General features: G+C 41.3%; 2 protein-coding genes and 2 long non-coding RNA genes across 5 annotated transcripts in view; 1 reads left to right on the top strand and 3 right to left on the bottom strand.

Annotated features, from left to right (window-relative positions):
• Nucleotides 1-38284: 38284 nt before the first annotated feature.
• Nucleotides 38285-52557, bottom strand: LOC113625218 (uncharacterized). The gene is made up of 3 exons (XR_003434580.1): nt 52467-52557; nt 48789-48852; nt 38285-38392 (listed from the first exon to the last, which is right to left on the bottom strand). It is a non-coding gene; the product is annotated as an uncharacterized LOC113625218 (long non-coding RNA).
• A 177-nt stretch (nt 52558-52734) lies between these two features.
• Nucleotides 52735-68162, bottom strand: LOC113624964 (uncharacterized). The gene is made up of 3 exons (XR_003434522.1): nt 67984-68162; nt 55788-55878; nt 52735-52948 (listed from the first exon to the last, which is right to left on the bottom strand). It is a non-coding gene; the product is annotated as an uncharacterized LOC113624964 (long non-coding RNA).
• Nucleotides 68163-68291: 129 nt separating this feature from the next.
• Nucleotides 68292-97226, top strand: CUNH11orf58 (chromosome unknown C11orf58 homolog). Its single transcript, XM_027115293.1, has 5 exons — nt 68292-68525; nt 73385-73468; nt 93319-93379; nt 94886-94995; nt 95720-97226. The coding sequence occupies exons 1-5, from the start codon at nt 68463-68465 to the stop codon at nt 95948-95950; spliced, it is 549 nt and encodes a 182-aa protein (XP_026971094.1). The 5' UTR covers nt 68292-68462; the 3' UTR covers nt 95951-97226.
• Nucleotides 97227-114129: 16903 nt separating this feature from the next.
• PLEKHA7 (pleckstrin homology domain containing A7) overlaps nt 114130-144179 on the bottom strand; it is a 211164-nt gene continuing 181114 nt past the window's right edge. Inside the window, exons 14-27 of one of the 2 annotated variants that reach the window (XM_027115291.1) lie at nt 139552-139620; nt 139296-139376; nt 138217-138366; nt 137550-137651; nt 132431-132539; nt 132036-132262; nt 128036-128224; nt 127826-127943; nt 125891-125994; nt 125141-125341; nt 122164-122322; nt 119842-119975; nt 118934-119076; nt 114130-115500 (exon numbers count right to left, since the gene is read on the bottom strand). In XM_027115291.1, coding sequence (XP_026971092.1) covers nt 115478-115500; nt 118934-119076; nt 119842-119975; nt 122164-122322; nt 125141-125341; nt 125891-125994; nt 127826-127943; nt 128036-128224; nt 132036-132262; nt 132431-132539; nt 137550-137651; nt 138217-138366; nt 139296-139376; nt 139552-139620 — 1809 coding nt within the window. In that variant the 3' untranslated portion in view covers nt 114130-115477. The remainder of the gene's footprint in view (nt 115501-118933; nt 119077-119841; nt 119976-122163; nt 122323-125140; nt 125342-125890; nt 125995-127825; nt 127944-128035; nt 128225-132035; nt 132263-132430; nt 132540-137549; nt 137652-138216; nt 138367-139295; nt 139377-139551; nt 139621-144179) is intronic. The other variant, XM_027115292.1, reaches the window with a different exon arrangement.

Here is a 144179-nt window from a genome sequence, read left to right as displayed (position 1 = left end):
GTGGAATCTAAAAAAAGCAAAATAAATGAGAAAATAAAACAAAACACAAAGAGTCATAGATACAGAGAAAAAGCAGGCGGTATCCAGAGGGGAAAAGATAGGAAGATGAATGAAATAAGTGAGAGAGATTTAGAGGCACAAACATCCAGTTACAAAATAAATGAGTCATGGGGATAAAATGTGCAGCATGGGTAATATAGTCAATAATACTTTGATATCTTTGTAAGGTGACAGATGGTAACTAGACTTACTGTGGTGATCATTTTGTAATATATAGAAATATCAAATCACTATGTTGTTCACCAAGAACTATCATAGTGTTTTAGATCTACTTATACTTCAAAAACAAACAAACTCATAAAAAAATAGATCAGATTTGTGGTTAACAGAGGCAGGGAATTGGGAAAAGAGGAAATTGGAGGAAGGTGGTCAAAGGTACAAACTTCCAGTTATAAGAGAAACAACTGGTAGGAATGTAATGTACAACATGATTAATATAATTAATACTGCTAAATTATATGTAAGAAAGTTGTTAAGAGAGTAAATCCCAAGTGTTGTCATCAGAGGGAAAAATTTTTTTCTTTTTTTCTATATCTATATGAGATGATGGATAGTCACTAACCTTATTTTGGTAAACATTTCATGATGTATGTAAGTCAAATCATTATGCTGTTTATTTTAAGTTTATACAGTGTTGTATGTCAACTGTATCTCAATAAAGCTGGAAAAAAGACAACACAACTTATCAAAATTTGTGGGATACAATGAAAGCTTAGAGGGATACTTGTAGCATCAGATGCACACATTTGAAAAAAAAGAAAAATCTAAAATCAATAATCTAATTTTCCACCTTGGGAAACTAGAAAAAAGAAGAGCAAATTAAATCCAAAGTAAGTAGAAGTACAGTAATAATAAAAATTAAAGTTGAAATCAAAGAAATTGAAAACAGGAAGTAAGTAGAGAAAATTGATAAAACCAAAAGCTGATTCCACTATGGAGAACAGTATGGAGGTTCCTTAAGAAAACTAAAAATAGAGTTACCATATCATCCAGCAATCCCACTCCTGGGCATATATCCAGAGAAAACTAATTCAAAAAGATGCATGCACCTTAGTGTTCATAGCAGCACTATTTACAATAGGCAAGACATGGAAGCAACTGAAATGTCCATCGAAAGATGAATGAATAAAGATGTGGCATATATATACAATGGAATATTACTCAGCCATAAAAAAATGAAATAATGCCATTTGCAGCAAACATAGATAGACCTAGAGATTATCATATTAAGTGAAGTAAGTCAGACAGAGAAAGACAAATATCATATGACATTTATCATGATATCACTTATATGTGGAATCTTAAAAAATGACACAAATGGGAGGAGCTTCAAGATGGTGGAGGAGTAAGATGTGGAGATCACCTTCCTCTCCACAAATACATCAGAAATACAACTACATGTGGAACAGCTCCTATAGAACACCTACTGAACGCTGGCAGAAGGCCTCAGACCTCCCAAAAGGCAAGAAACTCCCCATGTACCTGGGTAGAGCAAAAGAAAAAAGAAAAAACAGAGACAAAAGAATAGGGACGGGACCTGCACCACTGAGAGGGAGCTGTGAAGGAGGAAAGGTTTCCACATACTAGGAAGCCCCTTCACGGGAGGAGGCTGCAGGTGGCGAAGGGGGAAGCTTCGGAGCCACGGAGGAGAGTGCAGAAACAGGGGTGCACAGGGCAAAGCGGAGAGATTCCCACACAGAGGAACGGTACCGATCAGCACTCACCAGCCCAAGAGGCTTGTCTGCTCACCCGCTAGGGCGGGCAGGGGCTGGGAGCTGAGGCTCGGGCTTCGCTCGGATCCCAGGGAGAGGACTGGGGTTGGCTGTGTGAACACAGCTTGAAGGGGGCTAGTGCGCCACAGCTAGCCGGGAGGGAGTCCGGGAAAAAGTCTGGACCTGCCGAAGAGGCAAAAGACTTTTTCTTCCCTCTTTGTTTCCTGGTGCGCGAGGAGAGGGGATTAAGAGCGCTGCTTAAAGGAGCTCCAGAGACAGGCGCAAGCCGTGGCGATCAGCGCGTACCCCAGAGAAGCTAAGGCTGCTACAGCCGCCACCAAGAAGCCTGTGTGCGAGCACAGGTCACTCTCCACACCTCCCCTCCCGGGAACCTGTGTAGCCCGCCACTGCCAGGGTCCCGTGATCCAGGGACAACTTCCCCGGGAGAACGCACCGCGCGCCTCAGGCTGGTGCAACGTCATGCCGGCCTCTGCCGCCGCAGGCTCACCCTGAATCCGTACCCCTCCCTTCCCCCGGTCTGAGTGAGCCAGAGGCCACGAATCACCTGCTCCTTTAACCCCGTCCTGTTTGAGCGAAGAACAGACGCCCTCAGGCGACCTACACGCAGAGGCGGGGCCAAATCCAAAGCTGAACCCCGGGAGCTGTGCGAACAAAGAAGAGAAAGGGAAATTTCTCCCAGCAGCCTCAGGAGCAGCGGATTAAATCTCCACAATCAACCTGATGTACCCTGCATCTGTGGAATACCTGAATAGACAACAAATCATCCCAAATTGAGGAGGTGGACTTTGGGAGCAACGATATATTTTTTCCCCCTTTTTCTCTTTTTGTGAGTGTGTATGTGTATGCTTCTGTGTGTGATTTTGTCTGTATAGCTTTGATTTTACCATTTCTCCTAGGGTTCTGTCCATCCTTTTTTTTTTTTTTTACTTTAAAAATTTTTTTCTTAATAATTATTTTTTACTTTAATAATTTTATTTTATTTTATCTCCTTTCTTTCTTTCTTTCTATTTTTTCTCCCTTTTTATTCTGAGCCGTGTGCATGAAAGCCAATTGGTGCTCCAGCCAGGCATCAGGGCTATGCCTCTGAGGTGGGAGAACCAACTTCAGGACACTGGTCCACAAGACACCTCCCAGCTCCGCATAATATCAAATGGCGAAAATCTCGCAGAGATCGCCATCTCAACGCCAAGACCCAGCTTCACTCAACGACCAGCAAGCTACAGTGCTGGACACCCTATGCCTAGCAACTAGTAAGACAGGAACACAACCTCATCCATTAGCAGAGAGGCTGCCTAAAATCATAATAAGACAACAGACACCTCAAAACACATCGCCAGACGTGGACCTGCCCACCAGAAAGACAAGATCCAGCCTCATCCACCAGAACACAGGCACCAGTACCCTCCACCAGGAAGCCTACACAACGCATTGAACCAACCTTAGCCACTGGGGACAGACACTAAAAACAACGGGAACTACAAACCTGCAGCCTGCGAAAAGGAGACCCCAAACACAGTAAGTTAAGCAAAATGAGAAGACAGAAAAACACACAGCAGATGAAGGAGCAAGGTAAAAACCCACCAGACCTAACAAATGAAGAGGAAATAGGCAGTCTACCTGAAAAAGAATTCACAATAATGATAGTAAAGATGATCCAAAATCTTGGAAATAGAATAGAGAAAATACAAGAAACGTTTAACAAGAACCTAGAACTACTAAAGAGCAAACAAACAATGATGACCAACACAATAAATGAAATTAAAATTCTCTAGAAGGGATCAATAGCAGAATAACTGAGGCAGAAGAACGGATAAGTGACCTGGAAGATAAAATAGTGGAAATAACTACTGCAGAGCAGAATAAAGAAAAAAGAATGAAAAGAACTGAGGACAGTCTCAGAGACCTCTGGGACAACATTAAACGCACTAACATTCAAATTATAGGAGTCCCAGAAGAAGAAGATAAAAAGAAAGGGACTGAGAAAATATTTGAAGAGATTATAGTTGAAAACTTCCCTAATATGGGAAGGGAAATAGTTAATCAAGTCCAGGAAGCACAGAGAGTCCCATACAGGATAAATCCAAGGAGAAACACGCCAAGACACATACTAATCAAGCTATCAAAAATTAAATACAAAGAAAAAATATTAAAAGCAGCAGGGAAAAACAACAAATAACACACAAGGGAATCCCCATAAGGTTAACAGCTGATCTTTCAGCAGAAACTCTGCTAGCGGAAAGGGAGTGGCACGACATATTTAAAGTGATGAAGCAGTAAAACCTACAACCAAGATTATTATACCCAGCAAGGATCTCATTCAGATTTGATGGAGAAATTCAAACCTTTACAGACAAGCAAAAGCTAAGAGAATTCAGCACCACCAAACCACCTTTACAACAAATGCTAAAGGAACTTCTCTAGGCAGGAAACACAAGAGAAGGAAAAGACCTACAATAAAAAGCCCAAAACAATTAAGAAAATGCAAATAGGAACATACATATCAATAATTATCTTAAAAGTAAAAGGATTAAATGCTCCAACCAATACACATAGACTGGCTGAATGGATACAAAAACAAGACCCGTATATATGCTGTCTATAAGATACCCACTTCAGACCTAGGGACACACACAGACTGAAAGTGAGGGGATAGAAAAAGATATTCCATGCAAAAGGAAATCAAAAGAAAGCTGGAGTAGCAATTCTCATATCAGATAAAATAGACTTTAAAATAAAGACTATTACAAGAGACAAAGAAGAACACTACATAATGATCAAGGGATCGATCCAAGAAGAAGATATAACAATTGTAAATATTTATGCACCCAACATAGGAGCACCTCAATACATAAGGCAAATACTAACAGCCATAAAAGGGGAAATCAACAGTAACACAATCATAGTAGGGGACTTTAACACTCCACTTTCACCAATGGACAGATCATCCAAAATGAAGATAAATAAGGAAACACAAGCTTTAAATGATACATTAAACAAGATGGACTTAATTTATATTTATAGGACATTCCATCCAAAAACAACAGAATACACATTCTTCTCAAGTGTTCATGGAACATTCTCCAGGATGGATCATATCTTGGGTCACAAATCAAGCCTTGGTAAATTTAAGAAAATTGAAATTGTATCAAGTATCTTTTCCGACCACAATGCTATGAGACTAGATATCACTTACAGGAAAAAAATCTATAAAAAATACAAGCACATGGAGGCTAAACAATACACTACTTAATAACCAAGAGATCACTGAAGAAATCAAAGAGGAAATCAAAAAATACATAGAAACAAATGACAATGAAAACATGACGGCCCAAAACCTATGGGATGCAGCAAAAGCAGTTCTAAGAGGGACGTTTATAGCTATACAATCCTACCTTAAGAAACAAGAAACATCTCAAATAAACAAGCTAACCTTATACCTAAAGCAATTAGAGAAAGAACAAAAAAACCCCAAAGTTAGCAGAAGGAAAGAAATCATAAAGATCATAAAGATCATAAAGATCATATCAGAAATAAATGAAAAAGAAAAGAAGGAAATGATAGAAAAGATCAATAAAACTAAAGATCAATAAAACTAAAAGTTGGTTCTTTGAGAAGATACAAAAAATTGATAAACCTTTAGCCAGGCTCATCAAGAAAAAAAGGGAGAAGACTCAAATCAATAGAATTAGAAATGAAAAAGGAGAAGTAACAACTGACACTGTAGATATACAAAAGATCATGAGAGATTACTACAAGCAACTATATGCCAATAAAATGGACAACCTGGAAAAAATGGACAAATTCTTAGAAATGCACAACCTTCCGAGACTGAACCAGGAAGAAACAGAAAATATGAACAGACCAATCACAAGCACTGAAATTGAAACTGTGATTAAAAATCTTCCAACAAACAAAAGCCCAGGACCAGATGGCTTCACAGGTGAATTCTATCAAATATTTACAGAAGAGCTAACACCTATCCTTCTGAAACTCTTCCAAACTATAGCAGAGGGAGGAACACTCCCAAATTCATTCTACGAGGCCACCATCACCCTGAGACCAAAACCAGACAAAGATATCACAAAGAAAGAAAACTACAGGCCAATATCACTGATGAACAGAGATGCAAAAATCCTCAACAAAATACTAGCAAACAGAATCCAACAGCACAATAAAAGGATCTTACACCATGATCAAGTGGGGTTTATTCCAGGAATGCAAGGATGCTTTAATATACACAAATCAATCAATGTGATACACCATATTAACAAACTGAAGGAGAAAAACCATATGATCATCTCAATCGATGCAGAGAAAGCTTTTGACAAAATTCAACACCCATTTATGATAAAAACCCTGCAGAAAGTAGGCATAGAGGGAAATTTCCTCAACATGATAAAGGCCATATATGACAAACCCACAGCCAACATTGTCCTCAATGGTGAAAAATGAAACCATTTCCACTAAAATCAGGAACAAGACAAGGTTGCCCACTCTCACCACTATTATTCAAGATAGTTTTGGAAGTTTTAGCCACAGCAATCAGAGAAGAAAAAGAAATAAAAGGAATCCAAATCAGAAAAGAAGAAGTAAAGCTGTCACTGTTTGCAGATGACATGATACTATACATAGAGAATCCTAAAGATGCCACCAGAAAACTACTAGAGCTAATCAATGAATTTGGTAAAGTAGTAGGATACAAAATTAATGCACAGAAATCTCTAGCATTCCAATACACTAATGATGAAAAATCTGAAAGTGAAATTAAGAAAATACTCCCAGGGCTTCCGTGGTGGAGTGGTTGAGAGTCCGCCTGCCGATGCAGGGGACACAGGTTCATGCCCCGGTCCGGGAGGATCCCACATGCCGCGGAGCGGCTGGGCCCGTGAGCCATGGCCGCTGGGCCTGTGCATCTGGAGCCTGTGGTCCACGACGGGAGGGGCCACAGCAGTGAGAGGCCCGCGTACTGCAGATAAAAGAAAAAAGAAAAAGAAAACACTCCCATTTACCACTGCAGCAAAAAGAATAAAGTATCTAGGAATAAACCTACCTAAGGAGACAAAAGACCTGTATGCAGAAAATTATAAGACACTGATGAAAGAAATTAAAGATGATACAAATAGATGGAGAGATATACCATGTTCTTGGATTGGAAGAATCAACATTGTGAAAATGACTCTACTACCCAAAGCAATCTACAGATTCAATGCAATCCCTTCAAACTACCACTGGCATTTTTCACAGAACTAGAACAAAAAATTTCACAATTTGTATGGAAATGCAGAAGACCCCAAATAGGCAAAGCCATCTTGAACAAGAAAAACGGAGCTGGAGCAATCAGGCTCCCTGACTTCAGACTATACTACAAAGCTACAGTAATCACGACAGTATGGTAATGGCACAAAAACAGAAATATAGATCAATGGAACAGGATAGAAAGCCCGGAAATAAACCCATGCACATATGGCCACCTTATCTTTGATAAAGGAGGCAAGAATATACACTGGAGAAAAGACAGCCTCTTCAATAAGTGACGCTGTGAAAACTGGACAGGTACATGTAAAATTATGAGATTAGAACACTCCCTAACACCACACACAAAAATAAACTCAAAATGGATTAAAGACCTAAATGTAAGGCCAGACACTCTAAAACTCTTAGAGGAAAACATAGGCAGAACACTCCATGACATAAATCACAGCAAGATCCTTTTTGACCCACCTCCTAGAGAAATGGAAATTAAAACAAAAATAAACAAATGGGACCTAATGAAACTTAAAAGCTTTTGCACAGCAAAGGAAACCATAAACAAGACCAAAAGACAACCCTCAGAATGGGAGAAAATATTTGCAAATGAAGCAACTGACAAAGGATTAATCTCCAAAATTTACAAGCAGCTCATGCAGCTCAATATCAAAAACAATGAACAACCCAATCCAAAAATGGGCAGAAGACCTAAACAGACATTTCTCCAAAGAAGATATACAGATTGCCAACAAACACATGTAAGAATGCTCAACATCATTAATCATTAGAGAAATGCAAATCAAAACTACAATGAGATATCATCTCACACTGGTCAGAATAGCCATCATCAAAAAATCTACAAAAAATAAATGCTGGAGAGGGTGTGGAGGAAAGGGAACCCTCTTGCACTGTTGGTGGGAATGTAAATTGATACAGCCACTATGGAGAACAGTATGGAGGTTCCTTAAAAAACTAAAAATAGAACTACCATACAACCCAGCAATCCCACTACTGGGTATATACCCTGAGAAAACCATAATTCAAAAAGAGTCATGTACCACAATGTTCATTGCAGCTCTATTTACAATAGCCAGGACATGGAAGCAACCTAAGTGTCCATCAACAGATGAATGGATAAAGAAGATGTGGCACATATATGCAATGGAATATTACTCAGCCATAAAAAGAAATGAAACTGAGTTATTTGTAGTGAGGTGGATGGACCTAGAGTCTGTCATACAGAGTGAAGTAAGTCAGAAAGAGGAAAACAAATACCGTATGCTAACACATATGTGTGGAATCTAAGAAAAAAAAGTCATGAAGAACCTAGGGACAAGATGGGAATAAAGACACAGACCTACTAGAGAAAGGACTTGAGGATATGGGGAGGGGTAAGGGTAAGCTGTGACAAAGTGAGAGAGTGGCATGGACATATATACACTACCAAACGTAAAATAGATAGCTAGTGGGAAGCAGCCACATAGTACAGGGAGATCAGCTCGGTGCTTTGTGACCACCTAGAGGGGTGGGATAGTGAGGGTGGGAGGGAGGGAGACACAAGAGAGAAGAGATATGGGAACATATGTATATGTATAACTGATTCACTTTGTTATAAAGCAGAAACTAACACACCATGGTAAAGCAATTATACTCCAATAAAGATGTTAAAAAAAATGACACAAATGAATTTATTTACAAAACAGAAATAGACTGACAGACATAGAAAACAAACTTATGGTTACCAAAGGGGAAAGGGGAGAGGAGAGATAAATTAGGAGCTTGGGATTAACACATCCACACTACTATATATAAAATAGATAAACAACAAGGACCTACTGTATAGTACAGGGATTTATATTCAATATCTTGTAATAACCTATAATGGAAAAGAATCTTATAAAGAATATTTATCTGAATCACTCTGCTGTATACCTGAAACTAACACAACATTGTAAATCAACTATTTTACAATAAAAACAAAGCTGTTTCTTTTTAAAACAATAAAATTGATAAGCTGTATTCATACTAAGAAAGAAAAGACAGAGGACACAAATTACTAATATAAGAAAAGAAAGAGAAGACATCACTACAGATCCCATGGATATTGAAAAGATACTAAAGGAATACTATGAAAAACACTATGCCCATAAATTTGATAACCTAGATGAAATGGACCAATTTCTTGAAACACACAATCTGCCAGAATTCACACAAGAAGAAAAATACCTTCTGAATACACCTATATCTATTAAGGAAATTGAATCAATAATAATTACTAACGTTCCAAAACAGAAAGCACCAGTCCCAGATGGGTTCACTGGTGAATTCTACCAAACATTTTAGGAAGAAATTATATCAATTCTCTACAATGTATTTCAGAGGATAGAAGCAGAGGTAATAATTCCTAACTTATCCAATATCATTACCCTAATATCAAAACCAGAAGAAGACATTACAAGAAAAAAAAACTACAGACCAATATCTCTCATGAACATAGATGCAAACAGCCTCAACAAAAATATTAGCACGTTGGATCCAACAATATATTAAAAGATTGATACACCAAGACCAAGTGGGAATTATCCCAGGTATGTAAGGATGTTTCAACATTTGAAAATCAATTAATGTAATCCATGACATCAACAGAAAAAAAATATATCACATTATCATATCAGTAGATGCAGAGAAGCATTTGGCAAAATCCAATACCTATTCATGATCAGATCTCTCAGTAGAGAATGGACTTGAGGATATGGGGAGGGGGAAGGGTAAGCTGTGACAAAGCGAGAGAGAGGCATGGACATATATACACTACCAAACGTAAGGTAGATAGCTAGTGGGAAGCCGCCGCATAGCACAGGGAGATCAGCTCGGTGCTTTGTGACCGCCTGGAGTGGGGGGATAGGCACGGTGGGAGGGAGGGAGACGCAAGAGGGAAGAGATATGGGAACATATGTATATGTATAACTGATTCACATTGTTATAAAGCAGAAACCAACACACCATTGTAAAGCAATTATACTCCAATAAAGATGTAAAAAAAAAAAAAAGAATATCTATTTGAGAAACTAGAAGCTTTCCCACTAAGATCAGAAACAAGGTAAAAATGTTCCCTCTAATTACTCCTTTTCAACATTATACTGGAAGTCCTGGATAATACAATAAAACAAGAAGAGGGAATAAAAGATATACAGACTTGGAAGGAAGAAATAAACCTGTCTTTGTTTGCAGATGACATTGTCTATATAGAAATTCTGAAAGAATGGACCAAAAAAAAAAAAAAAAAACCTCTTTGAACTAATGGGCAATTATAGCAAGGTTGCAGGATACAATGTTAATATACAAAAATCAATTGCTTTCCTATTTTCCAGCAATGATCAAGTGGAATTTGAAAATAAAAACATAATACCATTTACATTATCACCAAAGGAATGAAATACTTATTATAAATTGAACAAAATATGTATAAGATCTATATTAGAAAAATTACAAAACTCTGATGACTAACAATATACATTTATTACTCATTATATGAAACAACTAAATAAATGAAGAGATATTCCACGTTCATGGATAAGGAAACAATATTGTCAAGATGTAAGTTCTTCCCAAATTGATCTATAGATTCAATGCAATCCCAATCAAAATCCCAGCAAGTTATTTTGTGGATATCAACAAACTGTTTCTAAAGTTTATATAAAGAAGTAAAACCCCAGAATAGCCAACACCATATTGAAGGGGAAGAACAAAGTTGGAGGATTAACACTACCCAACTTCAAGATTTACTATAAAGCTACAGTAATCAAGACCATGTAGTATTGGTGAAAGAAAAGACAGATAGATCAATGAAAACCAATAGAAAGTCCATAAATAGACAACATAAATATAGCCAACTGACCTTGACAAAGAAAAAAGGCAATACAATGAAGCAAAACAGTCTTTTCAACAAATGGTGCTGGCAGGCAGCTTAAATATGGTTAAAAATGGCGGAGCGGGGGCATTCCAGCAGGTAATGCAGGAAATATATTAATCAACATTAGTGATCAGATCCTGATGAGGTCCAAAAAAATTAAGAGAAGAGAGCATAGTAATTCTGCCATGCCGAGCTGTGAACAGCCCTTGCACTTCGCTTTTCACTGCAAGACTTCTCTCTCCCTCAACTTGAACTTAAGCTTCTTCAGACACAAAGAATACTATGGGTGAAGTTCTTAGAGACTCTGTGAATGGGTGGGGCTTCAGCAAACCCAACATTTGGTTAGGTCAATGGTACACAGTCTTGAAAAAAATAGAAAATGTGTTAATTTTGACTCTGTTGTGGGTATTTGGTAACCGGGCTCTGTCTGGGCTACTTTCCCAGTTGCCCACAAAGGGCTTTTCTTCACCTCTCAGCTCCTGACTAATATATCTTCTCATTTTGAATCAAACTTAATAAGGCACTTCTAGGCACTCAGTCCCTGAATCAAGTGTCACTTTACTACTGAGACCACCCCCCATAGCTAATGTCTCTTATCGTGATTTCAATCTATTATATCAACTTATGCCACCTTCCTCACAAACACTGTTTTAGAAAGTGTCTTGGACTTCCCTGGTGGCACAGTGGTTAAGAATCCACCTGCCAATGCAGGGGACACGGGTTCAAGCCCTGGTCCGGGAAGATCTCACATGCCACAGAGCAACTAACTCCATGTGCCACAACTACTGAGCCTGCGTGCTGCAACTACTGAAGCCCGTGAGCCTAGAGCCCATGCTCCACAACAAGAGAAGCCACCACAGTGAGAAGCCCGCGCACTGCAACAAAGAATAGCCCCCACTCGCTGCAACCAGAGAAAACCCGCACACAGCAACGAAGACCCAACGCAGCAAAAAATAAAATAAATAAATTTATTTTAAAAAAGAAAGTGTCTTATGAAGTTTTTCTTTTTAAATTCCCTGTCTCTCCTCTAGAATATAAGGATATTTAGGCTCAAATCACTGTGTCCTCAGTGCCTGAAGTTAAGGCATAAATATGGCTTCTGTCTTGAAATGGAAGTAATAGGTAAAAGTTAATAGGCAGACCAAATACAAGTTAGTAATTTAATAAATGATTTTATTAACTTCCAAAAAAGAATGGTGCTGGAACAACTGGTAATCCATGGGCAAAAAAATGAATCTAAACACAGACCATACGCCCTTCACAATTAACTCTAAATGCGTTACATATCTAAATGTGAAATGCAAAACTATAAATCTTCAATAATTAAGAGAAAACCTAGATGACCTTGGGCATGGTGATGACATTTTAGATACAATAGCAAGGGCACCTTACATGAAAGAAATAGTTGATAAGCTGGACTTCATTAAAATTTAAAACTTCTGCTCTGTGATAGATAATGTCAAGAAATGAGGAGACAAACCAAAAATAGTAGAAAATATTCATAAAAGACATATCTGATAAAGAATTTTTATCAAAAGTATACAAAGAACCCTCAAAACCCACCAATAAAAAAAAAATTTGATTTAAAAATGGGCCAAATAACTTAACAGACATGTCATCAAAGAAGATATATACATAGTAAGTAAGCATATGAAAAGATGTTCAACATCATGTGTCATCAGGGAAATGCAAATTAAAAGAACAATGAGATACCACAACATGCCTATTAGATTGGCTGAAATCCAAAAGTCTGACAATACCAAATGCTGGTGAGGATGTGGAACAAAAAGAACTCTCATTCAATGCTGCTGAGAATGCAAAATAGTATAGCCACTCTGGTAGACAGTTTGGCAGTTTCCTATAAAACTAAACATATTCTTACCATACAATCCTGCAGTCACACTCCTTGGTATTTAACCAAAGGAATTGAAAACCTATATCCACAAAAAATCTGCACATGGATATTTATAGTAGCTTTATTCATAATTGCCAAAACTTGGAAGCCATCAAGATGTCTTTCAGTAGGAGAATGGATAAAGAAACTATGGTAGGACTTCCCTGGTGGTGCAGTGGTTAAGAATCCGCCTGCAAATGCAGGGGACATGGGTTCGAGCCCTGGTCTGGGAAGATCCCACATGCCGCGGAGCAACTAAGCCCGTGTGCCACAACAACTGAGCCTGCACTCTAGAGCCCATGAGCCACAACTACTGAGCCCGTGTTCCACAGCTACTGAAGCTTGTGAGCCTAGAGCCCGTGCTCTGCAACAAGAGAAGCCACTGCAATGAGAAGTCTGTGCACCACAACAAAGAGTAGCCCTCACTTGCCGCAACTAGAGAAAGTCCATGCACAGCAACGAAGACCCAACGCAGCCAAAAATAATTTTTTTTAAAAAAAGAGAGAAAGAAACTATGGTACATCCAGACAATGGAATATTATTCAGCACTAAAAAGAAATGAAATATCAAGTCATGAAAAGACATGGAGAATATGTATTAAATGTATATTACTAAGTGAAAGAAGCCAGTGTGGAAAGACTACAGTTGACTCCTGAACAATGAGGGTTTGACCTATGTGGTTCCACTTACATATAAATATTTTCAATACTAAATACTACAGTACTACAGTGTCTGTGGTTCGTTGAATATGCATTTGGAGAGGAATCGCAGATACAGAAGGCTGACCAAAAGTTACATTCGAATTAACCCTTGCATTGTTCAAGGGTCAACTGTACGTAGTGTATGATTCCAACTATATGACATTCTGGAGAAGGCAAAACTATGGAGACAGTAAGAATATCAGTTGTTACCAGGGTATGGACTGTGGGAAAGGCAGAGAGATGAGCAGGCAGAGCACAGAGGACTTTTTAGGGCAGTAAAAATATTTTCTACAATACTATAATGATGGATATGTAAATGGGCTTTGCAAATGGGCTTTTGTATGTGTTGGGGCATGCCTTCAACATTTAGCCCAGTTAGTTTACAACTCTACCTTAGTTCTCACTTTCTACTTGCATAGAAATCAGCCAGAGGTGAGAGCTAGGGCCTTACCAGGTATTTTCTGACTGTGTGCTTAGCCCTGCACATATACTTGTCCTTCTAGATTCCAGGAATATGTGGGAGCTTTTCAAAGTGCAAATTCCCCAAAGCATCTCATGTCCCAGGCTTTCCTCTGAGCTTTTTGGTTATTTTACCACTTGCCCCACAGCTATACTTTGTCCCAGGTGGCAGTGACAAATATGTGTGCCTTTAAATGTTTTCAACCCTCCCCTGGATTATCATCTCAGCCCTGGGAGAGTTCCCTTGGGCAAAATAAAGGCATGCCCTTTAAGCTGGTCCTTCAGGGAGTCACCAGACAGGTCAAAACCACAATTCTTTGATAATAATGTCCATTCTGCTCATCTGGTACTATGTCCCTGTACTGGAAATGTGTACTATTACCTTCAAAGCCTCCACCAAGGTGGAGGAGAGTGAGAAGAAAACAGGGGAAGTTAAAGTGCCACAAAGCTCTCTTACCGAGGTTCAGGGGATTTTTTTCAACTTTTTTATTAACCATGTTGTGTTAGTTTCAGGTGTACAACAAAGTGATTCAGTTATCCATATACATGTATCTATTCTTTTTCAAATTAATTTCCCCTTTAGGTTGTTACATAATATTGAGCAGAGTTCCCTGTGCTATTCAGTAGGTCCTTGTTTGTTATCCATTTTAAATATACCAGTGTGTACGTGTCAATCCCAAACTCCCTAACTGTCCCTCCCCACCCCTTCCCCCCGGTAACCATAAGTTCATTCTCTCAGTCTGTAAATCTGTTTCTGTTTTGTAAATAACTTCATTTGTATAATTTTTTTACATTCCACATATAAGCAATATCATACAATATTTCTCTCTCTCTGTCTGACTTACTTCACTCAGTATGACAATCCCTAAGTCCATCCATGTTGCTACAAATGGCATTATTTCATTCTTTTTAATGGCTGAGTAATATTCCATTGTATATATATACCACAAATTGATTAAGTGTTCCCCTTGCTGCTGTAAGCTTTTTCATTAGTTTCCAGAGTTCTGAAAAACTTGAGTTTGACATTTTTTGCAAGCTTATCACTGCTCTTCTGGGGGATGTGCTTTGGGAGTTTCCTATTCTGCCATTTTTGCTTATGTTACTCAGCATTGATTTATATTTAATGTTAAACCAACCTTGCATTCCTGGGAGGGAAATCCACTTGGTCATGATTAATTATCCTTTTTACATGTTGTTGCATTTTATTTGTTAAACTTTTAAAAATTTGTGAATGTATGTTTATGAGGAATTTTGATCTGTGATTTTCTTTCTTGTGATGCTATTGTGTGGTTTTGATGGCAGAGTAAAATTGGCCTCATAAAATGAGTTGAGAAATATTTCTCCTGCTTCAATTTTCTGGAAGGTTTTTGTAGAATTGGTATTATTTCTACCTTTAATAGAATTTACCAATGAAGCCATCTAGCCCTGGAGTTCCTTTCTGAGGTTTTGAACTACAAAATCAATTGCTTTAATAGATATGCAGATAACAAAGTTGTTCATCTCTTCTTAAGTGAGCTTTGATAGTTTGTGTCTTTTATGGAAACTTTCCCACTTTTTTCTAAGCTGTCAAATCTATAGGCATAAAGTTGTTTATAATACTCCTTTATTATCCCTTTAATATCTTTAGAATATCTGTTGGTGTCATTTGTGCCTTTTTTTCTTTTTTCCTTATCACTTTGACTACCTTGTTATCCATTTTATTAATCTTCTCCAAGTAACAACTTTGGTTTCATTCATTTTCCTTATAGTTATTCTTTCTTCTATTTCATTGATTCTTGCTCTGATGTTTATTATTCCCTTTCTTCTGCTTACTTGGGTTCATTTTATTTATTTATTTTCTATTTCTTAAGGTTGAAACTGAGGTCATTGATTTCAGAAGTTTCTTTTTTTATTAATTTTATTGGAGTATATTTGCTTTACAATGTTGTGTTAGTTTCTTGCTGTACAGCAAAGTGAATCAGTCATACATATACATATATCCACTCTTTTTTATTTTTTTAATTTATTTTTAAATATTTATTTATTTAGGCTGGGCCAGGTCTTCATTGTGGCACATGGTATCTTCATTGCAGCATGTGGCATCTTTTAGTTGTGGCATGCAGGCTCATAGCTGTGGCATGTGGACCTCTTAGTTGCGGCATGTGGACTTCTTAGTTGTGGCATGTGGACTCTTAGTTGTGGCATATGGACTCTTCGTTGCAGTATGCATGTGGGATCTAGTTCCCTGACCAGGGATGAAATCCAAGGCCCCTGCATTGGGAGCATGGAGTCTTACCTACTGGACCACCAGGGAAGTCCCTATCCACTCTTCTTTAGATTTCCTCCACATTTAGGTCACCATAGAGCATTGAGGAGACCTTTCTTGTTTTTTGTTTCGTTTTTTTTTTTTGCGGTACGCGGGCCTCTCACTGTTGTGGCCTGTCCCGTTGTGGAGCACAGGCTCTGGATGCACAGGCTCAGTGGCCATGGCTCACGGGCCTAGCCACTCTGCAGCATGTGGGATCTTCCTGGACCGGGGCACGAACCCACGTCCCCTGCATCGGCAGGCAGACTCTCAAGCACTGCACCACCAGGGAAGCCCCCTTTCTTGTTTTCTAATAGGCTTTTAGTCTTATAAATTTCCCTCTAAGTAGTAACTGAGCAGCATCCTACAAATTTTGATATGTTGCATTTTAATTTTCATTCCATTCAAAATACATCAGAATTGCCTTTCTGGTTTCTTACTCCTTTTATTTTTTTTCTTTTTTTTTTCTTCAGTATGCGGGCCTCTCACTGATATGGCCTCTCCCGCTGCGGAGCACAGGCTCTGGACGCACAGGCTCAGCGGCCATGGCTCACAGGTCCAGCCGCTCTGCGGCATGTGGGATCCTCCCAGACCGGGGCACAAACCCGCATCCCCTGCATCGGCAGGCGGACCCTCAACCACTGCGCCACCAGGGAAGCCCTGCTTTTCTAGTTTCTTTTTGACCTATGTGTTCTTTATAATTGTGCTACCTAGCTTTCAAATATTTGAGATTTTCCAGATACCTTTCCATTACTGATCTCTAATTTATGTCTGTTGTGATCATACAATATATTTGCATGATTTGAATCATTTTAAATTCATTGAGAATTCTTTTCGGGTCCAGAATATGGTCTGTCTTGGTAAACATCCCCTGTGCACTTGAAAACAGTGTGCATTCTGCTTTTACTAGGTACGGTGTTCTATAAATGTCAATTAGGTCAAGTTGGTTGATAATATTGTTCAAGACTTTTATATCCTTCCTGATTTCCTATCTACTTGTTCTATCAATTATTGAAAGAATATTGTTGAAATCTCCAACTCTAATTTTGAATTTCTACATCTACTTTCAGTTTTATCTATTTTTTCTTTATGTATTTTGACAATGTTATCAGGTGCATAAACAGTTAAGATTGTTATGTCTTCTTGATGAATTGACATTCTTTATTCCTAGTAATATTCCTTGCTCTGAAACCTACTGTTTCTTGTATTACAATAGCAATTCCAGATTCCTTTTGGCTCCATTAGCATGGTTTATTTTTCCAAACATTTTACTTCTAACTTACTAAAGTGGGTTTCTTGTAAGCAACATATAGTTGTGTCTTGCCTTTCTATACAATGACAAACTCTGCCTTTTAATTGCAGTGCTTAGACCATTTATATTTAATGAGATTATTGGTATGGTCAGGTGTCAATCTACCATCTTTCTAATTTAAAAAAAAAATGTGTCTCATCTATTCTTTCCATTTTTTTTCTATTTCCTGACTTCTTTTGAATTGAATTTCTTTTTATGAATCCATTTTATCTTCTATGGTTACTTATTAACTAAAATCCTTTGTTGTACTATTTTACTGGTTGCTTTAGAGTTTGTAGTATACATTCTTAACTTATCAGAGACTACTTCCAAGTAATATTCTCCCATTTCACCTTATAACAGTTTACTTCTTCCCACCTTATGTTATTGTTGTCATAAATGTATTTCTATGTTATAAACCCCCAATACATTGTTCATATTTTTGCATTATAAAATCAACTGCCTTTTAAAGAGATTTCAATAATAACATTAAAGTATTTTATATTTACTTACACAGTTATTCTCTCATTCTTCATTCCTTTGTTTATGTTTAGATTTCCAACTGGAATCATTTTCCTGCTGCCTAAAGGATCTTCTTCTAAAATGTCTTGTAGTGCAGGTCCACTGGTAATAAATTTTCTGCTTTTATGTGTATGAAAAAGTCTTTATTATACCTTTATTTTTGAAGGATAGTTTTGTCTTCTCATTTGCACTGGGTCCAATGTGAAGTCTGCTGTCACTTTTATCTTTGTTTCTCTATCTAAAATGTCTTTGTTCCTCTGGTTTTCTTCAAGATTTTCTCTTTATTACTGACTTTAATAAATTTTGATTATAATGTATTTCTTGTGCTTGAAGCTTACAATTTTCAACTAATTTGAAAAAAATATTGCCCATTATTTATTCAAATATTTTTCTTTCCCTACTTCTCTTCCCTTTCAGGGAATCCAATTACACATATATTAGACTACTTGAAATTGTCCCACAGCTAACTGATTCTCCATTATTTCCTGTCTTTTTTCTCTGTGTGTTTCATTTTGGAGAGTTTCTCTTACGGCCATTAAGTTCATTAATCTTTTCTTCAGCAATGTCTAACATGTTATTAATCCCACCCAGTGGATTTTTTAAAAATCTCAGACACTGTAGTTTTCATCTCTAGTGGTTGAATTTGTGTCTCTTTTAAGATCTTCCATGTCTCTGCTAAATCTTTCTTCTAGCTTCTTGAACATATGGAATATCATTATAATAGTTTAATGTTCTTTTCTACTAATTCATGCACTGGAGTTATTTTTTAGTCAGTGTCCATTGACTGATTTTTCTCCTCTTGCTGGGTTGTACTTTTCTGCTGTTTCACATCTCTGTTAAATTTTTATTAGGTGCCAGATATTATCAATTTACCTTAATGGACACTGGATATTTTTGTATTCCCATGGATATCCTTGAGTTTTGTTCTAAGAAATAGCTAAGTGAGTTGAAAACACTTTGATCCCTTTGGGTCTTGCTTTAAGCGTCACTAGGTAGAACTAAAGCAGTAAATAGTCTAAGGCTAATTTTGTACCCCCTACTAAGGCAAACCTCTTCTGAGATTACTATTAAAGTACTTTACATCAGCTTTCTCCTCTCTGATGTTCTACCCTTCAAGCTTAATGACTTTTATTAGATATTGTGCCTCTCTAAAATGTATTAAGATTTTCTTTGTCATTAAGGCTATAATCATTCTTCACTCTGTGGCTTATGGTACAAACTCAAGGCTCTGAATCTCCAGGGCTCTTAGCCTTGTGAGGCTCAAAATCCTGTTCTCTTCTCTAGGTTATTAGCTCTTTTATCAGCTTTATAGTGCTTGCCTTGGAATTCAAAGCCAATAATTCGGCTCTTTTTTCTTGCTGGGTTCTTAGTTCTGTCTTCCCTTCAGTGAGGGAAAAAAATCTCAGCTTCTGAGTCTAGTTTTAATAGTATAAGGACTGCAAGGTAAAACAGAATTGTCAAAAAGGAAAATTTTCTATATTTCAAACTACTATCGCATTACACATGTTGGTAATTATTCTCCTCCTCCTCCTTCTTTTTAATCTCATTAAATGGCTTAATTTCTTGGCTTCTTATGCAATTCAGGGAAACATTGTCTTTGTACTCTAAAAGAATTATCACTGCTGGCCACTTCCAAGTTGGGTTACCTGAGACAAGTTAAACTTTTCCATTACCTCATTTGTAAAATAAGAATAATGACATGCGGCCTGTGAGGATTAAATTACTTATTATATGTGAAGTACCTGCCACTTTACATGATACGTAATAGCATCTCAATAAATGTTAGGCTTTAGTGAGGAAATATTTTCACAATGCAAAAAAAAAAAGTTCTTTAAGTGACTCATATATATGCTAAAGGCTTTATTTAGCTGATATGTATCAGGGAACACCTGAAAATCAGGTGGCTCCTCAATTGAAGCAGTGTCAGAGTTTTTACAGGATGTAGGAAACTATAAGTCCTTGCAATTTTCGTTTAGGAAACAGGGTTTTGTTTGTTTGTTTTACTTTAACTGAAACTTGAGATTGGGGGTTACACCTGTTTTCATGCTTCTGCTTGGGATTAGTTGGTGCAATCCTAATAACCATTAGAACAGTATTGTCTGAGAATTGTTTTTGTAAGATATATATATCTTGCAAAAGTATATATCATTTATACTGAAACATTTTAATATAACTTTATGACTACAAAAGTAATAAACTTAAAAAACAAAACTGAAGTATCAAGAAGAAAAAACAAAACAACATCACCCAAGAAAAACACCGTTAACATTTTACATTATGTCTCTCTGATTTTTCTGTGCATTTGTAACCCAGATACATCTACTCCGTCATTAGCTGGGACAGAGACAGAGAGACAGAGAAGGGGAAGGGAGGGGAGAGAAGGTGAGGGAGAAGAGGAAAAGATAAAAAAAAGCTTAAGTAAGCTGACTTCACTGCAGATTTTTCTTTTTTTTTAACATCTTTATTGGAGTATAATTGCTTTACAATGTTGTGTCAGTTTCTGCTGTATAACAAAGTGAATCAGCTATATATATAGATATATCCCCATATCCCCTCCCTCTTGCACCTCCCTCCCACCCTCCCTATCCCACCCCTCTAGGTGGTCACAAAGCACTGAGCTGATCTCCCTGTGCTATGCAGCTGCTTCCCACTAGCTATCTATTTTACATTTGGTAGTGTACATATGTCAATGCTACTCTCTCCCTTCGTCCCAGCTTACCCTTCCCCCCTCACCCTGTGTCCTCAAGTCCATTCTCTACTTCTGCATCTTTATTCCTGTCCTGCCCCTACGTTCATCCGAACATTTTTTTTAGATTCCATATATATGTGTTAGCATACAGTATTTGTTTTTCTCTTTCTGACTTACTTCACTCTGTATGACAGACTCTAGGTCTTTGGTGGGCATTCTCCACAGCTAATGAATTTAGAATTCATCTTAGACATTTTTATTTCCCCAAACTCTTCTTCAATGCAGCCTGCCCCAACTTCCTAGGTAACTCCCCTTTCCTGGCTCTGCTATCACTCTTTCCTTCCTGTACAGCTCTTCTCTACCTCCTATATTCAAATTTACATACACAAATCTATCATGACAATCAACAAAAAAAGGGAAGTTTACCGATTTTTGAACTTGAACATCCAGCATGGAGTCTTAAACCTCACTCCAAGTAGTATATTAAGATATTTTCTCCAAATACTTACAGGACTCTCCCCAAATGGTGTTTTGGTAAATAATATTTTCTCCATATCATTACATATACACATACTCATACAGACATGCATTTCTTTTTCTTTTATAAAATTAGTTTTATCCTATTAATAAAGTTCTCTATTCTACTTTTATAGTCTACTAGATGTAGTGAGCATTTCTCATTTTATTATAGATTCTTTATAAACACTATTTTATAGCTACATGAAATTCCATCATACAATAAACCATAATGTCATGCATTAGGTTGAATAATATGAAATTGATATTTATGCATATCAATAACAATCAAATATATCAGCATTTTTATATGGTTCCACCTAATAACTATTTCCTTACTGTTGAGCATTTAGAATGCTTTTCACTTTTCCCATAATAATAAATGTTATGATTAGTATCTTTGTACACAAAACTTTGATGTTATCTCTGGCTAATATTTTAAGCCCATTCCTAGAAATGAGATTAAACTAGGTCAAACTGTATAAATAATAATTTAAAAATAACTGCTTTCCAAAAGTTGTACCAATTTCCATTAATATTGGCAGTTCAGGAGAGTCTCCATCTTACCATACCCTGGAGAGCGTTATTTTTGCTAAAAAACTGATACTCAGCAAATAGTGTTTCATTATTATTTATCTTTGAAATGATTTGATCACTGGTGAGAATGACCGATTTTTCATTTTCATTCGCTATATATAATCTTAGTTGTGTGTGTAATTCCTCTAATGATGTCCTTTGTCCAGTTTTTCCTTTAGCATTATTTTCGAAATAAGGATTCTTTGTTTATCATATCTGCTGCAAATATTTTATCACAATTTATTAAAAAAGACATTTATCTTTTTTAATTTCCAATGCCTTTATTTATTTTATTATTTTCTTATTCTCTTTTTATTCTCAACTATTGTATAGTTGATTTACAATGTTTCAGGTGTACAGCAAAGTGATTCAATTATATATATATATATACATATATATATATTCCTTTTCAGATTCATTTCCATTATAGGTTATTACAAGATACTGAATATAGTTCCCTGTGCTATACAGTCAGTCCTTGTTGTTTATCTATTTTGTATACTGTAGTTTGTATCTGATAATCCAAAATTCCAAATTTATCCCCCCCTTCCCCTTTGGTTACCATAAGTTTGTTTTCTAAGTCTGTGAGTCTATTTCTGTTTTATAAATAAGTTCATCTGTATAATTTTTTTAGATTCCACATAAAGCAATATATGATATTTGTCTGTCTGACTTACTTCACTTAATAAGATAATCTCTATGTCCATCCATGTTGCTGCAAATGGCATTATTTCATTCTTTTTTATGACTGAGTAATATTTCATTGTGTATATATACCATTTCTTCATCCATTCATCTGTTGATGGACATTTAGGTTGCTTCCATGTCTTGGCTATTGTAAATAGTGCTGCTGTGAACATTCGGGTGCATGTTATCTTTTCAAGTTAGAGTTTTCTCTGCATATACGCCCAGGAGTGGGAATGCTGGACCACATGGTAACTCTATTTTTAGTTTTTTAAGAAATCTCCATACTGTTCTCCATAGTGGCTGCACCAGTTTACATTCCCACCAGCAGTGCAGGAGGGTTCGCTTTTCTCCACACCTGCCCCAGCATTATTTGTAGACTTTTTCATCTTGGCCATTCTGACCTGTATAAGGTGATACCTCATTGTGGTTTTAATTTGCATGTCTCTAATAATTTGCGATGTTGAGAATCTTTCCATGTGCCTGTTGGCCATCTGTACGTCTTATTTGGAAAAATGTCTATTTAGATCTTCCGCCCATTTTTTGATTGGGTTATTTGTTTGATATTGAGCTGTATGAGCTTTTTGTATACTTTGGAGGTTAATCCCTTGTCAATCTCATTGTTTGTAAGTATTTTCTCCCCATTCTGTAGGTTGTCTTTTCTTCTTTTTCTTTTTTCTGTTTTTTTTTTGGCCTCGCTGTGCAACATGCAGGATCTTACTTCCCTGATCAGGGATCGGACCCATGCCCCATGCAGTGGAAGCGCAGCATCCTAGCCACTGGACCACCAGGGAATTCCTCACTTTGTTTATGATTTCCTTTGCCACGCAAATCTTTTAAGTTTAATTAGGTCCCGTTTGTTTATTTTTGTTTTTGTTTCCATTACTCTAGGAGACAGATCCAATAAAATATTGTTATGATTTATGTCAAAGAGTGGCCTGCTTATGTTTTCTTCTGTGAGTATTGTAGTATCCAGTCTTACATTTAATCCATTTTGAGTTTATTTTGGTATATGGTGTTAGAGAATGTTCCAATTTCATTCTTTTATATGTAGCTGTCCAATTTTCCCAGCACCACTTATTGAAGAGACTGTCTTTTCTCTATTGTATTTTCCTGCCTCCTTGTCATAGATTAACTGACCATAAGTGCATGGGTTTATTGCTGGGCTCTCCATTCTGTTCCCCTGATCTATGTGTCTGTTTTTGTGCCAGTACCATACCGTTTTGTAGTTTGTAGTATAGTCTGAAGTCAGGGAACCTGATTCCTCCAGCTCTGTTCTTTCTCAAGATTGTTTTGGCTATTTGGGGTCCTCTGTGTTTCCATACAGATTTAAAAATTTTTTGTTCCAGTTCTGTAAAAAATGCCATTGGTAATTTGACAGAGGTTGCCCTAAATCTGTAGACTGCCTTGGGTAGTACAGTCACTAACAACACTGATTCTTCCAATCCAAGAACATGGTATATCTTTCTATCTGTTTGTATGGTCTTCAGTTTCTTTCATCAGCGTCTTATAGTTTTCAGAGTACAGGTCTTTTCCCTCCTGAGGTAGGTTTATTCCTAGGATTTTATTCTTTTTGACGTGATGGTGAACGGTTTTGTTTCCTTAATTTCTCTTTTGGATAGTTCATTGTTGGTGTATAGAAATGCAACAGATTTATGTATGTTAATTTTGTATCCTGCAACTTTATCCAATTCATTGAGGACCTCTAGTAGTTTTCTGGTGATATCTTTAGGATTTTCTATGTATAGTATCATATCATCTGCAAACAGTGACAGTTTTACTTCTTCCTTTCCGATTTGGATTCCTTTTATTTCCTTTGCTTCTCTGATTGCTGTGGCTAGGACTTCCAAAACTATGTTGAATAAAAGTGGTGAGAGTGGGCAGCTGTGTCTTGTTCCTGAGCTTAGATGAAATGTTTCAGCTTTTCACCATTGAGATGATAGCTGTGGATTTGTTATATATGGCCTTTATTATGTCGAGGTAGCTTCCCTCTATGCCCACTTTCTGGAGAGTTTTTATCATAAATGGATGTTGAATTTCATCAAAAGCTTTTTCTGCATCTATTGAGATGATCATATGGTTTTTATTCTTCAATTTGTTAATGTGGTGTATCATGTTGATTGATTTGCGGATATTGAAAAATCCTTGCATCCCTGGGATAAATCCCACTTGATCATGGCGTATGCTCCTTTTAATGTATTGCTGGAGTCAATTTGCTAGTATTTTGTTGAAGATTTTTGCATCTATGTTCATCAGTGATATTGGCCTGTAGTTTTCTTTTTTGTGATATCTTTGTCTGGTTTTGGTATCAGGGTGATGATGGCCTCATAGAATGATTTCAGAAGTGTTCCTTCTTCTGCAATTTTTTAGAATTGTTTAAGAAGGATGGGTGTTAACTCTTCTCTAAATGTATGGTAGAATTTACCTTTGAAACAATTGGGTCCTGGACTTTTGTTTGTTGGGAGTTTTTAATTTACTGATTCAATTTCAGTGCTGGTAACTGGTCTGCTCATATTTTCTATTTCTTTCTGGTTCAGTCTCGGGATAATGTACCTTTCTAAGAATTTGCCCATTTCTACTAGGTTGTCCATTTTATTGGTGTATAGTTGCTCATAGTAGTCTCTTATGATCCTTTGTATTTCTGTGGTGTCAGTTGTAACTTCTTTTTCATTTCTGATTTTATTGATTTGGGTCCTCTCCCTTTTTTTTCTTGATGAGTCTGGCTAAAGGTTTATCAATTTTGTTTGTCTTTTCAAAGAACTAGCTTTTGGTTTCATTGATCTTTTCCACTTTTTTTTTTAAATCTCTATTCACTTATTTCTGCTCTGATCTTTATGATTTCTTTCCTTCTACTAACTTTGGGTTTTGTTTGTTCTTCTTTCTCTTGTTGCTCTAGGTGTAAAGTTAAGTTGTTTATTTGAGATTTTTCTTGTTTCCTGAGGTAAGCTTGTATTGCTATAAACTTCCCTCTTAGAACTGCTTTTGCTGTGCCCCATAGGTTTTGGATCACCACGTTTTCATTTTCATTTGTCTCTAGGTATTTTTTTCCAATTTGATTTCTTCAGTGATCCATTGTTTGTTTAGTAGCATATTGTTTAGCCTCCACTTGTTTGTGTTTTTTGCAGTTTTTGATTGTAGTTGATTTCTAGTCACATAGCACTGTGGCAGAAAAGATGCTTGCTATGATTTCAATTTTCTTAGATTTACCAAGGCTTGTTTTGTGGCCTAGCATGTTACCTATCCTGGGGAATATTCCATGTGCACTTGAAAAGAATGTGTATTCTGCTCCTTTCAGGTGGAATGCTCTATAAATATCAATTAGGTCCATTTGGTCTAATGTGTTATTTAAGGCCTGTGTTTCCTTATTGATTTTCTGCCTGGAAGGTCTGTCCATTGATGTAAGTGGGGTGTTAAAGTCCCCTACTATTATTGTGTTACTGTCAGTTTCTCCTTTTATATTGAAGTTCTCTTTTGTTGGGTGCATATATATTTACAATTGTTATAACTTCTTGGATTAAGCCCTTGCTCATTATGTAGTGTACTTCTTTGTCTCTTGTAACAGTCTTTATTTTAAAGTCTATTTTGTCTGATATAAGAATTGCTACTCTGGCTTTCTTTTGACTTCCATTTGCATAGAATACCTTTTTCCAACCCCTCACTTTCAGTCTGCATATGTCTCTTTATCTAAAGTGAGTCTCTCATAGGCAGCAAATATATAGATCTTGGTTTTGTATCCATTCAGCCAGTCTATATCTTTTGGTTGGAGCATTTAGTCCGTTTGCATTTAAGGTAGTTATCAATATGTATGGTCTTATTGCCATTTTGTTAATGGTTTTGGATTTGTTTTTGTAGGCCTTTTTTTCCCTTTCTTCTTTTGTTCTCTTCTCTTGTGATTTGATGACAATCTTTAGTGTTATGTTTGGATTCTTTTTTCTTTTCTGTGTGTATATCTATTATAGATTTTTAGTTTGTGGTTACCATAAGGTTTTTGTAGAGCAGTTTATATGTATACATGATTGTTTTAAGTTGCTGCTCTCTTAATTACAAATGCATTTTAAAATCCTGCACTTGTACTCTCTTCCCCTCACAATTAATGTTTTTGATATTTACATCTAATTGCTTTGTGTGTTCCTTAACTACTTATTGTGGATACAGATTATTTTACTACCTTTGTCTTTCAACATTTCTACTAATTTTGCATGTGGATGATTTCCTACCTTTACTCTTTGTTTGCCTTTACCAGTGAGCTTTTTAATTTTGTCATTTTCTTTTTTCTAGTTGTAGCCCTTTCTTTTTCACCTAGAGAAGTTCCTTTAGCATTTGTTCTAAAGCTGGTTTGGTGATGCTAAATTCTTATAGCTTTTGCTTGTCTGTAAAGCTTTTTATTTCTCCATCAAATCTCAACAAGAGCCTTACTGGGTAGAGTATTGTTGGTTGTAGACTTTTCCCTTTCATCGCTTTAAATATATCATTCCAATCCCTTCTGGTATGCAGAGTTTTCTCTGAAAAAATCAGCTGATAGTCTTATGAGAGTTTCCTTGTATGTTATTTGTTGCTTTTCCCTTGTTGCTTTTAGTATTCTCTCTTTATCCATAAATTTTGTCATTTTGATTACAATGTGTCTTGCTGTGTTGCTCTTTCGGTTAATCCTGTATGGGACATTCTGCACTTCTTGGACTGGGGTGACTATATCCTTTTCCAGGGTAGGGAATTTTTCAGCTATTATCTCTTCAAATATTTTCTCAGGCCCTTTCTCTCTCTCTTCTTTTTCTGGGACCTCTATAATGCAAATATTAGTGTGCTTGATGTTGTCCCAGAGGTCTCTTAAACTGTTCTCATTTCTTTTCATTCTTTTTTCTTTTTTCTGTTCAGTGGCAGTGATTTCCACTACTCTGTCTTCTAGCTCACTGATCCATCCTTCTGAATCATTTAGTCTACTATTGATTCCTTCCAGTGTATTTTTCATTTCAGTTATTGTATTTTTCATCTCTGTTTGGTTGTTCTTTGTATTTTCTAACTCTTTGTTAAAAAACTTCTAACTTCTTGCTCTGTGTACCCATTCTCCTCCCGAGTTCTCTGATCATCTTTACAATAATTACTCTGAACTCTTTATCAAGTAGGTTGCCTATCTCCACTTCACTTAGTTATTCTGTGGCTTATCTTGTTCCTTCATCTGAAACATATTCCTCTGCTGCCTCATTTTGTCCAAGCTGCTACTTGTATTTTTATGTATGCGGAAGATTAGTTACATTTCTCGACCTTGGAGAAGTGGCCCTTTGTATGACGCATCATATGCATCACCCAAACTATATGGTCTAGGGGTTCACCCTAAGAGGGATACATGGGTCCTTCTCTTGTGCTGGTCTGGTAGGCCCTAGTCTGGTTGGTTGCTAGGCCCTGCCCTGTGTGGGTGCTGCTGGCTGCTGTTTAGAGGGGCCTGGTCATGAACTGGCTGGTTGCAGCATCCTAGATGGCCCCGGAGATGTGCTTGCTCACTGGTGGGCAGAGTCATGGTCCCAAAGACTCTGGGGCTGTTGCCCACCCACTGGCAGGTGAAGCCAGACCCTGGGGTTAGTGCCTGCTTACTGGCAGGCAGAGCTGGTTCGTGGAGTCTGGCTTCAGGGCCCAGGGATCCCAGAGCTTGTTTCAGATTATTGGGGGTGGTGGGATGTCAGTTCCTGACACAGTTGAGTACGGGGTCCGGAGTGTCGCAAAGGTTGTGTTGGCCTGCCAGTGGGCCAAGCCAGGACCCAGCTGATCACGGGTAGGGTCTGGCCTGCATTGCAGAATCATAGTTTTCTTGCTTCTGGTGTCTGCTCCTTGTTGGTTGAGGCTGGTCTAGAGGCTTGGTCTGGCTTCCCAATGGGAGGGGCCAGTGCCTGTCCACTTGTGGGTGGATCTGGGTCTTGCCCCTGTGGTGAGCAGGCCATGTCTAGGGGTAAGCCCAGAGGCAGCTGTAGGCTCTTTAGTCTTTAGGCAGCCTGTCTGCTGATGAGTGGGGCTGCATCCCTGCCCAGTTAGTTGTTTGGCCTGAGGTGTCCTATCACTATCACCTGCATGCTGTTGGATGGGGCCAGGTCTTGGAGCTAATGAGCCAACATGTCAGCCACCAACAGTGTTCCCCAATATGTCTACCACCAGTGTCTATGTCCCCAGGGTGAGATGCAGCCACCCCCCACCTCTCCAGGAGACTCTCCAAGACCAGCAGGTAGGTCTGGCCCAGGCTTCTATCAACTTACTGCTTTTGCCCTGTGTCCAGGTGTGCATGAGATTTTACGTGCGCTCTTTAAGAGAAGTCTCTATTTTCCCCAGTCCTGTGGGGTTCCTGCAATTAAGCCCCACTGGCCTTCAAAGCCAAATGCTCTGGGGGCTCGTCTTCCCAGTATCAGACTCCTGAGATGGGAAGCCTGACGTGGAGTCCAGAACTCTTACTCCTGTGGGAGAACCTCTGCAATATAATTATTCTCCAGTTTGTGGGTCGCCCACTGGGTGGTATGGGATTTGATTATATCATGAGTCCACCCCTCCTACTGGTCTTGTGTTTCCTTCTTTACGTCTTTAGCTGTAGAAGATTTTCTCTGGTAGATTCCCATCTTTTTTATTGGTGACTGTTATGCAGATAGTTGTGATTTTGGTGTGCTCATGAGAGGTGGTGAGCTCAGGGTCTTTTTATTCTGCCATCTTGGCCACTCTCTTGACATTTATCTTTTAACTTAAGGATTTTTTTTTTGATATACAGAAGTTTTAACTTTCAATGTAATCTACACAATTCCATCTATCTTTTTATACTTAAATAATCCCTTTGGGCGAGGGCTTCCCTGGTGGCACAGTGGTTAAGAATCCACCTGCCAATGCAGGGGACACAGGTCCAAGCCCTGGTCCAGGAAGATCCCACATTATGTGGAGCAACTAAGCCCGTGCACCACAACTACTGAGCCTGCACTCTAGAGCCTGCAAGCCACAACTACTGAGCCCATGTGCCACAATTACTGAAACCCACACGCCTAGCCCGTGCTCTGCAACAAGAGAAGCCACTGCAATGAGAAGCCTGTGCACCACAACAAAGAGTAGCCCCCGCTCGCCACAACTAGAGAAAGCCTGTGCACAGCAACAAAGACCCAACGCAGCCAAAAATAAATAAATTTATTAAAAAAATAATAATAATCCCTTAGGGCAGAGTCAACTAGGCATTCCTTTATCACACTTACTTAAACATAATAAATATTTTTATTCTAAAATTGTACCCCCCATTATAAATATCAGGTTCACAACATTAAAGCAGATGAACAAATATGAATGTATCTGTAAATTTCCTCATCAATAAAGAATCAAAAAATCTTAAGTTCATGTTATGAAAGTAGTGCAGAAGTATTGTCTACATAGGAGAAAAACACTAACAATCACAGATATTGACGTTTTCTTCCAACTCAAATATTATTCAGTTCATGGCCATAGCATCAATTTCAGTATTTGTTTTAGGATACTTTTTTGGTCCTGAAAAATAAGCTCATGTAACTTTCTATACTAGAAAAGTAATTAATTATCTAATCAAGCACTGCTCTTTACTTTTTCCCAAACCAAGTACCTAACTTGTTTTCAACATGAGTGAGTATCCCTACGACCTCTGCTTAACGCAGCTGATGAGTCCCACCTATGAAAACTATTAATCCATACTCAAAGGTCTCTTTCTACTCAGTTTTGCCTGAGTAGACAACCTAATTAAGAAATTAGGATTTAATGTTTAAGGCCATGATTTCTGTACTGTAGGAAAAATAAAATGCATGACAATACCCTAAAAGTAAGATACTTCCTAACCTCAGCGAAGTAAAGAGATGCTATTCACAACAAAATTTTAAATATTTACATAATGTTATTATATATTTAAAACCTCAAAAGTCTTGTTACTTATGTTGCCTTATATAATTGAAAAGTAGTAAGAGAGAATGGCATGGATAAACCTACCAAATATAGCACCTGCTGAAGCTCACCTACCACTTTAAAGTAATATAGCTCCCCCCAAAGAAGCCAGTTCTCTATATGTAATCCACCAAAGGAATATGATCTTCAAAATTTTATTCCCTAAGGATTGCATCAGGGATAAAAAGAAAACTTTCAGCAAAAGATACTATTTCTACTGATCCCATGCACTGCTATATTAAAACAGGTGGAACAAAGGTAAATTCTGCATTTTATACTTACTATCTTTGTTTTTAAATTGAAGTACAGTTGATTTACAAGGTTGTGTTAATTTCTTCTGTACAGCAAAGTGACTCAGTTATACATATATCCCAGGATATTGAATGTAGTTCCCTGTGCTATACAGTAGGGATATATCTATCCATTCTATATATAATAGTTTGCATCTACTAACCCCAAATTCCCAGTCCATCCCTCCCCCAACCCCCTCCTTCTTGGAAACCACAAGTCTATTCTCTATGTCTGTGAGTCTGTTTGCATTTTATACTTTTTTTTTGTTTTAATGTTGACTGACTGACTGGCTGCTGTTTTTTTTATTATTATTATTTTATTTATTTTTGTCTGCATCGGTTCTTCATTGCTGTGTGTGGGCCTTCTCTAGTTGCGGCAAGCAGGGGCTACTCTTCGATGCAGTGCACAGGCTTCTCATTGAGGTGGCTTCTCTTGTTGTGGAACACGGTCTCTAGGTGCACGAGCTTCAGTAGTTGTAGTACATGGGCTCAGCAGTTGTGGCTCACGGGCTCTAGAGCACAGGCTAAGTAGTTGTGGCACATGGGCTTGCTCTGCGGCATGTGGGATCTTCCCGGACCAGGGCTCGAACCCATGTCCCCTGCATTGGCAGCCAGATTCTTTTTTTTTTTTTTTTCCCCCGATACACGGGCCTCTCACCACTGTGGCCCCTCCCGCCGCGGAGCACAGGCTCCGGACGCGCAGGCTCAGCGGCCATGGCCCACGGACCCAGCCGCTCCGCGGCATGCGGGATCCTCGCAGACCGAGGAACGAACCCATGTCCCCTGCATCGGCAGGAGGACTCCCAACCACTGCGCCACCAGGGAAACCCGGCAGCCGGATTCTTAATCACTGCGCCACCAGGGAAGTCTGCATTTTATACTTATCAAATCTAGAAATGAAGATTAAATTCTATCCAACACAAAAGTAAGCAAAATTTTCTTTAATTCTTAAGATCTAGTAATCTAATAAGCCTTCTAAATAGAGAAGTTAAGCAAATCTAGAATGTAAGTTTAATATAGTAGAATAAAATGCAGAAAAATACAACTGAGTGGAGTACATGAAAATCTGAAACAATATTTTCAACGCAAAAATAAATCACTATGCATTTAAGTTCCATTTTCATTTACCTATTGGATAAGTAGGAGCTTCAGAGACAGGAAATACTAGACCATTATTGCCCAAAGGCAACAGATAGACCCTTCAAGTAGCTTGTGGTTCTACTGTTCTAAGAACACATGTGATGTCTGAATTCTATTTGGGAAACACTGTGGTCTCAGAGGTGATATTTAGAAAGAAATATAATCTGGACGGACCTAGAGATTATCACACTACATGAAGTAAGCCAGACAGAGAAAGACAAATATCATATGATATCGCTTATTTGTGGAATCTTAAAAAAATGATACAAATGAACTTATTTACAAAACAGAATAGACCCACAGACATAGAAAACAAACGTATGGTTACCAAAGGGGGAAGGGGGGGACAGATAAATTAGGATTTGGGGATTAACATATACACACTACTGTATATAAAATAGAAAACCAACAAGGACCTACTGTATAGCATATGGAACTACATTCAATATTTTGTAATAACCTATAAGGGAAAAGAATCTAAAAAAGAATATATATATATATATGTGTGTATATGTGTGTGTGTATATATATGTATATATATAGCTGAATCACTGTGATATACACCTGAAACTAACATAACATAAATCAACTATACTTCAATTTAAAAAAAAAAGAAAGAAATATAATCCAACAATAACTACATAGTCATTTAGTTTTACTTACTGGTTTACTGTTTGTTGTTTCAATGTTTAAGAAAGGAATGTTTCAGAAGGCATCATTGATTATAAACAGAAAAGCATGTCAGTCTATCTATTTAAAATCTAAATGTAACACTAACTACAAATGGTGGTTAGATAAATGGTAACGACCAGATTTGTCTTTCCACCATTCAGTTCTGGTCTCAGTTCTGCCACTAATTAGATCATTAGATATGTAACCTTGGATGAATCATCTAACCTCTGTGAGCTTGAATTTCCTAATATGTAAAATGAGGATATTGGACTAGATGATTCCAGATGAAATTCTAGCTATAAATATGATAATCTTATAACTATATTCCATTCACTTATCAGACATTCACTGAACATCAGTTATGTTCCAGGCACCAGGCTACATGTTGACTCTCAAAAACCAGTTCTACCATTTATTAAGGGTTTATATGACAGGCACTGTAGTAAATGTTTAACACATATTTTCTCATTTATTTTAATCTCCACAATAGTCTTAGAAAGTAGATGTTATTATAACCTACTTTAGCAAAAAAAAAAAAAAGAGAGAGAGATCTAGAGGGTTTAAATAATATTGTGTTGGCCAAAAAGTGCCTTCAGTTTTTAAGTAAAAATAAAAGACTCATTTTTCATTTTCGCCAAGAACTTTATTGAACAACGTATTCACCCTTTTGTTCCACTACCATCTGCCAATTTTCAGGCAACTTCATAATTCCTTCCTCCCAAAATTTTTTATCTTTTTAAGCACAGAACTGTTCCAGGTCCCCTTTACAGTCTTCCAGGGAATTGAAATTTTTTCCATTAAGAGAATTTTTAAAGACCAAAATAAATGGAAATCCAAAGGTGCCATGTCTGGTGACTATGGCAGATGAATCAGAATGTCCCAGCCAAACTGTAACCGTTTTTACCTGGTCTTTAAAGAAACATGCGGTCTTGTGTTATCCTGGTGGAAGATTATGCATTTTCTGTTGACTAATTCAGGATGCTTTTCGTCAAGTGCTGCTTTCAATTGGTCTAACTGGGAGCAGTACTTGTTGGAATAAATCGTTTGGTTTTCCAGAAGGAGGTCATAATAGAGGACTCCCTTCCAATCCCACCATATACACAACATCACCTTCTTTGGATGAAGACTGGCCTTTGGTGTGGTTGGTGGTGGTTCATTTCGCTTGCCCCATAATCTCTTCTGTTCCACATTATCGTACAGTATCCACCGTCACAATTTGTTTTAAACACAGAACATTTTTGTTAGTTTCAGTAGAGAATCACATGCAGAAATATGGTCAAGAAGGTTTTTTTCACTTAACTTATGAGGAACGCAAACATCAAAGTGATTAACATAACCAAACTGGGGCAAATGATTTTCAAAGCTTGATTTGGATACTTTGAGCATGTCGACTATCTCCTGAGTGGTATAATGTTGATTGTTCTCAATTAATGTCTCAATTTTGATCACTATCAGCTTCAGCTGGTCTGCCCGACCGTGAAGCATCGTCAAGTGAGAAACCTCCAGCATGAAACTTCACAAACCACTTTTGTGTGTGTGTGTGTGTGTGTGTGTGTGTGTGTGTGTACCATTTTTTTTTTTTTTTTTTTTTTTTTTTGCGGTACGCAGACCTCTCACTGTTGTGGCCTCTCCCGCTGCGGAGCACAGGCTCCGGACGCGCAGGCTCAGCGGTCATGGCTCACGGGCCCAGCTGCTCCGCGGCATGTGGGATCTTCCCGGACCGGAGCACGAACCCGTGTCCCCTGCATCAGCAGGCAGACTCTCAACCACTGAGCCACCAGGGAAGCCCTGGACCATTTTTTTAAAGTCTTTATTAAATTTGTGACAATACCCTTTGTTTTGTTTTTTTGGCCGCAAGGCATGTGGGATCTTAACTCCCCAACCAGGGATCAAAGTCACACTCTGTGCATTGGAAGGCGAACACTTAACCACTGGACCACCAGGGAAGTCCCACGCAAACCACTTTCTACATGTTCCATCAACTCATAGCACCTTCTCCATATACTGCACAAATCATTTTTTGCGTTTCAGTTGCATTTTTACCTTTCTTGAAATAATAAAGCATAATATGCCGAAAATGTTGCTTTTCTCCCTCCATCTTCAATATTAAAATGGCTACACAAAACTTCACCAATTTTGATAAGTCTTTTTCTGAATGCACGCTGATATGACAGCTGTCATGTACAATCTAACAAAATTGTTTCGAATGAAGTTAAAGACAACTAAGTGCTACTAGAGCCATCTTACGGGAAAAAATGAACGAACTTTTTGGCCAACCCAATAGCTAGCTAGTATAAGAGCCAAGATTCATACCCAGGAAACTGTGACTCCCAAACGCATGTTTAACCAGAACATCATGCTGCCACCAAGAAGCTTACAGTCTAATATTTCTCAAAAATAATCCTCAAATCACCTGCACCAGAATTACTTGGGGTGCTTATTTAAAATCCAGATTTTTGGACTCTATTCAAGTTCTATTGAAATCAGTATATCTGAAGTGAAGCCTATATTTTTTTAAAGTGATTATGCTCAGATGATTTTTTGTTGTTGTTGTTGTTGTTGTGCTGGGTCTTAGTTGCTGCACGCGGGATCTTTAGTTGGAACATGGCGGCTCTTTTTTTGTTTGTTTGTTTCAGTTGCAGCATGCGAACTCTTAGTTGCAGCATGTGGGATCTAGTTCCCTGACCAGGGATAGAACCCGGGCCCCCTGCATTGGGAGCTCGGAGTTTTAGCCACTGGACCACCAGGGAAGTCCCTCAGATGATTCTTACACATACTAATTTGGACCACCAGGGAAGTCCCTTAGATGATTCTTACACATACTAATTCTAAGCCTACTCTATGGTTGATAATTTGTCTACATTCATTAATTAAATATTTAGTGAATGTCTACTATGTATAAGTGCTAGGTGTTCATTAGATATATAATACATTGCTAAGAAACATTTGTGTCCAATTGCAAGCAAGGGACTTGAGAATGAGAGACATACAAATACCTAGAGTACAGAAGCTTTGTGGAATCTTTGCCATCTTGCTTTAACAGCTTCAATTGCTGCTCTGTATTTTCTTTACATTGTTTTATTTATGCATGTATTATCTTCATCAAACAGAATGTGTATCCTTTGGAGGCTTCTATTCATCTTTTATTTTCATTTGTTTTTCTGACAAATATTAACTACCTACTGAGTGCCAAACAGTATGTGGACACTAGGACTATACTGATAAGCAAATATCAGACTCAGTTCCTTCATGGAGTTTTTGGTCTAGTATGGGGAAATCCATTAATCAAACAATCAGACAAATGTAGTAAATGTAAATTACTACAATAATGTATGATATAAAGAAACGGTACACTTAGCTAAAAGAACTTATTAAAAAGGGAATTTGGTCTGGTCAGAGAAGTCAGGGAAATTTTCCCAAAAGAAGAAACTTTTGAATTAAGATCTGAAAGATATGTAAGCACCAATTAGGTGAAAGGGGAGGAAAGAGAAGGAAGCATCCAGGAAAAGGATACAGCATGTGAAAAGGCATTTGTGGCAGATAGGTACATGGCAAGAACAAAGGACTGATAAGCTGCAAGTAAAATTGGAGTGGAGAGAATGAAAAGATACTGAATTGGTCATCAAGGGTGAAACTATGTAGGGCATTGTAGGCCATGTAAAGAATTTTGTCTTTATCTTGGGAACAATGGCAAAGCAATGAAGGGATGTACTGTTTATTCTCTATTTGCTCTGCCCCACCACGGACCCATTTTCCACTTGGAGCCCTGTTTGGCTGAAACCACAGACTGTGTCACCCGGGCTCCTTGTCAGATGGTTTTTGCTTATTATTTGGTCAGTAAGAAGCACCTGCAGGAGACTGGCAGGAAGAAAGAAAAGAAAGTCCGGGTACTTGTTCTCCATTCTCATCCTGCTATGGGGCCCCAATTTTAGTAGTGGTTGCACACCTAAACAATGCTTCCTGCCCAGCAAATCCTCCTGTAGGGCTCTGGGCTCCAATAACACTGTTTCATCTTTTGATACCTTCAGGCCTGAAGATGTTAATGGCATCCTCCTGTTGCTGGTCTCTGGGAGCCTCAGCATTTCTTATTGGTTTTCTTAACGCTGCCAGCAATCTGAAGGTAATCATTTCATTAAAGCCTTTTCCTCTGAGTGGAATTGTTTCATGGCAGAACCACAGTGAGTGAGATATTCAGTCCCTAAGGCCTGGTAAAAAATCTGTACAAAGTGACAACAAATATCTAGCAACCAAATAACCAGACTAACTTACTCCAGTCTTAGGATACTCCATGGAATTTTCTTTTGCCTCCTCATAGTGGCAAAAGGCATTGCAGCCTTCCTCTAGCCCCTATTCTGCATTTCCACTGATTACTTTTTCTTAGTAATTGGTCTTCTTAATTACTAAAAGATTCCTGGAGGACTGTAACCATTGCCACTCACACAAACAGGTTTCCTGCCATCCAAAGGAATTAGGGTAAATAAGACCTTCATAGTATAGCCATAAAAAAAAGTGGACTTGGGTCAGAGAGACCTGGATTTAGTTCTTTGCTCTGCCACTAAACAGTGGTATGCCCTTTGGCATGTTTTATAAACACTCTAAATCTCTGTTTGCTATGTAAAATGTTAATACTTATATTGCAGAATTCTTGTGAATATTAAGTAAAATAATGTGAAGGGACTGGTAGAGACGAGGCACTTAATAAGTGGTAGCTACTATTACTACTACATCTATTTAATATGGATAAAAAGGAAATGATGAGTTCCTAAAATTGACACATATTCAGGTTTTTAAAAAAACAGTATGGAAGAATATAAAATAAAAAATAAAAGCCCCCATTTCTTTCCCTCACTTCCCAATTCCACCTCTCAGAGTGCTGTTAAAAGCTGGATATGGGGACTTCTGTGATGGCACAGTGGTTAAGAATCTGCCTGTCAATGCAGGGAACATGGGTTTGAGCCCTGGTCTGGGAAGATCCCACATGCCGCGGAGCAACTAAGCCCGTGCACCACAACTACTGAGCCTGTGCTCTAGAGCCTGCAAGCCACAACTACTGAGCCCACGTGCCTAGAACCCGTGCTCTGCAACAAGAGAAGCCACCGCAATGAGAAGCCCCCGCACCGCCACGAAGAGTAGCCCCCGCTCGCCACAGCTGGAGAAAGCCCACGCACAGCAATGAAGACCCAACGCAGACCCACTCCAAAATAAATAAATAAATAAATTTATATTTTAAAAAAAGCTGGATATGTATCTTTATAGTCATTTCTATACATATACACTGCATATGGAGAATGAAGAAGACTAAATCACACATGTTGGGAAGGGGAACAATCAGCACACCTCCTTTCTGATTGAGATATTCTGAGAAGTGTGTGCATCACAACAATCCTACAAAATTCAGACACCACCCTAATATCAAAGCAGTTCACAAAAATGTAAAATTTTGAAAATAAAGTGAGCAAATTGTTATTTCTATTTCTCTGGCTGGAGAATCACTTGGACTAATTTAGGACAGGACGGTAAACACTTCTGATTCTTTTTTTTTTTTGCGGTACGTGGGCCTCTCACTGTTGTGGCCTCTCCCATTGTGGAGCACAGGCTCCAGACGCGCAGGCTCAGCAGCCATGGCTCACAGGCCCAGCCGCTCCGCGGCATGTGGGATCTTCACAGACCAGGGCACGAACCCATGTCCCCTGCATCGGCAGGCAGACTCTCAATCACTGTGCCACCAGGGAAGCCCACTTCTGATTCTTAATACCAACACTTCAGGGAGCTGAAGAAAATAAAAGGAGACTGTCCCAAGAGTACTGAGACAATAGGGAAAACACACTGTCAAGAATGGTTCTGATCATTCTACTCAGAACCTAGAGACTCAAGCATATCTTATCAGCCTATAGAAAATTTCCAATCGCTTACTACAGAAAAAGTAAAGCATCGACTTGCCACGAGTCAATACATATATTTAAGGCAATGTTTTTCAAAGTGTAGTCTGCAGACCACATCTGCATCATAATCATTCAGCATGCTGATAAAAAAGACACACCTCTAAATCAGAATCTCTGGAAAGAAGGCCCAGGGATCTCCCCTTTAACATATGCCCTAGATCCTTAAGCAGTCTAAAAGACTGCAAATGAATTCTTTAAGATAAATAAGAAATAGTAGGGGTGTAGCAAATACCACATACACATATACTTCTTTGAATGTTTAGAACAAAAAGAAAAATTCTCTCCCTTTTCCCCACCACTTTAATTCCTCCCTCTTCCATAGGATCATTAATCATATTTTATTATTTCTTTCTAGTCGATTATAAATCTATGCCTTCATTTCCACTTCTACTGCCATATGCCAAGTCCTTGTCATCTATAACTTGGATTACCTTTTCCTTCCTAATAACCTTTTCCTCTTCCAAGTCATTCTGTATACTGGATTGATGTTTGTAAAATCCCACTGTTACCATATCTTTCCTTTGTACAAAAGCTTTCAACAGCACACAAATGATTATAAAGTTCACGATGCTTAGACTGTCAGTCAAAGTCTCCCAAAATGTGACCCCATGCTAAATGTCCAGGCTTACTTCTCATTGCTCTCCCACACTAACCCTCCAAATCAGCCAAACTAGATTTATTGGCTTCCTGTGTATGACAAAGGCTGCTAGGTGATCACAAAATATCCTTCCTCAGCACAGTTAGACTACATTCCCCAGCCTCCTCTGCTGTTTGGAGTATGTAACTAACCACATAACTGATCCTAGCCAATGGAATGTAAGCAGAAGTGATAAAGCCCATTTCTAGGATAAAACTTTAATTTCTAGATATACTGTTCCACATTCTCCCCTTCTGCCTGATCTAAGGAATGGTTGAGCCACAAAAGAGCCTAGATTCCTGAATCACTACATGAAAGAAAGCCACTCACCAACCAGGACCAACCAGACCAGGACTTAGACTGTTTTATGAAAAATCAATTTCTATTGTGGTTGAGATATTGGGCATTTTTGGAAATAAGGGCAGTTACTCATAACCCCCTGGAAAGGAAGAATCTACATAATACAGGATTAATTAGCTAAGGGAAGTAAGGAAGAGGAAGGAATCAAAGATGGTAGAGAGAAAAGCAGGCAAAGGGGCAGAACTCTTTTGTTCTAGACTTCAGAGGAATGTGTGAGTGTGTGTGCTATTTGTTACACAGCCTAGCCTACCCTCATTAATACAGTATCCAAACATACCTGTTGATTCGTACATATGATCTTTGGCTCATAGAATCTCCTTACTAGAAAATTCTTTCTAACATACTCAATCTCAGCTCAAGTCCCTTTCCTCCTTAACTTCTTCAACCACTCAAGCTCACAGATCTCTACTTCTATTGAACTTCTACAATGCATACGGTGCTATACCATTTATTACACATTTAACCCATATTATCTTGCATTTTTTTGAGTTAAGGATGTAATTTTTAAAACATATTTTTCAGGCTTCCCTGGTGGTGCAGTGGTTGAGAGTCCACCTGCTGATGCAGGGGACACGGGTTCATGCCCCGGTCCGGGAAGATCCCACATGCCGCGGAGCGGCAGGGCCCATGAGCCATGGCCGCTGGGCCTGTGTGTCCAGAGCCTGTGCTCCGCAGCGGGAGGGGCCACAGCAGTGAGAGGCCCATTACCGCAAAAAAAAAAAAAAAAAAAAAAAATATTTTTCATTGAAGTACCATTGATGTACAATATTATATAAATTACAGATGTACTATATAGTGATTCACAATTTTTAAAGATTATACTCCATTTATAGTTATTATAAAATATTGGCTATATCCCCTGTGTTGTACAATGTATCTTTGTAGCTTATTTTATGTAGAACTTGATTCTACCTCTTAATCCCCTACCCTGTATTGCCCCTCCTGCTTCCCTCTCCCCACTGGTAACCACTAGTTTGTTCTCTATATCTGTGAGTCTGTTTTTTTTTGTTGTTATATTCACTAGTTTGTTGTATTTTTTAGATTCCACATATAAGTGATATCATAAAGTATTTGTCTTTCTCTGTCTGACTTATTTCACTTAGCATAATACCCTGACTCCATCAACATTGTTGCAAATGGCAAAGTTTCATTCTTTTTTATGGCTGAGTATTATACCATTGTGTGTGTGTATGTGTGTATAATATATCACATCTTCTTTATCCATTCATCTGCTGATGGACACTTAGCTTGCTTCCATATCTTGGCAATTGTAAATAATGCTGCTATGAACATTGGGATGCATGTATTTTTTCAAATTAGTGTTTTTGGGTTTTTTTGATATTCCCAGGAGTGGAAATTGCTGGGTCATATGGTAGTTCTATTTTTAGTTTTTTGAGAAACCTCTATACTGTTTTCCACACTGGCTGCACTAATTCACATTCCCACAACAGTGTACAAGGGTTCCCATTGCTCCACATCCTCGCCAACATTTGTTATTTGTGTTCTTTTTGATGATAGCCATTCTGACAGGTGTGAGGCAATAGCTCACTGTGGTTTTGATGTGCATTTCCCTGATGATAAGTGATGTTAAGAATCTTTTTATGTGCCTGTTGACCATCTGCATGTCCTCTTTGGAAAAACATCTATTCAGGTCTTCTGTACATTTTTAAATTGGGTTGTTTGTTTTTTTTAATGTTGAGTTGTATGAGCTGTTTATACATTTTGAATATTAACCTCTTATCAGTCATATCACTTGCAAATATTTTCTCCCATTCAGTAGGTTATCTTTTCATTTTAATAAAGGTCATATATGACAAACCTACCACTAACATCATACTCAACAGTGAAAAGCTGAAAGCATTTCCTCTATGATGAGGAAGAAGACAAGGATGCCCACTCTCACCACTTTTATTCAACATAGTATTGGAAATCCTAGCCACAGCAATCATACAATAAAAAGAAATAAAAGGAATCCAAATCGGAAAGGAAGAAGTAAAACTGTCACTGTTTGCAGATAACATGATACTATACATAGAAAATTCTAAAGGCACCACCAGAAAACTACTAGAACTCATCAGTGAATTTGATAAAGTTGAAGGATACAAAATTAATACACCAAAATCTGTTGTATTTCTATATGCTAACAATGAACTATCAGAGAAATTAAGAAAAGAATCCCATTTATCATCACACCAAAAAAAGTAGGATACCTAGGAATAAACCTACCTAAGGAGATAAAAGACCTGTACTCGGAAAACTATGAGATACTGATGAAAGAAACTGAAGACAACAGAAACAGATGGAAAGATACATTGTGTTTCTGGATTGGAAGAATTAATATTGTTAAAATGCCCATACTTCCCAAGGCAATCTACAGATTTGATGCAATCCCTATCAAAATACCAATGGCATTTTTCACAGAACTGGAACAAATAATCTTAAAATTTGTATGAAAACACAAAATGTCCCAAATAGCCAAAACAATATTGAGAAAGAACAGAACTGAAGGAATCATGCTCCCTGGCTTCAGACTATACTACAAAACTACAGTAATCAAAAGAGTATGGTATGGGCACAAAAACAGACACAGATCAATGGAACAGAATGCAGAGCCCAGAAATAAACCCATACACTTATGGTCAATTAATCTATGACAAGGAGGCAAGAAAATACAATAGAGAAAAGACAGTCTTTTAAATAAGTGGTGCTGGGAAAACTGAGCAGCTACATGTCAAAGAATATTAGATCATTCTCTAACACCATATAAAAAAGTAAACTCAAAAAGGGTTAAAGACCTAAATGTAAGACTGGATACTATAAAACTCCTAGAAGAAAACATAGGCAGGCCACTCTGACATAAATCATAGCAATATTTTCTTGGATCTGTCTCCTAAAGCAAAGGAAACAAAAGCAAAAATAAACAAACAGGGGCTTCCCTGATGGCGCAGTGGTTGAGAGTCCGCCTGCCGATGCAGGGGACATGGGTTTGTGCCCCGGTCCGGGAAGATCCCACATGCCGTGGAGGGGCTGGGCCCGTGAGCCATGGCCACTGAGGCTGTGCGTCCGGAGCCTGTGCTCCGCAATGGGAGAGGCCACAGCAGTGAGAGGCCCGCGTACCCCCAAAAAAATAAAAACAGGACCTAATTAAAATTATCTTCCAGTTTTAAGCTTTTCATGTAAAAATACCTTTTTCCTATTCATATTACAAACTCATTAATGACAGGAATTGTTCTTCAAAGACCTGAACATTTCCCAGAGTTTTTATATCCAGCTGAGCATTAGCGCTTAATAAATATATGTTGAATAGACCTAACTGATTTGCCTTGAAGAAAATAACAGAAAAATATTCTAAGGAGAAGTTGCCCTAAATCATTATTAGAACAAGGTAGGAGTATACACAAACTTAAAAATAAAATAAAATACAAACATAAATATATAATATACATATACTTCCAAAAGGAAGTCTAGTTTGATCTGAATTTCTCTGTCCCAACCAACCCATGGTCTTTCCTTAGCATATGAGAATTCAAGGGATTTCCCCTAAACTAATAAATACTGGGAGTTCTCTGGACTGACAGCACTAGCCCCAAGCCCAAAAATAATCCATTTGACCAAAGCAGATATCAACTTACATGCCTGTGATAGAATGATATACAGTAGGAAATCTGGATTATAGGTTATACCTATAATGCCCCTTGACTACTACAGAAATCAAGACCATTTGAGCACCTAGATTAGTGCTGTACAATAGAAATTTCTGCCATGATGGAAATGTTCTATATCTGTCTAGCCACTAGCCACTTGTGACTATTGAGAATTTGAAACATGGTTAAGTGAGACTAAGAAACTAAATTCTGAATTTTATTTAATATTTGTTAATTTAAATAGAAATCTAAATAGCCAAATGTGGTCAGTGGCAACCAAATTGGATAGCATATACCTAGATGCTTTGATTTCCTTGAAAAAATTTTTGATATTTTTATAAACTTGATTGTGATTTTTCTAACTTTGTATACTATTATTCACTTTCAATTAATTACTCATTATGCTGTAGCTTTTAGTGTGAAGTTTACTTTAAAAACACAGCATTCCTCCAAAAACTAACCAACTAAAACTGAGACCTAGAGAGTTACTTCCCTAATGTAGAGCAAAGACAAAAACCTCTGTCTTCTATTACAATTTCAGAGCACTTCAAACTATATCATACTATGTTATCATCTCCTACATTATAAATTCAAAATAGAGAATAAACTTTTCAGATGTGACATATATTTTTTTCCCTATTATTGACTTTAAAACACACTTATCTAGTTCCTGGAGTTAGTCTAAATTTAAATATTTAAAGAATTTAATTATTTTAAAGTGTTTATGAAATGAAAATATTTTATTAATAATTTAAGAAAATTCACAAATGATTTACAAACTAATAAAAGAATTGATGGATTATCTGTCTAATTGTATTTTTTATTATAAAACATCAATTACGTATGCTAATGTTCATGCAATTTTGCTAGCCACTATACATATTTAAAACAAACTCCCAAATTCTTATCAGCTAATACTTTATATTCTAAAGAAAAGCTTCCATGTATTTTTCAAAAACACTATGCTGGTGTTTATTAGAAGAGATAATTTCTCTGAAGTGCTTTAACCCTTCTATGAAATACAGCCTATATCCCTGTACCAGCAATTAATGAGTATGCTACTTGAGGAAAACACATTGACTATGTAAATTGTTAAATTTACTCTATATGACTTTCTGAGTCAGACCATTGGAAAACACTTCTACAAACATCAGAACCTTCCTCTTACAGACCTTTTCCCAGTCCAAGGACACTGGCTAGCTCTGAAGTTCAATCACTTTTTTCCACTAGTATCCTTCATTCCCTCTAGGCATGGAGAATTTGGAAGATTCCCTATTCCAAGCCCACTGGCCAGCCTTCTTGTTTTCCTGAGTCCCCAATCTTCTGAAGGTGTTTGATGTCCCAGACACCTTCAGAAAGCCTGTGTTGTACTGTAATATTTTATGAACAAGGAAAGAAAAATCCTAAATATTGGATTTTACATCTCAACTGAAACAGTCCATGTCAAAGAAACTACCTATGCAATAAACATATATATAAAATTTTTCTCCATACATCTGTTTAAGGAATAGGTTTCCCTTGAATGTTTAGCAAATAAATAAATAATAAATAAAACAATTATTATAAGGTCACAAGTGGCATGAAATTTGAATTTACTTTCCTGCAGCATTAAAAATATACCTTATTTGCTTATACTTTAATAAGTTACAGAGTGTGTCCATAGAATGTGTTACTACATGATCAAATCACACTGATCAGTGTAATATAATACATGGAAAATATATAGTTCACAAATATGGATTAATGACCATGAGGGTGTCACAAAATATTTCATATGTTAATGTTAAATGATTAAACTATACTTGTAAGCTGGTCATTGTAAGATTCTCTGAACACATGGTAATGAAACATTTAATTATTTTATAACTGCCAGAAACATTCTTTTAAATCGTTTGATTAAAAAAATGACTAGTGAATATTTTTTATGAAAAAAATTATTCAAGATAGAAAGAGACCTCTGTGCCTGGTTCCAGCCCAGAGGAATTTTTAACTACAAAGACTTATTTAAATTACGAAGGCCTTTTTCACTTTTGAGTTTCTCAAAGTGTTTCATAATAATATAAACTAGAAATATAAGCTGGAAAGTAGAGGAGAATGCTAATGCTAATGCTAATGCTAAATTATGAAGGGCTTTTTCACTTTTGAGTTTCTCAAAGTGTTTCATAATAATATAAACTAGAAGTATAAGCTGGAAAGTAGAGGAGAATGCTAATGGAAAGCTTGAGTGTTATAAAATAAACTTGATATATGTTTGGCTTTTACTTCTCCCCCCATCAAAAACAAACTTACTTTAAAAAATGTATTTGTGTTTAGTTGTTTATTTCATCTTTTTTATAACGTGTTCAAACCTGATAGCTTATGCTTTAAAATTTTACCCATGGAGCATCACTTGTGAATTATAACACAGAGGAATTTTTATTTTGCTCAAAAGTATCACTCTGTGATACACCTTGCAAATAGCTGTCATATAACTATACTTTTTCTGTTTTTCTCTCACCAGCAGGTACTCAGTAAACACTTGTTGAATGAATGAATAAATCTCAATGAAGTGCCTTAACTTCTCTTGCCAATTATAGAACTTCCACTTTAACCTCTCACCTTTAAACAGCTCCATGTCAAACAAACAAGTCTAATTTGCTATGGAAGGAACCATCAATTTTACTCAGATTGAAAGGAAATAAACAGGTTGCAATACTGGAGAATAGGAAGAGAAGATCCCAGAATCTCAGATAACCTACAATCTATATGTATCCTTAAATTCCTACCACTTGAAAAGGTAAAATAAGAGAAATCTTATAAGCATGAGTGCTTGGATAATAAAGAATTCATTAAAACTCTGACTCTAATCCAACTAATATCTTCAATTTTACATGGATAGAAAAAGGGGGTAACATTTAGATAACATTACATTGTTTAAAAGTACAACTCTGTGACCCAAACTGATCACCTAACTTCAATAAACTAAATTCGGCCCCTTATTTCTATAGATAAGGCTCAGAGATAGCATGTTCTTTGTTTTTCTAAAATTATAAGCTTTAAATTGTTTTAAATTAAACCAATGAAACATTTTATTCTTTTTGATAAATTATTTAGCTGTTTTAAAATACTTTTTCTATTCTTTCAATTTATAACATACCATTATAAAACCATTTTTTTCCTACTATACCTGGGTGACCATAATTAATTATTCCAGGCAAAAATCCTCCTATCTGTGCATTGATTCTTTTTTTTTTTTTTTTTTTTTGCGGTACGCAGGCCTCTCACTGTTGTGGCCTCTCCCGCTGCGGAGCACAGGCTCCGGACGCGCAGGCTCAGCGGCCATGGCTCACGGGCCCAGCCGCTCCGCATCATGTGGGACCTTCGCGGACCGGAGCATGAACCTGTATCCCCTGCATCGGCAGGCAGACTCTCAACCGCTGCGCCACCAAGGGAAGCCCTGTGCATTGATTCTTTGTCAACCTCACTGTCATTCCTTTTTCCACATTACTGGTTTATTTTGCTTCTGGGTTTTTTTAGTTTCAGAAAGACAAAATACACATTGGTGAACAAATGTATCTTTCCATAGACTATTACCACTTAAAAAAAACAAAATAATTCAATAAAAGATGGTTCTTCGTGTTTACATCCCAGTTCCTTACTCTTTCTCAGTACTGCAAAATAAATGCTAAATGAAATCCTTAATTTGGAATTTCAGTTTAAACACTCACAAATTGCACAAAGTCAGTGTTTTACTTAAAGTAAGTCACTTTTTCCATTTTTTGTTTCTGCCCTAACAAACGAGATATAGTTAATTTTAAATGTAAAACGTTGTGCACTATGCAAATCATGTCTGTGTGTCTAAGAAAATAACAAACTTAATGAGGAATGTCAAAAAAAATCAGAACCCATTAGTTTAAAGATACATAGGAGCAGCCAAAGATGACAAACACGCATAAAATTCAAAACAGTGGGAAAAGGGAATAGGCACTGAAACACATAAATCAGTGTTTTGAATTCTTTTTCTCTGTGGGTATAATTGTACCTTAGTTTCTTATAATGATTTATTGAGGTAAATATTCTGTATGGTTTAACAGCTACAGCTTCAAAGTGTCAGGCACAGGCTCTCCTTTATTCATGAGGCAGCTGAGTATTGGGATGTGAATTCACTTCTGTATTCTGGGACTTGGCAAAGTTTGTTTTTAAGGTCCTTATAAAGAATTCATGTTGATGCAGTCTATTCAAATGTGAAAAACACTGTGCTATAATGAGTGAAATAGAAAATCTTTACAGTAATTCTGGAGAAAAAAGTAAATAAATTGAAATAAGCCACACAGAATTACTTTCAGCAAAGTAAAAAACGCCCCTGAGTTCATTTCAACCATTTTTTCAGGTTTAGGGATGTCTATAAACCCCATCATTGGATGGGCTACTAACCTGGATACTAAATCTAATATCATACAAAAAGAAAATGGTCAGAGAGAAATACATTTAAGTCTCAGTTTGTAATATTCACCTAAGGAAGTCTTGAGGGTTGATTTTCAATTTGCACATGCTATTGCTCTGGGATTAAGGTCTAAACAACAGAAACCAGTAATAACAGTTGCACAACAGATTATTAAAGTTACCATATAGCAACTTTATAGTTTGGAGGGGGAAATGAATAATTTACCAAATATATTTCTTTTGAAAGCATCATGCCAAAAGAAGTTACACATGGATATTTAAGGCACAGAGCCCTATCTTGGAACTCACTGATCTTATGCTTGTCTATGCCAAGATTTTGGCAGGAAATTCAGATTTTTGCCAAGAAATACATGTGCCTTAGATGTATAAGTTCAGCGTGCAGTGGAAATTCAACCTTCCTGGACAGTGGTTCTCTGGTACATGCATACTCCTACCCAAAGTGGCTTTATGATTCCCCACAAGATTGTTTCCCAGTTTAGGGGTTTAGATGTTAACTAAAAGAAAATTTTAAAAAACTTTTTTTTGTAATGAGATTCTCTCATTTCCAGTTAATATAAACTAGGCTTTCAAATGTTGTTCAATTGAGAGAGCATTTCACATTATTCGAGAGAGATGACACTAAAAAGTGGCTTTTCTTTTTCACAATTTTTCCTTTAAAATTAAGAATTACCTAAAAATTCTGCCTGCTAAAAGCCACTCATTAAATTATAAACTTTTTAGTTATCCTCACAGAGTCTAACATAGCCATGCCTGGGGTAGATGATCAGTAAATAAGGACTTAAATCAGATAGTAGCTTATTAGTTTAAAATGGCTCTAAAAAAGTGTTACTTTTCAAATGACATCGTTTTTTTCCCAGAATAACTTTTTCACCCAAAAACACACTAAATAAATATACCATAAAACGTGATATTTTGATATTACACTTTCAGGCAAAAACACTCACTAATTTACCGAACTTAACAATTTCTAGTCAGACAATATCATCTGGAAAATTCTGCATTTTGTACCATGACCCAAAATGTTCTGCCTTGCTAATGAACAATGAAGATGTAGCATCTTGTAAAACTCTAAAAGTGTGCCATATGTTCATATTAAATTCATGTGAAGACAAGATAATTATGAGCCCCTAAAAGGCTAAAAAGTTGATGGGGAAATGGTACAGAAAGAACATACCTTCCAAAGAATGAATACCTCCTCTTCCACCAGCCACCATCCATTATCCATTCTTCTTCTCCTCCTTCAACAAATACAATAAAATTTTATTATTTTATAGTTTATGTGTAATCTACATTTATTTGCTTTCAAATGTTATCTATCATTTATACAAACTTGCTTTCATTGTTCCTCAAATAATATATTTTTCTATCTGTAAAGAGCCTGGGTATCTTGGGTTGGGATAATACATATCATAATTTTTACCATTAAAATTAATGGAAATATTTTTTATTTTATGGGTTTTCACTAAACAGCAGAATTTTCAGAAACAAATTAACATCTTTAAGCAAGGGATAGGTATACTGTATTTAAATTTTCAAAAGGCATCACACACCTAGAGAAGAAAGAAATTAGTATCAACTGAGCATCCCAGATTTATCAGGCATAACTCCAGGTAAAGACATGTTAGTTCATCATGTACTTTACAAGAGCTGTGTGAGAGAAGTATTGTTATTCCCCTTTCCGAAGAAAATTGAGACTCTGTAATATGAAATGAAGTGTTCAAGTTCACACAGATAGAAAGTAGCAGGGCCAGAATTCAAATCAAATGTTGCCAAATCCAGTGGTCATTTCTCTGTGCTCATCTTACTTGCATTTCTCATCAGCATTCAACACAATCAACACCTCCTTCCTTCTTGAAACACTGACCTCTTCACCTATGAATACCATACTCTCCTGGTTTATTTCATCCTCGCTAGCCACTACCTCTTAGTCTCCACTGTTGAATCTACCTCTTCTACCTGACTTGTAAGTTCTAGAGTTCCTCAGACCCAGGCCAAAGTCCCCTGAGACTTGTCTCTTTTCTTGGAATAGTACACCCATTCCCATGGATTTAAATACTATCCTTATGCTGATGACTTCCACATATGTATCTCTAGCCCTGACTTATATGAATTTCATATTTGAATATTTAATTACCTACTCTGTTTCTTGACATCATCACCTAAACATGTCAAAGACACTGAAAACTTATTGTGTCCAACAAAGAAATCGAAAAAGAAATCATGATACCTACTCACCCAAATCAGTTCATCTTCCCCCATCTGAGTAAAGAGAAATTCTGTCTACCAATTGTGTTCAAGTCAGAAACTTAAGAATCATCTTTTATTCCTTCCTTTCCATCATCCCCAATGTCCAATTCATCAGAAAGTTCTGCTGCTTCTAATTCTAAAATATATCTTAAATTTTTCTACATCTCTCTATCTCCACCATACCACCTTAACTCAGGTCCTCATTATTTCTCAACTGGACTGTGCAAAAGCTTCACTTCTACTCAAACCTCCTTTAATCCATTCTTTATATTGTAATAAGAGTTAGTTTCTTAAAACATCAAATCAATCACTCTTCTGCTAAAATCCCTGCAAAGGCTTACCATGGCACTTAGGATAAAATCCAAACTCCATAGCATGATCTACAAAACCCTGCCTATCCTTCCAACCTCATCTTATGCCATTCTCCTATCTTTTCACTACACTCTAATTCACAATGCTCTTCTTTCAGCACCCAGAACACACTAGGTTCTTCCCAGCCTCAAGGCCTTTTCAGATGCTGTTCCCTCTACCTAAAACACTTCCCTATTAATTCTAGCTCCTTTTCCTCCTTAGTCACAACCTCAAAGAAACAGTCCCAAACCACACTGTCAAGAATCCCTTGTTTGTTTCCTTATGGTACTTATTAAATTTTGTAATTGTTTTATGTACTTGTCTTTTTGTTGTCTACCAGAACAGAACATAAGCTCTATAAAGGTAGAGACTAATTAGTTGATTGATTTATATTGTTTATTAGTATTTCCAGTGCCTGGCACAATATAGCTCTCAATAAATACTTGCTGAATGAATGAAAACCAAATATGCCTGATTCTAAAACCAATATTCTTTTCACTATATCATGCTGCCACCTTAATGGATCTTAGAAATTATCTAGTCCAAACTTCTCTTTTTACACAAGTAAAAACTGAGATCCAGAAAGATAATTTATTTACCCAAGATCACACCATAATAAGTGACAGAACCACAATAACTCCAGGCTTTCTTACTTCTGATTCAGGCTTTTTCTTCTAGACCACATTGCTTTATGCTGATAGCCCCATCCAAAAATATGACTAAGAAGTTTTCCACAAAGTGGCCAAAAATATCACTAAAAACTTTTGCAACCATTTACAAAATCAGATAATACAAGAAAGGAACAGATATACATCTATATATTTGTACATACACATACGTATATGAAATAGTGGAACACAAAGCATTGATTGTCAAAATCTTTTACATAATTGTTTTTGTTTTTAAAGAAAGTTTTGAAAATATAGACAAATGGTTCTCTATTTTACATTACATATATCATTTACTTCACAATATAAACAAAAAGTTTTATTTCATATGGATAATACATCTAGAATAAACTTTCTTAGGGAATCATACTTTGTCCCTAAAAATTTACTGTAAGTTTTCCCAATAGCCAGTAACTCTCTAAAATTCATGCAAAACATAAAATTCATGTAATTTTGAAACTAAACAAGAAACTAAGCAAAATATCCACAGTTAGTAATAACCACAGGTAAAAGAAGAAACAATCAAACCCAGGAATCCTATACTGCCTACTTCTGGCATCTAATTTCTGGTTTGTAAAGCATTTAGCCATAAGTCTACCTACTCAGTTCATGAATCAATGCAGTCGACACTGTCACAACTACATACTACCTCCAGCTCCTTCCACTCCTCCAGAATCCAAATCAAATAGCTACTAAACCATCTCAAGCTGCAATTGTCACCTGGTGACTAATGGAGAAAACTTTGATCCAACTTTTCTCACCAACAACTTTTACTTCCCTACTAAACACAGAGTATCAATACTCATTATTCTGTCTACTTGTGTATATATATTTAAATTTCCATGATAAAAATTTAGAAAAATTAAGCTCTATCATTAACCATTTAGTCCTTAAAAACAGCTTTGTCATCATCTACCTCCTTCCTCATCTTCTAAAGAATTCTACATAATTTTTCAAAAGTATTAAAAACTATAAAATACAAATCTTTTACTTTTAGCATATAATAGTATTTATTACTGCAAATGATAAATATTTCAGCTATATTACAGTTCAGATAGATTTATGTAGGCTATCCTAGTGAACATTATTTATAGCATTGTTCTCAAAAACAAAAAATCTGCTTCTATGGAAATTTTGTTTGAGTTCCAACTTCCCTAAAGTTACTATGCTAAACTTTCAAAGTTTGTTTTAGTCCATTTGGACTGCTATAACAAAAATACCATAGACTCGGTGACTTAAAAAACAAACATTTATTTCTACCAGTTCTGGAGGTTGGGAAGTCCAAGATCAAGGCCCCGGCAGATTGGTGTCTGGTGAGAACCCACTTCCTAGTTCATAGATGGCTGTATTTTTGCTGTGTCCTCACATGGTGGAAGGGTCAAGGGAGCTCTGCCCTCATAACCTAATCATCTCCCAAAGGCCCTACCTCCAAATACCATCACATTGGGGATTAGGTTTCAGCATATGAATTTGGGGGGACATAAACATTCAGTTTACAGCAAAGTCATTTTCATATAGTCAGTCATGTCTATTGTTTTTCCCTCATTAAAATTTCAGTTATTATATAACCTTTGTTATTTACCTACCAATTGCTCTGAATGTTGTGTCTCTTAGTTTTTTTTTTTTTTTGGCTGCGTTGGGTCTTTGTTGCTGCACTTGGGCTTTCTCTAGTTGCTGCGAGTGGGGGCTACTCTTCGTTGCAGTGCGCGGGTTTCTCATTGCAGTGGCTTCTCTTGTTGCGGAGCACTGGCTCTACGCACGTGGGCTTCAGTAGTTGCAGTGCACAGGCTCAGTAGTTGTGGCGCATGGGCTTAGTTGCTCCACAGCATGTGGGATCTTCCCGGACCAGGGCTCCAACCCATGTCCCCTGCATTGGCAGGTGAATTCTTAACCACTGTGCCACCAGGGAAGTGCCTGTGTCTCTTAATTTTCATTAGGTCTTTTTAGTCCACCAAATGTCTCTCTTGCTGCTGCTCATTAGTATGCAAATTACTTCAGAATATACTGGACTCCTATAGGTTCATGGTTCTGATTTAAAAGTTGTCATTTAAACTCTGGCAAAACAGTCCTGTTGAAAAAGTTTCAAAAAATAAATTTCAGTGGTAGAGTTCAGAGCTCTTTCTTATTCACTTTAGAAACTCAAAATCCTATATCTCAAACATAAACTAACAACCCACTATTAGTATACATTATAGTGGAATATAGCCAAAAGCATGAGTTAATAATATCAAGTTTGTACAGCACTGAGCACTCTCCCATTCTATCATGGAAAGCCCCTAACCTGTGCTGTCCAATATAGTAGCCAATAGCAATCTGTGGCTTATTGGGCTACTGGAAATGTGACTACCCCTAACTGAGATGTGCTGTAGTATAAAGTACACACTGAGGACTTCCCTGGCGGTGCACTGCTTAAGAATCTACCTGCCAAGGCAGGGGACACGGGTTCAAGCCCTGGTCAGGGAAGATCCCACATGCCGCAGAGCAACTAAGCCCATGTGCCACAGCTACTGAGCCTGTGCTCTAGAGCCTGCGAGCCACAACTGCTGAGCCCACATGCCACAACTATTGAAGCCCATGCGCCTAGAGCCTGTGCTCCGCAACAACAGAAGCCACTGCAATGAGAAGCCCGCGCACCACAACGAAGAGTAGCCCCTGTTCACCACAACTATAGAAAGCTGGCACTCATCAACAAAGGCCCAACGCAGCCAAAAATTAATTAATTAATTAATTAAAAAAATGAAGTACACACTGGAGTTTTGAAGACTTAGTATAAATAAATAATGTTAACTATCTCAATACTTTTTATATTGATTGCATGTTGAAAGAGTAATATTTTGGATATATTGATTTTCATAAAATACATTATTAACGTTGTTTCTTTTTACTTTTTTTAGTGTGACTACTAAAAATTTTAAATTACATACATGACTCATATTTGTGACTACTTTTTATTTCTATAGTACAACACTGGCCCAACTGTAATAAACAGAGTTCTACTGTAACCTAAACTGTTTATCTCTCCTCCTCTTACAAAAAACTAAATTCTCCTTATGGTGATCATGATCATGATCATGGTAACACCTTAAATTTTACCACGTACTTTCAAATACAACATTGTATAAAAGAAGCTAGATATAAAATTATACATACTGTATGGTTCTATTTAAATAAAACTCAAAAACAGGGAAAATTAATTTATGTTCTTAAAAGTCAAGACAGCTATCTTTGGGAAGGAAGAAAAGGTAGTAACTGGGAGGGAAGACTTAAGGGGCACTTAAAATGTTTTATTTATTTTTTCTTTTTTAAGTTAACCATTTTATTTATTTATTTATTTTTGCTGTGTTGGGTCTTTGTTGCTGCATGTGGGCTTTCTCTAGTTGTGGTGAGCAGGGGCTACTCTTCATTGCTGTGCGTGGGCTTCTCACTGTGGTGGCTTCTCTTGCGGAGCACGGGCTCTAGGCATGCAGGCTTCAGTAGTTGTGGCACATGGGCTCAGTAGTTGTAGCACACGGGCTCAGTAGTTGAGGCTCACGGGATTTAGAACACAGGCTCCATAGTTGTGGCACACAGGCTTAGCTGCTCTGTGGCATATTGGATCTTCCTGGGCCAGGGATCGAACCTATGTCCCCTGCATTGGCAGGCAGATTCTTAACCACTGCACCACCAGGGAAGTCCCAAAGTGTTTTATTTCTTGACCTGGGCAGTGATCACATAGATATGTTTACTTTGTGACAACTGAATTATATACTTAGAATTTGTACACTTTTCTGTATATCTATAGTATTTCTATTAAAAAAATTCAAAAAATAAAATTCTGTGGTCACACTAAAATTTCATTTTATATTACTAGTTAAATTAAGACATCATCTGAAATTTAGGAATCTTTTTTTTTAATTGAGATTTGCTTTTTAAAGAGGATTTTATCCTTAACAATACTTCCACAGTTTTTAAATTCACAGAATTACAGAGTTTTGCAGATGGAAGAAAAATAAACTAGTTTGGCTCTAAGAGAGTTTAGGTGACATGGCCGTGATTAAATTGATAGCAGTGATAGGACTAAAATTTAGAACTTCCATATTACATGGAAAGACTTTAAAAGTTTTTAAGTAGAGTTAGACTCCATTAGAGAGACTTGGAGTCCCTCTATAATCTTGATGGTTTATAATGCTAAAAGGACAAAAACTACAAGTCGGTCATTCATTCTTCCATTTCTGTTGTAATAAAATAATGAATAAATCATAAAACAAGGAAGGAACATCATACTCCCCCTTCTGGTGAGGAACTTTATAAGAATTAGCAATCCATGTCCTTTGAACATTTTTTTAAACTTACTCTTTATGAAAACATACAGAACATTTGTGTTCAACCAAATACTGTATTAAAAACAGAGTCGTGCCAATGCACATTGCCTCTTTCTCTTTCACTTTTGTAACTTGTGCATAAACCAGTTTAGTAGCAACAAAATCAAAGTGCTGATTCCTGCTGGAAATGCAGCTACATTTGAGCTACGAGCAATTCACAAGATTCAAGGCTATAACCACTTATTCTCTTTGTTTCCTTCAGACTTTGAAGCAATTCTTCCTCTTTGTTCTTTCTTTTCTTTCTTTCTTTCTTTCTTTCTTTCTCTTTCTTTCTATCTTAAGAAGAAGCCATTCTTCTGGCTCAGAAATTTAAAATAAGCTATGGTAACATCCTTTATGTCTGGTCTTTTCCTGTTTAATCTCTCTCTTTTTTTTTTTAACTATTTTGTTTTGGGGGAGGGGAAGGAAGGAGAGTTCTAAGAAAAGCTTTCATAACAGGTTCAAAAGTATAAAAGCCATTTCAAGCTCCAGACATTTGTAGCCTTTATTTCTATAGTCCTTGAAAGGGCTTTTTAAATGTTAACAGCTAGGATAGGACTGCTTTACCATACTGATTTTCCAGGCTTCATTTCCTTTGTAGTCTTGGGTTCTTCCCCACCCTTAAAATCCCCCAATAACCTCCATGCCAGCTTCTTTTCTAAAATAAAACAAAAACAATTAAAAAAAAAAAAAGATTTCATTCATCATGGTAATGTGTATAGGCAGACTTCTGAGATCCCATACAGAGTGACCATCTCTCGAATACAGAGTATTAAAATATTTTTGCTTTAATTTCTTTTGTATTTGGTGCTTTCATGTGCCTACTTAACATCCTTTCATTTTTAACATAATGACATGTCACCTGCAAAGTTATTACAACTAAAATTGCTGACAAGAAGCTTTGTTAGCTCCCTCTCCTTAGAAATGCTGAAATACAATCTTCAAAAACTAAGTGTCAAAAAGGTGCTCATTTACATCCTCTTAAGTTTAAAAAAAAAGGCTTAAATCATTTAAATCAATAAATGATACAATCTTATCCTATTTTAGAAAAAAATTAAATAAACACAAAATATAAATCTGAAACACTGAATTCCAAGGTCATAACAGTTATTATTTCTGGGTGGTGAGCTCATAAATGTTTTTAATTTTCTTCTTGCTTATGAATATATTTTAATTTATCTTAAGTGTACATGCATTGTTTGTAATAAGGGAAAATGCTGCTCATAGTTTAAAAAATAAGAGCTGTTTTAATACTTCCAGCACATCATATGAGTACTTCTTAAAAATTCATATACATATATGCTTACATTTAGCTATTTGCATGTGTATTTTATTAGTTAAAAATTCTAAAGTATAATTTCCAAAATGGTAAACTCATGACTCTCATATAAATACAAACAACAAGGACAGCAATCATGAGTTAAAATGTTAAGTGCCAGGGATTTTATTTAACATATTAACGAGGAAACCAGTAAGAAGTGAAAATCAATTCATAATAGAATCTGACTTACAGAGATTTATATTCTCTACTGGAAAAAAATGCTTTTGCATTGCCAAGAATAGGAATCAATTACATTGCTATGGGCAGAAAACATTTGCATTGTTTTCAGTTTTCTACAATTTAACTTTTATCCCTGCAGAGCTGTAAAACAGCCTAGTCAATCAAACATGACAAAAAGTACACACTCATATAGAATCAGATAAACCCTCTAGGGCCCCTAAACATTCAGCATTCCCTTGAAAAGAAACCCAGTGATTTTGTTTTGCCCATTTCCAAGTCTTTGACAAATTTTTCTGATACATTTTACTAATTAGTAAACTGAATTAAAACTATCACAATTAAAATTTTAATTTATTTAATTCTCTTTCTTATGCATCCCCTAGAAATGTTTAGTAAAAGTGTGCTGAATTTAATTTGTATATGGTCAAGGTATATCACAAAATATTTGAGGTAGTACAAGCTTTAGAAACTTCACCCCAGTCTAAATGATAAAACATTAATAAATTATAAAATATCATGAAATACTGATATACAAAATAGGAAAAACTGTATAAAGAAATGATGAGTAATTCAATATAAAATCATAGTCCCAAACACAAATGTCCATAGAGAAACATGCTGTCAAATAAAGCATGATCAACTCTGTTTTTCCATCAGTAACTTTTCTAAAGTTGAGAAAATTTTAAGGGAGAAAATCTTAAAACTGAGAAAATTCCATCTGCTGAACTAAATTCCCCTTCTCAACTAAAGAATGATTTTCATCATCTGAGTATTACAATGGAACAACTAAATCCAAATCACAGAAGCATAGTTTGACTAAGAAACTGAAACCCAAGTGACACTCCAAGGTCATATAACTACTTAGATATTCAACAATACTTGCTGTTATAAAAATTATAACTCATAGTAGTCCTACCTTACATTAAACATAAAATATCATAAAAACATAAACACAAAAATATTTTAATAATTACTGGACACGGTAATGAATGAAGTGATTAACTACTAGACACAAGCACATTGAAGGAATCCTTGATTTTTTAGATTATTGTCTTGAAAGAGATCAATTATTTCTTGGAATTGAGCATCACAAATTTGTAGGAAATTGATTATTTGCAAGTTTTCATTCAATAAATATCCTGTATGCCATGTGTGAACTAACTCTACATGTAGCAGCATAACATAGTGATTAAGAACATAAACATTACAGCCAGAGCAAGCCATCAGCTCTACTGTTTTTAGATACGTGATCTTGAGCACATTATTAACCTTTATATGCCTCCATTTCCTTGGCAAGTTACTTAATCTGTATATGCCTCAATTTGCTCACCTGTAAAATGAGATATTAACATATATAAAACACTTAAGGAAGAAACTGGGCACAAAGGAAGCATTACCAACATGTTTGTCAAATCACTGGTTCGAAACATGTGGTCCTCAGACCAGCAGCAGTATCCAGAAACTTGTTACAAAATCTTCTGACACATCACAGTCCTAACTGATTAAGAAACTCAGGTAGGGCCCAACAATATAAGCTTTCACAAAAAATCTTCCAGGTGATTCCAATGCGCACTGAAGTTTCAGAGCCATTGGTGTAAATTAATAAGATTTTATCTCTTTCTCTCTGAACTTTAATACATGTCATTAGTATACATAGCCATTGGTATACTTGGTGTTTTGCACACCTCATTTTTTACCACAAAACATCTCAAAGATTTGGTTTCAAAACTGAAGGTAACTTCACATCTACTAGGATAGCTATAATTTAAAAAACCAGATAATAACAAGTATTGCCCAGGCTGTGGAGAAACTGGACCCTTCAAACATTGCTGGTGAGAATGTAAAATGGCGCAGTCACTTTGGAAAACAATCTGACAGTTCTTCAAAAAGATAACCACTGAGTAACCTCATGACAGCAATTCCACTCCTAGACATACACCTATGAGAACTGAAAACATTTTCACACAAAAACTTGTACATAAATGTTCATAACAGCATTATTCATAATAGCCAAATAGTGGAAACAACCCAAATGCACATGAAGTGATGAATAAACAAAATGTGGTATATGACACAATGGAATCCTATTCAGCTATAAAAAGGAATAAAGTACTGATACATGCCACAATATGAATGAACCCTGAAAACGTTATGCTAAGTCAAACTTAATCCCAAGAGACCACATATTGTATGATTCCATTTATATGAAATGGCTAGAATAGGTAAATATATAGATTCAGAAAGTAGATTAGTGGCTGCCTAGGGCTTGGGGAAGTGGAAGGAAAAATTGCTGATGGATACATGGTTTCTTTAGAAGATGATAAAATTGATTTTGGTGATAATTGCACAACTCTGTGACTATATTACAAAAATATTTAATTGTGTACTTTAAATAGGTGAATTATGTGGTATGTGAATTATATCTCAATAAACCTGTTATTTAAAAGCCTAAAACTATGCCAAACTATTATTGATGGAAAATATTTGTAAAATAAAAACTGATGCAATAACAAAAATCTGTACCTAAATCCTAAATTATATTATCCTGAAAGTGAGGGAGGGAAGAAAAGGGCAAAAGGAAAAGTGTTAAATTCTTCACACATTTGACAGGGGAGTCAGGAGACACTGAGATATTGTTTTAATCTTGATTAGAGTAAAAACTAAAGTATAACCATTAATAATATTGAAAACAAAATGTATACCCTCCAAATTAATAGAAAAAAGAAACTAAAAGGATTTACATTTAGATGTTAACTAGTTACCTCACAACTATGGCACTATGAGTGATTTTTATTTCCTCTTCATTTTCCACATTTTCTACAAAGGGTTGTTTTATCTTCATGTAAGTCTGCTTACCTTTGTGACTCTGACTTTTTTAAAATCTAATTTTATTTACTTATGTATTCACTTATGGTTAATTTTTAATATGCTAATAGATTCAGGTAATTTAAAATTCAAAAGATACAAAAAGGATGGTGAAAAGTCTTGCTGCTACCAGTGCACTCAGCCCCCAGCCACCACCACAAGCATGGAGTCTACAAATATTAGCAGTTACTTCTTGGGTATCTTTGTTGACATATTTGATGCATATATATTAATTCTTTTCTGTCTTTTTAATACAAATGCAGTATAACGTATACACTGTTTTTTATCTTCCTTTTTTCATTCAACAATGTATCTTAGAGATTGTCCCATATCAGTACCTGCAGAGCTTCCTCTTTCTTTTTAATGGCTACATGGTAGTTCACTGTACGGATTACCATACTTTATTGAGCCTCATATTCACATACTACTTTTATAATTGGCAAGAACAGCAAAGTGATTTTGGAGAAAAAACTATCTATCTTTTAATCTCAGGCTCTTCTTCCTCATTCTACTTTTTTTTTTTTTTCTTTTCCAAGTAACTGTCTTCTACATGTTCACTGGGTGAATGCAATCACTCTACTAGTTTGCCCATCATATCTAGATGGGTGATTTCCACATTTATGGCTCTCTCCTAACTTTGAAGCCCATATTTCTAACCGTCTACTAGACAACTTCACTTGGTATTCCACTAATACTTGAAATTTAACATGTCTAAAATTAAAAACTTCTTACCACATAAACCTACTCCTCTCTCACCACATTCATTCATATATTAATACAATAAAATTTTATTGAATCATGGTTTATACACAAGACATGATGCTAATCTTAGATCCTATCCAAAAGAATCTTACAGCCTAGAATAGCCAGCAAGACATATATCTTTGTTCATACCTCTGTGATAGCACATATATTTTTGTTGTAAATAATGATGACAGACTAACCAAGATAAATAAAAGGTAGTAGTAGAAAATAATATTGGAATGGATGTTGAGGTCAGAATATAGACCCTTAATTATAGGCTTAATTATATCAACTTAAATCTGTATAAAATGGAAAGCTCCAGAAGTTTTTGAGCAGGAGAGTGTCTACATTCCATTTTCAGATGATGGATCCCGCCATGATGTGTAAAATGGATTTAACTGGGGAACTATTCAAGGATGGGAGAAGGATATAATAAATCTATTAAACAGATGATTTGAACCTGAACAGACAGAGTGGAAGACTGAAACTCAAGGCTTTGATCAGGCTGGCTTTGATCAGGCTACAGAGTTTTGTCTCGGAATATGATACTTTTGTGCTTATCAGGTTTCAGTCACACAAGACACTAACCATTTCCAAATACATGCCCCACCCTGCCTCCACTGTTTTCCAAGGCCTAGCTCAAAAACTTTTGGGGAATAATTTCCCCTTTTCCCTCAGCTAAAATGAACTGCTGTAACTTACTGGTGCCATTTAATCATTCTTCCCCCACCAAACTGTAAACTCCTTGAGGTAAGGGATTACTTATTATTTATTCTGGTTTTCCAGAAATTTAGCACACTGCCTGACACATACTAAGTACCTATATAAATGTTGAGTTATACTGGCACAGTGGAAAGTACATGGGTTTTTGGAGTTTGACAGACTTAAGGACTCAATCCCAGCTGAACCACTCGCTCGGTAACTCTATGATTATGGGCAAGTATTTAACATTTCTTAAGCTTCATTATCTATAAAATAAAGATTCTTGCAAATTGTTGTGAAGCTTTGATATCAGTTATTTAAAAAGCACCTAGCAAAGTATATAGCACATAGTGGAATTCAATATATAATAGTTATAATAATGGCTTCAGGAATTTTTTTATAGTCTCAAGTAAAACAGCAGATTTTTTTTGTACAGAGCTTTTATTTCTTCTTTAGGTTTGTTAACTATGCTCAGTTATGACTCCCCTTAGTTGAGGGATATCAATGTATGCACTCAACAAATATTTATGAATGCCTACTACATGCTAAGCATTGAGTATATAAAACTGAGGAAGGCATGGTCTCTATACTCAGGAAAATTATTTTAAAATCCTATTAGTAACAGGGTCTCCTTTCCTTGTCTTTACTACCCAAGAAAGAAGGACACTGCAGAGTTTCTGGGCCTTATACGAGATATAACTCTGTTACACTGTATAATTTCATATTTCCTATATTAATTTAAAAAATATTAACTACCCTGTGGCAGGCATTGTCCTAGAAGATACAGAAACAAAAAAAATGAAGATGGAACAGTTCCAATCCTGAAGAAGGTATTTTAGAGTATCTTCTTGTTTTTAAAAACAAGGAAGAATGCACCCAACATAGGACCACCTCAATACATAAGGCAAATACTAACAGCCATAAAAGGGGAAATCGACAGTAACACATTCATAGTAGGGGACTTTAACACCCCACTTTCACCAATGGAGAGATCATCCAAAATGAAAATAAATAAGGGAACACAAGCTTTAAATGATACACTAAACAAGATGGACTTAATTGATATTTATAAGACATTCCATCCAAAAACAACAGAATACACATTTTTCTCAAGTGCTCATGGAACATTCTCCAGGATAGATCATATCTTGGGTCACAAATCAAGCCTTGGTAAATTTAAGAAAATTGAAATTGTATCAAGTATCTTTTCCGACCACAATGCTATGAGACTAGATATCACTTACAGGAAAAGATCTGTAAAAAATACAAACACATGGAGGCTAAACAATACACTACTTAATAACGAAGTGATCACTTAAGAAATCAAGAGGAAATAAAAAAATACCTAGAAACAAATGTCAATGGAGACACGACGACCCAAAACCTATGGGATGCAGCAAAAGCAGTTCTAAGAGGTAAGTTTATAGCAAAACAATCCCACCTTAAGAAACAGGAAACATCTCGAATAAACAACCTAACCTTGCACCTAAAGCAATTAGAGAAAGACGAACAAAAAAGCCCCAAAGTTAGCAAAGGAAAGAAATCATAAAGATCATATCAGAAATAAATGAAAAAGAAATGAAGGAAACAATAGCAAAGATCAATACAACTAAAAGCTGGTTCTTTGAGAAGATAAACAAAATTGATAAACCATTAGCAAGGCTCATCAAGAAAAAAAGGGAGAAAACTCAAATCAATAGAATTAGAAATGAAAAAGGAGAAGTAACAACTGACACTGTAGATATAAAAAAGATCATGAGAGATTACTACAAGCAACTATATGCCAATAAAATGGACAATCTGGAAGAAATGGACAAATTCTTAGAAATGCACAACCTGCCAAGACTGAATCAGGAAGAAATAGAAAATATGAACAGACCAATCACAAGCACTGAAATTGAAACTGTGATTAAAAATCTTCCAACAAACAAAAGCCCAGGACCAGATGGCTTCACAGGTGAATTCTATCAAACGTTTAGAGAAAAGCTAATACATATCCTTCTCAAACTCTTCTAAAATATAGCAGAGGGAGGAACACTCCCAAACTCATTCTACGAGGCCACCATCACCCTGAGACCAAAACCAGACAAAGATGTCACAAAGAAAGAAAACTACAGGCCAATATCACTGATGAACAGAGATGCAAAAATCCTCAACAAAATACTAACAAACAGAATCCAACAGCACATTAAAAGGATCATACGCCATGATCAAGTGTGGTTTATTCCAGAAATGCAAGGATTCTTCAATATACGCAAATCAATCAATGTGATACACCATATTAACAAACTGAAGGAGAAAAACCGTATGATCATCTGAATAGATGCAGAGTAAGCTTTTGACAAAATTCAACACCCATTTATAATAAAAACCCTGCAGAAAGTAGGCATAGAGGGAACTTTCCTCAACATAATAAAGGCCATATATGACAAACCCACAGCCAACATTGTCCTCAATGGTGAAAAACTGAAACCATTTCCACTAAGATCAGGAACAAGACAAGGTTGCCCACTCTCACCACTATTATTCAACGTAGTTTTGGAAGTTTTAGCCACAGCAATCAGAGAAGAAAAAGAAATAAAAGGAATTCAAATCGGAAAAGAAGAAGTAAAGCTGTCACTGTTTGCAGATGACATGATACTATACATAGAGAATCCTAAAGATGCTACCAGAAAACTACTAGAGCTAATCAATGAATTTGGTAAAGTAGCAGGATAAAAAATTAATGCACAGAAATCTCTGGCATTCCTATACACTAATGATGAAAAATCTGAACGTGAAATCAAGAAATCACTCCCATTTACCATTGAAACAAAAAGAATAAAATATCTAGGAATAAACTTACCTAAGGAGACAAAAGACCTGTATGCAGAAAATTATAAGACACTGATGAAAGAAATTAAAGATGATACAAATAGATGGAGAGATATACCATGTTCTTGGATTGAAAGAATCAACATTGTGAAAATGACACTACTACCCAAAGCAATCTATAGATTGAATGTAATCCCTATCAAACTACCACTGGCATTTTTCACAGAACTAGAACAAAAAATTTCACAATTTGTATAAGGGCTTCCCTGGTGGCGCAGTGGTTGAGAGTCCACCTGCCGATGCAGGGGACACAGGTTCGTGCCCCGGTCAGGGAGGATTGTACATGCCACAGAGCGGCTGGGCCCGTGAGCCATGGCCACTGAGCCTGCGCGTCCAGAGCCTTTGCTCTGCAATGGGAGAGGCCACAACAGTGCGAGGCCCGCGTACCGCAAAAAACAAAAAAACAAACAAACAAACAAAAATTTCACAATTTGTATGGAAACACAAAAGACCCCGAATAGCCAAAGCAATCTTGAGAACGAAAAATCGAGCTGGAGGAATCAGGCTCCCTGACTTCAGACTATACTACAAAGCTACAATAATCGAGACAGTATGGTACTGGCACAAAAACAGAAATACAGATCAAAGAACAGGATAGAAAGCCCAGATATAAACCCACGCACATATGGTCACCTTATCTTTGATAAAGGAGGCAAGAATATACAGTGGAGAAAAGACAGCCTCTTCAATAAGTGGTGCTGGGAAAACTGGACAGGTACATGTAAAAGTATGAGATTAGAACACTCCCTAACACCACACACAAAAATAAGCTCAAAATGGATTAAAGACCTAAATGTAAGGCCAGAAACTATCAAACTCTTAGAGGAAAACATAGGCAGAACACTCTATGACATAAATCACAGCAAGATCCTTTTTGACCCACCTCCTAGAGAAATGGAAATAAAAATAAACAAATGGGACCTAATGAAACTTCAAAGCTTTTGCACAGCAAAGGAAACCATAAACAAGACCAAAAGACAACCCTCAGAATGGGAGAAAATATTTGCAAATGAAGCAACTGACAAAGGGTTAATCTCCAAAATTTACAAGCAGCTCATGCAGCTCAATATCAAAAAAACCCAGCAACCCGGGCTTCCCTGGTGGCACAGTGGTTGAGAGTCTGCCTGCCGATGCAGGGGATGTGGGTTCGTGCCCTGGTCCAGGAGGATCCCACATGTCACGGAGCGGCTGGGCCCGTGAGCCATGGCCACTAAGCCTGCGCATCCGGAGCCTGTGCTCCGCAACGGGAGAGGCCACAACAGTGAGAGGCCCGTGTACCGCAAAAAAAACAAACAAAAAACCCCAAACAACTGAATCCAAAAATGGGCAGAAGACCTAAACAGACATTTCTCCAAAGAAGATATACAGACTGCCAACAAACACATGAAAGAATGCTCAACATCATTAATCATTAGAGAAATGCAAATCAAAACTACAATGAGATATCATCTCACACCGGTCAGAATGGCCATCATCAAAAAATCTAGAAACAATAAATGCTGGAGAGGGTGTGGAGAAAAGGGAACCCTCTTGCTCTGTTTGTCGGAATGTAAATTGATATAGCCACTATGGAGAACAGTATAGAGGTTCCTTAAAAAACTACAAATAGAACTACCACACGACCCAGCAATCCCACTACTGGGCATATACCCTGAGAAAACCATAATTCAAAAAGAGTCATGTACCAAAATGTTCATTGCAGCTCTATTTAGAATAGCCAGGAGATGGAAGCAACCTAAGTGTTCATCATCGGATGAATAGATAAAGAAGATGTGGCACATATATACAATGGAATATTACTCAGCCATAAAAAGAAACGAAATTGAGTTATTTGTATTGAGGTGGATGGACCTAGGGTCTGTCATACAGAGTGAAGTAAGTCAGGAAGAGAAAAACAAATGCCGTATGCTAATACATATATATGGAATCTAAGAAAAAAAAAAAGGTCATGAAGAACCTAGGGGTAAGACAGGAATGGAGACGCAGACCTACTAGAGAATGGACTTGAGGATGTGGGGAGGGCGAAGGGTAGGCTGTGACAAAGTGAGAGCGTGGCATGGACATATATACACTACCAAACGTAGAATAGCTAGCTAGTGGGAAGCAGCCACATAGCACAGGGAGATCAGCTCAGCGGTGCTTTGTGATCACCTAGAGGGGTGGGATAGGGAGGGTGGGAGGGAGGGAGATCCAAGAGGGAAGAGATATGGGAACATGTGTATATGTATAACTGATTCACTTTGTTATAAAGCAGAAACTAACACACCATTGTAAAGTAATTATACTCCAATAAAGATGTTAAAAAAAATACAAGGAAAAAGAGTATTACCGAGTTTTTCTGCCACATATGCAGTTCTATTACATTGCATAATTTCATCCTTAACTATAGCCTTCTGTATATGAAACTGAATAAAATCTGATGAAACGATCCAGACTTTATTATCTCCTACGTTACTTCTTGGATTTTAATCTTGTTTTATGATAACTTGAAAATTTAGCCATCCAAGTGCCAATAATTCTGGTGAAGAAATAAAAGTTCACTAGCTCATTAAACTTTTCTGGACTTTCATCAATTAGTAAAGTTTGAACTATTTACTAACTACTAACCTTATTGATGGCCCTTTTTTATTTCAGAATTCTTTCAGAAGTCTACATTACCTATTCAGCCATCCTATTTGTTTATTGATAACAAAAGTAAGGATTCTAAATTATATATATTATAGTCTGTCAAACCCTTTGAGTATGAACTGTAGTCCATCCTAGAAAATTCTGTAACTTAACTGTATTTCATTGTAGTTATGATAATAGAAACTTGGTAGAATCATGGAGTTAGGCAAAGCACTATAAATAATTTAATTAATAGTAAAGAGCAAGCAACCACTTCCCCAAAATACCTTTTCTCCTCATGGGTTTACTCTTCTCCTCCTTAAGGTTTATTCTTACCACAGAACTAATTGATAAAGATACCCTTGCTTGGTTATAAAATATGACCCTACCTTAGATTTTTAAAAATATTACCCTAATTAGAATTGTTATTCCTTTGCTTCCAAAATAAAAGAGCAAAATTTGAATACATGACTGCATAAGTTAAAGAACTGTCTTCCACTAGTCACAGTTCTATAAAAGATTCAGTGATCATCTGAAATCTAGGAAAGTAATACTATTTCTGCACAGGCAGGCAAACTAGTGTAACTGCTGAGATCATAAGCTAATAGTTAAGCAGTTTCACAGGCTGCTCTCAGTACCAAAATGCACTCTTCATCTGTATTGTCTGTACAGACTGTACTTACTTGTTTTAGAACAAAATTAAAATTCTGAACAAGGTCAGAAAGCTTCAGAATAAGTAAGGAAAAAGGAGGTTCAGATTCAGGCCTAGTTAAAACTTCAGATACCTTGACACTCCATGAATTAAACTCCAGTATCCTAGTAATACCTATAGATTCAGTGCGTTCTTTCTGACAGTGGTTGGTGGGGAGAGGGGAGATGGGGGAAGGGCTGCTTAATGGGTATTGACAGTTCCTTTTGGGGTGATGAAAATGTCTTGGAACTAGGAAGAGGTGACGGTTGCACAGCACTGTTTATGTACTAAGTGCTACTTAACTGTACACTTTAAAATGGTTAATTTTGTATAATGTTAATTTCACCTCAATTTTTTTTTAAGTAAATATTTCTTAAAAAGAAAAGAAAAAGATACAAGGCTTTTTCGCAGAGATGGACTTCACTTTGAAAAGGCCCCCAAAGTACAAAGCCTACATACCAGCCGCGAGGTTGAAGAGGGTCACTCCCACTTCACATAAAGCCGCATGGAAAGCTTACAGGATTCCCTCATATGAACCTTGGTTACAATAATGGCCAATTAAGTGGCATTTACCACCAATATGAACTCATTTCAGTGAGAATGAGAAAGCGGGAAAATGTTTGGCGGGAGTTTTTTAAAAGCTGCCCCACCGATTTAGAAATCACCTACGAGCAATAGAGAACACCACGGGGGAAACGGTAGGAGCCATATTTTTTTCTGAACGGTTTTTGTCTTGCGGTGACTGTACTCGTGAGGATTCAATAAGCCTCAAACATTACCTTTAAACCTAGGTGCTTAACTATAACGAATGCATTTGTCAATGGGGCAGCGTCTCACAGGAAAATGCGAAAAGCCAGCCTAAGTCTCTTTCTGTAGCGACGAAGCTTGAGCACAAGGATCACCGCCATATCCACTCGACGAAAAGCTCCCTCCACCAGCCGAGGAAGACGCAGCTTCGGCGGGCACTCCCGCCACACAGCGCGAGCTGCGCCGCTGGGCTTCCTGGGATTTGTAGTTTTAGTCAACCCTCCGTCCCCTTTGTTCAGGCGGTATGTGGTGAACCAGAAAACTACAACTCCCAGAGCGCTCCGGGGTGGAGAGCGCACGCGGCGGTGACGACAGTGGCGGAGAAGACCCGGAGAGGCTCTGCGTTGTGGAGTGGCGCTCTTTGGGCTGGTGACGGACTGCAGGCTGCTGGCGCCGCGGCTGAGGAGAACGGCGAGTGGGTTCGGCATTTCCCGTTGGGGTCTCCGCAACGATGAGTGCTGCCAGAGAGTCCCATCCGCACGGGGTGAAGCGATCAGCCTCCCCAGACGACGATGTAAATAACAATGGCGGAGTGGTGGAGGGTTGAGGCCTACTAAAGGCTGGGGTAGGCCGGGAAGGGTGGATGAAGACGGAGGAAGCGTCTGAGGTGACCTGAAGGGGGAGGGCCGAGGGGAAGGACCCAGAAGAATGGGAAATATCCCTTTTGCTTAATTTGAGTTGGAATGTTTGAAGAGGTCCGCATGCTAAGAGCCGGAGGCCTGCGTAGGAAGGGGAATCGAGGAAGGAAATCCTGAATGGTTGAGAAGTGAAAGAGCTTAGTCAAGGGACCATGTTTGCCTGTTCGTGGGCTGATGAAGCTTCTTTATGGGGCCTTTCTATTCAGTAGAAACGGCAAGATCCTCCCTGTTTTAGGCTTAAAATGCTACTGTGATAAAGTCAAGATGTTCATGCAAATTTGGACAGATTTTTCTGGCCGGGATTATTTTTGCAATGTACTGTTAAGAGTTAAACTTAACTGTACTATTAAGAGTAAACCAATAAAATATTGAACGGAAAAATGGTACCAGGGGAATAATTTGGTTCTGGTGCACCGTGCTGAGGCCTAATACGTTGAGACGTAGAAGCCCGTTTCGATGTCAAGTACCTCTTTTCCCTCTCCTCCCTCCCCCTACAGTTGCCAGTTTAAATTGCAAAGCATTCATTCCTTAAAGTAAACCATTAAATATTTACTGCTGTGCCAGGTGTTGGGAATTCAAAGATGAATAACTGTGGTGTTTATCCTAGGCCTTTTGTGTGTTTGTACTAGCCCCTAGCGCGGTGTCATGGATGCTGCAGTAACCAGTAAACGTAAAACTGGGTCCTTCATACAATGGATAAATGCCATGGAAACGTTGATGGGGAAACTGGGGGTGGGGGGGCCGATGGAGAGGTCATAGTTAAGAGTGAAGAAGGGAGGACATTAGTTTTCTTTAGGTTGTTTAAAGTGCTGTCAATTTCTGAATGTGTAGAGTTTATTTTCTATAGTGCAGTTGAGTTCCTTTCATAATATTTTACTTTGCGAACTATAGAAAGCTCACTGAACACTGTTAGTGCATCAGTTGTAGCAAATGAGATGATGTTAAGACTCATCCCTCTTTGGGTAAGTGGTGGGGTTAGGTCCAGAATAGTAAGGCTCTTTACTGAAATTGATTTTAGCTGTGCAGAAAGATTAGTAATCAGTAAAGATTTGGGGACAAATAGTTATATAGTGAGATTTATTCATTCCTGCTGTTCCTCCCTACAACTGGTTTTGAGATCTTTTCTTGTTAATGTGGTAGGCCAGTACCTACCAGGAATGTATCTAGGCTTTTGAGTAACTTGGGTGCCCTTTTAAAAACTATTACATTGTTTTCCTCCTGGTATTTAACTGTGACTTGATTGCTAGAATGTCAAGCACCTGTTTTGCTAGAATCAAAGAAATAATCTTTTTGACACAAAACTCTAGGTGATATTAGGTAATTTAACAAAGTTAAAGGGATTAAGTAATTAAATCTCTACAGCTTTTGATGGGATCAGTTTAAACTAGATGACCTTTAAGACCTTTTCCAATCCTATAAGCATTTTCTTTAAAAGAGGTGGTTACAGTTGCAATTCAAGATTAGGTCCTAGGACCTTCACACGTTATCTGAAAAGGATTATGTTGCTAATTCTATATTTTAGTGCAATACAGCAGTAACTTGTCCCTTGACGGTGATTTTTTTTTTTTAGTCAGTTTCTTTAATATTAATTTTATTTTTGTTGGTAATTGGGAGTTATCTTTAAGTGCTTGTGTTTTTAATCTTTTAAGCATAATATATATTTTTAATAGATTTATTCTATTTATTGGCTACGTTGGGTCTTTGTTGCTGTGCACGGGCTTTCTCTAGTTGTGGAGAGCGGGGTCTACTCTTCATTGCGGTGCAAGGGCTTCTCATTGCAGTGGCTTCTCTTGTTGCAGAGCACAGGCTCTAGGGGCACAGGCTTCAGTAGTTGTGGCTCACGAGCTCTAGAGCGCAGACTCAGTAGTTGTGGCGCACGGGCTTAGTTGCCCTACGGCATGTGGGATCTTCCCAGACCAGGGGTCGAACCTGTGTCCCCTGCATTGGCAGGCGGATTCTTAACCACTGCGCCACCAGGGAAGCCCCAGAATATAATATATTTGTTTTTTAAATATATGTCTACGTTTAGAAAATAACCCAATTATAGTGTGTAGTTGGTCAGCAATTTCTAATAAACCTCTGCATGTAAAAGATAATCAAAGTTTTCTTTGCCCACTGACCTCACACATTTAATGGGGGTAACAAATCATTGAATCCAGTTGTAGGAAAACGCTGACAATGGTAGAAATAAATTCTAAGAGTTACTACAGGGTGTACTGAGGAGGAGGTAAATTGACTGCTGTTCTATAATAAGGGTATTAAGGATGAAGCCAACTTAAAAATGGTTTCATTGGTTTGATTAGAGGGGAGAATTGAAAGCTATCTTTCAGGAAGTAAGAGGAATGGGGAGGTTAATTTTAGTAACTGGTGGAGAATCTCTGAGAATGTATCAGGCACCCATGTGATTTTTAGAATGCAGCACTTGAGCAAGGTACTTGCTACTCTATGCCAGGTTCAGGGAACAGTGATTTAGTGAGAATCAGAACTTAAGCCTCACTGGTACTTTGTTTTTTGGTTTTTTGTTTTGTTTTAACTATATTGAGCCAGAAACAGTTAAGAACTAACTAGTCTATGAAAAAATATGAACTGTCAGATGGAAAGAAGTAGAGATTTGGAACTTAGGTAGCCAAAAGGAATAGCCATAAGTGGGTGTCCAGTATGGTACAAATACTTCAACTCTCATATGCCCAGGTGGGATGGTCATCATTGTTTGATATATGTATTATTCTATTAGTCTTTTATGAATAATATTCAGAAGAATAAAAGGATAGTAAAAACAACTTTATTAGAAATTTTGATATGAACTGAACCATAGCAAACCTAGTTTTCTTGATTTTTCACTATATATATACCCAAAATGTTTAGCATTTTCTGAATATAGCTAACAGCTTATCAGTTGTCATGTGTGAAACTGAAACATATAATTTCAGATTTCAAATATGTTTCTAATAGATTTTAGCTTTATTTTAGTTCTTGGATTTGCATCATCAAAATATGATACTTGAAGAATTTTTTTGAAGTGTTTTCATTGCTCATAGTTTTGTGTCAAACGGGGTTTGTCTTCTTTGCTCTATAATTGCAAAACATTTTCATTTTTAGATTATAAACTCAATAAGAATGATCAATCCAATGAATGTTTTTCATTTCTATATTCCTTCTAGTCACCTGCCCTCGGTACTTGTCCACTTACAAACCATATCAAGTAAATTGTGGTGTACAAATATCATAAAAGATGATATTAAATAGTCACATACCTCTTTAGAAAAACGGGATGGTCCAGGCTGTTGTAGCAATATTGCAAAATATTGCAAGATGAAGTTCTTCCTATTGAATGGCTTTCTAGATGAAAGTACCATATATTTTTGTTATTTTGTCTCTCATTGACTCCCGGTTGGAGAAAAGTTATCTAGTATTTCATCATCCAAAAACTCGTTTAATTGCAGTTAAGTTTGCCATTATCATTAGTTTAGACACTACCTGTCATTTTGCATTCACCTTGTTATTCGTCTAATAATTGTGAAATGCCTTCTGTCAGTTTTCAGTTTTTTACTCGGTTGTCATGAGTAGAAATTAAAATTTTCAGCTGGGTCCAAAGAGAGCTAGAAGCATACAACAGAGGGGTGATGTCTTCTTGAAAGATGATGCAGCACTTTGGACAACACGATGAGAAAACTTTTCTACCATTTTTCTATCTTATTATTTTAGTCATTTTTAGCATATTTGGGAATGATTAATGAATTATAATGAAATAATTCTTAAATTTGTTTCAATATGTAGGGAAAAATATCACTAGGATTCCATAATATATATTAGATTTATAAAAGGGTTCAATAGACCCATTTGATAATTACAAGATAGAATGAGTTCTATTCTTTTTTAAAAAAAAATTAGTAAATTTTCTCTTTGTTCTTTGGAAGACCTTTAAGTAAGAATAAAAGTCCTAACAGGTACTTCCCTGGTGGCACAGTGGTTAAGACTTTGCACTCCCAATGCCCGGGGCCTGGGTTTAATCCCTGGTCAGGGAACTAGATCCCACATGCATGCCACAACTAAGAGTTCGCATGCAGTAGCTAAGGAGGCAGCCTGCCACAACTAAGACTGGGCCCAACCAAATAAATATTAAAAAAAAAAGTCCTCACACATCAGTCCTTACAAATAAGGAAAGTGTTCAAAAAAGAAACTAAAATTGGGTCCAGTTGACTCTGATATTGTACTGTTCTTTAGAATATCAATATAGCCAGGGTTTTAAGTTCAGTTAACAGCTGTAGCAGCCTCCTGGGTTCAAAGTATTAGGTACCCTAGGGCCCTGCAAGGCTCTAAGGCTGTAGGTCTCAAAGTGTGGTACCCTACATCAGCAGCATCAGCATCTCTTAGGAATTTGTTAGAAGTGAAATAAATCTTCAAGCCCCACCCCAGATCTGCTAAGTTTGAAACTCTTGAGGTGTAGCCCAGCAGTTTGTGTTTTAACCAGCCCTCCAGGTAATTCTTATAGTATAAACTTTTGAAAACCAGATCTCTGGCTGCAAAAGAACTAAAGGACTTTCCCTTAAGGTAACAGAAAAGGAGTATATTCTAATTCGAATATTATGCATATGCTTAACTTCCTAAGCAAGAGTGAGTCCAGTTTATAGTGAAAACTGACAGGGGGAAAAAGCTTGGGATTTACTGGTAGACTCTAAATTTTTAAATATTTATTACTATGCAAAAAAGATTAATTGGCTAATTTCTTTTCCAGCTTGGATCTAGCAATTGGGAGGCAGCAGACTTAGGTAATGAAGAAAGAAAACAAAAGTTCTTGAGACTTATGGGTGCAGGAAAGGTAAGCATCAGACAGAATACATTTTTACCTTTTCTGTGAAAATAATGCCCTTTTTTATGTATGTTAAGTGAGAAGGAATGAATACTTGGATCCCATTTTACTGTTCTGCATGACTACTTTAGGCTTTCGGAAATATAGCTGACCTCACTGAGCTGCTTCTAGGATTCTCAGTGCCACTGGGTGGTAATGTTTAGAGACTGCATAGAGAAAAAATTTGGTTTGAGGAGACTCTCGTGGAAGAAAGAAAACGTGAAAGTTCATGATTTGCCATCTGTTAGCCTGATAATTTGATACAAGGTACTTCTGGTCAGACCATTTGGTAGGTCTTTCATATTTTATAGTTCCTTCCAGCCCTTGAAGTAGTAGCCAAGGGAATAGCCTTTGTCAAAAACTTAATTTTAAAAATGTTCAGTATATTTTGAAATCTTTTTCAGTTCGATTAACGTAATAGAAGATATAAAATATAGGTGCCAGGAAACATCACGTGTTGGAAAAAACTCTTGTTCCTAGCAATTAATTTTTACATGCAAATACAGTGATCTCTAAATACTGATTTTTTTTTGTAAGCAAGTACATTTATTTTCCTAACACTGTCCCAGTAATCTTTCTGCAAACCTGATGTGGAAGAAAAAGGAAAACTTTTTTCTCTTTTAAGCTCTTTAGAAATAAGTTCTGCCCTTTGTTTTTTATTTGTATGGGAATGCATTTTACCAACAGCTGTTGACTACTACATGCCAGGCACTGTACTAGGTCCTGGGTGAGGGGGTCACGTAGATCAGTAACATAAGTTTGGAGCTATCATGTGCTGGAGGAAACCAGATAATGACAATATAGAATTATAATTGCTATGGAAGAGCTATGCACATAATGCTGTGGAATCAACAGGCAAGGGAAGCTCACTCTGGCTTAGCAGCACAAGAAAGCTTCCCAGAAATAGAATTGATCTGAATCTGAGGGGATTAAGAGTTAGCCAGACTAGAACAGTGGATTTGGGCATAGGGAGAGATCATGTAAGATGTTAAGCCCTATACAAAGGAAGCATTTGTATAATATCACATGAATCCAGATTTCCCAATAATTTGTGATTTGTCATAGAAAGTAGTCTGAAGTTTCTCTTGGTTCATGCAAATAAAAGATTTTGCTAAGGATATATAAAGTAATAGTTTAAGGGTATGCTCAACCTAGTAGGATCACATTTCTTTAAGTACCTAGGAAGAAACACCCTAACATAAAATGTATGAAATTTAGCTACCAATAGTCAATTGTATCTCAATAAAACAGGGCGGGGGTGGGTGGAGAACAAATTGAACAATTAAAAAAAAAATTTGGCTGCCGATCAATGGGCATAGCATACGTTAAATTCTTTGCTAACAAGTGCAAAGATCATAGCTTTGATCTTTTACGTAGGCTGTTTAGATTTATACTATTTTGTGGCCCCAAAGTACATTCCTAATCCTAGCCACTGAGTATTTTATTGGTCACAGGGAGAACCAGCTGAGAAAGTATGATAGACCAGTATAATACTATCATCTTAGAATAACTTGATGCCATTATGTATATTCAAATCTTGTTATGAGGTGTCTTCTGCAATAAAGGAACAAACTACTGAATTATTGATTTGCTTTTGTGCTAATAACATGTAAGGCAATAAGCATTAATGCTTGAACCTTTTCAGGAGTATCATCTTTGGGTATGGAGAATGTGTCATGATTTCACAATAGGGTGATTTGTTATTTACTATATACACAGATAATTGGTTAAGATTGCTTTGCAAAGTCAAATTTAATCTCACTTTCACTCAGTTTTAGTGAACAATTTCCCTTTTTTTTTCAGTTGGTTTTTTTTTTCTTAATTGAGGTATAACTGATTTACAATGTTGTATTAGTGTCAGGTATACAGTGAAGTGATTCAGTTATGCATATATATAGATAGATTGATATTCTTTTTCAGATTCTTTTCCATTATAGTTTATTATAAGATCTTGAATATAGTTCCCTGTGCTATATAGTAGGACCTTGTTGTTTATCTATTATATATATATAGTAGTTTGTTAACCCAAAATTCCAAATTTATCCCTCCCACCTCCTTTCCCCTTTGGTAACCATAAGTTTGTTTTCTATGTAAGTCTGTTTCTGTTTTGTAAATAAGTTCATTTGTATCATAATTTTTAGATTTCACATGTAAGTGATATCATAATATTTGTGTCTCTCTGTCTGACTTCACTTAGTATGATACTCTCTGGGTCCATCCATGTTGCTGCAAATGGCATTATTTCATTCCTTTTTATGGCTAAGTAGTATTTCATTGTGTGTGTGTGTGTGTGTACCACTTCTTCTTTATCCATTCACCTGTTGATGGACATTTAGGTTGCTTCCATGTCTTGGCTGTTGTAAATGCTGCTGCTATGAACATTGGGATGCATATATCTTTTTGAGTTAGTTTTCTCTAGATATATGACCAGAAGTGGGATTGCTGGATCATGTGGTAACACTTAGTCTTTTAAGGAACATCCATACTGTTTTCCATAGTGGCTGCACCAATTTACATTCACACCAACAGCATCGGAAGGATCCTTTTTCTCCACACCCCCCTCCATTATTTATTATTTGTAGACTTTTTGATGATGACCATTCTGATCAGTGTGAGGTGATACCTCCTTGTAGTTTTGATTTGCATTTCTCTAGTAATTCGTGATATTGAGCATTGTTTCATGTGCCTGTTGGCCATCTGTTTGTCTTCTTTGGAGAAATGTCTATTTAGGTCTTCTACTCGTATGTTGATTGGGTTGGGTTGTTTTTGTTTGTTTTGTTTTGGGTATTGAGCTATATGAACTATTTGTATATTTTGGAAATTAATGCCTTGTTGGTTGCATCATTTGCAAATATTTTCTCTTATTCCATAGGTTGTCTTTTCATTTTGCTTATGGTTTCGTTTGCTCTGCAAAAGCTTTTAAGTTCAATTAGGTTCCATTTGTTTATTTTTGTTTTATTTCCATTACTCTAGGAGACGAATCCAAAAAAATAATGCTGCGATTTGTGTCAAAGAGTGTTTGGCCTGTGTTTTCCTCTAGGAGTTTTGTAGTATATGGTCTTACATTTATGTCTTTAATGCATTTTGAGTTTATATTTGTATATGCTGTTAGAGAATGTTCTAATTTCATTCTTATGCATGTAGTTGTCCAGTTTTCCAAGCACCACTTCTTGAAATTAGTGGTCTTTTCTCCATTGTATATTCTTGCCTCTTTCATCATAGATTAATTGACCATAAGTGCATGGGATTATTTCTGGGCTTTCTATCCCGTTCCATTGATTTCTGTCTGTTTTTGTGCCAGTACCATACAGTTTTGATTACTGTAGCTTTGTAGTATAGTCTGAAGTCAGGGAGTGTGATTCCTCCAGCTCTGTTCTTAAAATTGTTTTGGCTATTTGGGGCCATACAAATTTTAAAATTATTTGTTCTAGTTCTGTGAAAAATGACATTGGTGATTTGATAGGGATTGCATTGAATCTGTAGATGGCCTTGGGAAGTATAGTCACTTTAACAATACGGAGTCTTCCACTTCAAGAACATGGTATATCTTTCCATCTGTTTGTGTCATCTTCAGTTTCTTCTATTAGCATCTTATAGTTTTCACAGTACAGTTCTTTTGCCACCTTAAGTAGGTTTATTCCTAGGTATTTTATTCTTTCTGATGTGATGGTAAATGGGGTTGTTTCTTTAATTTCTCTTTCTCATATTTCATTGTTACTGTATAGAAATACAACCAATTTCTGTATATTAATTTTTTATCCTGCAACTTTACCGAATTCATTGATGAGCTCTGGTAGTTTTCTGGTGGCATCTTTAGGATTTTCTATGTATAGTGTTATGTCATCTGCAAACAGTGACAGTTTTACTTCTTCCTTTCCAATTTGGATTTCTTTTATTTCTTTTTCTTGTCTGATTGCTGTGCCTAGGATTTCCAGTACTATGCTGAATAAAAGTGGCAAGAGTGGGCAGCCTTGTCTTGTTCCTGATCTTAGAGGGAATGGTTTCAGCTTTTCACCATTAAGTATGATGTTAGCTGTGGGTTTGTCATATATGGCCTTTATTATGTTGAGGTAGGTTCCCTCTATGCCCACTTTCTGGAGAGTTTTTATCAAAAATGGATGTTGAATTTCATCAAAAGTTTTTTCTGCATTTATTGAGATTGTCAACTGAAAAAGTGCACAACCTAGAAGTTGAGAATTATGTTTTATTTGGCGGATTTTCTGAGAACTTAAGCCTAGAAGATAGCCTCTCAGATTGCTCTGAGGGACTGCTCCGAAGAGGTAAGGGAGGAACCAGGATGTATAGGAGTTTTGCAATAAAAACTGGATAGTTGGAACATCAAAAGATAACTGTTAATTAAAGAAACTGTTAAGGGAAACCAGACATGTCAAGTTAATGAATTTAACACTTTTCTACATCTAGGAAGATGCAAGACTGGACTCATTGAAATCATTCATTTGATTTGCACCTTAACTATCTAGGGCCAGTATCCTTCTTTTCTCCATTCTGAATCCCCACAGGGTGCACGGTTGGGAGTAGCTGCAATGGCTGCTGGTTTGATGGCTGCAACATCCTTTGTTTACTGATAGGGCAGCATTTTTCATTCACAGTGCTTCCCCTTGATCATAAATTCAACCGACATTTGGGAAGCATTTCATGACCAATTTTGTCCCACAGTGCTAGGAAGGCTCATTCCTAGATCAGGCAAAGATTCTGTTGATAGGCCACTCAAATTTTTGGATTAGGACCTGTTAATAATCTAAAATTCTCTGGATCACCTATCTTGCTAGTCTGCTATGACCTAGAAAATGTTTTCTCTTGTTGCTTCTTTTCATACGAGAGTTGCACTGTTACAGTTATCCTGTGTAGAGTTTTTTATATACATATATATATATATATATATTTGTGTGTGTGTGTGTGTGTGTATGATCAACTGTTTCAAGACCTTTAGCCATCATTAATTTTTTTGGAGATCTGGTTACACATTGGGTAAGAGACAATCTTATAAACTAGACAGGATAATTAATATAGTCAGTAACATTAATAAGGTCATAGTACGGCAGAGAGAGACACAGAGCATAAACAATTCAGGAACAAAGAGAACAAATTAAAACAATGATTAATAGATAACTAATAAGAACCTGCTGTATAAAAAAATAAATTCAAAGAGAAAACAGTGATTAGTATAACTAGTTGTAATCTGGTCACAGTAAACCATCAAGTCCATAGGAGAGCCAGGTGGAGAAGCCAAATATGGAAGGATTAGGTAGAGAGGAAAAAATATGTTTTATTTTTGTTTATAAAAGAATACTTGATCAACTTGTAGGTCATAGCATAACAGAGGAAAAGTTTTTCTGGAAAACAAAGAGGAAAAGCCAATATATTTCCCCAAAAAAGTCATAAAGTTATAAATCATATTTATAAATTCATTCAGTCCCATGTAATTCCTGTTGATTTGGATGAAGTAGTCAGGTTTTACATTAGAGTTTTGTCATTTCTTACCCAGTTCAGTGGTATGATCTAAAAGTTATCAGAAACTTATACTTGTTAAAAAGTCCTTTTTATGAATCATCTTGAAGATCTTCCTTTTATAAAAGCATCAGACTAAAACAATGACTATTTATAAATGACAGGACTTAAAATGCCATGGTTAAAGATCTGATTACAATGCAGTTGACAAGGAACTTGGATATTTTGATAATAACTAGAATTATGATTGATAACATTATACCAGGATATCTCAGATTTTAGTAATTTCATATAAATTTTGGAATATCTGTATTAATGACATTTATACATACAATATAACATAAGGTTCATCACTAGTTACTTGGCAGTGCTTTGCAAGTATTGGTTGGCCAAAAAGTTCGTTTGGTTTTTCCATAGGTTGTCTCTAGTAGCACTTAGTTGTCTTTAACTTCATTCGAAACAATTTTGTTAGATTGTATTGTGACAGTTGTCATATCAGTGTGCATTTTAAAAAAACTTTATCAAAACTGGTGAATTTTTGTGTAGCCATTTTAATATTGAAGAGAAAAAAAAAGCAACAGTTTCGGCATATTATGCTTTATTATTTCAAGAAAGGTAGAAACACAACTAAAACGCAAAAAAAGATTTGTGCAGTGTATGGAGAAGGTACTGTGATAAAGTACCTTTGACTGATTGAATGTGTCAAAAGTGGTTTGCAAAGTTTTGTGCTGGAGATTTCTCGCCGTACGATGCTCCGTGGTCAGGTAGACCATTTGAAGTTGACAGCAATCAAATCAAGACGTTAATTGAGAACAGTCAATGTTACACCACATGGAAGATAGCCTACATAGTCAGAATATCCAAATCAAGCACTGAAAATCATTTCCACCAATTTGGTTATGTTCATCGCTTTGATGTTTGGGTTCCTCATAAGTGAAAAAACCTTCTTGACCGTATTTCCACATGCGATTCTCTACTAAAACCTAACAAAAATGTTCCGTTTTTAAAACAAATTGTGATGGGTAATGAAAAGTGTATACTGTAGAATAATGTGAAATGGAAGAGATCATGGGGCAAGCGAAATGAACCACCATCAATCACACCAAAGGCCGGGCTTCATCCAAAGAAGGTGATGTTGTATATATGGTGAGATTGGAAGGGAGTCCTCTATTATGAGCTCCTTCCAGAAAACCAAATGATTAATTCCAAAAAGTACTTCTCCCAGTTAGACCAGCTGAAAGCAGCACTCGACGAAAAGCATCTGGAATTAGTCAACAGAAAATGCATAATCTTCCATCAGGATAACACAAGCCTGCGTGTTTCTTTGATGACCAGGCAAAAACTGTTACAGCTTGGCTGGGACATTCTGATTCATCTGCCATATTCACCAGACATGGCACCTTTGGATTTCCATTTATTTCGGTCTTTACAAAATTCTCTTAATGGAAAGAATTTCAATTCCCTGGAATACTGTAAAAGGCAGCTGGAACAGTTCTTTGCTCAAAAAGATAAAATTTCTAGGAAGATGGAATTATGAAGTTGCCTGAAAAATGGCAGAAGATAGTGGAACAAAACAGTGAATACGTTCAGTAAAGTTCTTGGTGGGACTTCCCTGGTGGTCCAGTGGCTAAGACTCCACACTCCCAATTCAGGGGACCCAGGTTCGATCCCTGGTCAGGGAACTAGATCCCACATGCCCCAACTAAGAGTTCACATGTTGCAACTAAAGATCCCATATGCCACAACTAAAAATCCTGTGTGCCACAACTAAGACCCAACACGGCCAAATAAATATTTGTTTGTTTATTTTTGGCTGCATTGGATCTTCGTTGCTGCATGCAGGCTTTCTCTAGTTGCGGTGAGGGGGGCCACTCTTTGTTGCAGTGCACAGGCTTCTCATTGTGGTGGCTTCTCTTTTTGTGGAGCACAGGCTCTAGGTGCACAGGCTTCAGTAGTTGTTGCTCGTGGGCTCTAGAGTGCAGGCTCAGTAGTTGTGGTGCACAGGCTTAGTTGCTCTGCGGCATGTGGGATCTTCCCGGACCAGGGCTCGAACCCATGTCCCCTGCATTGGCAGGTGGACTCTTAACCACTGTGCCACCAGGGAAGTCCCTAAATATTTTTTTAAAAATAAATAAAGTTCTTGGTGAAAATGAAAAATGTGGTGTCTTTTGTTTTTACTTTAAAACCAAATGAACTTTTTGGCCAACTGATTAATTTATCATACCACATAAGCTAATTAGTTTGACATTGCTCTCTGAGGTGTCTTGGTTCCTTTGAAGCATCCCAGAGTTAGCTGGAGGTCAAAAGAACTTTAGAATTTGATATTTGGGAAGTTTGTCAAAAATATCAACACTTGGTCAAATAGGATCATATGTCACTGAAATAATACTTAACCACAGTGACAAAAGATTTCAAAAGCAAATATAGATCACTTAAAGACAGAGAAACTCACACAATCCATTGTCAGAAGCAGTGTTCTAAGAAACCTTTGTTCTTCAAACAGAGGAACCAAATCCAATCGTGTACCAGTCTACTTTTAATAACAAAATCCATTTACATAATTAAATTCATTCTGAGTTTAGTCAATCCTGACAGTGTACAAAATTCTTTTCTCAGGGTTCCTTTTCCACAATCCTTCCATCACTTTCTATATCCGTATTATTTTGTCTCTTACTTTTCTCATCTAGAAACAACTAGCTCTAGGACAAAATTATTTTCTTTTCCCTTAACAAAATGCAAATCCATTCCTCATACCTTCTTTGTTCACAACACACTTATTTTTCTAGCATACTGAACTGTTTTTCTGTATTATTTCTAGTAGCTTTAATTTCATATTTAAATTAGAATTCTCAACCCTTAAAAACTTTGATTTCTAGTGAATACTAAGAAGTAAGCAATTATGAACTGTCTTTTACATTAGCGTTCTGTAGATTGGTGAACATAAATACCAATTTTTATAAAGTTTCATCTCAATTCTGCCAACTTTTACACCTTTGACATTAGTTTCTCTTAGGACCCAATCAACAAGTCTTGGTATTACAAGGAGTCCTAGAAGCTTTCCTTGCTTTTATTCTCTGACCATTTTATCTATTTTGTATAAAAGGCTCTGGGGTCCCCAGTGAGGGGTTGAGCCAACTGACTCAGGCCCTTTTGTCAACTTGATTAATTGGCCTAATTGTTGCCCCAAGTAATTGTTGGTCAGGTACCTCAGTGTAATTTTCTTCCACCATTTAAATATATATATTTTAAACAGGGGTAAATAGAGCAGACTTTCTTGGGGTCCTTTAATGTTGGGTACCAATACAGTGGAGGGGGGGTTCCATTTGGCCCATTGAACCTTAGGAATGTTGTATCAAGATGTTTTGTTTTAATCCCATTAACATTCATTTTATTTATCCCATTTTAAAGTAATCATCTTAAGATTTCTTTATCCATTTGGGATAAGCTCCATTAAAAAGTTTACCTTGTGGGGAAAGAGTCTCTAGACTTTCCCTTTAGTTTTTTCTCTTATTTTTCTGTTAATCAACCTAATTAATTATTCTAATGTTTTTATTAGCATCTGTAAGATCCATTGAGGGAAAGCAGAAACCACAATAAGGTCTCCCAAACCAGTTTTTTTGGTTTGTTTTAAACTAAGCGAGTTCTTAGGTAAACCATTATATATTTTTTTCCCACCTTTAATTTTTTTTTCCCATAGATATCAATAAAACACCTGTTTATAATGAGAGTTCTCTAAAAATTTACCAATTTAGAAGTTTCTCCAATTTAAAGGATCTGTCGTCTGGCCATTAATGAGATATATGTTAATAGTGACTTAAACCAATAGGGTGCAAGAGGCTTCCCCACAGGAGAGTGTGAAGGATGCGACCTAAACAGATCCAGAAAGTTTACTCCCAAAAATAGTCTAAGAAAGTAAAGGCCCTCACTAAACAGGCTGACGCAGTGAAGGTTAAGATGGCAAAAATTCAGACAAAAGCCTGCTCAGGGGGCTTCCCTGGTGGCGCAGTGGTTGAGAGTCCGCCTGCCGATGCAGGGGACACGGGTTCATGCCCCGGTCTGGGAAGATCCCACATGCCGCGGGGCCTGCGCGTCTGGAGCCTGTGCTCTGCGGTGGGAGAGGCCGCAGCGGTGAGGGGCCCGCGTACCACAAAAAAAAAAAAAAAGCCTGCTCAGAATCTCAGTCTATTCGATTGGCTGCTAAATGTACACCATATGTGTACCTTTTGGATGACAGAGATCAAGTACTCAAAACACACACACATGCACGTGCCTGAAGATCAGATAAAACATTTACATCTCAAAGACACAGGAGGAGGAATGCAACTTCCCCCTAGAAGGGCTTTTGTTTTTTTAACATCAGAATTCTGAAAATATGTTTTTATCAAGCCAACTTTTCCTAACATAGCTGCGTATACAATAAAAGAGCTCCATTTAGTCATTTTCAGAGCAAGATTTCCTTTATTTACTTGCAGGTATGAGCTCTGTACATACACGAATCTGGCTAGACTGCTAGTTGGAGGTTGGCTTTCTGACGCCCCTCATTTCTCTGAGAGAATCTGTTTCCCATTTGAACTTGAATTTCTCAGGCATAAAATTTTATTAGTGCACTTTTATCCTGACACATTCTTGTCAAGATAGCCAATTTGAGGAAAATGTCAGGTAAACCTCTTACCTAACCAACCGTTCAGCTGAGACTGCTCAGTATCTTTCAAACTGAGGAAATCCTGGTGTCTTTCAATTGAGTTACCCTAGTATCTTTCAGGTAGGGGGCACTTTCTCCCAATGTCTTTCAGCTGGGCTCCCCTCGTATTTTTCAACTAGCAGGGGCCACTCCCCAATATCTTTTAACTGGGGAGCCAGTACCTGTTAGACACCGCCAAATAAAACTCAGGATCATCAGCCAGTAATTGGGAGATACAGGAACCAGGAGGGACTCACCCAAATTCATCTGGACTCTGCAGAGCCGGATGGGCATAACAGGCCTCTGCTGGTACCAAGGCCCCAGTTCCTTGTAGAGTTCAGGCAAAGCAGAGACGTCTGCTCTGAGTCCCTTCCTGGTCACCAAAACTGTCAACTGAAAAAAATACACAGCCTAAAAGTGGAGAATTATGTTTTATTTGGCGGATTTCCTGAGGACTTAAGTCAGCCTCTCATATTGCTCTGAGGGACTGCTCCAAAGAGGTAAGGGAGGAGCCAGGATATACGCATTTTGCATCAAAAACTATGTAGTCGAAACATCAAAGGATTACTGTTAATTAAAGAAACTGTTAATTATGGAAAACCAAACATGTCAAGTTAATGAATTTAACACTTTTCCACGTGTGGGAAGTTTCAAGAGTCTGGACTCATTGAAATCATTCCTTTGATATACACCTTAACTATCTAGGGCCAGTTTCATGCTTTTCACCATCCTGAATCCCCTCAGGGTGCACAGTTGAGGGTGGCTGCTGGTTTGATGGCCACAATATCCTTCATTTACTGATACAGCAGGCCACAGCATCTTGTGAATACAAGATGATCATTTGGTTTTTATTATTCAGTTTGTTAAAGTGGTGTATCACACATTGATTTGCAGATATTGAAAAATCCATGCATCCCTGGGATAAATCCCACTTGATCATGGTGTATGATCTTTTTAATGTTTTGTTGGATTCGGTTTGCTAGTGTTTTGTTGAGGATTTGTGTGTCTATGTTCATCAGTGATATTGGCCTGTAATTTTCTTTTTGTGTGTTATCTTTGTCTGGTTTTGGTATCAGGGTGATGGTGGCTTCATAAAATGAATTTGGGAGTGTTCCTTCCTCTGCAGGAGGTTTTAGAAGGATAGGTGTTAACTCATCTCTAAATGTTTGACGGAATTCCCCTGTGAAGCCATCTGGTCCTGGACTTTTGTCCGTTGGAAGTTTTTAAATCACCGTTTCAACTTCAATACTTGTTATTAGTCCCTTCATATTTTCTATTTCCTCTTGGTTCAGTCTTGGGAGATGGTACCTTTCTAAGAATTTGTCCATTTTTCCTAGGTTGTCCATTTTACTGGTGTATAGATTGGTTGTAGTAGTAGTCTCTTGTGATCTTTTGTATTTCTGTGATGTCAGTTGTAACTTCTCCTTTTTCATTTTTAATATTGATTTGAGCCCTTTCCTTTTTTTCTTGATGAGTCTGGCTAAAGGTTTATCAATTTTGTTTATTTTTTCAAAGGATCAGCTTTTAGTTTCATTGATCTTTTCTATTGTTTTCTTATTTCTGCTCTGATCTTTATGATTTCTTTCCTTCTGTTAACTTTGGGCCTTATTTGTTCTTCTATCTCTAGTTGCTTTAGGTGTAAGGTTAGGCTGTTTGAGATTTATCTTCTTTCCTGAGGTAAGCTTGTATTGCTATTAACTTTCCTCTTATAATTGCTTTTGTTTTCTGTTTTTTCTTTTTGTTTACTTATATATATTTTATTGAAATATAGTTCAGTTACAATGTGGTGTTATTTTCTGGCATACAGCAAAGTGATACTTTGCTGTACTATATATATATTCTTTTTCATATTATTTTCCATTATAGTGTACTACAAGTTATTGAATATAGTTCCTGTACTATACACTAGGACTTTGTTGTTTATTTTATTTTTTATTTTAATTTAATGTTTATTAGAGTAAGGTTGATTTACAGTGTTGTGTTAGTTCAGGTGTACAGGAAACTGATTCAGTTATAGATATACATATATCCATTCTTTTTCAGGTTCTTTTCCCATATAGGTTATTACAGGATATTGAGTAGAGTTCCCTGTGCTATACAGTAGGTCCTTGTTGATTATCTATTTTATATATAGTAGCATGTATATGTTAATCTGAAATTCCTAATTTATCCCTCCCCTCCCACCTTTCCCCTTTGGTAACCATATGTTTGTTTTCAAAGTCTGAGAGTCTGTTTCTGTTTTGTAAATAAGTTCATTTGTATCATTTTTTTAGATTCCACATATAAGTGATAGCATATGATGTTTGTCTTTTTCTGTCTGACTTCATTTAGTATGATAATTTCTAGGTCTATCCATGTTGCTGCAACTAACATTATTCTTTTTTATGGCTGAGTAATACTCCATTGTATATGTGTACCACACCACAGTATCATATGAGATTTCTCTTTCTCTGTCTGACTTACTTCACTCAGTATGACAGTCTCTAGGTCCATCCGTGTTGCTGAAAAGGGCATTAATTCCTTCTTTTTAATGGCTGAGTAATACTCCATTGTTTACATGTACCACATCTTCTTTATCCATTCCTCTTTCAATGGGCATTAGGTTGCTTCCCTGTCTTGGCTGTTGTAAACGGTGCTGCAATGAACATTGGGGTGCATGTATCCTTTCGGACCATGTTTTTCTCTGGATATATGCCCAGGAGTGGGATTGCAGGGTCATGTGGTAGCTCTATTTTTAGTTTTTAAAGGAACCTCCATACTGTTCTCCATAGTGGCTGTACCAGTTTACATTCCCACCAACAGCGTAGAAGGGTTCCCTTCTCTTCACACCCTCTCCAGCATTTATTGTTTGTGGATTTTTTTTTTTTTTTTGCGGTATGTGGGCCTCTCACTGTTGTGGCCTCTCCTGTTGCGGAGCACAGGCTCTGGACGTGCAGGCTCAACGGCCATGGCTCACGGGCCTAGCCGCTCCGCGGCATGTGGGATCTTCCCGGACTGGGGCACGAACCTGTGTCCCCTGCATCAGCAGGCGGACTCGCAACCACTGTGCCACCAGGGAAGCCCTGTTTGTGGATTTTTTGATGATAGCTGTTTTGACTGGTGTGAGGTGATCCCTCACTGTAGTTTTGATTTGCATTTCTCTAATAATTAGCAATGTTAAACATCTTTTCATGTTGGCCATCTGTATGTCTTCTTAGGAGAAATGTCTGTTTAGGTTTTGTATTGCTGTATTCTTTTAGTTTTCACTTGTCTGGGAAATTCTTTATCTTTCCTATTCTAAATGATAATCTTGCTGCATAGAGTATGCTAGGTTGCAGATTTTTCCCTTTTAGGACTTTGAATATATCTTGCCACTCCCTTCTGTCCTGGAGTGTTTCTATAGAGAAGTCAGCTGATAGACTTATGAGGGTTTCCTTGTAAGTAACTCTTTTTCTCTTGCTGCCATTAGAATCCTCACTTTAACTTTTGCCATTTTAATTATAATATGTCATGGTGTAGCTTTGCTTGGGTTCATCTTGTTTCCGACTCTGTTTTTCTTGTACCTGGATATCTGTTTCCTTTTGGTTTGGGAAGTTTTCAGCCATAATTTCTTCAAATGCATTTTCAATCCCCTTTTTTCTTTCTTCTCCTTCTGGGATCCTATTATGTGTAGATTGACTTGCTCTATTTTATCCCATAAGTCTCGTATATTGCTTTCATTTTTTTTCACTTGTCTTTTTGTCTGCCGTTCTGATTGGGTGATTTCCATTATTCTGTCTTCCAGATCACTTATTCTTCTGCATTATTTAGTTTGCTATTTATTGCCTTTAGCTCAAGTTTTGTCTTGGCAGATGAGTTTTCTAATATTAATTGGCTCCTCTTTATAGTTCTAGTTTCTTGTAACAGTGATCTGCATTTCTTCTGATAGTCTTTGTTAATTCCTTTAGTATTTTTATTACCTTCTGTTTGGACTTGGGGTCTAGTAGACTGGAGAGGTGTTTCATCGTTTGTACTTCCAGGGGATTTCTCTTGTTCTTTTAGTTGGGAGCAGTTCCTGTGTTTCTTCATTTTACTTGTTTCTCTGACTCTATGACTTTAGGAGAAACAGTTATCTACTGTGGTCTTAAAGGGCTGTTTTTATGTGGGAATGTCCCTGTGTAGCCTGAATGAGTCTAATATTTTTGGCGCAAAGGCCGTTTTTAGTATGGATGACTGCCACGTCCTTCCTCAATGTGTGCTTGCCCTTTTCCCCTTGATAGGGGGTGTGATTGGTGTTGTGGTGACCAGAGCCTGCACTGGATGTTGAACAGGGGCCTCCACTTTGCTCTGTAGCTGTCACAGCCCTGCCAGGGGCAGGGTCTGCTCCCCAGGTGTTGGAGTAAAAGCACTCAGATCCGTTGCTAAACTGCAATGTGAGGTAGATGGGACTAGAGTGCTCCCACTGGGAGAGGAGCCACTGGGTATTCTTCCCAGGAGCTGTCCACTGAAAAGTATGCTCTGTGGTGTCTCCTGTCACCTGTCATGAGTACTCACAAAGTACACTGTTGTTGGCACTGCTCTTGGCCCCGCTTCAGCTGTGGGAATGCAGTCAGTTGGTCCAGATGCCCCTCAGGCGCAGTTATCAGAAAGCAACCAGTGCAGATCTGCCAAAGTCAGGCACCATGACCCACCATAGTCGGGCACCTGGACCCACCGTGGGAGCTATGGAATTAGCCCTGGACCCGCCCTAATCACAGAAGCACCAATAATCTGCTTGGATGTCTCCCAGGTGCTGAGCTTACAAAGGCACCAGAGGCATAAATCTGCCAAAGTCTCAAAGCTGCTGGCTGGACACAGCTCATATTTCAGCCCCACCTCTGTGTGTAGGCAACCACCAGGGCTTGTCTACTCGCAGAGCTCATAGAGTCAAGAGTTGTGCCCACTGTGAGCACAAAGAGAATGAGGCTGCTTGGTGGGGTCCTGACCCTCCCTTCATGAGCACATTACCAGTGGGGCTTCTATGGTGGACCCAGGCATTATCCTGCTCACACCTTGTGGCCTGGGCCATACTCCAATACATTTTGGCTGTCTCCGCGCAGTCAACCCCAGTCCTCTCCCCAGGTCTGTCCCCTAAAGCCTGAGTTTTAGCACCCAGCCCCCTCGCACCAGCAGACACACATCTCAGGCTGGGGAGTAAGTAGAGCGAGGTGGCCAGGACCATCAGTGCTGGTCTCTCTTTGTTCTGCCTTCCTAAAGCCTGTTGCTGCACTCCTCTGAGCCAGTGAAGCTCACTTTCTGTCCTGGCTGATTTTTCCCAGCTGGTGAAGGGGGTTCCTGGGGTTAGAGAACCTTTCCTCTTACACAGCTCCCTCTCCCAAAATAGTTTTGAATTTGTTTTTGTAGGTCTTTCACCTTTTGTTCTCTTCTCTTGTGATTTGATGACTATCTCTAGTGTTGTGGATAATTTTGTGTGTATATCTATTATAGATTTTTAGTTTGTGGTTACCATGAGATTTTTGTAGAGCGGTCTATATGTATACGTGATTGTTTTAAGTTGCTGCTCTCTTAATTACAAATGCATTTTTGAAATCCTGCGTTGGTACTCTCCTCCCCTCACAATTACTGTTTTTGATATCTTTTTTTTTTTTTTTTTTTGCGCGGTACGCAGGCCTCTCACCGTCGTGGCCTCTCCCGTTGGGGAGCACAGGTTCCGGACGCGCAGGCTCAGCGGCCATGGCTCACGGGCCCAGCCGCTCCGCGGCATGTGGGATCTTCCCTGACCGGGGCACGACCCGACGTAGGGGACTCCCAACCACTGCGCCACCAGGGAAGCCCTTGATATCATATTTTATATCTAATTGCTTTGTGTATCCCTTAACTGCTTATTGTAGATACAGATAATTTTTCTACTTTTGTCTGTCAGCCTCCCTACTGGTTTGCATTTGGATTATTTCCTATATGTTTGCCTTTGTCTGTGAGCTTTTTCATTTCTTAATTTTCTTGTTTCTAGTTGTGGCCTTTTCTTTTTCATCTAGATAAGTTCCTTTAGCATTTGTTCTAAAGCTAGCTTGGTGGTGCTGAATTCTTTTAGCTTTTATTTGTCTGTAAAAGTTTTGATTTCTCCATCAAATCTGAACAGGAGCTCTGCTAGGTAGAGTATTCTTGCTTGTAGGTTTTTCCCTTTCATCACTTTTTTAAATATATCATGGCACTCCTTTCTGGTCTGCAGTTTCTGTTGAAAAATCAGCTGATAGCCTTATGGAATTTCCTTGTATGTTATTTATTGCTTTTCCCTTGCTGCTTTTAATATTCTCTCTTTTATCTTTAATTTTTGTCATCTTGATTACATTGTGTCTTGGTGTGTTCCTTGATTCTTTGTACTTCCTGGACTTGAGTGACTGTTTCCTTTCCCAGGTTAAGGAATATTTCAGCTATTATCTCTTCAAATATTTTCTCAGGCTTTTTCTTTCTGTTTTCTCTTTCTGGGACCTCTTTAATGGTAATATTAGTGTGCTTGATGTTGTCCCAGAGGTCTTTGAAACTGTCCTCATTTCTTTTCATTCTTTTTTCTGTTCAGTGGCAGTGATTTCCAGTACTCTGTCTTCCAGCTCACTGATCCATTCTTCTATATCACTCAGTCTACTGTTTATTCCTTCTGGTGTATTCTTCATTTCAGTTATTGTATTTTTCATCTCTGTTTGGTTGTTCTTTGTATTTTCTAACTCTTTGTTAAAAACTTATAACTTCTTGCTCTGGCATCCATTCTCCTCCCAAATTCTTTGGTCATCTTTACAATCATTATTCTGAACTCTTTCTCAGGTAGAATCTTGTTCCTTCATCTGGAACATATTCTTCTGCCACATCATTTTGTCTAAGTTGGTATTTTTATGTATGTGGTAGGTTAGTTACATTTCTTGACTTTGGAGAAGTGGCCCTCTAGGATGTGTCCTATGCATCCCAGCAGTGCACTCCCTTCTCGCCACCCAAGCTATATGCTCTAGAGTTTCCTCCTAAGAGGGCTGTGTGGGTCCTTCTGTTGTGGTGGCCTGACTATGTGGGTGATCTGGTGGGCTTGGTTGGTTGCCAGGCCCTGCCTTGTGCGGATGCTGCTGGCTGCTGTTCAGCAGGCCCTGGTCATGAAGTGACTGCTTGCAGAACCCCAGGGGGCCCCAAGGCTAGTGCTGGCTGGGTGGTCAGAGTCAGGTTCATGAAGACTCTGGGGCTGTTGCCCACCCATTGGCAGGTTAAGCCGGATTCTGGAGGCAACTGGGTAGTCAGAGCTGGTTCCTGGAGTCTGGCTGCAGGGCCCCTGGATCCCAGAGCACATATAAGATTTGGGGTTGGGAGGTGGTTCTTGACACAGTTGGTTATGGGGTCCAGGGTGTCCTGAAGGTTGCATTGGCCTGCTAGCGGGCACAGTCTGGCCTGCTGTGGGCAGACTTGGTCCGTAGTCTGCGGGAATCATATTTTTCTTGCATCTGGTGTCTGCCCCCTGGGTGGTGAGGCTGCTCTAGAGGCTTGTGCAGGCTTCCTGGAGGGAGGGGCTAGTGTCTGCCCACTAGTGGGTGGAGCTGGGTCTTAGTCCTCTCATGGGCAGAGCCATGTCTAGGGGGCATATCTTGAGGTGGCTGTGGGCTCAGTAAGTCTCTAGGCAGCCTGTCTGCTGAGGGGTGGGGCAGTGTCCCTGCCCAGTTAGTTGTTTAGCCTGAGGAGTCCCAGCACTAGCACCTACAGACTGTTGGGTGGGATAAGGTCTTGGAACTAATAAGCCAAGATGTCAGCCGCCAACAGTGTTCCCCGGTATTCTGCCATCAGTGTCTGTGTCCCTAGGGTGAGCCACAGTCCCCCTACCACCCCGTGTCTCCAGGAGACTCTCCAAGGCTAAGAGGTAGGTCTGGCCCAGGTGCCTATCAAATTACTGCTTTTGCCCTGTGTCCGGGTGCATGTGAGATTTTGTATGCTCCCTCGAAGAGTGAAGTGTATTTCCCCCAGTCCTGTGGAGCTCCTGCAGTTAAGCCCCAGTGGCCTTCAAAGCCAAATTCTCTGGGGGCTCATCTTCCTGGTACCAGACCCCTGGGCTGGGGAGCCTGATGTCGGACTCAGAACTCTCACTCCTGTAGGAGAACCTCTGCAGTGTAATTATTCTCCAGTGTGTGGATCACCCACCCCAAGGGGTATGGAATTTGATTATATCCAGGTTGTTGTGGTTCCTTCTTTATGTCTTTAGTTGTAGAAGATCTTTTCTGGTGGTTCCCAGTCTTTGTCATCAATAGCTGTTCTGCAGATAGTTGTGGTTTTCGTGTGCTTGTGAGAGGAGGTGAGCTCAAGATCTTTCTACTCTGCCATCTTGGCCAGTCTCCCAAACACTTTATTAACCTTGTGAAACTGATGCCGAAAACTCGGCGTCTGTGCACCAGTACGGAATTGAATCTCGGAGACAGAGTTTTGGGTGAAGTAGAAGAGAACAGCTTTATTGCTCTGCCAGGCAAAGGGGGACACAGCAGACTCAGTACCTCTCAAAACTGTGTGTCCCGACCTGGAGGGATTTGGTGAGTTGTTTTATAGCAGTGGTTCAAAGGCAGGGTTGCTGATAAGGATCAGGGTGTGTGCAGGGCCTGGCTTCAGGTGGTCTGATGAGTTTCTGTGACTCCTTTAATCTGGCCTCAGATGGTCTCTTGAAGAGCTTCTCTGGTTCCTTTTAATCTGGGATAAAGAATGCTAACATCTTACATTTGTTGGGGGTTTTCGTTCTGTAAAGAACTCATTGTTATGTGTATCCCTTCAGGCAGAACCAGGACCCTATCCAAAGGCTACACTGTTGTTTCTTGACTGCTCCTCCCTTGTCTCTGCATGGCAACAGTTCAAATCTGCCCTTTGGAACTCAGGGAGTGTCACGGAGGCTGGAGTCTGTTCCCTATAAACAAGAAACTGGGGACACGGAAAGGCTTCCATGCCCGGGAGCCCCACAGGCTCATGCTTGGTTTCAAAACTAAATATGAACCATGAAGAGTGGATTGGAACTGATAAATTGAGAGTAATTATGTAAGCTGATTAGTTGGTAACTAATTACCAATTAGTTGAGTCAGATTTATTTTTATGTTTTATAGAACTAAATTGTTTTAAGTTCTGTGCTTTTTGATAGTTTGAAAGTGGGTGTTTATTGTAGTCAAAAGTAATGAGCTAGCTATTTGTGGTATGTTGTTAAATAGTAATGGTTATTTTTATGTTTTATATTTTAAATTTCGATCACATTGTTCATTATAAATCTATTATTTTTATTCAGTTAAATCTCATTTGCTTTCTTTCCATGATATATGCCTGAGACATCAGAAAGAGAAGGTGGAAAAATCAAAGCAACTCATTTTACTGGCATTTTAGGAAAGAAAATGTTTAGATTGATCCACTTTTCTAGCTGTCTATCCCATTTAAAATTCCAGCTTGAACTCTACATACTTTCTATCCCCTTCCTCTGCTTGGTTTATTGTAATTACACTGCCTTCAGACATACTGTAATTTACTTACTGGTTTTGTGTCCCCTCCCCATCCCTATCCATGCAAGAATGTAAGTTCCATAAAGACAGGGATCTTAATTTAGTTCTTTTTCTTCACTGTATCCCATAAGCCTGGAATATTGTCAGGCACATAGTAGACACTTAATAATTATGTTGAATTAGTGGTCTCAAATTGTAATAAATTTCCTGCCTTCTTACAGAAAGAACATACTGGTCGTCTTGTTATAGGAGATCACAAATCCACATCTCACTTCCGAACAGGTAAGAAAGTAAAATATAATTAAAGTGGAGGTGCTAAATTTGGAATATGAAATATTTGTACATATTTTGGGATATTCTAACTTTCGTGTATAATTGTTGATTAGTTCTAATGATTAATAAATATTAGAAATATATGTAGTATATGTAAACATGTTACGTATATCATTTAACAGTTAGTATATACTTTCATAAAAGATTTGAGTATATGTACATCAATATGATATTCTAACCAAGAAACTAACCAGTTTCTGTCTTCATTTTTACTAACTCACAACATGTAGTATTTTAATTGTAGTGAGGTTTTATGCCTCATCTTGCCAACTATAGTAACTAGAGTTTACATGTATTTTGTAAATTATTTAATATACAGTGTTATAGTTGGCATATTATACTGGTTTTTAGTTTATTCACTGAGTTTTGCTCTGAAATCTTGGAAGAGTATAAACTCATTGGAATGCCTGAAGAAATTAATTTTTCTTTTAATTTTGGGGGAAAAACTTTAAAAGTAAAAACAGAAAATGAATTAGAATTTGGATTTGAATTCAGTCTGCTGAAAAGTTTTATCCCATTTAAAATTGGCCCTAATCTTAGACATTAGAAATTAATAGGCATTTTATATTTCTGGTGTTGAACAGTTATTTCAAATTGATTTGCACTGCTACAAAAGGCAAAAGAGTCCCTGAGCTTTGGCAGAATGGAAATATATTTAACTGTTGCATTCATTCTTTTAAAATATGAAATTCTTCTTGTATTTACAAATTAAAATGTCACGTACAGAAAGCTTCACTGGTATTGTTAATGTTCTGCTTCTTGGGTGGTAAGTTTATAGGTGGTTGTTTAGTATTCTGCTTCATAACTTATATATATAACAATATATGTTAAAAATAATTTATATATCAAATGTTGCATGATAAAATTACAAATAAGTTTATGTTGGTGCAGTAAACTGATATGCAAAGAAAGGCGTAAAGGGAAGCCATTCCAAGGTCATTTTACATTTTATTTAGCCATTCTCTAAACAGAATTGTGTGCCTTTTCATTATTTCTGTTCAAAGACAGAAGCTTTTGTTTGTTGGAGGATTTTTTCTGCATGACTAGGAGGAAACTTTCAGGAGAACCATTATTAGACTATAAATAAACTAAAACATCATGCCCAAAGTTCTTAGTAATTAATAGTTACAATATGTAAACTTAAGCAGTTCTGAGATTCCTGTATCTGGTTTGAATTATTACATGGGAAAAATTAAGTTTTTCATCTTTAATAAACAACTTGTGCTTCAGGGGGTTGGTTACTAAAGAAGTAATCATAAATACATCCTTCAATTATTTTATCTGTTGGGTAACTACCTATGGTTTATAAACCCATCCACAAAATTTGCTGTAAAATTAGTCACAGTTAGAGAAATCAGCCCTGAATATAATAGCATCTGTATTGTGGGTTTTTTGTGTAATCAAATATTTTTATTAATTTGACTGAAACATAATCAAAGTACACTGGACATACAGGGGAAGAAGACAAGAAAATTAACGAAGAACTGGAGTCTCAATATCAACAAAGCATGGACAGTAAATTATCAGGAAGATACCGACGACATTGTGGACTTGGCTTCAGTGAGGTAGTAATTATGTATTTTCATTAAGTGGGAAGATAATTTCCAATTTGATTATCATTTATTTGTGTTAAATTACTCTAGCGATCAAGAACCCTATGTAGAAGGCTTTCTTTATACAGTTACATTTTTACATGCCAAACTAGGTCTTTGTAGATAATAAGAATAGATATTTTTGACAGTTTTAGAAATATGTTTTCTGGTACTAGCTTAATATAAATTCTGCTTAGATAATCATTAGGGCACATCTTAAGTAGGCATGAACAACATACAAGTTACATGAAATATTTCATGTAAATACCGGTTCAGGAGAGTTTTCTTGGTTGTTTCCTACATCATCTCTTTTCATATAATAACTATTGGTCCATTACTCCAAAGTAATATAATATGCAAAACATTGATAACTGTTTAAATATTCCCATGGATCAGTGGTTAACTTGCCTTATTTACTTAAAATAATACTGTTTCCATCAGGAAGATAATAATATATTATTTTCAAACTAGGGGGGAGGGGAGAAGGTGAGTGGTCTTCAGAGCCCTTTCTTAAACCAAAATCCTACTCAAGTCCCAGGGTATAAAACACATGGAGGTGCCTGAGTCCTCATTTCTTCCCTAGGCAGCCTCTGATCTTAAACTGTTAATGGCTAGGGAGTGAGACAAAAATTTTGGGGTCTTTTCCAGTTTTTATACTGGATAATGTATTTTAATAGCTGTTGATTGATGTTTTTAGGTAGATGATCATGATGGAGAAGGTGATGTGGCTGGAGATGATGATGATGATGATGATTCACCTGATCCTGAAAGTCCAGATGACTCTGAAAGTGATTCAGAGTCAGAGAAAGAAGAATCTGCTGAAGAACTCCAAGCTACTGAGCACCCTGATGAAGTGGAGGATCCCAAAAACAAAAAAGATGCAAAAAGCAACTATAAGATGATGTTTGTTAAATCCAGTGGTTCATAACTCCCAAACACTTAGTCTTTGTATTAAAAGTAAGCCTTATTGTTATAATGCACAGTGGAGGACTGCTTATAGAGCACAGACCTTTGTATTATAATTTTTAAAAAGGCCCTTTTAAATAATTACAAAGAGTGTTTGCTTTCAGATGCCATGGGTTACACTTTTATGGGCATGACTATAACCATTTTTGTAAACAGTAAGAGTTGTATAAAATAAGAAATAAATACAATACTCAACTTCCTTTCATGTTAGCATCATCAAACTTCTAATACTACCTTTTTACCCCTTCAAATACAGTTACGGGGGAAACAGTATTTTTTGTGTGGTAGCTGTTTATCTTTTTTTGTTCCTTCATGTTTCTCTCTTATAAAAGTTTATCTGGTACTGTGATGTGTTCATAAAAATATTCTTTTATTATACTCTCTTATAGTAGAACTATTCACCATGGATATTTCTGCTGCCAGTAACAATCTAAATTAATGCTGGCAAAAGATTAGGTACTTAGTTTACTCTTACTGAATCAGCTCTACTCTTTTGGACCAAAGCAACATGAGAGCAAATACTTTTCACACCGGTTAGGATGGAGTTGCAGTTGTCATATATTTGGAATGTTATGATCCCAAGCATTCTTCACATAATTTGAATGACACTGTACGTTAGATTTTTGATAAAATTGGCCAGTTTTTACAGAAGAAATTTTTTCTCTGATCATTTGGTCCTATCATCTATTTAGGAATATGTAAAACTGGATTTTTTTTTTTAAGGTAATATGTGACCAAAGTTAATTTTCTTCCTAACACCTAAATAAAGAGAAAGCAGTTTCTTATATGTGGTTGTGATACCTTTATCCTCATTATCTGAAAATGAGGAATAGGCTTATTGAACAAGAAGCTGAAACAAGATATTCTCTTCATTTTATCCCAGTGTTGTTATCCTGATTATCTAATTACAAAAAGGAGTATTGCTGTATGATTTTATCGCCACTTCTGTTGGAGTAAGATCTGACTGTTATTATGTGGTTAATTTGTACAGCAGAGTAACACAAACTGCATTATGGGCTAGTCAATGATCTTTGAGTAATTGGGTTCAAAATCTTAATGTTTAAGTGACATGTTCAAAGGCTTTGAGTTAAACCTTTTTGTTTGCTGAACTGTTACACATCTAGATACTTAAGTATGTGTTTAATGTGTTGTTTTTTTTTTTAATTCCTGTGTCATTTTGAAGTTTAGAATTTTCGAGGAATGTAGCAAATAGAACAAGCGATTTCTGGATTATGCAATCCATCCTGAAATTTTTTCATGTATCAGACCCCCAACATTTCATTTTTTCTTATGTCTCACATTGTTTGTTTTATAATAGGTGCTACCCTATATAGTAAAATACTGAGTCAGTGACTAGTAGAATGTGTAACATTTAACAAATAGTATCTGGTTTAAACAAGTTTGGCTTTGTTCAAATTTCAGTTTGGCCACTGATTGTCAAATAGCTAGTCTGTAGGGTTGCTTATTACAACTAATTTAAGTAGAAAGTGAAGACTGATATATGTTTAAGAATGGAAGAGGGAGAGACCAGTATTATGTTTTAAAAGGTATTTTCATCAGTTTATTTAAATATGCTTGGTTATTTATAAGTCTTGGTTCTTATATGTAAATAGAAGAGCCTCCTTCTAAAATAACTACACTGGAAGACCTTTTTTCTTCATCTTCAGAGAAAGAAATTCTCATTCCAATTCATATATTATTGGACATTAACAAAATTCAGGGTTGGAATAAATTTAGGTCTGTTGGTCCATGTGGCCTAGTGTCCCAGCACCACATTAAATATCATGGCTGTCTTTTAAGCATGAACATTGGGTTGGTTTTTGCTTTTTTTTTCCTTATCAAATTGTGTGTGTGTGGTGGGTGGATTAAAGGAAGAGAGATGCCATGGCATTTTGATATCCCTACTGAAGTACCATAAGGGAAAACACATTTTTTGGGGGGCAGTGAAACATGCTATTGAGGGGAAAGTTGAGTGGCAACTTTTTCTTACTATTGATAATTTCTTACCTGAAATACACTTCTCCCAAGTGCTTGACTATACCAGTGATCCAGTGATCTTTCTATTGTAAAGGTTTTCAGGAACACAGATTCCAATTTTGTGTGTATTGATAGGTAAAAATCCTCTTCTCAAATCTAATTTTTTAAATCCGGATGAATTGCAGGTACAGAAGAAAGTCTGAAGTGATTGCTGTTCTGATAAAACAACAGTTTGAGAGCAGAAAGATAGGTCATATTCTTTGAGTAAATTTTGAGGAAATAAATTGCAACTACCTGGTTGACATCAGTGGCCACTTACAGGGCTTTAGTTCCATTACTCTTGTCTCCACAGCAGCCACATCTTGGCTACTTTCAATATCCCAAAACAACTTTACCTCCGAAATCACAAATGTAGAAACCTCACCTCTGACCATAACAGTTATATTCCTTTACACAAGTTCAAATCAGGTCATTATCAGTCTGTTTTCACCAGTTCCATAAGCCCTGTCTAGATTTTTAAGTGATCTGTCAATTCAGTGTCACTGTTGTCAGTATCCCAAATAACCCTCCCCAGAGTCATAACCTTTCTGGAAAATACAGCCCTAGATGTATCCAATTCCCTATGGATTATTTCTGGAGAAAGGCCACCAACTGTACAAATCAATATTACTAAGTGTTAATTAACAACACTGCATGTTATCCTTACTGTTACCTCTCATCAACTCTTTTCCTGTTCTTAACTGTTGAAAACTCTTCTCAAACTTGTGACCCTGTCTTTTCTCCTTCACTCTTATAACATGTCCTTGCTTTCTGGCGTACATTAAAGAGATTTTATCAGGCAGAAATTCCCTGAACTTCCACCTAAATTGACACCTGTGGAGAAGTGCTCCAATGCTCTAGGTGACATCCCAGCTCTACTAACTTAGTGATAAACTCAGTGACCTTGGGCATAATTAAATCTGAGTCTCCTATCCTCATCTGTAAAATGAGACTATCAGTAGCAACCACGTTGTATGGTTATTGTGAGAATTAGTTGAAACAGTTAAAAAGTTTAAGCACACTGATAAAAAACAGCTCAGTAAATGTCAACTACTGTTAACCCTTTGCATCATCTTGTGAACCTAGTACTTTTGATTATCTTGTTTTAGGAGTCTTCAACCTCTCCCTTAGTCTGTTGATCCTTTTTTTGTCAACATTTCTCCCCAAGTCCCTAGGTATTTCACATCTTTTAAAAAAGATTTTTCCTAGATACCATACACTTCGGCTATAATCCTATCTCCACATTTTCAATATTCAATTTTAATAACATTTCTATTACTGTCTGCTTCAGTACCATCCCCTTCTCCCTCAATCCACTCCAATATAGCTTATACCCAACTTTTTTTTTATTGTTGTTTCTTTTGGCTGTGTTGGGTCTTCATTGCCGTGTGCAGGCTTTCTCTAGTTGTGGTGCGCGGCCTTCTCATTGCGGTGGCTCCTCTTGTTGTGAAGCATGGGCTCTACGCGCTCGGGCTCAGTAGTTGTGGCTCGTGGGCTCTAGAGCGCAGGCTCAGTAGTTGTGGCACACAGACTTAGCTGCTCCATGGCATGTGGGATCTTCCTGGACCAGGGCTCCAACCCGTGTCCCCTGCATGGCAGGTGGATTCTTAACCACTGTGCCACCAGGGAAGCCCTACCCAACTTTAATACAGCTGTATCAACTACTTTGATCAAATCAACAATTCTTATTTTCCTAAACCATATTTTTTAATTCATTCCTTGCTTGACCTGATAGCATTGCTTGGCATTGTTAGCCAGTAGTCTTCAAATGAATACACACTCCTGGGATACATGAAGGGGTTCAACAGAATCAATTTCCCAACACTGTACATTCATATGTACTTGTTCTAAATTGATCTCTGAAAACTACTATTCCTTTCACTGTAACCCTTCACCCGTTAGAAAAAAGAAATACCTCTCATCCATCCCAAAACTCACTGTGTTTACCCTAAGGAGTAAAGCCTCCAAACAAAGGGACAATTTGAAACGTTGATGTTAAGGTCTGAATGACTCCTTTTGCAAGTCAGGTAGTTTCCAGTTACATGCCCTCAATAAAATTGGTAGAGAACTGGATTGTCAGCTGATTCATTAGACATACAATTTGAAGAAAGATCACTATGATATTTGGCCTAAATTCCAAGAGTTCAGAGGATTAAGTGATGTTTCTAAAATCTATTACTGACTTCATGTGAGCAAGGTTTCTCAGTGCTTTCATCTATAAAAATAGAAAATAGAAATTTTCTCCTTTAGAAGCTCCAATTATGTGCATGTTACATCTCCTATCTCCATGTCATTTTATTTTTATGCTTTCTCATCGTGATTGAGCACTGTATACTCTATCATCCCAATTTTGTATTCATTTTTATGATTATTATGTAATTTTTTTCCTTGAATTCTGCCAGCTCATGTTTCTTCTGTTTCCTCATATCCTCTTGTATTTCTGATGTCGGCACTTTACCGAGATGTTAAGATATTAAGGTTGTCATGAGATCTTTGATTATAGTTTTCAACTATCTGTTGAGGCAACATTTTTCTGGTGAGTGCTCTTCACCTGCCATGTATTTTTTTTTTTTGATCCTTTTCTATTTTTATATCCTCCTCCAAACCCTGTGCCAGTTCTTTTTTATTGTTTGGTCAACTGCAGATATTTTCTCAGCACCTGCTATGTGCCAGGCACTGTTCTAACCACTGGGAATACAGCAGTAAACAAAATCAGTCCCTCCTTTAATGAAGCTTACACTCTGGTGGAGGGGAGACAAACAATAAACAAATATATATCATTTGTTTTATAAATATTAAAACAAGGTAAAGGGATGCAATGAATAATAAAGCTAGGGGCAGCAGAGGGTTGTGAGATGAGTTCAAAGAGAGAGCAGGAATAAGATCATTAGAGTTGTGACATGAACTTTGGATTTTATGCTAAGGAGAGTGAGAAGACATTGGAGAGTTTTTATTAGAGTGACATGATCTAACAAAGCTTAGGCAGCTGTAGGGAGTCAACTAGAAAAATGGAGAGCACAATTATGAAATTATTGCAAGATTCTAGGTGAGCACAGGGGCTCGGACTAGGGTAGTCATAGTGGAAGTAATGAGAACTAGATTCTAGATTGGATGTAGTATATGAGAGGAGTCAGAAATGAGCTCTTGGAAGAGAGGAATTTCTGTTTACCTGGATGGTGAAACAGATGACTCGTCTTTAAATGAAGTTCTTCCCACGTGTTGCAGGGTTTTCATGAAGGGGAAAGGTCAAGCTGGCAGAAAAATTTATCATGGTCCAGAGTTATGTGTGTGAACCATTGTAGCTCTGCCAGTGAAATCAGATGCCAAATGGCTTTTCACATCGCAGGGGACCGCTTCCCTGCTGCTCTAACAGACCTGTCTCACAAATAGCCTCACGTTTAAGAAGACACTAGCTAGGTTTCTCAGATCCTGCAGAGGCAAGCATACCCCCTGTACTCTCCTTTGACCTTTACTACTTTTTCAGCTCTTTCACCCATTTTAGAGTTAAGAGTTTCAGATGTCTCCTAGTTTCGTTGAAGCTGGAGTCAACTTCCTTTTCTCATTCTCCTTATTGCTTCTGGGTGATTTTCAAGAGAAGAGAGAAAGGACTTAACTCTTCTGTCTCCAAACTCGGAAGTACACATTAACTTTTAATACCCAAATTACTATGCCTTGAACCCTTACTCATTTGATTTCTGAACTTCAGCTGCTTACCCCACTCTCAGAAAGCATTCCACAATTACTACAGGCCTGAGAAAAAGCAAAGGAATACCTCCCATATGCTCCCCACAAGATATGCCACCCACAGTTACCCAACAATGCCTTCCCTCTTCTCCCCAAGTCCCAAAACCTGCGCTCAAAGCTGGCCTCAAGTAGCCTAACTTGCACTACTGAAAATGGTGCCTCTTGTGCCATTACCAGTACCAAGATGTTGCCTCCTCAGGCTTTTTCATATGGAGACACTTTACCTGCTGGTCTTTTCAAATTAGGTGAAGCCATTTCCTAAAAGACTGTTATATTAGAAATAAGATCAGTCCTGAAAACAGGCTCACAGTTAGTTAATGTAGTAAATACGAAACTTAGCTTTGAGCTTCCAAACAGCCAAAGTCAAAGGTGCACACACCTGTCTCTAGTAAACCGGTGATGTGCTTTCTGTCACAAAGCAGGCCATTGGTATTAAGTTTCAAGTGGGTCTTTCTCGTCCGGAGTACCATCCTTTGACCAATGGTTGTCAACCAGGAGGGATTTTGCCCCATCAGGGAACATTTGGCAATATCGAGATATTTTTGCTTGTCACAACTGGGAGGTGCTACTGATATGTACAGGATAGAGGCCAGGTATGCTGCTAAATATGCTACCATGCACAGGACAGACCTTCACAACAAAGAATTATTTCGCCCAAAATATCAGTAGTGTTGAGATTGAGAAACCCTACCTTTAGACCCAGGTAAGATGGGCTCCTGCCTTGGGGCCTGTGTGTTAGAGGGTCCTGCATATCACAAATAGATTTTTATCAAAGAGCATGTGGGTGCCTCAGTCACTCAGAATTTGCCACTGAGGACTAGCATAATGCAGCCTATAACCTTAAATATTTAACCTTGTAACCAGGAAAATCCTCCACACCTTTTGCCCTATGTCCTTGAAACAAAAGGTGGCCATGTCCCAATTCCATGAAGGTTTGTGGGTTATGTCAGAGACAGACACTGCTTCTTAGTACAGGGAAATTCGAGTGGCAAAAGCATTTCAGTAAGAGAAATGCTAGTTGATTTGTCAAATCCTTTTCACATGGATGTAATGGATTCTTGCATAATAAGATACTGTTTCCCAGGAACGGACAAAGAGAGAAAAAAGGGCTAGAATTCATATAATTGGAGTCCCTGAAAGAGAAAAGAGAGAGTATGGAGAAAATCAATTTTCAAAGAGATAAAGGTTAAGAATCTTCCAAAACTGACAAAAGATACCCACACATAGATTTGAGATCTACAAATCCTAAGCTGGATAAAGACAAAATCACATCTAGGCATACAACAGTGAAAGAGCTGTGACCCAAAGAAAAGAAGAAAACAAGTACAGACAGAAAAAAGGACACATTAACTTTAAGGGTGCAAGAATAAGACATTTAACTTCTCAACGTAAGCCAAAGAAGCCCGAAGACAATGTAATGATATCCTCAAAGCACTGAAAAAAATCATCACCAATTTACAATCCTATCCCAGTGAAAATATCCTTCACGAATAAAGGTGAAGAAATCCGTGGTGGCCAACCCATATAGGGCTTCTAATCATTGAAAGGGAAGCACACGCAATGAGTCCCACATTCCACCCAGGTTTCTCCCTGAGGTCATTTTTCAACCACAGTAAAGCGAACAAGCACAAACAGGTGGCAGACTCGCTGGGTGGAAGAAACAGACAAGCATACAGGGCTGACAAGAGATTGCAATTTGGAGGGAAGAGTACCAGACGTGAGAGAGCTGTAGAGCCCCCAAATCTACATAAAGATACTCCCCTGGGTCCTTGACTGACTCCTAAGCTGTACACAAACATAGTGAGACTAGGACAGTCTATCAAAAAACAGCTCAGGCTCTCACAGCCAACAGCTTTTGGAATGGACAATTCACTTCAGGAGGAAAAGTGATACCAAATGTTGACCTCATGCTTCCTATTTTTCCTCTGGATCTTGGCTCCATAAATTTTCGCAGCTTTACTAGCTCTCCATTGCCTTCAAATATGTATTTTCAAAAATATTTTAGCCTCCTTTTCCATTTGTTCTCAGTAGGAAAGTTGGTTCAAAGCATCCTTGTCTACCATTGCTAGAAGCAGAATTCTTTTTTTCTATAAAATATTTTGGAGAGAAATATTTAAAGGTTTAAATAAATGAATTTATCATATTCATAGATTAGGACACGCATATTGTAGAGATGTAATTCTCTCCAAAGTAATCTACATGCAATGTAGTCTCAATAGAAGAAAAAATCCAATGGAGGATGGGGAGTAAAACTTGACATGTTTGTTCTAAGATTTATAAGGAAAGGCAAAGACCAAAAATAGCCAGGATAGTTGTGAAAAATAAGAACAAGAGAGACACATTGCTTTTCTGTGTGTCAACACTTACTATAAAGCTCCACTAATTAAAATAGTGCGATATTGGCACAATGACAAACAATGGAACAGAAAAAGAGATTCATACATATACTCGATTATGACAAAATGGCACTGTACAGCAGTGGGAAGGAAATGATAGATTCTTCAATAAGTTGCGCATCTATGTGGAAAAATGAAACCTGATGCCCACTTCACACCTTACTTAAAAACCAGTTCCAGGTAGATTGTAGATCTGTGAAAGGTAAAACAAGAAAGCTCCTAGAAAATACCAGAGGAGAAGATTTTTATGACTTAAGTACAGGAAGACTTTTTGAACAAGATGCAAATAACCACAAACTACAAAGGAAAAGACTTAAACACTTGCTTACCTTAAAATTAGTAATGTCTATTCATTGAAAGTCACTGTGAAAAGGCAAGCCCAGATGGGAAAAGACATTTACAAGGCATATCATCTATAAGAGGCTATGTGTCAGATATTCCTCATGCTCCACTGCACATCCTCTTGGCACCCATTTTATTCTAGGTATTACTGCAGTAGGATCTCATTTTAGCCACACCTCTCACGTGATGCCCCAGGGCTTCTTAGCTGCCCCAGCGTGGGCTTCCTATGGGAATCAGTCACACATGTGGGATCTGGAGATGTGAGGGATTTAACACCCCATGGGGAGCCCTTGGTCAAGGGGGGGCCCTGAGCTAGAAGATAAATGCTCTTCTCTTTTATAACACAGGTGGATAATTTTGAGGAACATTGTACATGGCTCTTCAGAAGGTCCCAACGAGAATGAGCCCAAGTTTCCCACAACAGTGACCAACTTGAGAAGGCGTGCTTCTATTGGTTTCCCCTCCTTTCCTTTCTACTTTTGTTCCTTGGATCATTTCCCAAATTAACTCTCTGCCTGCAAGCCCTTGCTTCAGGCTCTGCTTTCTAGGGGTAGCCCAGGCTAAGACAGGCTTACATCTAGAACCCCTACAAATCAACAAGGAAAAGATGTATAACCCAACGGAATAATGATAGGAGTCCTGACAGGTACTTCACAAAGAAGGAAATTCAAAGGGTCAACAAACTTGAAATGGTGCTCAATACCAATAATATCAGGAAGATGCTAACCTAATTCATACACATTGAAAATGGGACAATAAAAAAAAAAGTCTTGTTGAGTACATTGATTATCTATTGCCATGTAACAAAGCACCCCCAAAACTTCACAACTTAAAACAATAAACATTTATCTCGGTTTCCATGAATCAGGAATCTGGGCTCTGCTGGGTGCCTCTGGCTGAAGCTCTCTCACAAGGTTGTAATCAAGGTGTCAGAGAGGGCTACAATCATCTCAGGGGTTAACTGGAGGCTGGGAGGACCCATTTCCAAGCTCATTCATGTGAGTTCTCAGGTCCTCACTGGCTGCTGGTCAGAGACATCTGTTCCTTGCCCTGTGGGCCTCCCCACAGGTTAGCTCACAACATGGCCTTCACAGTGAGCAAGTGAGAAAGCAGAGGACGCCCAAGACAGAAGCTATAGTCTCTTTGTAACCTCATCTTGAGAGTGACATCCTGAACTTTGCTGTACAGAACACAACATTGTAAAGCAACTATACTCCAATAAAAAAGAAAGAAAGAAAGCGACATCCTGTTATGTTCTGTCACATCCTATTCATTAGAAGGGAATTGCTAGCTCCAGCCCACACTTAGGGGGAGGGGCTTACAGAGGGTGTGAATGCAAGAAGGCGGGGATCACTGTCTCAGAGGCTGCCACCACAACGAGGATGTGAGGCAACTCACATGTTCATGGTAGGAGTATAAATTAGTACTACTTTGGAAAACAGTTTGGCATTTTCTACCTAAGTTGAAGATATGCTTACCTTATAACCTAGCAACCCTACACCTAGGTATACACCAAAAGAAATATGAGTGCACGTGGATCAAGAGATATGTTTAAAAATGTACATAGCAGCATTATTTTTAATAACTTCAAACTGGAAACATCCAAATGTTCTTTAACAGAATGGATAAATACTCCTCGAATATTCCTACAGTGAATACTATACAACAGCAAAATGAATGAAACAGTTACATGGATGAATATCATAAACAATGTTCAGTGAAAAAAAGCCTGGCACAAAGGAATGCATTATTATTCCATTCTATTATTCCATTTGTACACATTTCAGAGAACAAATAAAACTAAGAGTATCTGACGATGCCTGATTAGATAGAAAAACTATAAAGAGAAAGCAAGTAAGGGACTTCCCTGCTGGCGCAGTGGTTAAGAATCCACCTGCCAATGCACGAGACATGGGTTCGAGCCCCGTCCAGGAAGATTCCACATGCCACGGAGCAACTAAGCCCGTGCGCCACAACTGCTGAAGCCCGCGCACCTACAGCCCATGCTTCACAACTAGAGAAGCCACCGCAATGAGAAGCCCCCACTCGCTGCAACTAGAGAAAACCCAGGCGCAGCAATGAAGACCCAACGCAGCCATAAATTAATTAATTAATTAATTATTTTTAAAAAGGCAAATAAGTAGTAACAACAAAAGTCAGAAGGGTGGTTATCCTTCGTGGGAGAGGGAGGGCCTACTGAGCAGGAAGGGGCACCAGCACGGCTTCCTGCATCCTAGCAAACTTGAATTTCTTGACTAAGGTGGTGACTGCAGAGATGTTTGTTTTCTGATCATTTACTGAGCTGTGTGCTGTTATTTTATATACCTTCCACATGTATGTTACATTTTACCATAAAGAAAGCTTTCACAAAACTACACACATACCCACATCCTATTATCCAATTGCACACAAAAGGGGGCCCAGCAGAGGGCCTGGCCTGAGGTAAGCGCTCAGTGTATGTGAGCCAGTATCCACTTCCGGGACCCCTGCGGGTGGGAAATCCTGTCTGCCCCCTCTCTTTGACCATGCCAGGCCCTGGGAGGAAAGAAAGGCAACAGGGCTGTGCCTCCTGGAAGCCCCGCCATTTGCAGCAGGGTTTGGCCTGGAGGGGCCAAGGCCCCTCTACCCGTTAGAGGGCCCAATCTTCTCCCATGTTCCCAGCAGGAGGCAGGAGTGGGGCTGGCTGGGGGGACCTCGGACCAGGGGTCAGGGACCAGGAGCCCTTTTGGAGCAGTCACTGGAGCTCAGCTCTAAGACAACCTGCCTGTCCCACGTGACTTCAGCGAGAAGACGCAAAAACCCTCTCTAACCACCACCCCCCCGCCCCAAACACACACACACAGGACTTCAATGAAAAGGTCAAGGGAATTTTCCTCCCCTGTAAGTGGAACGAATCTTTCTTGGGCCCAGAAAGAATTATTTATCAGGTGTTCATGGCATTCCGAGTGCCTTTACAGGGCCTGGCTGTGCTCTGAGGCACAATAGACAACTTTCTTCCTGAAAGCTCGGTTTACAGGCCAACTTCAAAGCCCATGTCCTCAGGGCAGGGCACGAGGCTCCAGTGTGGGAACTGACATCAAAGGCACCCACAGCACAGGTTGATCTGATGTCGGGTGGACAGCCGCAGGGCTGCCAGGGGAGGCCCCAGAGGACTCGCCTGTCCTCAGCCCCTGGAGAATTCAGGGAGGCAGCCTGGTGGTGGCACGGGCCCCGTGAGCCCAAACTTCAAAAGCCCTGGGCCATTGCTTTACTCGCTGCAGGCAACTGTCTAAAATGGCAGACGGATGGTGGAGGGCAGAAGACTGGGGTGGGCGATAGCAGCTGGCCCCAAATCCGTTTATCCTGCCGAGCCGGGGAGAGGAGACAGGCTTTAAATGTGGAAGGACTGCCTGGAGCCTCGCTGTTCGTAAGGATCATACATGAGGGCAAACCAGCACGGTGACTACTGGCTGGGTGTCCCTGCCAGGGATGGCGCTTCAGGATGATCTCCTTTAGTCCTCACATCACCCATGTAAGGTAGGTGCCATTATTCCCATCTTTCAGAGAAGGAAACTAAAGCTTAGGGAGGTTCAGTGACTTGCCTAAGGTCAGAGTTAATAAGGGTGGATTTGCATTCCACAACTCCTGCTCTTACCTACTACTCAAGGAACTTACAAATAGGGTACTAGGGATGCTCTCTGGGGGCTAGAGTATAAAAGTGCAACAGAGCAGAGAAAGGCAAAATCATCTGAAAAAGAGAGAAGGCTCCCTGGGCAACAGCCCTTGACTTCTTTCATTCTCTCATTCATTCAACGAATTATTTCTTAGCAAGCTCATATTCTTGTGAGGGAGACAGGCAATAAACAAGTAAACAAAGAATGAGAATGTGGTATGTGTTAAATAATTATAATTTAAATGTAGGTAAATGAGAACTTATATGCCATATTTAAATGTAGGTAAATGAGAACTTATATGCCATATTTTTTCTAGTGCTTCCTATGGGGCCAGGAACCATGCTTAGCATTTTTTTTTTTTTAAAATAAAAAATTATTTTTCTTTCTTTCTTTCCTTCCTTCCTTCCTCCCTCCCTCCCTCCCTCCCTCCCTTCTTTCTTTCGTTCTTTCTGCTGCGCCGGGTCTCCTTTCTATGGGGTCAATCTCCTAAAAAGGGACTGGCCAGCCATGGTCACAGAGAAAGGGGGCACCTGAGGGTCAGCGCCATCTTATTCTATCCTGAGAGAGGAAGCCCTGGTCTGGAAATGTGGGCCCCAGGTCTGTGGAATGGGGGCATCCTGCAGTGGAGGTGGGACCTCGGGCTGCTCAGTGTGCTGCTCAGGGACACCGGGATTCTTCAAGACTGGTCCCGAGACTGCCAGGCCACCTTCCAAGGAAGACTTGGCCCCTGGAGCAACAGGGGTGGGGGCAGGGCGTGTGGCAGTGAACACAGTAGCTTGGCAGTTGGGCTCTCACTCGGTTTCCTCCATGTGTCTCCTGAGCCCAGTCACTGTGAACATAGCCTTGAGAGACAGCCCTGCTCTTGGTGGTGACAAATCCAGTTTCTGAGCTGCAAAGCCCAGGGACCAATGGCCGGGTTAAGTGAGCCGAAGTAATGCCCCTTCATGGGATCCCCAGGCTGTCAAATCATGGCCATGGGCGCAGCTTACCTTCGCTGAGCTGAGCACCTCCTGCTCTCCAGGCACTGTGTTAGGCGCTTCCCTGTGGGTCTCTCTTCATGCTGTCCATGAGCTCTCTGTCCTCACCACAGGCAATGCTATTTCAAGTGACCCAGAATCCAGGCCCACAGGACTGTCTTCCCCCACCATCTCCTCTTCCCAGGGTAACAGCAGCCAATGCAGTGGTTAAAGGCTCTCTGGAGTCAGATACAAGCTCCAGCTTCAACTCAGTCTCTGACTAGTCACGGAACCAACATGCCTCAGTTTTCTCATATGTAGTACGGGGATAATGATACCTACAACCTGGGTAGGCTAGATTATGCAACAGTAGAAAATAAAGCCTAAAGTCCCAGGGGATGAATACATCAAAGTTTATTTCTCACTCATGCGAAGTGAGCCGTGGGCCTCAGGGCCTCTGCTGGGTAGTCCCCTTCCAAGTGGAGAGTTAGGACCAGTCGGCTTGCATCCTGTGGTTACTCCGTCCAGAATATGTGGCTCCCAGGTGTCCACTACAGGGGAAGAGAAAGCTGGGGCGACTGCACTGGCTGTTAAATGCTTCAGTGGCTGTAGGAGAATGAGGAAGGAGTCCTGTGGTAGACAGTCTCCAAGACGGCCGCCGTCCATCCCCTCCGTCTGCACGTGCATGCCACTCCACCCATCAAGGGGTGGAATCTATTTCCCTCCCCTTTAAGCTGGCTGGCCTGTGCCTGGCCTTGGTCAAGAGAATGCGGAGGAAGTCACCCTGTGCCAATTCCAGATCTACGCTTCAAAAGGCCTGGCTGGCAGCTTTGCTGCCCTTGGAAGCCAGCTCAGGTAAAAAGTCCAACTACCCTGAGACCTTCACGCTGTAAGACGGAGCAGACACGTGGGGAGGCCGTGTGGAAAGACGGAGCAGCCCAGCCAGCTCCCAGCTCCCCAGGCCATCCCAGCTGGGGTGCCAGACATGTGAGTGAGGAAACCACCCTGGACACCCCAATGCCCCCTCACCACATGGAGCAGAAGACCTGCCCGGCTGAGCCCAGCCCAGGTTGCAGAATCATAAGAAATAACAAATTGTTATTTGGGGTGAGGGAGGAGGAAACAGAGAGAACGTGTCTGAGCCCCACAGACAGGGGACCTGAGCAGAAGCTTGAAGAAGTGGCTCTCCCCAGGGCTCTGGGTGAACCAGAGCACACAAAACCTTCTCTGGGACCCGAGAGCCACAGAATTAGGGAGCACAAGTTCTCCTACGTGCATGCAGACTGTGGCCTGGGCTTGGCCAGGGAGGACTCGTGGTGAGACACACTCATCAGGCACTTCGAGGGTCCGCAGCGCCGGGAGAGGACTGTGAGCTGGGCAGGGACGGTCTCCCTGGGACACATCATGGCTTGATGACATCCAGGAGTTGCAAGTGGAAGAACTGCAGCTTGAGAGGCCAGTGGTGAGCTCACGTAAGATATGCCTCGGGACCCCAGAAATGACTGGGGAGACATGGACACAGGACCTGGACCCTCATTGTGAGCAGAAGCGGGGCAGCGGCCATGAAACCTGAGTTTTTACTGTCAGTGGAACTTCCCTGGTATCCACTGGGTAGTGTGGCCTCAGGAAACACAGATAACAGCAGGAAGGCCCGAATGTGACAGCCAAAAACACTAATTTCAGAGTGTATGTGAGACACCCTTGGGGGCTCCCACAAGAGGTAAGAGGAATCTGAATGGGGCTGGTGTCCCCAGTTGTGAGCAGAGAAGACTGGGTATCTTCCACCATTTGTTACTGTGATTCTGACCCTGTTTTGACCTTCCCAGGCCAATCTTCTAGGCTGGAGGTTTGGCAAGGACACTGAAAGGATTTTGCTGAGATGCCCAAGTCCTGGGTTCTTCCAGCACAGGACCTGATTTTCCAGCTCCTCCCTGGGATGATTCTGCCTCTGATCTCGAATTCTGGGTCTAGAAAGGAGGTGCTTTCTAGATCCAAGAGGCCTCCGGAGGCAAACAGACCCTTGGAACTCACTCAAAGGCGGCGGCTGTGTGCCTTCAGTGGGCCGGGAGAGGCCCCTTGTGTGGAGGAAAAAATGCGACTCCAGATGCTTCCAAGGGCCCAGGCCAGGATGGCAAGAGGGACCACTGCTGTGGCCCACACGATCAGCAAAACGTCCTAAGACGTCAAATCAGTTGACGATCGGGATGCAGCTCAGGGCTCAGCAGGAAAGCACCTGCAGTTGTTAAGTGACGTCAAGGGCTGAGGACAGTGGCAGCTTCTTTTCTGACTCTGTGACCTCACCCAAGGGGCTGTGCCTCTTATTCCTGCTCAGTTCTAAAACACAGTGTAAGAGAAAGCGAGTGGCTGAGTAAGGAGCCCCTTATTCCCAAGGACAAAACCCTCGCCCATCAGAAGGGGCCCCTAGCAAGTACTTCTCAGCTCTCCACATAAAAGCCTTTGAGAAGCTCAGCTGGGAAACCTCTTCCCTGTCTCCTAAGCTGTCCCCAGTGAGCTCAGAGAGATCCTTTTTGGGGTCTGTGTGTGCTGCTCCGCAGGCTCGGCCTCTCTCCCCAAAGCTTAGCCCTTCCTGGGCTGGCCTGCACCCTCCAACCACGACCTGCACCCTCCGCTGTGTGGGCACGTCCACCCCACGGGTGCCCTCGCTCCATCCTCATCTGCATTTAACATCCCTTGTTGGGCTGTGGCAGAGAATACTCAACAGACTCGTATTAAAAATGCCCTTTAAAATTCAAAAGCTTTGAACTAAAGAAATACCTCGAGAAGTTTTCATGGAAAGTTCAGTTCCGCTGGTTCAATTCACTACACTTAGATGCAGCTTTTCAAATAATAGGAAAAAAATGTAACAAGGTCAGACCCAATCAATATGGTTGTTCAAACAGAATTGCGGGGACTGTGATGTGTGCACATTTTGTACTCTGCCTTTGTACCCTGCCACTCGCTCTGAAGAAAGGTTTCTTTGCTCGGAGAGCAATGAAAGTGGTAGCCTTTGGAGTGGAGATGGCAAAGCAATGGCGTGTTTACCGGGCCGGGAGGGGCTGCCATTTTTCACATCCCCCCCAGCCTCGTCTCTTTGTTCTTTTCGTAACGGCACGCAACCCACTTGGGCAAAGTCCCTCATGTGCCCCGGTGTCTGATGCTGAATCGGAAGCAGAGGGCTCCCAGCATTCGCCTGCCTCATCTCAGAGATGTGATCTGTGGATTAGACAAATAATCCGTTGCTTCTTTCCCGCCCTTGGTGCGAACACAAAAGGATTTGCCGTAGAGTTCTGTACCATAGCTGGGGGAAACTCCCAAACCCTAAAATGGGCTCTTGTCCAGCTGAGTCAGGGTCCACATCCACTCCACCCCCCATGCCTTCTATCCCCAAGCTGACCTTGGGCAGATGGAGGCTTCCCTGGCCTTAGGCTGCAACCTACAACAGCCAGGAGAATTCTAGAACCCAGCTTAAGTGAAGGTGGCCAAGGGGTCAGAGGGAGAAGGGACTAGTTGCGGATCCCATCCCCCCAGCCAGACACAAAGGCGGGCAGAAAAGTGAATGAAAGGGAGCAAACAAAAGGCCTGCTTTCAACACCCGCATCAGTCTGGGCACATCTGCCTCACGTGCACTCACAAATGCACACACATCTAAACTTCAATCATTTAAACAACACCCTGGACATGTTGAGAATCTGGGCAGTTCAGAAGGGTCAAGTGGGCATTAGGAAAAGATTATTCCCAACCCCTGTTAATACTAGATCCTAAAATGTTCTTGTTGGTTCTTGCTAAAATAAGATAGACATACTGGGCTCGACCGGGACCTGGGTTAGAGTTAAAGTCAGGAATGGATGTCAGCAGGGGTGCAGAAGTGTGCTCATGCCCCCTCTGCTGACTGCAATCCCATCGTTTCAAACTCTGCTCAGGCCCGTGGGTCCCGGTAAAGAAGCAAAGCCGGAATCGTTGGGCCACGTGGGGTTTCCCAGTGGCCCCCCACCTGGAGGGTCCCTGGTCAGCCGGCCCTTCCGCAGATGGCATCTTACCTCAGGTAACGAGTCCTCTCCAGGGGGCGGAGAAGGGGGCCGGGCCATGCGTCTGCTCACACGTGACATAGCTGGAGGGTGCCTTTTCCAGATCACGCGTGCTCTCCATGAAGTCTGAGGTGAGGGCCTGTCACGCTCTCTGTTTGAAATTTGGGCCACGATTCTTACAGAACAGGCTACCCCTCCTCCCGGCAGGAGTCACCCTGTGGGGCGGGGGGGCCTCCTGTACCTTTTTTCTTGCCTTGCACTCAGGCATGGACAAACCCTCCTCCCCACCGCCCCTGCCTCCCTTTCATAGGTTATGGAGATAGGTCCAAGTAATGCTTAAAACCAGAGAGTATTTTTCATTTTAAAATTCAAAAGGAGAGCAGTAGCTAAAAAAGCAGCAGCATTCCCTCTTCGGAATGCCTTGGTATCTATTTTCTCCAGTTTAACTAGTTGGAAAGTCACTCTAAACTGAGGGTGCCCTTCTTGGCAACAGAGAAAAACTGCCATAGCAACAAACTTGGAAGCGCACGCATCCCTAAACTGAACTGGCCTCTTGCCTTCTGCTTTAAGCACATATCACAAGTCAAAACGAATTAAACACAAGTCCAGTTTGCAATGGTCCGTCACTAACCCGCCTCATTGGAACGAGCTGGAGGCGTGTGGGCTGGAAGAGGGCCTGCGGAGTCCCTCCCTTTGTCTGGGATTGCAGACCGCCTGCCAAACCAGCCCCGCACAGGAGTCCACAGCCCGGCGGCCCCTCAGCCGGGCGGGGGCGAGGTGGGGGGCCATTCTGAGCGGCTGCTGAAGCCCAGCCGAAGGCCCAAGCGCGCAGGCCTTCCTCCCTCAGGCCTCCAGAGTCAATCACGTGTCACGGAACTGTCATCAGGAGAGACTTCATAGGTGAACACCGCAGGATCCAGAGCTGACACTGGGGGTTTTCCAAGGAAATGGGAAAAAAACTAACACAGGCCACTCAGGAGAATATAGGCAGCAAAAGGCAGGAAGCATATCAGGTTAATAGTTTAATCTGTACATCACATTTTTTTTTTTTTTTTTGCAAACCATTACAGTTTTATTTAAATTAACTTTTTCTTGCAAAATAGTCCTTTCATTTTTTCCAACAAAATCTTATAAAGGCAAAAATAAAATCTTATTTTGGCAAATGTCATGAAGTTGATACTGGCAGCATATGGAGTTAGTTAAAAATAGACGGCAACTTCTAAATATATTCAAGATTATTTTTCTGACCATAGTCAAAGACAAATTTTCATTTAAAGTGTGGCTCCACCCAATGGAGTTGTTTTGTTTTTTTCCAACTTCATTTTCCGAATGCAGAATATCATGACTTACATAAAGGGCCACAAACACTGCGCCTGGCTTAACAGCGCCCTCCCCATTTTAGGCTGGAAGTCAAGTCATAGTCCTGTCATCATGGCCCTGCTGGCCATGAGGGAGGGCAGGGGCCTGCTGCCTGCCCACCTGCCACCTGACCCAAGTCCTGGGTAGGCTGACCTGTGTTCTCAGGGGCCAGCCGCAACGAGCCCGGGTTACCTATCACAGCCTAGTGCGGACTCGGGGAGCTGTAGGTAGATGCCACCCAGTGTGACGTTTATTGCTTATGATACAAATCAAAGGTGTTTCTTCTCACCTTTTCTGTATTTCAAAGTGTTTTTTTTTTTTTAATTACAGCGAACTGTTTTTGTATTTTTTGAAGAGCCCTTTGCTGAGAGAACCTCATGGGCAGGTTGGGAACCAAAGTTCTTGGACACACCTTTGGGCCTAAGCCAGACCCAAGGCCGAGGCTCCACGTGCCAGCTCGGTGGAGTTTCACCCTACAGAGCTGGTCATCAGGCCAGGTCAGGGTCAGCTGATCACTGCCCTGGACAACACACCAATGAGCCCAACACTGGAATCCACTGGAAGTACATCTCCAATCCAACCTCACCTGAGTTCAGCAGATGCTGGACTGGCCTCTGCTCACCCTGCCCTTCAGCTCCCACCCACACCCACCACCCAAACGGTACCTGAATCTGTATGTGCAGCTCCAAAATCCTGCATCCTCACCTTCTCAGCCACTCAGCCCTTGAGGTGAACATTATAAAATATAGCCTGATTCTAAAATACAGAGTCAGTATTTTACAGTGTGTATTAAAAGTGCCTTTGTCACATGTAAAAAGGAGTCTGAACTAAAACAAGCGTGGGTGTTAGGCCCTAGCCCTGTGGTGAATGCCCCACAGCTGGTGGTGCTCTGTCCTCCAGCCTGAACCCTGGCTCAGCTGGAAGGGGAAGAAGGATCAATCTTCTCGGAGGAAACTGGTTCCACTGGCCCCTGGCTCCAGACTTCTCTGCACGCTGGATCACGGGTCAGTCACTGCCTGGGCTGGCAAAAAGCACAGGAGACAATGAGAGGCTGGCAGGACCCCAGCCCACGTCTGGGGAGCAGGCGGTGGGCATGTCTGTGCACACGTGACAGGGAATGGCAGGCTGACAAGACAGAGAACAGCAGAGCAGGGGGCTGGGGCAACGCGGCCGCTGCTGGGGGACCCTCGGCTTCGAGGACTAACGGGCATCCCACCTTTCCTCCACCCTCACCACTTCTAGGAAGTTTGCCAGACACATGCTGGCCCCTAGACTGGGTCCCTGCTCTGATAGGGCAGAAGGCCTGAGCAAAGAGGACTCTGGGGTCCAGTTCTGGCCCTGCCCTTCATTTGCTGAGGGACTCTGGGTAACTCTCTCAGCCTTCATGGGCCTCATTTTCTTAATCTAAAAACAGGGTGACTGTACCAATCTCCTAATGAGGGTGCCGGAAGGGTACAAGGAAATGTGTGTGTGCTCTGAAAAGAGCATTAGAGGCCTATCTCATGACCACAGGGGCACTAAAAGCAGAGAGGAACAGAGCCTCTCTTCTGCCTCTCTGTGGCCTGGGGTGGTGTCACCACACTCGGATCTCCAGGAGAAAACCATACACCATCCCGTGGCCCCAGAAGACCCTACAGCCTTTACAAAAGACCTGGCTGGAGCATTCCCTGGGGTTCCTCAGTCACGAGGTCCCTACTTCACACCTCCCGAGAGCCTGGCCCAACAGGCCGACTTCCTCCTGCCACCCTCAGGACAGCGAAGCGCCCAGGCGGGTGGACACTTGCCCAAGACCATGCCTCCGTCCCAACCACACACCGCCATCCCTCACTGCACTCCCTTCTCCAAACATCTAGAGCCCCCGGGGGTGGCCCAGGTGGGCCAATGGAGGTGGCCCAGGTGGGCCCAGGGTGGCGATGGAGAACAGAGGCTCTGAACTCGCACAGAAGGGGTTCGAGCCCTGGCTCTGACACAGCCGCAACTCCTTGGGCAAGTCCCTCAGGGTCTCTGAGCTGCGCTTCCTCATCTGTAAAACGGGGTGAATATCTCCATTGGGTTGTTGTCAAAGGAGATGATCAGCGCAATGCCTGGCACGGAGTAGGTGCTCAGCAACGTTAACCGTGTGTATAGAGGGATGCGAGGGGAAGCCCTACACAGTCGTACGAAGTGGAACATCAGGGAGAGGCTGCGGAGACTCCTGATCCGCCCTCCCCGTCCAGGTGAGGCAACAGCCAAGAACTCAGAACAACAGCCTGGACTTGGCCCCGGCCTCCCGACTCCTGGGCCAGCGCTCCCTCCCTACTCCCACGCTGCCTCCTCTCACCAGTAAATGCCCACATGGGGAGGACTCAGAAGGGGTGGTGCTGGAATGTTCTGCAGGAGTGAGGGCCATCGCCCCGGGCAGCCTCCTCCTGAAGCTTCCCTTGTGACTGGAATGAGCCCCCACCCCTCACAGGGTCCGTGTCCTCATCTGCAAAACTGGTTTTTCTAGGCTTCCGGTTCTTCAATTTCTTTGGTCAAAGCCCTGATGGGGAGAGGCCATGATCTAATTCGTCCTTCCCAGCCACCGCCCCTCCTTCCCAAGCTGGCCGTCTGGCCTGCCCTGGTCCTCTGGGGCACTGGGCCGCCTGCAGGAAGGACAGCGGGGCGGGAAGGGGCACAGCTCTGCCTCCTGAGATTTCAGGGAGCCAGGGGGCTTGGATCACGCAGTCTCTACTATATCGGAGCCGCTGAACATTGAGTTCCTAAAAATCATCAGCCCCCAACCTGCCTACCGGTCCAGGAGGGGTCTCCCCAGCAGCCGCTTTGCCCACGGAAGGAAGCGTCAGCAGGTGGCACTGCAATCATCTCAGCAGCAGAGGGGAGGGGACATGCTCAGCGCCAGGTGAGGGGCCACACCAGGAGGGGGGCTCTTACTTGGAAGGTGTTAGACAAAGGTGTAGTGGAGTCCGTTGTTTAAGGGGGGGTAAGGTGGCACCGTCCTGGAGGACAGGGGGGCTTTAGGCGGGAGGAGGGCCAGATGCTGCGCTAGACGGGCAGACAGGAATTAAGTGGCGCGTTAGGTTCCTCGTCTGCTCCTGCAGCACCAGACGCCCTGAGCGGCAGGGCCGGGGTGCCGTGGGCCCCGCTGCCCACCACTAACGGCCTGGGCTTGCGGGGGCATATCCATGGGGCCTGGCGGGGGTCTGGCCTGCAGTTCCCAGAAATGTCTCTGAGCTGGAGAGAGGGAGCAAGAGTGAGCAAAGGCTGCAGCAAAGGTGGCCACTGAGCAGGGACGTGACTGCGGGTGTCAGGTCTGGGGCACGCTCGCCTGCTGGTGGTTAAGGAAGCCGAGGACAGTAGGTCCACATAGGTAGAGCAAGCACAGGCCAGAGAGGAGGGCACTTTATGGCAGGGAAGGTGCCCCTGCTAGAGCCCTGGACACGGGAAGGAATTCAAAATCGCCACGATGGGCTCAGGGAGCCCCAGGATCATTACGAGGAGGGGCCCGGGAACGCCGTCTGCCGTCTCCCCAAGGGAGACCCCCTCTCAGCCCACGCACATGTCCTCAGGGGAGTCAGAACAGCAGGGACTTCAGCGACTCTGTACGGGATCCGAGCTGGGAGACAGAGAACAGGCTGCCCCTTGTCCTCGGTCATACCCATGGTTCTGCTTCCCAGGGCCAGCCACTTCAAGGTCCAGCAGGCCCCACCCGTGGTCACTTCTAGACCCTTTGGCCAGGGCTGGTGGGGACTGTGACCCCACTTCAGGCTCTATGACCACACCTCTCACACCTGGCCAAGGGCACCATCTAGACATGCAGTGGCAGCTGCATCTGGGGAGAAACAGCACTAGGTGAACTGTGAGAGCTCACACGGGGGGGCACACGTGGGTGGGGAGAGCAGCCAGGAGTCTCCTTCCTGGCGCGCGCGCACACACACACACCCTCCCATCCCATGGTGCTATTTTTTTCCCACTGGACAGCAAAGTCCCACTTCCCAAGTCCTGCTTTCTGGCACAGGCCACTCTGATAGGTGAACAGTGACTTTGATTTGGGAACCAAAGCATGGACCCCAGGGAGGGTTAGAGAGGCCCCATTCTGCCTTGTCCCGGCAAGAAAGCCAAGCACCAAAAGGCTTTCCTGCCCCTTCTTCGTGAGGCCAGAAACCTTAGCCTTGACCCCTTAGCTCAGGAGAACAGGAAAAACCTGTTCTCAACCCACAACCTCAGAGAAAGCGGAATAGCAGTACCACTCCGAAGATTTAAGAATGAGCTATACACCCTCTCCCGGGACACGCCTGAGCCCCAGTCCCCCTCGCAAGCCCTGCAGTGCGCCTGGGACAGGGGAACATACCACTGTCCCTCATCTAGCGAGCCTGACGCCTGCCTTTCCACCGACCCCGACAGGCCATGCCAGGCCCTGAGCCCAAGGAGCAGGGGGTGTGGCCCAGCCTCAGAGGCTGTCCCCAGGGCCTCACCTGCCACCTGCTTGCTGCGCTGGGAGGCCTCTGAGGCCAGGGCGTAGGAGATGTTGATGATGCGCTCCTGCGCCTGCAGCTGCGAGTCCAGGTCGGCCACGCCATCCCGGTCCTGGCCAGACACCGGCTGCAGGTTGCACATGCTGTGGGAGAGCCAGAAAGCAAGCTGTGGGCCTCGCCACCCCCAGGCACCTGCCTCAGGAGAGCAGAGTCTCCCTGGCCGGAGGATCTCACCCTTTTGGGGGCATCAGATAAAAATGGTGCACCTTCTCTCCAGACAAAGGTGCACATGCTTCTCCCCAAACACCTAGTCACAGCTTTGTTCCTCCTTTGGGGGATCACAGACCTCAAGATAAGAGTTCCAGCTCTAAGCTCCTAGTAAATCCAGACGGGAAAAGGCTAACCGCTCTCTGAAAGGGAGACCCTCAAATACCCAGTTTACGTTTCTGAGGCTACCATCCTGGCCTCCAGGGATGTGGGCAAGGCCTCTGGCACCTCAGGACAAGGCTGGGCCCCTGGCTGTGGTCTGGGGGTCTGTGTGAGGGAACAAGGGCCCTAAGGCTGGGAGGGCCGTCCTTGGGGCCTATCTCCAACCGTGTCCACTTCACCACCACACTTGGCTCCACTCCCCACGCTTGCCAGGGCCACGGGACCCAGATTTGGGGCCAAGGGCCTAGGATGGCCCTCTGAGTGCTTTAGACCTCCCGGATGACCTGGGCAAGCTCCCTCGCTGATCTGCGGGTGACGTGCTGAGAGCCGGCCTGCTCCTTACCATGAGCAGCGCTGGTCTGAGACGGAGGCCTGGCATGACACACTCCCCGGCCAGCCCAGCCCGGGGCGCATTCAGCTGACACACCCCTGGGGTCGGCCTAGCGGGTCGTCAGGACTCAGGCAGCAGGAGGGCTGACCTGGACCGGGTAAGGATGTTACGGATCTTCTCGGCCTTGCGGTACCGCGCCTGCAGCTCCTCCAGGCTGGGCGGGTCTTCAGGATCCAGCTCCACGTAACGCTCGGGGATGGAGACCTTCTCTGGTTTGGAGAGCTGAGGAAAGGTGGTGGGAGGCACAGACGTTGGGTTTGGGACCTGCTCCCCCCATCCTGTCCCCCACCATGAGGCACGCGGAGGAGCCCGCAGACTTCAGTAACTTGCTAAGATCACAGTGGCAGTTCACTGTGCAGTCCCGATCTGAATCTGGGTCTGACTCCAAAGCCCGTGTTCTATCTACCGTACCAGGCAACCTCCTACAGGCCAAGGGAAGGGAAGGGGGAAGGCGAAATAACTAGACCAGTAAGCCCTGAGGATACAAATGATCACCCTAAAAGCTACCCTTGATGTGATCTGACCTCTCCAGCCACACTGACCCACCTCGGCCCCTGCTCTTTCCTCTGCCTGGGGTTCTCCTTCCTTGGGCTCCATGGCCTCTTTCTCATCCTCCCAACCTCACCTCCAGAAAGCTTCCCTGACCCTCCTTCTCCCATCCACCCACCCCTGCCACTCCCTCCCATTTCCTGTTTGTTTCTCCACTGTCTAGAGCAGGGACTTGGTACTTAGCAGCCCTTCAGCAAACACTTCTTGGATGGGTGTCTGGGTGGCTGGGTGGAGGGATGAAAGAAAGTGATAGTGCTTTCTGCCCCTACAAAAGACCCAGACAGAAGGCAGCCACATTGAATCTACTGCTCTCAAGAGGAAAATGACCCCAGCTCCTCCCCTCACCAGTGTCTCACACAAACCCAACAGCAACCTCAGCTTGGTGAACCTTGACGTGGGCCAAGAGCGCTAAAGGCAACTTTTGCACACACCTCAGGGAATTTTTTTCTTCCTTGAACTACATTAAAATGGGGCTGATTGAAACTTCCAAAAACAAGCTAAATCCAATCCCAGGGCAAATCTGGACTTGAATTTAAGCCCATGCAGACCTTTCATTCTGGTGAAAGATGGCAAGAAATAATCTCTTTTCTGTTATTTCCCATGAGGACAGATGCAGAGGAAGGAAGCAGATTACATTGTAGCAGGAGGGATTTAGGTTAGAGATAAGGAAGAACTTTTTCCCCTGGCTGGCAGGCCAATTAGGACACCGCAAAATGCACTTCCATTGCCAAGGCAGTGTGTAGAAGCTTCTTTTGTGGACCTGAGAAAGCACGGACCTTTGGCTGTTTCAGAGGTGCCAAAGCGAAAAGGTCTGAAGGCAGGGGACCAACCTCGTTAAACCCTGGAGCCCCTGCTGATCCCAGAACCCAGCCACTCCACAGGCGTCAGTTTGCCCCCATCCTGTCTGATCTATCCTTCATGTGGTGAGAGCATTTCGTCTCATGCAGTTTCAGGCCAGGCCAAGTCCTCATACAAATGTGTTTGGGCTATCTGTGCACTTCATTCAACAGAGCCGTCATTCAGCAAATATTTACAGAGCATCTACTGTGTGCCAGGCCTGGTGCTGGGTGCACAAAGGTGAACCAAACAGCCAAAGACACTGCTCTACAGAGCTTACAAATGGCACAACATAGGCCACAGGAGACCACCCTATGTCTTGAAGACCCTAAGTGTGTCACGCTCTGACTCCCTTTCTCTTCCCTTGGGTAAGAGACGGTCCTGACTGCAGTTACTTGCTTTTCTGGGCCTGCCCGGCCATGATGCGTTTGAGCCACCAGAGGGCGAAATAACCCAGACCAGACCTATCCAGGTCTCCTAGCCTCTGCCATGGCTGGATATTTCACCTGTGATTTCTAAACCTGCCCTGCCTTTTCCCCAAGTCTGACTGCCCAAATTGGCCTGACTGGCCGGATGCAAGACCAACCCTGGTTGGTCCCCCTGGTTTTCCAGGGAACATATGCTAACAGTAACAACTACCTCATCACCTGCCTACCATGTGCCAGGCCCTGTGCTCACAGCTTTCTGATCATTGCTAATTGTTCGGGCAATGTGCTGAGTCACTTAACCCTCCCCACAACCCACATTACTGCTGAGGAAACTGAGGCACAGAGAAGTTAAATGACTTGCCACAAATTACAAAGAGAGACAGCTCTGAACCTGCATCAAAATGTCTGGTCTCCTCTTACTACCTCCAGGTGCTGTCCATCCATCCTCCTGGGCCACACTGAGACGGAGCCTGTCCTTATTCAGGGCAACAACCCCCCCCACCCCGCTCCGCTCCATGCCCCTGGGAGGGTTGGTCAGGCTGGCATCTGAAGGCTGGGCCTCCTGGGGGCAGCGTGAAGGAAGCCCCTGCCCTCACCTCTCTGCTGATGTCCACGTCATAGTCTTGTGGTTCCAGGTCCAACTCAGTGACAGGCATAGCCTGCACCTTCAGCCAGCCATTCTCCTCCTTGTCCTTTCTGTCCCCTGGTACGGCCCGTTCCAGCAGCTGCAGGTCAAAGTCCTGCTCGCGCTTCCACTGGTAACAGAACAAGAGGGTGAAATGTAGTCACTTCCTGGCGATCCCTTTTGGGTAGGTCTTGCAGGCACTGGGGCCCTTGGGAAGATGGGCCTGTGACTCATTAGCGAAAAGCTGTGTGACCATGGACCTCAACCTCATCTCTAAAACAAGGCAGCAGCAATCCTGTGACACGGATGGTCTCTGCTGTGTTCTGAAACTCTGGGACAGAGAGAACAAGGCCTCTGCCCCTTTGATACAGCCGGACTCCAGACTGCTGATTTCTCTCTGATATGGGCCCCAAAGTGTCCAAACCTCCCGGGCATGGGTCTAAGATCCACGACTTCAGACTCACAAGGGTCCCCAGGGATACAGGAGGCTCCCAGGTCCAAGAAGGTGACCCTAAAACAGAAGCTGGGACAGAGCTCAAGAGAAGAGGTTTGCCGCTTCTGCTGCATGACAGATCACGGAAGCCCTTCTGGTTCGGGAGCCATATGTTGTTCCAGCTCAGAAACAATGGGCGAAACAAACCCTCTGAGGCCCTGGTAAGCGAGTGGAATAGCCAAGAGCCTCTCTAGTGGGCAGTCCCAGTAGGGCACAGTTAAGGGTGGGGAATAATGCCCCCACGGTGGGACTGGGGAGGTGCAAGAGGAGCAGCTTGCGGCCAGGGAGGCCGATAAGCTGCTGCGTATCACGCAGCTATTTGGGGCAGATGTTTTAAGTTAGAAAAACCAAACACATGTAAAATTTAAATGCTGAATCAAATGCAACAATTCCAACTCTGTAACAAGCAGGCTTCACAGAGGGAAACTCTAACCCAGCCACTTTAAGATCCCAGCACAACGGTTTGGCTCCGCCGCGGCCTTCCTAATCACCTGTGGCCTGCATCCCCACAGGCCTCGACGCTGAGCAGGTTGTTGAGAGGAGGGAACGGGCCCAAAGCCTGCCTTTTCTTGAGCAGAAGCCAAGCAGACGCTTCTCCATCCCAGGTTGCCTTCTCCTTCCCACCCCACCCGCCTCACAGAGCCCCAAGTGGTCACCGTTGTCTTTAATGCCCCCTCAAGCCCGCACTCACCCAGGCCCCAAACCCACGGCCATAGCAGCACATTTCACCCATTCGTGCACAAGCTCTCCATACTGACTCTACGTCAACGTAATCGCTTTTAGGTGATGGCTTCCAATTAAAGTGTAAAAGGATTAGGCAGTTGAAGATTCAGGGATGAAAAATTAATTTCATGATTCACAAAGAAAACACACATTTTCTTACACGCTCACCAGTGCCCCAAAGAGAGACAAGACCTCACATAAACCCAGCCTGATTGTTTCCACAAACAGAAAAAGTTCACTGGACTCTACAATGTATCCTGGGGAAGAACCACGCCAATCCATTATCATTAAGCAACACGTTTATTGGCGCTGAGGCAGAGACTTACACAAGTCTTTTTTCTTAAAAAGAAAAATTACAAGGTATTCAAGTTACGATTTTTAGATCATTTTTCTACATTTGAGACATCAGGTTGTGAAAAGTCAGTTTTACCTCATATGACACTTACTTATAAAGTTTAAAAGTTACTGGCTTTGCAGCTTTTCAGGATATGAGTATCCTGGGTCTTACCCCTTTGGTGTCTGAGCTAACAGCTGCAGAGAGGCCCTCTGAATACAGATCATAATGTATCTTGCTACCCGTTCAAGTTATTAAATACTAGAAACACAAAAAGTTTTCCATAAGAAATTGTGCCGATGGGGCCGGAGGAATTAAAACTGAACCACCTCAGACTTGGCAGAATTTATTCCAACATGCAATCTCTGAAGTCTGTGTCTACTGTCCAGATGTGAGGCATGGACTTTGATAAATTCATCATGCCCAGACCTCTGACAATGACCACGGCCCTCAGGCAGTGGGGCTGGCTCAAACTTGTGGGGCAGCTTTTGGGATAAGGGAATTATGAGTCAGTAAGCCTGCATAAAGGGGGCGGCAGAAAGGTGAGTCACACATGGGAGTGCTCACTAGGCTACGGAGAGAAGAGCTGCTATTATAAGCCTGGTAACAAGAGCACAGGCCAGTTAGAGAATGGTTGATGCAAATTAGAAGCGTCTGTAGACACAATCAGGCAGGATTAGAGAGGCAATGAGCGGTAACGCTAAAAGCAAAAGAGCTTGTGCAATGAATTAGGGGAAGAGCAGTCAGGCTAGAGGTCTAGGGAAACATTTGATTTCAAACAACAGGGAAAAGTCAAATGGAATGTTTCCAAAAGGGACCTAAGGCGACAGTGGGCAGGGTGCAGTGCCTGGAAGCACCACCAGGGGCAGCAGACGCCCCGGCTCTCCTGGGGCATGGGGAGGCCCGTCAGCACCGTGGTGGCGGGAGAGCCCCAGTCCTCAGAGGTGAGGGCCACCACCCTCTGCTCAGCTGCCCCACAGGGCACCCGCTTGGAGGTCTGGGAGGCTGGTTGGCTTGCACTCCTCCTCCTCAAATCATAGCACCACCTTTCTCCTCCACTCCTCGAACCCTGTACTTCCCAAGTCCTTGGTTCAGCTGAGAGACTCCAAATGCTTACAAAGGCCTCCCTCAAGCTCGACTGCAGAACTGACTGTGGATGTTCTCTCTGGCTCCTGGGCTCCTGCAGTGACATCCTCGTTCCTGCTCTAGTTCCGGGGCGCCCTCTGACCAAGTCACACATGCGTCCCGGCTTGTGGACACACAGCCCGTGGGGGTGTTCTCTGAGCCATCCAGGTCGACAGCCCACTCCCTCGGCGCTGAGAAGTGCTTGTGTCTGGGGGACTCGGGGAAGCTCTGCTCCCTGTCCCAGCCCCGCCTGCCTGGACCCTCCTAACATACTGAGCCGAGATCTCCAGGGAGTGGTTGGCCGAGGTAGCGGGACGAGGGCAGACCCGTCCTCTCTCCTTGGCTCAGCGTCCTCTTGCGCTCCCGGACCAGCGCCTTCTGGTGCCGCTTCATGCGCTCGAGCTGCTCCTCCGCGCTCATCTTGCCCCGCTGGTGGTCCCCTGAGTACAGGCGCTCCAAGGCACTCCTGGGTCTCTGAGGGGCAGGAGGGACAGACAGGGCAGCTGGGCTGGGAACACAGAGGGCAGCCGCCCTGCCGGCTTCATCCCCGTCTTTCTTTCTCTCTGTCTCTGTCTCTGTCTCTCTCTCTCTCTCACACACACACACACACACACACTCCAGTTGGGCTCCTCCTGGCCACTGAGAAGCACCTCCTCTAAGCACACTCGTGGACATGATACCGCTGGCCCTCACGGGCTCTCTGGGCAGCACCCAATTCTGCAGATGCAGACACTGAGGCCCAGGCCTGTCCAGTTGAGCAGAAGCACATCATGGGCCACAACTCAGGGTGTGACTCACTGGGCAAGACTGGGGAGAAAGGTGGGAGCCCCTTGGGAAATGGGGAGGGCAGTGTGATGCCCTTCTTGGTGGGCAGTGGTGAAGGCATCATAAGCACATGGTGACAGGGAATCTGAGCTCTGGAGGGGTCACCTGACAAGATCCCAGTTACCGTCTACCTCAGAGCCCTTCCCTCTGTGCGTGAGGGAGCAGTGAGCCCCTCAGGAACTTCTCAAGGCCACTCACAGGGTAGGTCACCTTGCTGCTTTCGGCATCTAGACCCCTCCGAAGCGTGACGTAGGGAGCAATGGTGGACGACTGCTGGAGCCTTGACGTGGACCCCGAGAGCCCTTAGTGAGGAAAGAGAAATGCAAGTGGATTTGTGGTGAGGAGGATAGGCCACCAGCCCCTTCCTGATCAACTCTCACTCCCGTGAGGGGACCACGAGGACCCAGCCAACAACCCACGCTTCTTCCTCCCCAGGGCCCGGAAGAGCAAGGCCCCAGGTAGGGAATGAGGGGCCAGCCCATGGGTGCCCTCTGTCCCCTAAGGAAGATCTGGGGACTACCCTCGTCTTCCCTCACATGCAGAAGACCTGGGCTGCTTGGCAGGAGGAAAGGATGGAGGGTGAGGAATGCCCTGCATCACTTCCTCCTGATGAACTCCTATGCATACTGTGTGACCCAACTTGGATGCCTGCCTGTGAGAAGCCTTTTCAAATGCTCCAGGCAGAATCAGTTATTCCCTGTATTCTTCAGTATATTCACTGGTTACTGCACTGACCACAGTGTCAACATGCCTGTCTACAAATTCAACAATGCCTGGTTGAATGAATAAATGACTGAATGAATAAATGAAGAGTGGAAAGAAGAAGGCACCAAGCATTTACTGAGTACTTACTATATAACAGGCAGGCATCGTGCCAGGCATTTCATATAGATTTTGTCCCGCTGGCCCTACAAAGTAGCATTACCTAACCACTGTGGGGGTACGCAATCTAAAGCTCAGAGAGGTTAAGCAACTTGTCCAAGGTCACACGGAGCCTCAGCCCATGCTTTCTCCACTAGCAACATTCTTAGCAAGGCTGGTCCCTGACATCTGGAAACGGGCATCACACTGAGGACTCCACCAGCATTTAGCACGTAGGAAAAAGAATGATAAATGTCCTGCAATGCCCAGAGACTCCTGAGCGACAAAGAACTGTCCTGCCCACAGGCCACTAACACTGCCATTGATCAACACCTCTAGGCTGTAAAGAAAGAAGGGAAAAGGGTCCCCAGGCACAGTGCCAAGGGTTGCTGTGGCCCAACTCGGCAAAAGCCAGTCCCCTCCAGGACACAGCAAGCCTGCACAGCATGGTGGGCTGGGAGTCACATAACCCCATAGGAGCCCAAATCATGGCGTTGTGGCCTCCTGTTTCCACACCCTGTCAAGGGGGGAAAGCGCCTGACCTCCCACCAAATGAGGGAGTGTGGTCAACCTGCTCTGGGGTTCCAGATGGCCTCCTTTTAAAAGGATTTCAGAAAGAGGATCTGGCTATGGGGAAAAATAGGGCATGGGTGAGCCTAATGGCCTAAATCTGTTCCCACCCCCATCTCAAAGGGATAGGGGAGGAGAGTGAGAAGACCCAACTGAGGTGAAAGGTGTGTTTGTTTAAATAAAGGACTCATTGAGTCTTAGAGTGACACAGAAGAGGAGAAAAGTCTCTGGAAGGCATGGGATGGGATGGCCAAGCTGATGACAGTCACCCAACATCCCAGCCTGCAGGGTGGGATTCTGGCTCTATCACTTATTGGCTAATTGGCAAGTTGTTTCATTTCTCTGGGCCTTGGTTTTCTTATCTCTAAAATGGGGATAAAAATAGTACTTCCCTCACGGGATTACCATGAATCTTAACTAAGTGAATATAATAAAGTGCTTAAAACAGCACTGGGCTTTATAGTAACTGCTATTATCATTGCTCCCGGGGGAAGATGTAATAAAAGAGGATGAGAATCAGGATGTGAGCCAGAGGCAGGACGGACAGGCCCTCCCTACAGCCCAGAGTCGGCTGACAGCTGCTACCCAGGCTGAGGCCCCACGCTGCAGGCAGAAGGGTGTGAGGACCGGGTAGGGCTGGGGAGCAGTGGTGTGGCAGTGGCGGGGACGCCCAGGAAGACTCCATGGAAAATCTCGCCTTACCTCTGCCTGGCAACGTCTGGTACCTGCTCTCAGAGCCCACGAGTCCCAGGGAGGGAGGGGCCATGTCCCCACTGAAGGTCGCCAGCTCAGGCTCACTGACGTATGACCGGAGTTCCACCTGTGGGCAGAGTCTGAGGCCGTCACACCTGCCCCGCCGCCGTCCCTCTCCCCACACACAGCGGGGCAACCCCAGGGGTTCCCCCTGCTCACCCTCGAGTCCCCGTTCACACACTGCCCCTGCTCCCGGTCTCGTTTCCTCTCGTCCGACTGCCGCTTGAGGCCCCTCACTGAAGTATGCCGGATGACGGTGGCCTCCCTCGGTAGAGGTGGCACGGCCGGGGGCTGGTCCTCCGGGCTGTAGAGCTCAGGGAGCGGGGGCCTGGGAGGTGCCTCGTCTTCCTGCTCAGAAACAAAACCAGAACCAGTGCCCGGTGAGAGGATGCTCAGTGGCACCATCATAGTGGTGGCCCAAAGGGAAGGAGCAGGACACCTTGGGTCTGCAGGGAGTGACCACTTCAGCCCAAAGATGCCAACGTTTCCCCTGGTTGAGCTGTGAGGTCGGGAGACGTCTCTGCTCCAACCCCATCCTTCCCTTTGATTCACACATCTTCCATTTTTCAAAGTGTGATCTACACACAATGCAGAACTCAGGACACGGGTCCACACTCTCATTCCACTGGCTCGGAGTGCACCATCAGGGGAGGCAGGCTGGTAACTCTGTGTTTACCTGTATGTTTATGACAGCACCCCACCACCGCCACCCCATCCCACCATGCTCAGACGGAGCCAGCCCGCGGTCCCTGCACTGTCTCTGGATCCTTCAGCAGGCTGGGGATCTGAGCAAGGACCATCTACATCCTCCTGCCCTTTCTATCAGAAATGCACATGGTTACAAAATATTTCCTCCTTCCTGACTCAGGCACAGAATAGGCAGTCAGGATGGGTGACTCACTGCCTTCTCCACAGCCCACTCCCTGGGCTGGGATGAATGTAACTATTTTCCTTGAACCCCCCTGTCCACAATGCTCTCCGAGGGCTGTGGCCTCTCTACAGACCGACAGCCTGGCCCCTGACTGCCATGGACACCCACTCCTGGCACAAATGTCCATCCAGACTCCTTCCTCCTAACCACCCCCTTTCTTAGCCTCATTTTGCTTTGTTTTTCAGAGTTCAGGAAAGGGTGCTGTAAGCTTGTTTTGCAAAAGTTTATCAGCACTCTTCTAAAGCAACACATTTCATTATTGTGTGAAGTTTAAGCTGCTGACCTAAGATACCCAGAGGCTCTCTGAGCATCAGTGGTTTCCAAATCCTGACAAGATCTTGGAATCACCAATTCCTAAAAAAGCCCCCCAGAAAGATAAACGCAAACCATTGATTGCCTTTGAGTGAAGGGAATAGAATGTCTGAAGACACAGGGTGGAAGGGAGACATTTTATTACATATTTTTTTATATCCTTTGATTTTGTACCCTTTCAGAGTATTGTTTAATAAAAAAAAGACATTAAATTTAAGAAAATCCAAATAAAAATGAAAGAACTGGGCTTCCCTGGTGGCACAGTGGTTGAGGGTCCGCCTGCTTATGCAGGGGACACGGGTTCGTGCCCCGGACTGGGAAAATCCCACATGCCGCGGAGAGGCTGGGCCCGTGAGCCATGGCCGCTGAGCCTGCGTGTCCGGAGCCCGTGCTCCGAAACGGGAGAGGCCGCAACAGTGAGAGGCCCACGTACCACAAAAAAAAAAAAAAAGAAAGAACTATAGCTACATGCAACAATATGGGTGAATCTCACAAACATATTGTTGAAAGGATGCAAGATATGAAAGAATAAACACAGTATTATATATGGGCAAAATAGAAGTGTTTTGGATGCAAATATAGGTAGGGAAACAAAACAAAACAAAAAAGCAAGGAAATTATCAAAAAAGTCAAGATAGTGGTTACCTCTGGGAGAAAGAGAAAGGGCCTACACTGGGAAGGGACCCACAGGCCCAAGGGCTTCTGATTGCTGGCAAAGTCCTATTTCTTAGAGTCACAGACGTAGAGAACAAATGTAAGGATACCATGGGGGAAAGGGGTGGGGTGGGAGGAATTGGGAGACTGGGATCGACACATATACGTTATTGATACTATGTATAAAATAGACAACTGATGGAAACATGCTGTATAGCACAGGGAACTCTACCTAATGCACTGTGGTAACCTAATGGGAGGAAGTCCCAAAGGGAGCAGATATCTGTATGTATATGGCTGATTCATTTTGTTGTGCAGTGGAGGATAACCACATTGTAAAGCAGCCATCCTCCAATAAAAATTAATTTTTAAAAAAAAGTCCTATTTCTTGGTCTGAGTGTTGGTATGAAATGGGTAGTCTCTTCATTATTATTTACTAAATTATATATCCATGTTTTTTTGTTTGTTTGTTTGTTTTTTTCAGTACGCGGGCCTCTCACTGTTGTGGCCTCTCCTGTTGCGGAGCACAGGCTCCGGACACGCAGGCTCAGCGGCCATGGCTCACGGGCCCAGCCGCTCCGCGGCATGTGGGATCTTCCCGGACCGGGGCACGATCCCGCGTCCCCTGCATTGGCAGGCGGACTCTCAACCACTGCGCCACCAGGGAAGCCCAATATCCATGTTTTATGTCAATTTCAGGATGGATATCATTGTTTCACAAAAATAAATATAAAACAAGCAACCAACAACAAAAATGGTAAAACTGGTGAACATATATACAACTAGGAGGAGGGGAGAGAAGACCCACCCACCTTGGGGACCCTGATGCTCAACCAAGTTGAAAAGCCCTGCTTCCAAGCCACAGCAACCAAGCTATGGAGAGGAGCCTCTGTCCTCATCTATTTCAAGCTGCTTGTTCTGCACAAGGGGAAACTGAGGATGCTCAGAGAGGGTATGGGCCTTGCCTGAAGACCCAGAGACAGACAAGGGCTGGAATCCAGGCAGTCCTGCTCACAGGCCTTTTTCCCTTTGCTCCTCGTCCCAGGAGGCAGGCATCTTGCATTATATTAGCACCTGTCTGTCCCAGCCATTCCTGCTATTTGTTTTGCTATTTTCCACCTCCTGTTTTGTGGCTGGTGCTCCATGACTCTTAGATCTGGGAGTGGGAAGGAAATCTCAAGATAAAGAAGTTCACAATGACCCTGGTTCCCTGCACCATTTCTTCCAGCTCTGGGCTCTAGACCATGGCTGGAAGCAGGTGAACGGTGAAGACCAGGTATGGGAACTCGTGTGAACTGTGCACTGATCTTGTCAGATGTCCTAAGCATACACGGTGCCCAGGCAAAGCTCCTTCAAGCCCTTGTTGGCGAAAACCTAGAGGTCTCCATTCCAAGGTCCCCTCTGCTATAGCTTCCCTGTCACTTGGACCAGCCCCCTCATGTTTTCCAGCCAAGGCTGGCCTGCCCTGGAAACATGAGCTATCACAGTACTGGACCACATCTTTTATTTCCTTAGCGTCTTCTGTGCTCCCAGACTCAGCCAAAGGCATGGCCCCTCTCTATGCCAGGTAAGCCAAGGTGTTGGCCCAGGCAACCACACAGGCCACATACCTAACCTGAGGACCAGGGCTGCATGTCCAGTTACATGTCAGATGGCACAAAGAATGGGCAGGAGATGTGGATTGGATCCACTAACTAATATGGAGACCTCGTGCAAATTTTAACACCTTGGGCCTCAGTTCTCTTATCTGTGGGATGGAGATGCTGACCTTCCTGTCTATACTCCGGGAGGTTACTGTGAAGATCACATGTATCCTCACCACCCAGCACGATCCTCAGCTGCAGGTGGAGATAAGGATACTCTTCTGCTAAGATGAGCTCACTGCCCAAACCGCAGGTTTGCACGGAGCCCTGCATGGGGCAGCCACACACTTCTCTGCACGATGCAGATCACAAATGCTACCCTACTCAGTGCAGTCACTGCCTCTTGCTAGGCTTCAGTTTTCCCAGCTGCAAAATGGGAGAGTGGGCTAGATCGCCTCTAAGGGCCCTTCCAGTTCTGGGAGACTAAGCACAACGGCAGGAGTCCCTACCTCTCCTTAACTGCTCATGGCTCAGGAACCCCTCAGGACTCTGGCTGGTCTGTCTCCCCAAGCTTCCCTAAAAGCTTCTCTCCCAAGAGAAGAGGACCTGAGGACAGAGAAGGACAATCGTCTGCCAGAGAGGAAACGACAGCGCCCAGCTCCTGGTCATCAATACTCACAACTTTGGGCTTCGTCTTGGTTGGTGACTGAAGGGGAGACATCACCTTCCTCAGCTGGGGCAGGTGAGGTCGGTACGGCACGTAGGTTTGCAGCTGGGGGAAGAGTCGAACCTCCAGAGGGGTCCGCATGGGGCTGGTGGGAGGGCTGGGCAGCAGGGACGGCTTGCTCTCAGAAGAGGAGATTGAAGGCACAGGCGGGTAAGGAAACAAAGGCACTGTTTTCCTCTCTGAGGGGTGTGGAGAGAAGCAAAGGGTGCGATGAAACAAAGACCCTCTTCCTCAGAGGACAAGGGGAGTGACTTAGGCCACGAAGGCCCGACCTCCCCAGGGGCCATCCCCCAGGCTCCAGGCGCTGGCCTCCACCACCCCCACCCCCAGGAAGATGGCCCGCTCACCCGGATTTTTGACCGATTCCACCAGGATTCTGAAGTTCTCTTTATTTGCACTCAGGCCTGCAGTGACATCTTCGATCCTCCAGAGATCCTTCTGTATCTGCGATTTCTCCTGAGGAAGAGGAGGCAGTGGGTTCACTTCCTTCTTAGCTCCTCACCAGAAGTTTCTTCTTAGGACTTCTGCTGTCATTCAGACAGAGCCCCTCACCCTGGGGGGCAGTATACCCTTTGGAAACCCCACCAGGTCTACAGCCAAGCCCGCTTCATGGCTTCCTGGGCAAGTGCAGACGTGAAAGACGCCCAAGGTCCAGGGGAGAAGTTTCAGAGAAGCTCTCACAGTCTACCTTTCCTGTTTCCACCTCACTTAAAAATAGACTCCCTTAAATACTGTATGATTCCACTTATATGAGGTTATCTAAAGTAGCCAAATTCAGAGACAGAAAAATAGAAGAGTGGTTGCCAGAGGCTGGGACAAGGGGGAACAGGGATTGTTTTGTTAATGGGTACAGAGCTCCACTTTGGGCTGGGGGGAGGGGGGAATGCAGATTGTTGTTTAATGTGTACAGAGTTGCAGTTTTTCAAGATGAAAAACATTTCTGGAGATTGGCTGTACAACAATGTGAATCCACTTAACAGGACCAAACTGTACACTTAAAAATGGTTAGGTAAGTTTTTATGCTACATATATCTTACAATTTAAAAAAAGACTGTCTTAGGCAACCACGGCGGAAGGGAAGAGAAGGCAAGGACTAGAGGTTACACCATCCCTAGAACATAAAGGGCATCTTTTTGAAGACAGAGCTGAATCTTGGGATGTGGGATTTAGTATAAGGGGCAGTGGATATTATTTGGCAGTAAAAAGGAATGAAGTACTATGTCTGCTACCACATGGATGAACCTTGGAAACATGATGCTAAGTGAAAGAAGCCGGACACAAAGTGCCACATCCTGTATGGTTTCATTCATAGGAACCGTCCAGAATAGATTAAGTCCATAAAGACAGGAAGTAGATTAGTCCTTGGCTAGAGCAGGGGTAGAAAGTTGGGGTGGGGGTGGGGAGTGACTGTAAATGGGTACCGGGTTGCTTTGGGGGCTTGATGGAAATGTTACACAACTGACTGTGGGGATGGTTACCCGACTCTGTGAATGTGCTAAAAAAAAAAAAAAAAAAAAAAAAAAAAAATCAGTGAATTACATACTTTAAAATAGTGAATTTTATGGTATGTGAATTACATGATAAAGCTGTTATTTTTTTTTAAAAGTACGATGGGAAAAGAGGCAGGCTATACAACCATGCGCAAACTCTGAGAAGCTACACCCAAACCACCAGGGAAGAGGCCCTAGAAAGAGGTGAGCAGGGTCTGCTGTGATTAAAGGGTCGTGGGCACCTTTTAATCGAGTTGTGTAAACATCAGATATGGTATTCTTTTTTAAAAAATTATCATGGTCCCACCCCATGGACTTAAAAAGGAAGGCTCCACACCCCTATCTCCTTTCCAGGTACATCGCTGGCCTCAACTGGAAGACTTCTCACGTGTGTGATATTTATGGACCACTGCTCCTGGATACATCCCCACAGGGCTGGGCAGTGAACAGGTTCTCAGTACATGTATGCTGAATAAATAAAGGACCAATCACATAAAATTCCCTGATCAAATACTATCTAACAGGCATAACAACAGACGTCTGAAGCCTCCCTCCTAAGGGGAGCTCACACTCTCATACTCTCTCCACCCTTCCAACGCCAGTGCACATCCTCAGGGCTGATAAGCAAATAACAGGCTTAATGCTCAGCTCCCCACTAAAGAACGAGTGTCCTAAAACAGACATGTTACTGAGCTAACAGGATTATCTCTAGAGCTGAGGTCCCCAAGCAGAGTGTTTGGGAACAGGTGAAGAAGGAGCATGGGGTTAAGATCATCTCTCCCTCTCTCTCTCTTTCCTCCCCTGGCAGTCTACCTGGCGTACTTCTACCTGTCAGTTCACAATCCTGCCCCCATTTTGCCTGTCACCTCAACGTGTAAGAGAAGAGCAGAGAGAAGCAAAGGCCAGAGAACTTCAATCCAAGGACGATGGAATTTCAGAACTTAACGACAAGGTGAAGGAAGCTTTTGGGGAACACGAGAGTGGGGTTTCATACCTGTATCCTCACATCACACCGAGCAGGAAGGCTCCAATGTACTACATTCAGCAAAGGCTTGAACTCACTGTCCAGACGTAGGGACACCTACACGTAGCCTCACCTCTCACTGACTCTCAGGGTTACCTGGAAGTTCTCTTACCCTCTGGTTTCCCTGCTTGGGTGGCCATGAGGATCTTCATAAATAAAGCTACTCATCTTTACTCAAAAGGCTATGGGTTTTCTCACAGCCAACCCTGGCTAAAGAGGGGTGAGTTTCCAAGCCCCACTGCTGAGAATTTGCATATGGGGCTGCAAGCCTATCTCCAGCGTCAATGATTTATTCAGGACTCTAACAGCTTGCCTGGCCTAGAATTACACCAAAGCAGTTAGCACAGAGCCGGCTCAAAGAAAGGCTTTGTGAGCTTCCCGGGTCATTGTGGCACTCAGGGAAAGCATGAGCAATGCCACTAGGCTAGGTGGAAATCAAGCTGCAGGGACCAGGCTTCAGACTGGCCTATCTCCTAGTGACTTACAGGGCTAAGTTCTCTAGAAGGTCCGTGACAAGACCTATACACGGCACCCATTTGTTTTCTGGAGGGAAAAAAAGATCCTGGGCCTGCTGTATGTTACATTACCACGAAGTAAGGCACAGTAGAAATACAAATAGCCAATAATCATAAAAAAAGATGTTTAACCTACTAGTAATTAAATGAATGCAAATAAAAACATGATGTCCTTTTTCAGCACGCAGACTGGCAAAAACTAAGAAGACCGATAACATCAAGTGTTGGCAAGGATGTGGGTAAACAGGTTCAGTACTCTCATGCACTATGGGTGGGAGGGCAAATGAGTGCAGCCTTTTAGAGGGTGATTTGGCGGTATCTGCCAACATTTAATATGTACACTCAAGTCAACCCAACAAGTCCACTCCTAGGAGCCTATCTTAGATAAATGCTCATAAACAAGCTCTAAAGGCAGTTACACAGATGCTCACTGTGATACCATTTATAAAAGCAAAACACTGCAAATAATTTAAATGCCCATCAGAAGAGGAATGGCTAAATAAAGTATGGGATATCCACACACTATGAAACCTGTAGCATCAAGACCAACAATGTCTAATACAATTTCTGAGATTATGTAAATCTTCCATAATCTGTGCTGTCCAATACAGAAAGCCGCTAGCCACATGAAATAATTCTGGTGTGGCTAAGGAATATATTTTTAATTTAGTTAATTTTAATTAATTTATGTTTAAATTTAAATAGCTACCATACAGGGCAGCATAAACTTGGGGGTATCTTTCTTGGAAAGATTTCCATTTCATACAGTTATGACAAGAAAAGCAAGTTACCAAACAATGTGTAAGTATGATTCCTGTTTAAGTAAGCCCAACTCCCTCCCCCCAATAAATTATATGATACTATGTACGTGCATACGTTTGGAAATGCACAGAAAATGGTCTGGAAGGCAACACTGCAAACCGATGGCACTGATTACATGCTGGGAAGGTGAGGGACTGGGCAGAGAAGGGAAGGAGGGAGGAGGGGCTTTTGTGTCCTGTTTTAGTTTTGCTTCTCATTGTTTGGACTTTCCAGGGAGATGCATTTATGTGTTTTCTGTATAATTAAAGAAACATAAGGAATGAAAAGCTAAAAAAAAAATTATGGCTGAAATTAATGTGGATGGTTGAAGTCCAAGAAGATAAGTCTAATGAGACCGAACAGTTCAAGGAACTAGTAACTAGAAACAATTGTTTAAAGGACTTTGCCAACAATATTCACCTATTTATTTTCAAGCCACTATGCTAAATACTGGGGATACAAAAAGAAGAGGAAAATGTTAGCTCAAATGAAGGGAAATTATGGGAAAAACCCAACAGCCACAGGAGACAGACAAGTTCTGCGTGACCTCACAGGCCAACCCTGAACTACAGGCAAGAGTCTCCTCCACATACGCCTAGCCCAGGCTCTCTGGGACCAGCTCTAGAGCGCTGAGTGGAGGTGAGTGGAAGCATAGCAGGGCCTGGGAAAAGCCTCCTAGTCCACAAACCTAAACCTCCTCCTGAATTCCTTCAGTTTTCTGGGGTGATGCTGATGTGAAGAGAGTCAACACATTCATTAAGTCACTTGAATGAAGAGGCTTGGCTAGAATTAGCAAGCCTGGCCCCCAGACTGGCCCAACAGGCTGCCTTGTACACAAGAACCCTCAGTTAACGCTTGCTGAATTCAAATAAATAGAATTTATGTCAGGGTCCTGAAAGAAGAGATACAGATCTGAAGTTAGGTTCAAAAGCAGGCTATTTTCCATTTTCAAAACTTTGAGTGTGGGGGAGAAGCCTGGTTGGGTACCCAATGGGGGAACACTGGCAGCTGGAGGACCCAACCTGGAAGAAGGAAAACCACACAGGGCCTTTCTTCCTCTCAGCTTTGGAGGCAGAGGTAGCTATCAACGGGGCAGCCTGGTTTTAGGGCAGAGAAGGCAGGGCTCTAAGGCTGCCTTTCCTGAGTGAGGCAGGGGCCACAGCAATGGGTATCACCCCACCTGGCCTGAATTCACACTACTGATCAGGTGAAGGCTTGATAACATCTATCCTCAGGAGTCCGGGAGGGAAGGAGGCGGGGCTTCCTGCTGCTAAGTGAGTAGCTAGGAACCCAAGGCAGGGCCAAGAACCAGGAACACAGATCACCCTCAAGTATCTGCAAGGTTAGGTCACTACTGTCTCCCCTTGGGGCTGTTTCCCCAAATGATCAGTAGTAAAACCCTTAGAAAAATGCCCAGGAGCTTGTCTTTGAGAGCAAAGAGGCAGGGGGAGCTGAGGCGAGGCTTCTCACGACAGCCTGGCTGGGGCAAGGGTTCCCCAAGGGAGCGCTTGGGGTGGTGAGCAGGCTGAGTCCAGGTACAAAAAGAGAAGGCCCCTGGGTAGGGCTAACATCCCCCACAGGTGAAGACTCCAAGAAGAAATCAGAGCTCAGAAGGGATGAAGAACCCTTGGGTCACCTGGAAAAAAAAGGCTCTTCTGTGTCGCTCCTGCAGGGTCTGCTTCAGCTGCTCCACATCTCTCTCTAACTTCAGGTATTCATTCCAGGCATTTTCCATCTCCTGTTGGCCAAGGAAATGCTTCTGATTCTTCGTTATGCCACGCCCACCCCTCAGAAGGCCCCATGAGCACCTGTGCTCCTGACCACTGCTGACCCGACAGGGGAAGAGGGAAGGGGAGCCTGGTGGGTCTCAGGCAGGCCTGGGGAGACAGACAGGCCACCTGCACCATCCCCTCTCCCACCCTTGGGGATGCTTTGGTTCCCAGCTCTGGCAGAAAGGGCCTGTACCACATCAGATAGACAAATAAAAGAGTAGAAATTCTGACGTCTCAGAGTTAACTGTACACAGATCAGGGGAACAGTCTTGCAGGCTGCTCTCAAACATCTGACCCCTTGGGTGTCGCTGTAGCCACCCAGGAGTCACTGGCAGAAAGCACCTTAAGGCACCAGTAGAGACAAGATAAGCTACTGTTAGGAGGCAGCCTGGAGGCGTTCTCCTATGCCAAGACTCTCGCCCCCAGCCACCAACTCCACTACAGCTTGGGAGGTGAGAAAAGCAGCCCCCTGGCCAGCCCATGCTGGGGAGGGCAGGGGAGCGTCTGCCACCCTCCACACCCTCTACGCACAGTGGACTCTCTGGAGAGCTCTGCCCGGATGTGGACAAGGTCCTCCTGCAGCAGCCTCTGCTGGTAGGCAATCTTCTCCAGGTGCTGGGGCTGGTCTCGGTACTGCTCCATCTGTCTGTGCAACACCTCCAGCATGGATTCCAGCTGATCCTGCACCAGACAGACCGGGGCCAAAGAGCAAGAGAATGGCAGAACATTCCCAGGAGGCCGTCCCCTCCAACCCCGCCACGCCACGCCAGGAACTAAGCAAACCTGCTGGATCTAACCGAGGCTGAAGGGGCCAGGGGCCAGCACCCAGCTAGGGGCCTGAGAGTCAAGGCCTCTGATTCCAGCTCTGACTCTGCCCGTTGGGTGGCCTCCTGGGACAAATCCCGCAACAGCCCTGTGCCTGTTTCCTCATCCATAAACTGGGCATTAGGCCGTCCACTCCTTAGGGGATAAACTATGAGGCTAAATCAAAGAACAGATGGAAAACTCTCTAAGCACTTGAATAAAAAGGCCATGTTATTTATAAACCTTGAGCGTCACAAATATAATGCCTTGTTAAAATGCGGAAAAGAAAAAATTCACACGAAGTGTCTAAGAGACCAAACATCAGTGGCTACCAGCCTATTCCTCCCCTCCCAACCAGACTCGCTTCCCCTATGGCCCAGATCCTTAGAGGAAAGGAGCTTTAGGAAGTGAGAGCCTCTGCCCTGCTACGACTCTGGCCACTTTCTCCAAGGCAGCCCCCGCTTCCCTGGGGTTCAGGGGCCTGGGGTCATCACTGCAAGCCAGTGGAGCCGTACTCTCCCAGGCTCACCTCACAGGGCTTCCAGGGAGAGGTGGGGGTGGCCCAGAGCAGAATTAAGGTCAGGGAGGTAGTACTTGGAATAAGTAGGCTGAGGTTTCCCTATAAGGTTTCCTCTGGGTTCAGACAGAAACCCCACAAGAAATACCCTTTCAATTCAAAGACGTTGTTCTGGATAAACAGACATCTGTTGTCCAGTACTAACATGAGAGTCCAGTCTATACTGAGGAAACACAGGATGACAAAACCCCTGCCACCCAGCCCAAGACTACACAAAACTGATACATACTTTGTTCTCCTTGAGGGCTCGTATCTTGTCTTCCAAGTCCTGGAGGATCCTGTCTTGTTCACAGAAGACGCTCAGTTTAACCTGTGAACAAGAACAGGTTGGAGAGGGCCTGGGATGATGAGAAAAGGCCATGGCCTTGGAGCATGATCCAAAAGCCTTGGGCTACAGAGCCATCCAAACCCTGCCCGAAGCTGCCCACCCTGGGTCTGGAGGCAGCAGGCAGGTGAGGGGTCAGCCTGTTACTCTGCTCACTCACGTCAATGTCACTCTCGGCAATCTTCACTGGCCTCAGACTTCGGTCCTTGAGAAGATCCCGGCCTGTCATCTGGGAGGTGAACAATTTAAAGGAGGTTTAACCACGGGGTTCGGAATCAGAAGTCAAAAAGGAAAGTTACCCCTACAACGGACAGGTGTGGAAGTCTCGTCAGTGGCAGGTAGGGTCACGGCATGGAAAGGGCAAAAACTTGGGCAATACCTGCTTTATTTTTATGCTTATTTCATTTCAGGGAAAAAAGAAAACCTTTTTGAGATCTTTTAGTAGTACTTGTAAATTTCTCAAACTGAAGAAAACACAGACTTTCAAGTTACAGTATCATCAACCGTAAAGGCTTAAATTTGCCCCAAGTGAGTTCAGTATGAATCTTGGAAGATTCGCCACTGATAAGAGAGTTTTGCTACTAAACCTGGGGTCAAACGTAATTAACAGAAGTCCACGACCCCGCCCAGGGCCATAGGATGGGTGGACCAAGAAGAACTAGCAAATCCCTTGGGCATTGTTGAGCCTTACTTCAAGGAAGTCTGAACAGCCCACCTCCCCATGACTAAGATCAGCCTTCCTCACTCTTCTCCTATTTGGGAAAAGGATCTGGCCAAGAGAAGAAACCTGGACTGTTCCTGGCTGAGGTTTTCAACTGATCCCTGAATAGCTGTACTTGCAATACAAGTTACAAGCTACCCTGTCCTCTCAAGAAAGGAAACCACAAAGCAGTGGACAAAAATCACCCAAACTTAGAAGCCAGTGGAATTTCACAACATTTGCCATCTTTCCCTAGACCCAGCGTGGGCGACACGTTGCCCATCTCTCACTGACACCTATGAAGTTAAACACTAACTCTTTTAGTCCGTGTTTTCATTTCCTCCAAATCTCCTCCTTCGTCAAAAACTGTGCAGGGGCAGGGGAACCATTTTCACAGATGCACCCCCAGGGCCAAACCATGGTCAGGGATGGCCAGGTCAAACGTGCCCCTTGTAGGGGAGGCCGTCTGGCTGAACTCCATTTTGCAGATCTGACCAGAGAAATGGAGGATGGAGCTAGCTATAGCAGAGCTAGCTATGCAGAGGGTCCCAGTACGGAGGGACACACAGCTGCTGGAGAAATGGCCCTCACTTTCTCCCTACTCCGTTAAGTTTGTGAGTGTGAATCAGAAGCAGAGATATATTAGCAAACATTCCCCTCAAAACTCAAGCCGACCACGTGTCCAAATCTAAAGGTCAAGGGAGAAGCCCTCTCCACGCCCTGAGCGGAAGGCTGAGCCTGGGCTGCAGACCCGCCCCCACTCATTCCCCTGCTCCCTTTGGCGGCACAGTAGAGGATAGGGACCACTGTCTCCTTTATCTTGGTAAAGTCAGCCCCGAACGGAAGGCCTGGCACACTGGAATGCACTCGGCAAATTGATTATTGCCTCACAGGTAGGTGAAAGGGAAATACATGTAGGTCAGTCCTAGAAAAAGTAGAACTCCAGCCAAATTCTGCTCTTCAAACTGGCAAATTTTGCGTACATACAACCATACACACAGTCACAGAACACACTGACCGCAGCAACAATCCACAAAAAATGCTGGCTCCTGCAAGGGTCGGGGGCGCAGTGTGGGAAGCGAGGAAGGGGAAGTAATCCCGGTGAACCACCAACAACCAGGCAGGTGTTGAATTTCCCAGGCAGGACTTGGGACCCTAGTCTTCGCTCTGTGTCACAGTCCTTTGCCAACGTGAGGCGCCGTAAGCTTGTCTACTCTCCAAGGGGCTGACCCTTGCCTCGCTTCCTAGGAAGCAATCATTTTCAAATTGAGATAATTCTTTGGGGACTTCTCCTTTTAGCAAAACTCTTCCCTTTATGTCACTGGAGCTTCTTCCAGATGATATGTTTCTGATACTGAAATAGCAAGGCAGAGAGTCTAACTGAGCGATGCCTCATTTATCCAGCACCATCAGGCGAGGAACGAGGTATTTCTGCGCAAAAAGGGCACTTTCAGAAAGCTGTCTTTTAAACGTTTTGATGGAAAGCTTTCTAAAAGTATGTCCTTTACTACCTTCACAGAACACTGAATATAAATTCAACCTTTTGGGGGATGAATCAGAGTCATTACAAAAATCAGTAATATAGACTCTCTTAGAAGTTCGGGATCAGGACTATTTGCCTCTCTAGCTAAATGCTCCCAAATGTCCGCGCTTTCATTCCCATCTCAGATTGACTTACGATGCTTCTTCTCTCTCTCAGGATATGAGCGCTCCCTCTTTCCTAAGAAGTAACTTTGTCTTTGTCCCCTTTTAATGTGCTGCTTTTAAGGTGCTATGAATTAGGGGTTCAAATGATTGAGTCTATGAGGATTAGAAACTCAGCAGAAGGGACACACTTGCTGCTCTTCCCTGTCTCCCTCCCTCCATCTGGGTTTGGTACCCAGCAAGGGACATCCTCCCACCCCTTGTGTCTGCCACTATCATGGGCCTTAGTAGATGATCTGTTGTCTCCCCTCACTTGACAATAACCTAATTAGGAGGGACTGTGGGGACTGTGATGTATTTTCTCTGTACCGTCAAAGCCCAGCCCAGGGCCCGGTGTGAGAAGCGTTTGCTTAGTGAGTCTGTGAATGTGACAAAACGAGGTGAGCTGGCTGTGCTCAGGGCCTGAGACCTCTTTCTGTGGAGTAAAGGTCACAGGGTTTAGAGCAGGGGCTTCGTGACAGTGTTTACACAACTCACAGGCCCTGAATTTAGCTTTGTTCCGGAGAGCTGAGGCTTCTAAGACACAGCCACAAACAGTATATTCCACCTCATTTTCCTTTTAAAATTGCACATTTGTGATAGCAATGTTTAAATCCATTCAAAACATCAACTATGGGTCCCTAGCAGCTCTGTCACCAGAAAAAGTGAAAGTTAGTGGGCACTCATCCATCTGAGAGAGTCTCCACGTCGGAAAGCAATTAAAGGCCTCCCAGGCACCTTACTCCCCTCCAGCACATCCCAAGACACCTATATGCAGGGCTCAAGATGACTGGACACAGCTCCCGCTTTCCAACCTGCAGCCTCCCTTGGAATGCTGTAAAAGCTGGCCACGTTTCAGGCACTACCTCTGCATCTCTCAAAGGGTGGATGGTGGGGAGGTGGGCGTTTTGTTCTAGTCCAGCTCCAGAACGTTTTCAAACATCAACACCCTGCCCTGAAGAAGAGCCACCCTGATCCCTGGGCCACGGTGGAATCTTGGGACACCCCAGCTCCTCCAAGGTGACCAGGAACTGCTGCTCCCTCCCAAGGAACCCAGGCTCTAGGGCAGCCCTCACCATGAAGGCAGACGAGCGAGGATGGGGACACAACACAAGCTGGTGGCAAGCTAGGCAAGCCCCACCACCCCCCCGCCCCCAATGGCAGCGCAAAAGATGGAGTCACAAAACGCTACGGATGAGAGGCTCAGCCTCGTGCACCAGCCAAAACGCTGAGGGAGCTTCAAGAGACAGAAAATAAACCGAAATGACTCGCGGGAAGCTTGGAGGCGGTCAGGAGAGCCCCTGGTGAAGCAAGTGATGGAGTCGGCACTGAGCCAGAAGCAATGGAATGGCCCCGCCTGGAGGTACAGATCAGATCATCTTACGCTTCTCCTGGGCCGACAGCCCTGTGCTGACTTCTTCAGCACTTTGTAAAGCACGTTGATCAAAGGTTCATTATTTTTTATCTGTTCCAAACAAAAAGGCAAATACAACAAATCGTAACAGGTAAGACATCAAATGACATTTGAAGGAGCCAGAATTTGGGGAACTGGCGAGGGGGAACCTTAAGGAGGATGTGCGTTGCGCAGTTCAAATGAGTGTGTCTCAGTCTGGTTATGCGGCTTCCCAGCCGGTGGACCTTTCCAGACTTCAGTTCCCTCATCCGTAAATGGGGGATCATAAGCGCTGCCTGAAGGATCTTCGTGAGAGTGCTGATTTCAGTGCCCATGTCTTTCCTGGTTCTGCCACAGAAGGCAAGAGGGGACTGCTTCTTCCCCTGTCCTCCCACCATCACATACTGTAAGATACTGAATCTGTAGTTTAGAGTGGAGCCATGCATTAGTCTCAGCCCCACCCACCTTTGGTCCCTCAGACCCTCGCCTCCACACCTAAACCACTATGTCTTACCCATGATGCCAAATGCTTCCAGCTCCTTTGAGAAGGAACCGTCCCCACCCACTAAGACCCTGGATCTCAACCCTGCCTCCACCACTGAGATCACCCAGGAGCTTTAAAAGACTGATGCCTGAGTCCCACTCCAAGAAAACTTGGATGTAATTGGCCTGGGGTGGGGCCTAGGCACTGGGATTCTTAAAAGCCCTCCTGGGTGAGTCTGATGTGCAGCCAGGAGTGGGAATCACTCCACTGAAAAATGGTTCTCACACTTGAGCATGCTTCAGAATCATCTGGAGGGCTGTGATATACACACTTGCTGGGCCCAACCTCCAAAGGTTCTCACTAGGCAGCTCTGGGGTGGGAGCCAAGACTGCTCATTTCTAACAGAGCCCCAGAAATTGCTGACACTGTTCATCTGGGATCACGCTTTGAGAACCACTCCTTTTAAACCATGTTTCTCAGCCATACCTACACATTAGCACACCTAGGGAGTGTCTTTCTTTCTTAAAG

This window comes from Aethalodelphis obliquidens, unplaced genomic scaffold (genome assembly GCF_003676395.1).
Source record: "Aethalodelphis obliquidens isolate GAN/ISIS:26980383/991018 unplaced genomic scaffold, ASM367639v1 scaffold14, whole genome shotgun sequence".
NCBI lineage: Eukaryota > Metazoa > Chordata > Mammalia > Artiodactyla > Delphinidae > Aethalodelphis > Aethalodelphis obliquidens.
The sequence above is the reverse complement of the archived record's forward strand: the minus strand, read 5'-3'. Positions and strand labels throughout refer to the sequence as shown.

Coding starts and splice junctions, on each gene's coding strand:
- CUNH11orf58 (XM_027115293.1), top strand. CDS start 68,463: ATGAGTGCTGCCAGAGAGTCCCATCCGCACGGGGTGAAGCGATCAGCC. Junction 73,469..93,318: donor GACTTATGGGTGCAGGAAAG/GTAAGCATCAGA, acceptor GCCTTCTTACAG/AAAGAACATACTGGTCGTCT. Junction 94,996..95,719: donor GTGGACTTGGCTTCAGTGAG/GTAGTAATTATG, acceptor TGATGTTTTTAG/GTAGATGATCATGATGGAGA.